At 39.1% G+C, this 109440-nt stretch overlaps 2 protein-coding genes across 4 annotated transcripts; one reads left to right on the top strand and one right to left on the bottom strand.

Annotated features, from left to right (window-relative positions):
- Window positions 1-4745: 4745 nt before the first annotated feature.
- On the top strand, window positions 4746-30475 carry dync2i1 (dynein 2 intermediate chain 1). 2 transcript variants are annotated; one of them, XM_062957570.1, is made up of 25 exons: window positions 4746-4899; window positions 7273-7326; window positions 8462-8876; window positions 9604-9656; window positions 10727-11053; window positions 12437-12504; window positions 13692-13752; window positions 14421-14501; window positions 14636-14701; window positions 15286-15532; window positions 16739-16841; window positions 17832-17961; window positions 19546-19657; window positions 19854-19939; window positions 20558-20687; window positions 21581-21753; window positions 22541-22703; window positions 23596-23709; window positions 24382-24443; window positions 25317-25368; window positions 25676-25736; window positions 26307-26403; window positions 26661-26792; window positions 29352-29575; window positions 29967-30475. In XM_062957570.1, exons 1-25 carry the CDS (start codon window positions 4885-4887, stop codon window positions 30136-30138), a joined length of 3198 nt encoding a protein of 1065 aa, XP_062813640.1. In that variant the 5' UTR covers window positions 4746-4884; the 3' UTR covers window positions 30139-30475. The 2 variants fall into 2 exon arrangements, with proteins under 2 accessions (XP_062813640.1, XP_008110500.1); XM_008112293.2 differs by having other exon boundaries at window positions 4747-4899; window positions 14418-14501.
- A 21653-nt stretch (window positions 30476-52128) lies between these two features.
- Window positions 52129-107601, bottom strand: vipr2 (vasoactive intestinal peptide receptor 2). 2 transcript variants are annotated; one of them, XR_009999724.1, is made up of 14 exons: window positions 107240-107576; window positions 92911-93013; window positions 78449-78556; window positions 76097-76191; window positions 68666-68760; window positions 67461-67602; window positions 65424-65574; window positions 63586-63646; window positions 63087-63156; window positions 60452-60543; window positions 60228-60351; window positions 60095-60136; window positions 58075-58654; window positions 52129-57981 (listed from the first exon to the last, which is right to left on the bottom strand). XR_009999724.1 is itself a non-coding variant. In XM_062957568.1 (13 exons), exons 1-13 carry the CDS (start codon window positions 107294-107296, stop codon window positions 58481-58483), a joined length of 1314 nt encoding a protein of 437 aa, XP_062813638.1. In that variant the 5' UTR covers window positions 107297-107601; the 3' UTR covers window positions 52129-58480. The 2 variants fall into 2 exon arrangements, 1 of the variants encoding a protein (XP_062813638.1); XM_062957568.1 differs by having other exon boundaries at window positions 52129-58654; window positions 107240-107601.
- Between the last annotated feature and the right edge of the window lie 1839 nt (window positions 107602-109440).

The raw sequence follows: 109440 nt of genomic DNA, 5'->3' as shown, positions 1-109440 counted from the left end.
TTTCACAGTCGCCCCTCCCTCAAGGAATGGTTCACTCCTCCTTGCCTATCCGAAGCAGGAGGAACGGACCATTCCTTAAGGGATGGGGGGGAATAGCAGCAGCCAGTTTAAACAGACTCCGGTGTTTTTCCCCCTCTCTTCAAGAATGGGTCACTCCCCCTTTTGAATTCTGAATGGAAGGAGCGAACCACTTGTTTGGGAAACGGGGGGGGGGGGATGAAAGGAGTAGAAACAGGGCTGAGAAGAGGGTGGGCAGGAACCTGATAGTAGGAAACACACCTACTCGTGACTGGCACTCTCTAAGTCCCGCCGCTTTCTACCAGCTGCCTTTACTTTTCCAAAAAGAAAAAAAAAAGTGGCATTGCCAATTCTGGCCTGAACTTCATCACCTGGTAGTGGAGAGAAAACTGGCAAACAAGTCAAGCTAGGGTCAGTTGAGATTGAAACAATAAGCAAATATCTGGAAAGATGTTCCATGCACAAGAAACTTGAAATCTAATTATTGTTATTAATAATAATAAAGTAGGGGGCTGCATTTCCATATTGTAACCTGTATTTTATATGAGAATGTGAGCCAACAAATTATTAGAGACTGTGTAGGAGGCTATTGGATGATTGTTGTTGTTTATTCATTCAGTCGCTTCCGACTCTTCGTGACCTCATGGACCAGCCCACGCCACAGCTCCCCTCACCACCCCCAGTTCCTTCAAGATCAAGCCAGTCATTTCAAGGATACCATCCATCCATCTTGCCCTTGGTCAGCCCCTCTTCCTTTTTCCTTAAATTTTCCCCAGCATCATTCTCTTCTCCAAGCTTTCCTGTCTTCTCATGATGTGGCCAAAGGACTTAATCTTTGTCTCTAATATCCTTCCCTCCAGTGAGCAGCCGGGCATTATTTCCTGGAGGGTGGATTGATTAGATCTTCTTGCAGTCCAAGGCACTCTCAGAATTTTCCTCCAGCACCAAAGTTCAAAAGCATATATCTTCCTTCGCTTAGCTTTCCTTATGGTCCAGCTCTTGCAACCATAGGTTACTACGGGGAATACCATTGCTTTCACTATGTGGACCTTCGTTGCCAGTGTGATGTCTCTCCTCTTCACTGTTTTATCGAGATTGGTCATTGCTGTTCTCCCAAGAAGTAAAGTTCTTCTGATTTCCTGGCTGCAGTAATCTTTGCTCCTAGAAAGATAAAGTCTGCCACTGCCTCCATGTTTTCTCCCTCTATTTGCCAGTTATCAATCAGTCTGGTTGCCATAATCTTTTTTTTTATGTTTAACTGCAACCCAGCTTTTTCACTTTCTTCTTTCATCTTAGTTATAAGGCTCCTCAGCCCCCCCCCCCCTCGCTTTCAGCCATCAGAGTGGTATCATCTGCATATCTAAGGTTGTTAATGTCTCTTCCAGCAATTTTAACTCCAGCCTTGGATTCATCAAGTCCTGCACGTCACATGATGTGTTCTACATACAAGTTGAATAGGTAGTGTGAGAGTATACAGCCCTGCCATACTCCTTTCCCAATCTTGAATCAGTCTGTTGTTCCGTGGTCTGTTCTGACTGTTGCTACTTGGTTGTTATATAGATTTCTCAGGAGACAGACAAGGTGACTTGGTATCCCCATGCCACAATTTATTATGATTCACACAATCAAAGGCTTTAGAAGGATGTTGCTCTGCTTTAAATTCATTTGTCTGGAATGAAATGATTTGCTTACACACCAAAAGCAATAAGACAATACAACCACAATTAAAACATCAGTTTAGGTTTGTTTAAAAATCAGACTAAAAACTTCACACCAGTGTAGTTCAGAGAAGTTGTAACATTTCAATCTATATAGCTATCCATACATTGAATAATTCACTTGGCACCTAAAATATTAATGATATCAAGCAAGCATTTTTGGAGATAACTTCCCAATCAGAGCACAATATATTTTCAAAAAGTTGACTTTTCCCTGTTCTTCTCTTTAAGTATGAGAGAATGTGACCTAAAGGGTCGCATTACTGAGGTTGCATTTTCACTGTAGAATTAATGCAGTTTGACACCACTTTAATGGCCATGGCTCCATTCTTGATCAAGAAAGATCCAAATCCAGAACTGGAGGAACAGCATGCCTTTACCAGTTGTCTTGCTTTTATGGGTTACTGTGACCTCACCTTCTATCATGGGATATAAAATCCACCAGGCTATTATAAATTGGCTTGGCCAATTTAACACCGACACAGTCTATTTATGTGCATTCAGCCAGGTTTACATGCGTCTTTATTTTCTCCCAGTTTGTCCCTAGCAGGCTTTTCACTCTTACAGGCAAATTGGACAGCCCTGAAACACTGTGTACACATGTCTTCACCAACTGTATATTCCCTGTGTGTGTTCTGAATATTTAATACTGAGTTTTGCTGATTATAATACATTCGTTCCACTTGTTTTCCACACCACTGGCTGAGCCGACAAATGTGAAGGAAAATCTAAGTATGTTTACTCAGGTGTAAGCCCAATTAATACAATAGGGCTCCTTTTTGAGTCCACATATATGGCTGAGCTGTTGTACAAGAGGGTTGTTAATGTGAATCCAGTGAGCCTCTCTTGTATAACATGTCTAAGAGATTTGCACAGGTGTCACTCAGGGACACAGAATGGCCTCCGGATATTTTGAGAAGAGCAAGGAAGCAGCCGCAGCAGCTGCATTATTCACACTGGAGTTCAGGAGGCTGTGCCTATCACAGTCAAGTGGAATAAATGAGCGGAGTATATTTTAAGAAAATTATACTGGATTTCCCCATCTCACAGTTTGCCAGTAGTTTGCCCTGTGTCCTTCCTTCCCATATACTGGAAAGTTTTAGAATAAATCCAAAGCATAGCTAGAGAAGGATGAAGTAAGTCATGCCACGGAGGAGTCTTTGTTGTGCAAACCAACCTACAAATAAACATACAGATAGACAGAAGTACTATGGAAATCCAAAATACTCCCAAATCCAAAATTGTCCACACGAGGAGCTGAAACCCCTTCTATACTGTCATATAATCCAAATTATAAAAGCAGATAATCCACATTATCTGCTTTGAACTGGATTATACGAGTCTGCGGCCCTTCCAGATATCTATTGGGGTGTATATTTGCATGCAATATATCATGAGATGCCTTGGGCCCCTTCCACACAGCTGAATAAAATCTGAACTGGGATATATGGCAGTGTGGACTCAGATAACCCAGTTCAAAGCTGATATTGTGGGATTTTCTGACGAAACTTGCCCATAACTGCCTTATAGCCTGAATGCAATTTTATACGATATTCTTGATAATGTTATGCTGGATTAAAAAGTTTATGTACACCGATTCACTGGTAAACAAAGTTATCACAGTCTGAGGTTGGATCTACACTGGTATATGTAATTCAGATTATCTACTTTGAACTGGATTATATAGCAGTGTAGACTCGGGGCCCTTCCAGACAGGCTCTGTATCCCAGGATCTGACCCCAGGTTTTCTGTTTTAAACTGCGCTATATGAGTCCGCACTGTCAGATATTCTAGGATAAACAGAAAACCTGGGATCACATCCTGGGATATAGGGTCTGTCTGGAAGGGCCCTGAGTCTGCACTGCCATATAATCCAGTTCAAAGTAGATACAGTAGTCTCACTAATCCAAGCTAAATGGGCCGGCAGAAGCTTGGATAAGCAAATATCTTGGATAATGAGGGATTAAGGAAAAGCCTATTAAACATCAAATCAGGTTATGATTTTACAAATTAAGCACCAAAACATCATGTTATACAACAAATTGGACAGAAAAAGTAGTTCAATATACAGTAATGTTATGTTGTAATTACTGTATTTACAAATTTAGCACCAAAATATCACGATATATTGAAAACATTGACTACAGAAATGGCTTGGATAATCCAGAAGCTTGGATAAGCGAAGCTTGGATAAGTGAGACTCTACTGTAATCTGAATTTTATATGGCAGTGTAGATCCAACCTCAGACAGTAATAACTTTGCTTCCCGGTGATACAGTGTACATGAACGTTGATTCCAGCATAACATGATGAAGAAGATGGTATAAAATTGCACTCAGATTATAAGCAGGCATGGGCAAACTTTGGCCCTCCGGGTGTTTTGGACTTCAACTCCCACAATTCCTAACAGCCTACCGGCTGTTAGGAATTGTGGGAGTTGAAGTCCAAAACACCCGGAGGGCCAAAGTTTGCCCATGCCTGCTTATAATCTGAGTGCAATTTTATACCATCTTCTTCATCATGTTATGCTGGAATCAACGTTCATGTACACTGAAATACAAATGACTTGGATCTTATCTCTAAGGGCCCTTCCACACAGCCATATAACCCAGAATATCAAAGCAGAAAATCCCACAATATCTGCTTTGAACTGGGTTGTCTGAGTCCACACTGCCATATATCCCAGTTCAAAGCAGATAATGTGGGATTTTATTCAGTTTTGTTGTATTTGCATTTGTATTTATTTTGGAAACCGCCCTGAGTCCCCTCGGGAAGACAGAGCGGGATATAAAGTTTTATTATTACAGTATTATTATTATTGTGTGGAAGGAGTCTAAGGCATCTCATGATATATTGCAAGCAAATATACTCCCCAGTAGATATAAGATGGAGAGGAAGGCCAGCCAGCTTGACTTTGCTTTCCAGAAGCCTTTGCGGCCTTAGGCCCGCCTCTCTCGCTCTGGCTTTCTTCCGATTGGAGCAGAGGGACCGGCTCCACCTATCGCCTATGACTTCACTTTGCGTGTGCGCTGATGGGTGGGGCTTCAAGGCGGTTGCCTTGGTTTCCAAACCCCGCTGCGGCCTGGTCTGAGGCGAAGCCAGGCGCTCCGTTGGGGATGCCCGCGTTTGGGGCCGACTGCGAGTCGGGATGGAAGGCGATAAGGTGAGCGAAGGATCAATAGCGTTGCTTGTGTGACTAATATATCCCCGGGGAAGGGGTTAGTTTCTTACACCCACGCTTATAACTCAAAAGTACAGTAGAGTCTCACTTATCCAACATAAACGGGCCGGCAGAACGTTGGATAAGCGAATATGTTGGATAATAAGGAGGGATTAAGGAAAAGCCTATTAAACATCAAAATAGGTTATGATTTTACAAATTAAGCACCAAAACATCATGTTATACAACAAATTTGACAGAAAAAGTAGTTTATTCACATTAATGCTATGTAGTAATTACTGTATTTACGAATTTAGTACCAAAATATCACAATGCATTGAAAACATTGACTACAAAAATGTGTTGGATAATCCAGAATGTTGGATAAATGAGACTCTACTGTATATCTAAGTCAGGCCTGGGCCAACTTGGGCCCTTCCTCCAGTTGTTTTGGACTTTAACTCCCACCGCCAGCTGTTAGGAACAAAGTCCAAAACAACTGGAGGGCTCAAGTTGGCCCAGGCCTGGTCTAAGGCCATCCAGATAGCTTGAACCATAGAATAAGAGTTGCAAGAAACCACATGGACCATCTAGTCCAACCCCCTGCCATACAAGAAAAGCATAATGAATTTACCCTTGACAGATGGCCATCCAGCCGCTATTTAAAAGCCTCCAAAGAAGGAGCTTTTTCCACACTCTGAGGCAGTGAGTTCCACTGTCGAACAGCTTTTACAGTTAGGAAGTTCTTTCTAATGTTCAGGTGGAATCTCCTTTCCTGTAATTTGAACCCATTGTTCCTAGACTGAGGGCCCTTCCACACAGCCCTATATCCCTGAACATCAAGACAGAAAATCCCACATTATCTGAATGTGGATTCAGATAACCCAGTTCAAAGCAGATATTGTGGGATTTTCTGCCTTGATGTTCTGGGATATAGGGCTGTGTGGAAGGGCCCTTAATCTCAAGGGTAGCAAAAAACAAGCCTGCTCCCTCTTCTTTATGACACCTTTTCACATATTTTTATATGGCTCTGATGTATAATCTCAATCTTCTCTTCTGTAGTCTAAACATACCCCACTCTTTAAGATGCTCTCACAGTTAGGAAGTTCTTCCTCATGTTTATTCAGGTGGAATCTCCTTTCCTGTAGTTTGAAGCCATTGTTCCGCATCCTAATCTCCAGGGCAGCAGAAAACAACCCTGCTCCCTCCTCCCCATGACTTCCCCTCACATCTTGATCCATGGCCCTCATCATGTCTCCTCTCAGCCTTCTCTTCTGAAGGCTAAACATGTCCAGCTCTTTAAGCTGCTCCTCATAGGGCTTGTTCTCCAGACCCATGATCATTTTAGTTGCCCTCCTCTGGACACATTCCAGCTTATCAACATCTCCCTTCAATTACGGGGCCGAGAATTGGACACAATATTCTAGGTGTGGTCTGACCAAGGCAGAATGGAGGGGTAGCATGACTTCCCTGAATATAGACACTAGATGCCTATTTATGCAGGCCAAAATCGCATTGGCTTTTTTAGCCAACACATCATATTGTTGGCTCACGTTTAACTTGTTGTCCACAAAGACTCCAAAATCTTTTTCATATGTACTATTGTTGAGCCAGGCGTCCCCCATTCTGTATCTTTGTATTTCTTTTTCTTTTCTTTTTTTGACTAAGTGGAGTATCTTGCATTTGTCCCTGTTGAACTTCATTTTGTTAGTTTCAACCAGTCATCTCTCTAATCTGTTAAGATAATTTCCAGAACAATAAACTCTTGAGCGAGTATACATTTTTGGAAGAGCACACTGTATATCTGGTTAAGTAGCCATAGAATTGGGCTAATCAAGATGGAGCACATTGGAGAAACAATGCAACATATTTCCATGTATGTGTGCCTTGTATTGCAGGATCCTGGGTCTGTCATACCATGTCAGACTGTTTATCCAACCCAAGCTGAAAGACCTCCAGATATTGGCAAACTGTTAATTTAGAGCAGTGATGTCAAACTGGTACTCTGGATGTTTTGGGCTTCAAGTTGAAGAAGTCCCATCCAGCCTCTCCAATAGTCAGGAATTCTGGGAATACCAACTCTCTTCTTTTCATTTTATGTTACCTGATACTGCTGCCTTTGTAAGAAGGAATCAGAAAAGCAGTAACCATCCAGACATTGTTGAACTCCAGTCCCTGTCAATTTTATATAGCCTCACCAATGGTGTGGTATGATAACAGTTTTAGTGCATCAGCATCTGACAAGCTGAAGGTTCCTCAGCCCTGTGTTATGGGATAAGTGCTTTTTCCAATGTAAGCATTGTAGTTTTTTAATAACCTGATGCTCTAAAAACAGCTTCTAGATTAAGAGTGTTTGTTTTCCTTTTTTTTTTAAAGAGAAGAACAAAAGATGACACTTGGAAATCAGATGAACTAAAGAAGCATCTTAAGGTAACACATGTTTCCCATTTATCACCATTGTTACTTACAGAAAAGTTAGAAGCCAGATACATTTGATATGGGCCAAAACATTTACAGATAGATTTTAACTGCAAGTTTACAGATTTTTTTTACAACTTTATAGGAATAGCAGGTCCCTGGGCATACTGTACCAGATCTTAAACTGCTTTTGTCTTAGAAATAATTTACCTTGGGGTATATATTTTTGCTATTTTGAAAAAGAAAAAAAATGACTAATTTGGGCCTTTGAATCCCAACCCATCTAGCAATTATAATTCAAAGAATACCAGATTAATCTGAATCTGAGTGAATCTGAGAATGAAATTCAACATTATTTGTTTGAGATCCTATTTAAAGAAATATTCATATTTTTTCTTCTGCTAAGAGTTTGCTGATTGTTGCCAACTAGTGGATATTAATCAAACAAAACGAAATCAATTTTTCAGCTAGTACTGGTAGATTCTTCAAAATGAAATGAGTGCCACATGGGAGTTTGATGGCTTATAGGCCTTAATATGTATTTATTTCTATCCCGCTTTTCTCCCAGATCAGGACTCAATGAAAAATGAATTGAGTTGCATTGGCAAGAATCATAGTAATTCAATAGGATTCCACCCCTTTTTTTGCTTGTTCAAACAACAGAAAACAGAAGTTTTCTGCATATGAGGATCATAGCTAAGATTGATCAAGCCTCATTATTTTTACACCAAGTCATTGTATATTATAATATCTACATGTAGACTGACTCATTTGCTGTATTATCTCTTCTGCAGCCCCTACACAGTTGTCCAACTCTTCTGTAAATCCTGACTTTTTGCCATGTTAGCATTTCTATAGCTCTTAGCTTTCCTAAAAGGACTTGAATTATTCTAGCTCCCAGGCTAATGTTTAAAAAGGTAAGCCAGCCCCAGTAATAAAGAACTTGTTCTTCTTTGCCACAAAATGGACCCAAATGCTGAAAGGGAATTTAGAAGTTCATGGTTTGCAATCTTGAAATAAAAATGAAGTTATAAAGAAGTTTCAAAATCCTTCATTCATTGTGGCATATAAAGCTCTATGTACATAATGCGCCAGAGACTTCACTGAACAAAAATAGTATAATAACAATGTTAACTTCTCTTTTCAGACATCTCGATCAGATAGTCAGTCTGAAGACAGGAGGCATCGACAGAGGAAAGCACGAGATGGAGACAGACATGATGCTGATGACTACAAAGAGGGTTTGCAGAAGGACCAAGACAAAGAGAGAGTAGCACTGAAAGAGAAAATGAGATTTAAATCAAGTGAAAGGCACCGGGATGAAAAAAGAGAGAAAGTTAGAGAAAAAGATTATACTGGAGAGCAAGAGAGATTGAAAATTCCAGTGACTCATGAAAGATATACAAAAGAAGTCATGGGAAAAAGTGGAGAGAGGCACAGTGGTAAAGAGAAAGAGAGAAAGCATAAGAAAGAGGAGCTGGCACTTTTGGAAAATGTCGTGAAAGCTTATGGGGAAAGGAGTAAAGAACATCATAGAAGAAGAGGGAGCAAGGATCATACAGGTATTTCAATTTATTGCTATATTTATTTTGAAATAACCTTCCTGATAGTTGTAGCTAATGATGAAAATAAACGCAAGCCAGTAATGTTTGCATATGCAGGAAGGTTGAGCCCTTTATTTTGGGCTCTTCTGGACCACAGTTATTCTTTACGTTGCGTGCTTTGTAGAACTAACCAGTTTTAGCAAGATAGCTGGATTAATGAGACTGAAAATACTTCAAAATAGGTATTCAAAGACATAATTTTGTTAGTCTGGATCAAAAGGATCTTTTAAGACTAATAGAAAGAGAGGTTTGTAACACAAGCCTATGTAAACTTGGTCTGCTTCATCAAATGTATTCTGTCTCCATTATTCTTGGATCAGTGCTGCATGGGAAATGTTGCACTGCCATTTTCCATCGTGTATGGAGTATACTTATGTCTGTGAGCAATGATCAAACTGACCCTTGAAGTGTCAGTTTGGGGATAGCATGGGAAACCTTAAAAATGAACTAGTCAGGGAAAATTAAGTGGGATGTATGCTCACTTTATGCTTCTGGAAATGTCTTGTCTCAGAGTGGTATAACAAGTTTAATACAGAAGAAATATGTCAATTAATTTAAAATATTTTGCAATTATAGTAAGAAATGTGAAACATTTTGGGGGTATGTTGAGTACAGTGTGTTTAAATTCTATGGTATGGAAAAGGTTGAAATGCATTTGCAGTCTTATAAGTGTCCTTATTTTTAGATCACCCAAAACTAAAAGGTGATGAAAGGGAGAGGAGACATACAGAGAGAAAGGTAAGAAAAGGGACAAAAGCAAGCTGTGTTCCAAAAGTACTAATTCCAGTATTTCTGTAGCAAATGGCTTTTAAGTATTTGGTGATGTATCAGCTGTTTAAAGAGGCAAAAACTCCACTCCATTAGTGCAAGAGCTTTAAGAAGTCTTGGATTCTAGTCTCCATGTAAAAAATAAACAAACACATGTTCTTTTCATGAGCAATATTTACAGTAGTGATCCAAAGTCAGCCTGCATTTACTAAAACAGAGGATTATTCAGGTCAGTAGTTTTAAGCAGGATTAGATATATTAAAGGCATACTAGCAGCAAGCTCATTCTGTAAGTATGACTGTTTATGTGGCCACAACAGCACCATCCACAGAAGAAGAGACCCAAGTTTACAAAGTATCAGAAAGCCTTTAAAAAATAATTAAGGAAATGCCTTGCGGGCTGAATATATATAGTGGAAACTGAATAATAACTGACTCACTGATGAAAAGTAAAATGGTGACATGCATGGAAATAGAATGAGGTATTCTGTCCAATGTGTTAGAGGGAAAACCCGAAGCACTCCATGCTGCAACATTTCTTTACAGGTCTTGCATCTGAGCTCTAGAATTCTCAAATTAATGACTTCGATTCGGATTTAGAATTATAGTCTTGACTAAGAGAAGTACCATTGACTTCAACAGGCCTAGTAGTCTGTTTCAAGCATGGTAAGTGTGTTAATATAATATGAGAAGCTAGATGTTCCTCACAAATTAGTGTACTGGTACATTCTGCTCAATTGCTGTCAGTTATCGGTTGGCTCTGCAGCCAAAGATCTGTCGGATGCGGGGCACGTTTCTTTTTCTTCTTTGTTCTTCCCCAGTGAATCAGAGAAGCCAAGAGCAAACTGGACTAAGAGAAAGAAAGCTTCTGACAGGCAGATGATACATTAAACTCATTGCAGAATGAACCCTGTTGGTTTATTTTGCTTCTCCAAGAGTCACAGATCCCTGGCTTGCTAGGTGCCAACACACCCAATGTATTTCTGTCTTGTCTGGTCTACTACAATGTTTTGAACTATTAATCCTCCTTGCTGCTTCCAGAATGGGGAGAGGAAGAACAGTGTTGGTGAGGATTCAGCAAACAGACATGAAGAAAAGGAACATAGGCACAGACTGCACAAAGAGCAAGACGCAGATAAGGAAAGAAGACAAAGGCATAAAGAGAAGAAAGAGCAGGAATTTGTAGCTGTTGAAGAAAAAGAAAAGCACTTGAAATTAAAGACCTTTACATCTCTCAGAGATGGGGAAGAAGGCCATATGTCAAGGAGACATAAAGAGCGATCGCATCATAGTGGGAGACATCATAGGGAGACTGGTGAAAGTCAACAAAAAGAGGAAAGTGAAGAAAAAAGGAGAGATCACCACAAGGTTTGTTTTAAATAGATTTTCAATCAGCAATTCTAACATTTGTATGAGAAAGGATGTGCTATAAAGGACAGGTTTTTGACATGGTAAATAATATTTCAAGAAACTGGATTAAAATAAAACATGCAAAGTAAAATTAAGACAATTAAACAAACGTTAATATACTGATCAACAAAAGTATATATAAAAACAGATTATTTTCTCATTCTGTATTGGTCACATTTATATCCAATCTTTTTTGTTAGATTTTGGGACAGCAGTATGAACTAATTCATAGGAATATTTCAGTAAAATTTGTGTGTGGATTAGGACACCTTTTGTTTTTGAAGTAATGCTGTTCTATTTTGTTGCAGTAATCACACTTTTGTAGTTCTTAATTGTGGTTTGATGCTACAAATAGGCCATAGATATATTTTTTAAAACTCAAGTTTTTTTTTATTTAGGCTGAATCATATATGTTCCATGACTTGGCTACAGACATATGCCTCAGGCTCTTTATCTTTGCCTTTTTCTGAATCAGAGAGAGTATGACTTGCCCATGGTCATCTAGTGAGTTTCCATAACTGAGCAGGGTTTGAACCTTGGTCTCCGGCCCTATAGTCCCAACTCTCAAACCACTGCATTATGCTGGCTGTCCAGAACACAGACCCATTAGTGAATTGAATTAATGGAAACTTAATGTAGCAAACCAACGCTGCCATAATTTCTGTTACTTTGATCACTTAATAATAGATTCAGGCCATTATTTGACAGACAGAGACAAACTACATAAACATTATTTAAATTTGTATACATGTGGACTGTAATGTACTTCTTTGGAAATAATTGTTTAGACATTTTAAACTGATTTGGAAAAAAAGGCGGAAGAGAACATGTCATAAGAATTCTGTGATTACAACCAACAAGCAGTGATTTAATAACCGCCCAAGGGGGAAAAAATCTTGTTCTCTAGGTTTTTAGGCCTGTTCCTGGGCTTTTTGTGGGCACTTGATTCAGAAAATTGCTTTGGATAGACCGCATCAGCTCTAATTTCTTAGATATCGTTATCATGACTTTCTATGGGTGAACAGATGGTGACTGATATATGGCATATGACCTGTATTTCAAAAACTAGAGCGGATGGGGGAAACTGGTGCAATTTTTGAAATCAGTAGCTTCAATATCCCCCAAACAGGGCAAACATTTAAGGCACCAAAATGTGGTTGGCTGGCATAATCTCCAAAATTCTCTCTAGCCAACATAGGCGGTTTTTCCGTCATTGCATGCTTTTTTCTTGAATGAGACAATCTATAATAATGGGAATTTTTGAAATCACATGTCACCCTGGAAAATCCTTCATAGTGTTTAAATGCTGCAAGTCCTTACATTTTTTTATTTCCTTTGCAGCACAGTGAACACAGAAGTCACCATAGAAGCTCAAGGCATGAAGGTGATTCAGACCATCGACATGAGAGGTGTGCTCTATTCACATATTTGAGAAAATTTGGCTGTAATCTCATGCAGACTAATAAACCCTATAGGCTGGTGGAACAGACTTTTGAATAAATGCATGTAGGACTGCATTTTGCATTTTATCTGTGTCCGGTTTTCTTTGTTTCTAAAATATATTCTTAAGAAGGTACCTACACATATTTCTTACATGTTCTTTTCTAGTAATAAAAGCCACATAGGATTTGAATGACTTCAAATATTAATTAATTAATTAATAATCCAAAGATAAAATGTCTGAGAAAATATTTAAATACAACACACAGTATTTTGGAAGCACAATCATATTTTTAGACTGGTCCTGTAATGCTTTGGGAGGGATGAATCTATTCTTAGGCATCAGCATCTGTTTTTTTTATGTAACCATTTTGATGATTCATGTTGCCTCTCAGCCTCTCGAGGCCAGTGTGACAACAGTATGGCTTCCTTTTCACGTTGCTTTATTTCTTAAAAGGGCCTGTTTCAAACCAATGGGTGTGTGCTACAGGATTAGGTGAAGGTGCTTTTTATTCTTTTCCCAGTTTTCACTTTCCTAGCTCTCTTCTTAGGATAAGACCAAGTGGCAGATCTCTAATAGCCTCAAATAGGTTTTTGTATTTCTGTGCTCATGAAAACATGGTTCTCTGTAATAAATTATTCAGTGAAGTGATGGTGTTTCTGTCACTAGGAGTAAGCCCATTTTATTGTTTGCAAAGGTGTAAAGGAATTAGTCTTCATAAGCTTGAGATTGTTGAAAAAGGTATATTTAAAAAGACCTTTTAAAATGGCACTCAAAAGTTCTAAGTAGGGAAATACAATTGGAAGATTGCAGTGCATTGTTGTTCCTTAGAAACGTTCTACCATGAAAAAGTGACTTACCTGTTTATGAGAAGGAAATTACAAAGGAGCAAGGTGTTTGCAATCAGAAATGATTCAGACCTGTTTTGACAAAAAAAAACCCATACAGTTCATAGATATCTAAAAATTGAGATCCACAGACTGCATATCATATGTTACAGCATAAAGTGAGAAATATGAAACAGAAATCACAAATCCTTATCCTCTCCTGCAGTTTCTTAGCAAAGATGTGATGCACCTTTGTGATCCCCTTTTTCTGTAACAATTATCTTGCTGGCTGAGCTTTTAATGCAATATAATTCTTTTCCTTTTAAAGGAGTACAAAAGAAAAAGTAAAGAAACATGGCACGAGTGAAAGAGAGGACATAAAACAAGATGTAAGATGGTTGTATTTGGCTTTTTTGAAGACTAGAATATTCTGGAAATTAGTAATACAGCGAAGAAGAAACAGAACTAAATATGCATCTACACTGTAGAAATAATGCAGTTTTACATCATTTTAACTGCTATCGCTCAATGCAGTAGAGTTGTATTTTACAAAGTTTTTAAATATGTCTGCCAAATAGTGCTGGTGCTTCACTCAACCACAAGTTCTATGATTCCATAGCATTGAGCTATGGCAGTTAAAGTGATGCCAGGCATAAATAAAAAGTACTGTATATGAGCAAAACTAACGTGTATCCAAAGAAAGAATATTGATTATCCACAGTATCTGTGTTTGCTAGACAGTTATATAATTTATATACCTATCCTCTGCTAACTTAATATTGTTTTCTTAATATTGGTGGTGGAAAGAAAAACTTAGTTTCCATTAAATTTTAAACCAATAGAATGAAGGACTATATTTATCACAACAATTTCAAAGTACCATTTGGACACCCTTTAAACTACTACTTTTAAGATATGCACACTTAATTTTTAATTTCAATGGGATTTTATATTTATTTGTTAGATTTTTATTAAGTTCAATTCACTTAGTTTGGTTGAATTGTCAATTCCAATGCTTTTCTCATATTAGTTGTTTTGTATATTGATACGTTAGCAGCACCACAAAGCTGATGGCCCATCAGCCATGGGACCAAGTCACAAAAGGCAAGCATCTGAAGAAGAGCAAGAAGAAGAAAATGTAAGAGTTATGTCATTACAGTATTTTCTGAAGTGTATAGATGTTCCAGATCTCTCTTGAGGAATGCTTTCAGTTAACATTGTTAGCTGTACAATTATGTCATGATTTAATTCCATGTTTCCCTTTCTTACCAGGAACTGAAGAAACGTACTTCCTATCCAGATTATGATTCTTCAACAAACTATGAAGATGATTTTGAGGTGGGTGCAAGCCCATGCTTTTTTACAAGACTTGAGAGATAAAAATAAATACAGAGATGATGACAGGGGAATTTTAATTGATAGGATATTGGTCATTAATGTGTTTTGTACATTTGAGATACAGTGCTCACAGCTCTCTGCCATGATACAAACAAAAACAAGTTTAGAGAAACTGGAAGAATGAAGAAGAATGTGTTCTGACTCAGTATTATTCACACTGACAAACAGGAAATCTCTTTGTTCAGGACTGAACTTGGGACCAATGTCCTATGGTCCTTTCTCAGAGACCCACTTGTCTTTGTTCTTTTTATGGCTCCTTGACTCTAGTCCTCAGAGAAAGCTGTTTTCTTAATATAAGCTTTCACTTGAGGGTATTGTTCAGGTGAAGATGCTATAAGAGGATGTTGTTTCCTTAAACAAACTATAGAAATGCTACTTGTACAATACTATTTTAGTATTTATGAGATGCCTTTCTTAGTAATAAAAATGAGTGATCTTTATTTTAAAGTTCTGCAAATGGTCAGAAGATCTGAGGTCTATTGGAGTGATCTGTTGCCTTGTAAAAGCTCTGTTTCTTTTTGAAGGATTATGAAGATGATTTTGATGATGTAGATGAGGAAGATGATGAGGAAGAGGAAGATAATCAGGAACAGGAAAAGGAAGAAAGAGAAACAGAACAAAAAGTTAAAAAAATGCCTATTGCCAAGAACTCAGAAATTGAAGAAATTCAAAAAGCAATTCATGCTGAAAATGAAAAGATTGAGACCTTGCTACCCAAGCAGAGAAAGAAAGAATTTCACTCAAAAGAACCTGAAAAGAAACCAGAAATCGGTATGTGACCAGGCACTAGTTTTGGTTAGAAATTATGAGAGCAACCCAATTTACTTGCAAAGCCATTCTCAGGAAGGCTAAAGGAGCAACCCACAACCATTTGATTAACTTGTCATGCAGGAGGTAAGGTTTAGTTAGGCTGTAAATGTTGAGGTTTGCAAGCAAAATTAAACACTAGAATGTGTGGGAGCATAAAGGCAACATCACTGCCAAACATATCTTCGCAAATGAAGTGAAATGAGAGCATAGCAGATGATGAAAGCATAATTAATTCAGAATACTATTCTGCCTGAGAATAGGTTGAATTCTTTATCAGCAGTCTTATCCCAAAGCAAGACATTTCTCAACCAGTTGACAAGACTGGCAAATTAAAAAAATTGAAGGAGGGAGAGAAGAGATGAAATAGTTTAGAATATTGATCTTCTGCCTTGATTGATTAGCTAAAGGATTAACCCAAGGGTTGTGGATTGCTCCTTCATCCTTTCTAGAATGATAATTCATGGTAAGTATCAGCCTTTTTTATTGATTGTTGTAAACCGTGGCCATAAGGAATCCTACATTAGGCAGGGGATTCAGAGGACAACCCTCTTAGTATATCCTAGTTTAAATATAAAAAAGTAAATACATTTGCAGTTAATGCCAAGTTGGTCTCAATAACATCGGTCCGGTGGTCAGATTTGCAGGAATCTAGGAAGTCCAGTTATAGTTATACTTCTTTGCTTTTCTGTCATTTCAAAAGCAGTCGTCATCTCTGTGCCATCACTGTTGTGTCCCCTACTTCTTCTAACTTTACATTCTGTGAGTGGACCAAATCAGCATGATGACGACGATGATTATTTATATCCCACTATTTCTCTCTTTCTCTTTCTCAAGACACATTTGCATTTTATCTGTTTTAGCACCATTGCATTTTGTAATAAAAATGGAAGTCATATAATTGAATGCCTCCATGCATAAAAATAACTCATACATGTGGAAAATTAGTATATAGTGGATGCTAGGCTGAATTCCCCCCCCCCCCCCTTGCATATGGTGTTTCTATGGGGAGGGAGCTTTTATTTTGGCAAAGATTCAAATTTACAGTGTGATTTTACAAAATTGAATTGGTCCACAGCCTGTAATCTTACTTGCTTTCATATTAATTTATGTGGGTCAGATTTATCCACCTATTGTTTAAAATTTCATTATCATACCTTTTTTTTACAGAAAGACCAGATTCATCTGCTCATATGGCTAAGTCTGGAAAGTTCATGGATTTTCAAACAGCTAAACAGCGGCAAAATAACAGAAAAATTGCCAGTCAACAGAAGTAGGTGATATTAAAATAAACCACATCATGAAACTGTTACAAGTAGCATTTTAATACATTTTTGTTGTGTAACAAGTTGTTTGTCTAACAATGTGGAATAAAACAATTGAGTGTGCAATTAATGTGTATAAAGTCTAAATTATTTGAATACATCACATTCAGTAGGGATAGAAATAGAGACATGTTTGCATGGTTCTGAGACTCAGGTGATATAATTCTGTCAAATGCCAGTTTATAAAAACAGAAATTATGTATCTGTATTTTGCTACGTCCTTTTCTTAGTTTTGTGTAAAAGACAAAGCTGTATTTCCCCTTAGAAATTAATAGATCCTTGAGTTTAGGAAGAGATCTGTTCAATATTGATCTATCACAGAGTCTTACTGAGAAGTGAAAAAATTGTGCCCCTTTTAATTTTAGTTTTATCAGATAAATATATGGCCAGGTTTGCAAATTACTGTGTAAAATTTCCTTCCTGAAAGTAGTGTATCAACAAAAAATACTACAATTTTATTTCAGGAATAATTAATATAGCCTGCAATTATAAATATTTAACATATGCTTCAAGTAAATTTACACATAGCTTTTGAAATCTAAGATGTTTTAAATCTACCTAAAAAGTTAAAGTGTGAATGTGACAAACATGCTTGAAAATGCAAGCATTTTTGCACCTGTCAGGGAGTTTTTGTTTCTTGTTGAGCAAGTTCTTTGTGGCAAAACCACATGGTTCCATTTGCAAGATATGTAACAGGACGCACAATGTATATGTCAGTACCTAGAAAATAATATTTGTCATCCAGAATTTACTTTAATATCTTTCTCCTGATATAAAGCATACCATTATCAATAACATTTAAAAAACTCTACTTTTTGTTCGTATGCCTTGGCACTGAACATACATGCTTTTCATAGTACAAGTAGTTCTAGACCAGTTATATGACTCTGTAATTTGAGCTTACTGACCATTTTGTTTTCCTGTTACATGTTTTCAAGGAAACGTAGTGCTGAACTCCTTCGACTTATTGACCTGGACTTTTCAGTCAGCGTCTGCTTGCTGGATTTGCCTCCAGTAAATGAATATGACATGTATATCCGGAACTTTGGAAAAATAAATACAAAGCAGGTATAGAGCAACTTACAATTCATTACATTTCTTAGGATGTCTTTTTGTCTTATTCAGTTAATTATTCAAGCCTGCAATGCCTCAAGGCTGTCTTCCTGTTAATATGGCTGGAGTATGGTGCATCTTGTGGGCGAAAGAAAATAGCACTAGCATTTTTTTAACTCAGCTCAAAAGCTACCATAAGATTGTTCACATGAATATTATCTTGATAAAATTAGATGCTGGAAGGATTTACTAGAATTCTATTAATCATACTTCAGTATTCATCATTATTGTTTATTTATATAGCACCATCACTGTATATGGTGCTTTACAAGGAAAAGAACAAGAAAACACAATTTAATTCCCTATTTATGGAACTGGATTAGATATGCATCACTGAACTGTTTTATAGCAGTCCCTACCCTGCGCCTCTCGTTAAAATTGTTTGGATCACTAACATGTATGTATGAGTGAATGACACCTAAAAACAAGTCTGCACTTTGGGGGTCCTCTTGGACTTAGCATAGAACCTGGAGGCCTAGGAATCTGCGGTGGCCAGGAAGCCCTTTGCGCAATTAAAACCTGTATGCCATCTGTGCCCATTCCTTGAGAAGCCATGGTAGTACATGCCTTAGTTACATCCTGTCTAGATTACTGTAATGCGCTCTACGTGGGGCTGCCTCTGAAGAGTGCTCGGAAACTTCAGCTGGCCCAAAGATCATCAGCCAGGTTGCAAACTGGGGCTAGCTACAGGGAGCGGACAACCCCCCTGTTGCAGCAGCTCAACTGGCTGCCAGTCTGTTTCCGGATACAATTCAAAGTGCTGGTTATGACCTTTAAAGCCCTAGATGGCTCAGGTCCAGGCTATTTGGCTGACTGCGTCTCCTTGTATGAACCTGCCTGGACCCTGAGATCTTCAGGAGAGGCTTTTCTCTCAATCCCATATCCATCTCAAGCATGGTTGGTGGGAACAAGAAACCAGGCCTTCTCAGTGGCTGCCCCTCGATCCTGGAACGCTCTTCTTCCCAGGGAAGCCAGAATGGCACTCTCCCTGCTATACTTCCAGTGGCAGGCTAAAATCTTTTTATTCAGGCAGGCATTTAAAGGAGAAGATTTTAAAGCTCAAGTCAGGAGGTGCTGTGATTTTTGCTTTTAATACATTTTAATCAGTTTTAAGGATGATGAAGATAATAATAGTAACAGTAATAGTTTATGCCCTGACTGAGTTTATTGAGTCTAGAATGGTTGGATGATATTATCCATTATTAATGAGCAGATTCCATTTAGCATCCTTAGATAAAACATAACAGTCAACAAAATACCCTTTTTAGTCCAAGCATGAAACAAAATTGTAATCAAGGCATCTGGGATTTTATAGAGCTGAGGGTTCTATGGGATCAGGACATTTGTGAGTGACTCACCTTAATTCCAAACAAATATGAATTCAAAAAGATTTTTTTAAAAAACATTGAATTAAGATAATAGTAATGCATTGAACGTTGTGTGGAGATTATACACACACGCATACACACCAAGTGATTAATTGTAAATGTTCGTAGCTGACCTGAAATTCGAGCTAATAACTTCATTCTTCTCTTTTAGGCCTATTGTCAGTGGAATGAAGATAATTTGGACAGAGATGTTCAGACTGAGGAAATAGAGACTCAAGAAAAGTGGACACAGCATCCTGGAGAGACTGCCCTTGTGTGTGGAGGTAATTAGCATTGATCTACTGTAAATCAAGCAATTGTAATTAAGTTTAACCTGACCCTGTTTCATCATTACTTAATTACTAAATCTTCCATAATTTTAACAGCACAAAGCATAAACATCCAAACATTCCATTAAGCTTTCTGAGAAATGTTTTGCGTTACTTTATTTTTTACATGTGATTTTGTATTTCATATCAGGTCCAAAAAGCACTAGAGATGTTTCTGCTCTTACACCAAAAATTGATTCCCAGAGATTGGCAAGTTTTCTGCGGTCGGCTTGTCAGGTATACTGTTTTAAAGCTATTTATTAATGATATAATAGCACTAATAAATGATCATAATAAAAAAAAGGTTGTGTCTGGACTCCATCTAAAGCTGGTCTGGGATAGTCATAAGTTTCAACACCACCACTGTACTTGGTGCAGATGGAATAAGCTTTTTTCTGTAACTCTAGAGATTAGAACACAAATCAGTGGATTCAACTTACAAAAAAGAGATTCAAAAGAAACATTAAGAAGAACTTTTGACCCTTATGATCCCTTCCAATTTTTTTTATCCTAATGTATCTACTCTAATTCTAAGTCTTAGTCTAGTGCATTGTTTTGAAATTCCTATATTATTTGGATATTTGAATTATAATTTGAGAGAATTGTATTTATGTGTTTTGTGTCTTTTCCCTGCTTCAGTTTTTCTTAATTAAGTAGGAATGAGTAATAATCCATCCACAGTTTTTAAAAACGCAAAGCAACTCACAATGAATAAAGCTTTCTCGCTATCATAGTCTCTGTATTGGCCTATGAAAGTGCAATGCTCAAGTACACATTTTGAAAAGATAACTTATTAACACTGCAGGGTGACAAAGGAATATCTTTTTGCGTTTCTTTAAATGGCATGTTCAAAAGGTGATTGAAGTTCTCCTTGAGGAAGATCAAGTAGCGATACAACCCAGACGAAATCTAAGATCACGGCCCTCCAGTCTGTCTATTTCTGATAGATGTTTTCAGTTAAATACTGATCTGTCTTTCCTAAATGGTAAGTAATATTTCTTCTCAATTATAAGAACATACGAAGAATTATATTGACTCAGATCAAAGGCCTGTTTAGTTCAAGATTCTGTTTTTTCGACTGGCCAATGGGATGTCGATGGGAAATCCATAAGTAGGACCTGAGCATAATTATCTACTCCAGCTGCTGTTCCTTCACTGGAGACTGAAAAATCTTAATTTTTAGCACAAAATATAAAATTGTATTGGCAGAACTAATTTGTCTAGCCCTTTTAGTGAATCCTGATAAAAATCACCCCTGGTATTTTAGGCCTCTTCAATGGAATAGTATTGGGACACTGTTTTACATAGGTTGCAGACTCAGAAAATGATGGTGAGGCTGCTGCTTAAACCATGATCTATAGACCCTTCAGTATTTTTTCTGCTATTTAGCATATATTTTCTCCACTCCATCTCAGTTTACACCCTACTTTAGATGCCAAACACAGTTTTCTGCATGCACAGAACTTATCTGAATGCACTGTCAATTTTGTTCTAGCCACTCTGAGTCCCCTTCGGGGTGAGAAGGGCGGGGTATAAATACAGTAAATAAATAAATAGTTTGTTGTGAAGCACTGAATAGAAATATAACTTTCTTCGTAGTGTACTTTTTCTCTTTTGTTGAGTCCCTTTTCAAGTATTATTGAAAGTCCTTCAGAATAACTCTGTCCTTTGCTCTAGCCAGGGAAATTACCACTCAAATCAACAGAGGGGATCTGGGAGTGCTCATTCCTCCTTTTTCCCCAATCAAAAACATAGCACTCCTCCCTTATCTTCTTAAGTTGAAAGTGAAGCTTTGGGTGACTCTGTCAGAGAATGGCTCTATGTCTTTGGCCTTTGTGCATTTTATTTGTTTTTTTAAAAAACCTATGTTTGTCTTAGGTCGAAAAATATCACACTTGCATATCTCTCAGGCTCAGAGGCAGGCTCTGCTTTCCGTTCATGGGCTACCTGAAAAGTCAAGTGGCTTGCTACTGGACAGAAAATACATCATTTGTGTGTGGAATGTCTGGCAGCCTTCCAGTCCTCAGAAATTATTATTCTATGAATCACAGGTATATTTTAATTTGTTTACTCTTGGGGACCATGATAAACTATGTATAGTTTTGGCCAGAATTGATAGAGAACCTGATATAAGATCTGAAAGATGTATGGGAGAGAGAATCAAGTTAACAATTCAGAATACAGGTCATATGTCAATTAACGAGGCCTCTGACAATGAAGCTCCTTTTTCTACCACTAGTTTTCTCTTCCATCTAGCTAGAGCTCTTTGAGCAGCACTAGTATTGAGAAGTTGGTAAATTAGGGCTGAAGCAATACTGCCTTTCAGCCGTCATGCTGCAGCATTTTATCTACAATATATGATAGGGTAAAGCTACAGTTACAAAAGAGCAAGATTCAACTCTAGCCAAATTTACCATGGTCAAGTGTGTGGCTATGGCAAACAGGCAAAATGAACAGCCTTACAGAGCACATACCAAGAGCAAAATAGAGAGAAAAGGAGAGAGCAGGTCAACCTATCTCATCAGCATTCCCTAACAAGTTAAAAAAACATAGAACTATTTGTCAGGCTACCAAAATCAAAAGTCAAAGGAAAATTAAATTAAACAAATATTGACAGTGGCAATATTGTTATTAAAACTAGTGGTTCAAAAACCGTTAATGATAATACAAACGTTGTGACACTAGGTAAGCCAATTAATACATGTAGTGTGATTACAACTTCTAGGAAAAAAAGAATAGCTTTGATGTGGGAAGGGATTTATGAGTCTCAGTAAAAAAAAATTTGCAACATTATGGTTTCCATGTTTATGATTCTGACATAATTTTCCTACCATTTAGGTAACATGCTGCTGCTTTAGCCCCAGTAAAGCTATTTTAGTGTTTGCTGGGACAGTTGATGGTTCAGTGCTGGTGTGGGACCTCAGAGAAGACTCCAGAATGCACTTCTCCATGAAAGTCAATGAAACAAATTGGACATTTCGATCTCCTACATTTTCTACTGGTTAGTTGGCATGACTTGCTTAATTTAATCACCTCTCTGTTATAACTAGATTGGAGAACGCTAGATTTTAATTGTAAATATTCATTTCCATTTCCATTCTTTTTGTCATTGCACTGAAAAGGATGTGCTCTGCTTATTGTGCAGTAAAGGCTGAATTTCCGGATAAACCTGTGTAACTAAAGTTTACTGCAATAAAGTTCAATAAGGCTATCAACCCAAAACTGGCTTATATGGAAGTTTACTCTTGAATGCAGTAAAAATTAGTACATCTTAATAGTGGATATTAAAATTAATTTTTAGCAGAAATTTGCCAAGACTTTTATGTTTTGCGTTTCAGAATCTAATTTTAACAACACCCTTAAATACTATTGTCAAAAGAGGAAGCTCTCTCTTCTCTGTATCCAGACCTTTGTTATGATGAATGACATTCTTTGGATGAAACATTATATTTTGTTCTTAGAACCTGTTATTGAGGATCCACACCGTTTGAAATTGATTAGATATAATACCTTCTATTTAAAAGACTGTTGATACACGTATAGTGAACTTTTCTTGTTATCCAGACCAGCTTTACCATTGAGCATAGTGAGGTAGTCAACCCTAGCAGCAGACTACTAATGACATACAACATTAACAAACTATTTGTTATTTAAATTGCTATATTTTTACTGCTAGGAATAAGGAGGTGAGTTTTAGGGACTTTTTGCCTTCGGGTCAAAATGACTTCTGTCTTTGGCTTCTGTGTTGCTTAACTTGAGCATTCATGGAAACATGTCTCAAACTGATCAGAGAACATATTTAAAATGCAGCTTTTGAAAAATTAACATTTACCATAATCCTGAATAAAATGATTGAGGTTGAGTAGGTGACTGTGAACTGTTTTGGCTTATAGATGGAGTATTTGCCCCAATAAACCATACATGTCCCGTGCTGACAATTGAACCTGTCTCAACATCTGTCTTCAAAGAGCAGAATTCTGGGCTTTCTTATCTCTCATGTCGAGAAGGTATGCAAACTATTTTCCAAAATCAATGAATGATCTTTATATATAGGCTGTAACCCTTCCTTTAAGTCAGGACCTAGATATCTACCTCACACCATGTCAGACCATTCCTCCATCTAGCTTAGTGTTGTTGACTCTGACAGGTTCTCTGTGGTTTCAGATGAGAGGTTTTGCGATCAGTATGAAGGTGCTGGCATTGAATCTTATATCTTTCGTATAGAATCAAATATTTTTAGCGAAACTAGTCATGCCTTTTTGTTTGCTCCTGGTTTTAGATATTTCAGTCATTTTTTTTTAATTCTGTGGCATTTTTGAAGAGACCAGCCTGATAACTACTGCTGTTTCATGGTTACATATTCTCGTTTGTAAATATATAAGATTGTATATGGTTTCCTTTTGTGAATTGGCTTCTGGACTTTGATTGCTGGACAAGCAATAAATATATTTAAAAATACAATAAGCCGCCTTGAGTCCCCTCCAGGGTTGAGAAAGGTGGGGTAAAAAAATGAAGTAAATAAATAAGTGAATATTCTTGCCATTTTGGATAATTGCCTTAGACAATCGATGAGTCTAATCTGTCTTATGTAGGTTAATTTTAAAGAATAAAATTAATTAAGAATACACACCAGAATTTGTTCAGATACATAATTACTGAACTACCCTTTTCTCCTACAGAAATGTTAGGGCTTTCTTTTCAGATTGCCTCAATGGATGAAAATGGGACTCTCACTCTGTGGGTGAGTATGAGCTTTTTATTTCTCAAACTATAACCCATTTTACTCATTGATTGGTGCACAGTATTTTCAAAACACTGGTTTGTTTTGGATGGTGTGTATCATTTTATTGCTAAATGAACCACTCTGGGCTTTAAATAAAGGTTCAAACTAAAAGTTTGATCACTTGGGAAACATTCTCCTTTCTACTAATTAGAACATACATTTCAATTATAAGAGCAGTCGATTAGTATAATGAGCACTTTTTGTTTTGTACCATTGAAAACAGTAGCAATCTTTCGCCAAAACTCAATGTAATAGTTAGTTGAGTTAAACAGTACTATGTTGGATTTTTCCCAGTTGTGTTAAAAGTAACACATTTGTTTTTGTGGCCCCAAGCACAATACTCACTGCAGAACTGGAAACTGTGTGTAAACCAGAACTGTAGGTATCCCATGAGTGCAGCATCTTTTGCAGTAGTGGAATTACACTACAGGATACAGACCCCAGGGCTTAATTTTGTCTTATCCTACTTTAAAATCTGGATTTTCAAGAAAAAATAATCCATTCTGAACAGTCATTATTAGACGTCTAATAAAAAGAAGTGCTTTCAGAAATGTTTACTGAGACAACAGGCAGGCAAAAATGCAGTACAATGGGAAAGAAAAACTAGCTTAAGGACATTGGGGCAGCACAGGGGGAATGTTTGCAATGTAAACATTCTTTGGAAAGGCAGCAATAAAGGAATTACAACCAGCATAATACAGACTTTGATTGTGACAAATTGCAATGTAGGGAAGGCCCTCCTGAGAAGGCCTGAAAAGATTTAATACAAATAGAGTTTACAGTTTATTTGCAATTATGTTGCTTTTGTTATTAATTTGTACCATTTTCTAGGTAGTGGTTGAACTTCAAAAGGGGGATTTGGCTGGCTCACAAAGTGATTTAGGTGGGTGAAACTAATTAATTATAGACCCTACTGTTCATTTAATGAAAAAGAGAGAAACATGTTTTTGAGAGAAAAGCAAAAAAAATTCGGACAATCCGTTGTGCCATTGTACGTAATACTTCAGTGAAATATTAAAACAATAATATTGAGATAACAATTCTGTACACTCTAGTCATTTATATAGTATACTCTTCTCTTTGATATCTACCTAGAATGTGACATTCACTTATAATTGTGCTGACCATTTGGCATTTACTTTGCTAAGCTGGTAGTAGCAGTCATTGCAATCCAGTTTTATTTATTCTAGGCTTAATTCCTGGGGGGAAAATTAAGTTGGTCCATAGCTCTACTGTGCAGCTGAATTGCAGGTAAAAATGATCTTTTGCTTTGTATATTCATATATACTGCTGCTTGTATCTGCATGTTTAGTGTTCTTTGCTGTGTTAGTACTGTTGATAAGTGTTCCCTTGACCAAAGCCTGCATTTATCCTACCAAAGAAATCTGCTTATGTTGTATATGTGCCCAATGCATGTAAAAACCTGAATATATTTCCTTTTTCTCAATACAACCTGGAGAGCAGGCCAAATTCTCCATTATTGTTACTGAATTAACAAATTGCTTAGAAGAAAACAAGTTGATTCCTGCAATAGTAAGTGCAGCCAGGAGAGCACCAACAGTGTACCACTGAAATTTTTTTAAAGTGGCATTCTCTTTTTCAGCATTTCCAAAGGGAGACTTTAACAGAAAAAAAAATCTACATTCTTTATCACTCACTGAGGATTCAGTCGACATTCAGTGTCCAGAATGCTGAATAACTGCTAAGCAAAAAACTGAATAAGGAAATAGGATTATTAAGTGGCTGGAATATGCTATGCTATTGCATCATGCTATAAATTTCACTTGTTTATATTCACTTATGTCTTTTACATTTTTCCAGCCTTTCTCCAAAAGATATGTTCATGGGGGTACCCCAAACACTGAACATTAAATTTCTGCCTTCAAATCCCAATCACTTTGTTGTTGGAACAGACATTGTGAGTATTATTGCAGCTTTAATTCCTCTTTTGCCTCCTTTTCTTTCTTAAATATGAAGAACCGTGGTTTTTTTTTTCAAATGGTAACATCTCTGAAAGTATGCACATAGAGGTATCTATTACACATTTCGGCTTTTTAGAATCTGAATAAAACCAGTAGTTCTCTATAAAATATTCTTCAGTTTTGTTCAATACATCTTAGATAAGAGATCTTTTCTTATTTGTCTTTCTCTTCTTCTTCTTTCTTTAAATCACAGGCCGTCGTGAGTCATGGTACAAGGCATGAATTAAAAGTACCTCCCAAGTGGTTCAAACCTCAGCAGGGGGGACCAAGGTCAAGCAGAGTCAACGCAATTGACTTCTCCCCATTTGGAAAGCCAATATTTTTGGTATGGGTGCCCTAATACAATTATTAGAATCATAGAGTTGGTAGAGACCTCATGGGCCATCCAGTCCAACCCCCTGCCAAGAAGCAGGAAGATGACATTCAAAGCACCCCCGACAGATGGCCATCCAGCCTCTGCTTAAAAGCCTCCAAAGAAGGAGCCTCAACCACACTACAGGGCAAAGAGTTCCAGTGCCAAACAGCTTTCATAATTAGGAAGTTCTTCCTAATGTTCAGGTGGAATCTTCTTTCCTGCAGTTTGAAGCAATTGTTCCATGTCCTAGCCTCCAGGGCAGCAGAAAACAAGCTTTCTCCCTATGACTTCCCCTCACATATTTATACATGGCCCTCATCATGTCTCCTCTCAGCCTTCTCTTTTGCAGGTTAAACATGCCCAGCTCTTTAAGCCGCTCCTCATAGGGCTTGTTCTCCAGACCCTTGATCATTTTAGTCGCCCTCCTCTGGACGCTTTCCAGCTTGTCAACATCTCCCTTCAATTGCAGTGCCTAGAATTGGACACAGTATTCCAGGTGTGGTTTGATCAAGGCAGAATAGAGGGGGAGCATGACTTCCCTGGATCTAGACACTATACCCCTATTTATGCAGGCCAAAATCCCATTAGCTTTTTTGCTGCTGCATCACATTGTAGGCTCCTGTTTAACTTGTTGTCCATGAGGATTCCAAGATCTTTTTCACACATATTGCTGTCGAGCCAGGCGTCCCCCATTCTATATCTTTGCATTTCATTTTTTCTGCCTAAGTGGAGTACCTTGCATTTGTCCCTGTTGAACTTCATTTTGTTAGTTTCGGCCCATTTCTCTAATCTGTTAAGATTGTTTTGGATTCTGCTCAGGTCTTCTGGAGTATTAGCTATCACTCCCAACCAGTATTGGTTGAAATTACCAAGAATGCATATTATAGCTAGAAGTATCTGGAAGTGGGGTTTTGAGTTTTGTGTTCACGCACACATACTCTGTGAGAGATAAGCTGATTTATTTATTTATTATTTATTTATTTCCAATATTTCTACCCCGCCCTTCTCCCCGAGGGGACTCAGGGCGGCTTACACAAGCTGATGTAGTTTAGTAGCCAGTCCTGGAAGTTCTGTAACCTCAAAATCACTGAATGTGTGACCCACGATTTTATTGTTTTGTTAGAGACTGAATTTTTCAAATTTTGGTATTGGCAGATGTTAAACTGATTAATTAACTAGGATAATCAATCAGGGCCAGCTAACACCTCCCAACAAAGGATTCCCCTGGCAGTAAGCAGCCAGACCTTGAAGCCGAAAGGCTATTCAATGCGAATCAAGGTGGCCAACTGAAATATTCACACCCGCCTCAAACAGACAAGAGTTCTTTCTCCCACCCTGAACATTCCACAGATATAGAAACCCCACTTGATTAGTTTCCCACATACCTCATTACCTCTGAGAATGCATGCCTTAGATGCAGGTGAAATGTCAGGAAATGTCAAGAATGCTTCTGGAACATGGCCATACAGCCTGGAAAACTCATAGCAACCCAATAACTAGGAGATATTTTGGAACAAGATTCCTAGTATTGTCTTTTAATTCTTCACTCAACTACAGAAGTGAGAAAGACACAGAAGTCCTGATGTAGAACAGGCATAGACTATATAGACTAGCATATATAGGATGCTAGTTCTGACCTTTAAAACTCTTTACGGCCAGGGCCCATCGTACCTTAGGGACCGTCTCTCCTTCTCTCATCATTGGAGGTCGCAACGACCATCCCAACGAGACTTACTTTATGTACCGGGTCCTAGAGAAGTGCACTTGGAAAGGACCAGACTCAGAGCTTTTTCTACTTCTGCCCCTGCCTTATGGAATGCCTTGCCACCCTATATGAGAGCCATGCGTGAGTTAGGGTCTTTTACCCTAGCACTCAAGACCTGGATCTTTACTAGAGCTTTTAATCTATGTTAATTTTGTTAATATTTGTATGTATGTATTTTTATCCTTTACAATTTTATCTTGTAAATCGCCTAGAGCATTGTGGATGGAGGGCGATTAATAAGTAATTAAATGATGATGATGATGATGATGATGATGATAGACAAACTTTGGTCCTATCAGCTGTTAGGAATTGTGGGAGTTGAAGTCCAAAACACCTGGTGGGGGGAGTTTGCCCATGCCTGCTGTAGAATCATAGAATGATAGAATTAGAAGAAACCACAAGGGCCTTCCAGTCCAACCCACTACCATGCAGGAATGTGAAAGAACAGCAAATACATTAACAACTGCAAAAGTGCAAACCACCAATGCATATTTCAGCCATATTCCAAAACAGTGCCAATCTTGTGTTTTTTTATTGCCAGGTGATACAGGTAGTAAGGCAGTGGCAGACAGAAGGGAGAACATTGTAGGATGCACGTGTACTTTGGAAACCATCTGGGTAGTTGTTACATGTTGCAAGTGATGTGTGTCCCCTTTAGAAGTATTTGTTTAATGTTTTAATCAGTTCAAGAATTACTTGTGTTGATTAACTGTTTCGGGTTGCAATTCTTTTTATAATGGCATCTTGTTTCATTATGTTTTCAGGTGGGGTGTTCAGATGGGAGTATAAGATTACACCAAATGACTTCTGAGCTTCCACTCATGCAGTGGAACAACAGCACCTCGGGACACCCAATCATTGCCCTCCAATGGGCCCTGACTAGGCCAGCTGTGTTTTTTGTTTTGGATGCAACATCAGTTGTTTACATTTGGGACCTGCTGGAAAATGACTTGTCACCGGTAGCAAAGCAGCCTATCTGGTCAGATAAGTAAGTCTATAACACACATCTTCAGTTGAAACTTACAGAATTGACATATGTGAAAGTTGCTAAATTTCAGCTTTTAAAAAACTCTGGCCAGCCTTCTATTTCCTTAATGTGTTTTAATACAATGATACAGATCATCACCATAGTGGGACCAAAAATGACATTCCACATTTTCTTCAGGACTCCCTTGCTATTTCACCTCTTCCTCAGACAAACCAAGCACTTTTGAGGCTTTTCTAGAATGCATTTGTGGTTTGGAGTCTTTTCAGGAGGGCATTCTAGAACAAGTCAAAGGGAGATTGATCCCAGCCTGACTGATAGAATGAAGCTTGTTATTTCTAGTGTTCTCTTCTTTCTATCCCTTTATTAAACCAAAACACTTTTCCCTTCGCAGGGTTATAACTATGGCTGTTCTGGGTGAGCCTGAAAAACCTAGTGGTCTCCTCGGGATTGCACTGGCCAAAGAATCTGGAACAATTGACATTAAGTATGTAAAGAAGAAATGGGCGCTGCCTCAACCAGAGGAATCTGAGAAATTAAACTTACGATTGCAGCAAGCCTTGTAAAATCCAAACAAATGCCTTTCTCTGAATACACAAATATGACACTAATTTTGGATGTATTTATTAATATTTGGATTTTAACCTGGCATCACTTGTTAGATGATATTTTATATTTTAATTCATTTTTTGTAAATAACATATGTATATATATTTAATAATCAGCACAGTATTTGACATAGCAAATATTTTTTCAGACACAAAACCGAACAAATATATATGAAATCATACCATCAAAGGATGATGTACAGTATGTTTATATTTAGTTCAAAAATGTATTTACATACCCTACAGAAATCTTTATATTTTGGAATAAATTCCTGAGAATATGCTCCCATAAAAACTTGAGTACTTGTTTTTAAATGTTATATAAGAAAAACATTTGATTTTTTAAATGTTTACAATACATATTTTTATAACACCAGAAGATCTAGGAAATGCTGTTTTTTCTGTGCTTTTGAATTATTCATATTTGTAGCAATTTCACTTCTACCAGTGACTAATCTGCTGGCAATTTGGTCTGTAGTTTTTTTTAGAGTAGGATGATCTGTAGCTCTGTCTCTATTAGAGATCCCTTTTTTGGGTCTGCAGGAGGTGATGTGTATGAAAGTATGTGCTGAGTCCCAATATCAAGGCTGTGGTTTAATTAAACAAAAGCAACGTAAGCCGGGACCATATTTCACTTATAAAGAAAACTAAAGTCTTTCAAGGTTTGGCTGAAATAATAGAATTATTACACTCAAATGGAGTAAGATGAACACCGCCAAGGACAAAAGACCCTTTAATGAAAACAAGCTGAGTACTACAGAGCAAGATCCGGGACCAAAACAAACAATAGCCAAGATTACCTTCAAAGAGTTGGATGTTGAAAGTTCAATTATCAGGGTTCATAAAGACCAAGAATCTAGGGGTACAAACCGAAGTTAAGAGTTCAGAAGTAAAGCCAAATAATCAGGAATACAAACTGGAAGTCAGTCCAGAAGTCAGAGCCAGAAATTCAGGATTTTCAGGGTCCAAAATAAGATTGCAGGAACCAAGGGCAGAATCCAGAAATCTGATCAAGGGGCAGCAGAACAGAGGTCCAGGACAAAGATCTGAAGTTAATCTGCTCTGACAAAATATTCTTTTCCAGGCCCTTTTATCACAAGTTCTCAGATGTCACCTGTTTTAGCAAGCCTTCACAGTTACTCACTGGATACTGTGGGCCCTTCCATGTTCCAAAGGCTATCTAATCCTTCCCAAGCTTGCTGGAAACCTGGGAAGAGTCCTGCTCTGCTGGAGGCCTGACCCAACAGAAGCTAAGTCAGACCAAACAGAACACTGTCCATGACAGTATAAAATGCAAAGTCTATGTTATATTCTGAGATACATAGTGGGGATGGGGTAGAACAAGCAGTCATTTTGGGGAATGTTGACTTCCAAAAACTTCTCCATCACATATAAAACACTTAAGAGGAATGACTACAGTGACAGCAAAGAATAGAGAACACAATGTCAATCATCTCACTAGAATTACCTTGCTGTGAAACATTTTCCCTGAGAATATTCCTCCAAACTTCAGAATGGTAAGGCCTTCACTGTACTGGTTTATAGTGCTCAAAGGAAAAGAAATATACTGAGCAGAAGCACAGAATGAGATGTAGGGATTTTAAGACATGATAATTATAGTTTATTTAATTTATTTGGAGTATGACAGGATAAAAAACCCTAATGCACAAAGAGAAACCTGCAGAATCATACCTCTGCTAGTGTATTACGGCAATGATACCAAACGTTTTGTGACACCTTGAAGGCTGACAAAAGGATTAAGGCAAAAGGTTTTGTGTATGAATTCTGATTGTCGGTAAATATACACACTGGTTTATGTGTGGAAAATGTAAATATCATGGGCTTAAAAGTCAATAAAATGTGAATGATTAAGTTCCTGACATTTTTGCCCAAGGCTCAGGTGCATACAAGAAAAGTTTACTCACTACTGACAACAGTACGTAAGTCATGACAATGCTGATTTAAGTTGAGTGATGCTGAATTTTTTTTAAAAAATGCAAGCAATACCAAGCCATGTTGGGGACCTGCCTTCTAATTTCAGAGATAAGGATGAAGCAATTAAAACCTACTTTCCTTATTCTTTGATAGGAAGTGTTGAGGCTGGGGGAGAGAGGAGCTTAATTAATACATTTTCTCTTCCATTTGATCCTGATTATTGACTCTGCGCTGCTAATAATCATACAAGGTTTTAACTGTTTTCCACACTACACTGTTGACAGCTGATCAGATTGACGAAAAGGAAAATTATGTTCCGCTTCCTAGGCCGCCTTCAGAACACAAGAACTGACCAAAGGATATATGTATCCCATGTGACATGAGTTGCTTATGTGTTTTAAATTAATAAATTGCATACCTGGTGAAAATCCATCTGAAGCTTCAGTGCTTGAAAAATCAGTGCAGTGACAACTCACAGCAGCAGTAAGTCATGGTTATTTAGCAATGCTAGGATTATTTTTGCAAAAGTAATTAACATCCAGACTTGAAGAAATGCTCTGTGTAAGGCTGAAATACTTAATGGGCAACTGAGGTATGAAACTGGCTTTCTGCAACAAACTAACAGGACTTGCTCCTCTGCAAATATTTATTCTCAGTGGGAGTTCTATTTAAATATTTTTACAGTCTAATTGTCTTGTCCACAAGAGGGCACCAAGCTATTGTTAGTTAATATGGACATTTGTGTAAGATTAAATGCAGGTTTATTTACATAATGCATAAATACAGTATTAACTCTTTTTCCAAAAATGGTATCTGAATTTCTCATGAGCCTTGTTTACATATATTTTAAGATCTGTAGTTGTAAATGAAGACACAAAACAACAACAAAGAGGAAATATTATTTGCAATTTTAAAAACTATTTAGCTGCTAGTTTAAAATAATAGCTAGCCATTAGATAACAATTTATAATGACATAAATCTATGTGACTAACTCTAAAGCAAAGCTATTGTTGTATATGCCTTCAAGTCATTTCCAAAATATGGCAAGTCACTAAGTCAAACCTATCACAGAATTTTTCTTGGCAATATTTGTTCAAAGGATGGTTTTCCATGATTGAGAATGGATTCAAACCTTCTAGGGGTACATCTACACTTTAAAATTAATGCAGTTTGATACCACTTTAACTGTCATGGCTCTCAGTCCTATGGAATCCTGGAATTTGTAGTCTGGTGAGGCACCAGCACTCTGGCAGAGAAAGCTAAAGACCTGGTAAAACCAGAACTTCCACGATTCCTTGACATTGAGCCATGACACTAAATGTGGTGTCAAACTGAACCACTCTGAGTCTCCGTTGTGGAGAGAAAAAGCAGGGCATAACTAAACATAATTCTCTTTGATTTGTTGTCAATCCACTCTTTTGGGCTTCACACAAATATACCATTTGCCAAAATATATGAACCCATGCTTTTCTTTTCCATTGCTGCCCAAACAGCTTAACCATTGGTTCGCCCCATTGGGTACGAGGTCTACCTAAGGGCCGCTTGTGGTCTCTTGATATCCAGTTCATTAGTCACCATGTCCATTGGTCATCTTTTGTTTGTGTTCTATGCCCTGCCCATTTTCTTTTTGCCGTATAGATCTCACTGACCTGTTGCTGACTCCGTTGCTGACTTTATCTCTTATTGTCATGCCACACATCCTTTTTTCCATTGCTCTCTGAGTCGCCACCAGTTTTTCCTCCTCTAACTTTGTTGTTGCCCATGTTTCAGATGCGTATAACATTGCCGGTAGAACTGTAGTGTTGAAGATATCTGCTCTGACCTTCATTGGCAGTTTAGCATCTGTTAGCACTGTCCAGTTTTGATTAAAAGCCATCTAAATCTTGCCCATCTTCTTGCCCATTCTCCGTTTGCCAATTTATTCAACTGTACTTGTCCAAGATATACATATTCAGTCACTTCCTCAATTTCATCTCCGTTTATAACAATACGGCTCTGGACACACTGCTCATTTTTTATCCGTTTTGTTTTCTTCAAGTTCATTTCCAGTCCTACTGATTTTGAGAGTTGAGCTAGTTGTTGGAGATCATTTTGTAAATCTGGGTTTTTAGTGAGAACACAATTGTCTGCAAAGAGGAGATGAGAAAGTTGTTTGCTATCAATTGAAATCCTGCCTTTAAATTTGATTCTTCAGAAAAGGTTCTCTAAAGTAACTGCAGACAGTTTTGGGGATATTGTTAATGTGGGGTTTGTGTATTGATAGTGTTTAAATGCAATTTGTGTCTTGGTTTGTATTGCATACTGATTGTATCATCCAGAGTGTACTATAGTCTGGAAAGACTTAATTACTGAGAAGCTGTGACACACTTCTGACAACAGTTTTACATCCATTATACACCCTTTATTGATGCTTTTTATGATGTTCACATGCGTTGGTTTTACACTGACTTGGTGCAGAGTGCTAAGGATAGCATTGATCTCAACGGAGTCGAAAGCCTTTTTGTAATCATCGAAAGCATGACAAACCGGAACTTGATACTCTCTGCTTTTTTCCAGTGTAAACATAATAAATATAATCATAAAACTGCATTACAGGGTTTTATGGACTGTATGGCTGTGTTCCAGAAGTATTCTCTCCTGACGTTTTGCCCACATCTATGGCAGGCATCCTCAGATGTCCTCACAACCTCTGAGGATGCCTGCCATAGATGTGGGTGAAACATCAGGAGAGAATACTTCTGGAACACAGTCATACAGCTTGAAAAACACAGAACAGCCCTGTGATTCTGGCCATGAAAGCCTTTGACAACACAAAACTGCATTAATTCACCGTGCAGATGCACCCTAGCTCCATATATATGCATCCCAAATCAGCACAACAAAATGTTCATAGAATATAATCTATTCTGACTCATGGTAGAGATTTTTCTCTGCCTATCTGAAAATGCCAGGAACTGAATTACAAGATTTTGCATACAAAGCCAGCGCTCCATTGTTGATCTATAGTCACACCCCTTTGCCAACCTTCTGCCCCCAATAAAATGAAATCACTGTGACAAAATCGGTTCACAGTGTACTATGAAAAGGTAATTGCCTCACATTATGTGTCAGTGCTTTCGTAAGAACACACATGTTTTACAGAATTACACCATATAGTCTAAACATCATACTTCCCACAGGAACAAATAAAATGGTGATAAGCATTAGGGAAGATTAGAGCTTGGAGCATTAGGTTTGGAAACTAATTCATTCAAGTTGGGGTGAATCGACACTGTAGAATTAGTGGCTTGGCATCACTTTAACCTCCATGGCTCAATGCAATGGAATCATGGGATTTGTAGTTTGGTGGGGCACCAACATTCTTTGGCAGAGAAGTCGAAAGACCTTGTAAAACTACAACTCCAGAGATTCCATAGCATTGAACCATCACAGCTAAAGTGGTGTCAAGTTGATCAACTCTACAGTGTAGATGCACCCTTAGAGACAAGAAAGAACTAGCAACATCCCTGCTAACTGAATGTAACTGATTTCAATTCCAATGTTAAGTTTTCAGCTTCATACAATGTTGGTGCAATATCTCTGATATTGCTGGTACAGCTTAGAAAATGGGTGACCAAAAATAACTATATTAAAATGATTTTAAAAAACCAATTCCTTTAGTAGAAACTGCACAGATTTCTCAAATAGATGTCTATTTATATGATATTTACCCCAACTGGTTTATCCCTTAGTACCTCACAAGCATAACAGCCTTAATCCCTGCAGTTCACTTGCCAAGACAGTGTGTGGAGTTGGAATTTAAAAAAAAAAGAATATATTTATCTCAGTCTTTTTTGGCCTGTAACCCATGTGTCAAAACAAGCACTGTAAAACCTTTCATCTGAGGCAGAAGAGCAACTATTTTTCCACATTTTATTTGACAAATTACGATGAGAAATGAACATGAAGGATCTAAGAGCACCAGTTTTAAACATGGATTTACATGTTTTTTTAAAATAAAAAAACGAGGAAGAGACCGCATTTCACATAAAGAAAGAAAAGAAATCAAATGTTGGGATTGGGGCTAATCAACAAATGAACAATTATGAAAAACAGGATTTAAAATGTTGGGTAAGAAGTCTTTTATTGAAATATAGGTCCCGTTCACTCTATAGTTATAGCTGTATGATTCCACTTAAATTGGCATGGTTTTGCACCTTGGCTGAATGCTATAGAATCATGGGAGTTGTAGTTTTACAAGGTCTTTAGCCTCCTCTGCCAAAGAGTGCTGGTGCCTCACCAAACTACAACTCCCATAACTCCATAGCTCTGTGCCACGGCTGGTAAAGCAGTGTCAAACTGCATTAATTCTGCAGTGTAGGTGCATTCACAGTGAACTGTCCAAGGCCACCTTTTGAAATTCAGGAAAGCTGTACAAAGAAGGCCAAAGAAGGCCGTAAGAAACATGTTTTGGATTAGCTCAGTTGTCCTAAATCATGGCCTTATGGCTCAGTTTCAGCGCTGCCACTCTTGGAAAGAGGATATGTGTATGTTTAATTTGTCTGGTGTTATACAACTGGAGATTGCCATTCTTGTGGCTGTGTTTTTCAAAATAAAAGGGCTTTCAATGATTACATTTCCCTCCCTGATAAGCTACAATTACAGTTATATAAGTGACATATTTCTTGCGAAATTAAAATTGTATGGAGAACTGAAGGGAAGTGTTAAAATAGTCCAGGTTAATGGAAATTATATTACCAACTGTAGTGCATTAGAGTAATTGCTGGAAACAATGCCCCAGCCAGACTACAGCCACTGAATCAATTTCATTTTTTGCTTTTAGAGATCTTTAGGGATTTTATGGGATCTGAAAATGTGAAACCCAAAGCATTTATTGCATCTATAATAATTTAGGACTTTATCACACAAAGTGTCTTATCCTGCAGCAGTCATTCGGTCAGAGATAGTGGCAACTTACGTAGATGATGACCTCAGTTAGCATGTTTCTCCATAATCACGAAGTTGCGATAATTCACCTCTCTATAGTTCAATGTTTTTTCTTCCACCTTATATCCAGCAAGTTATTTACTTCTGCTTGTTTTTCATTAACAAATGAATACGCCAAACTTGTACATAAAGCCTTTTCCTCGCTCTCAGATAGATAGATAGATAGATAGATAGATAGATAGATAGATAGATAGATAGATAGATAGATAGATAGATAGATAGGTTTCTATTCTGTGTCCAGTGATTTATCCTTCAACAGAGTTGTTAACATGTCCTATGAATGTGTTTCTTTGATTATTTGATTGTAAGAAGCACACTAATGTCCAGGAACAAAAAAGATATACTGTATATACTTGAGTATAAGCCTAGTTTTTCAGCCCTTTTTAAGGGCTAAAAAAGCTCCCCTAGGCTTATACTCGAGTGAGGGCCCTGGCTGGCTTCTATTCTTGAGTATATAGGTATTCAGAGTTGGACAGTTTTATGTTATTAAAGTCTTATTGTTATCTTAAATTACAGTTTTATATAAATATTCAAAAACATTTAACCTACTGATGCCTCAAATAATGCAATTTTATTAATATATATTTTTATTTTTGAATTTGACCCGTAGCTGCTGCATTTCCCACCCTCGTCTTATAATTGAGTCAATAAGTTTTCCCAGTTTTTGTGGTAAAATTAGGTGCCTCAGCTTATATTTGGGTCGGCTTATACTCGAGTATATATGGTATATCACCCATGAGTTAAGATGCTCTCTATTTTTAGAGATGTTGATATGGAGGGGAAAGTATGTCTTAGAATTGAAGAAATACAGTCTTCACTGTTCAATCTTCTGTAGTTGGTGTTTCTGTCCTTTTCCATTGTTGAGCGTATAGCATTCTTGCCACTACTAACATGTACCAGTGCTATAGGTCACACAATCAGGGGTTATTGATGGGTTAGTAGCAGGAGGCAGGTTTATAATAGTGATGTGCAAAAGGAATAGTCTTTGTGGTCTCTTCTTATTCTGTGATTGTATGATTCTAAGAGGCCATAGTTGTTATGCCTTTAAACAAAAGCATGATCTACCGTTCAAGTAGGCTTTTAACATGTAGATGAGAGAGTTTTTAGCCTAATACCTCTCTGGTCTGTTACTGGTGCCATTTTGACAGCATAAGAACCATTGCCCACCACAGTAAACCACTAAATGGAACATAATATGCCACACCTGGCCATTATTATTTATGATACTTTCTGTATACAGTGTGCATTGTCGAGACCATCTAAAATGATTTCTGTCTTTTGGAGCCTTTGTGGATTGTAGTGCCTGAAGCCGTTGATGAACATACCTTGTGCTATCATAAATCACTTGGAATAACTGTGGCTCCTTTTCTAGCATGGAATCTTTCACACAATATTTTGTCTGGAAAGGAAATATTTATAGCTCCATAATGGATTGTCTTAAGGAATTCAGAACAGTAGCTAGCTTCAGGGCAAGAGAATCTCTAGATATCTAAACTGTGGTTATTTTTGCTTCTTTTCTTTCTTCTTCCAGAACGGTTTGGTTTAAAAGACTCCTTTTCTTTGATGAATATGTTTGACCATCTGTCAACACCTGGAGGCTTTCAGAGGTTTGCAGGGTAAGAGCCAAGTATAATCTTGCTTTGAAAAAACGTCTCTCTTAATTTTGTTAATAGTTCCACAAACAAACAAACTGTTATGGGGTTTGAAGTTGGTCAACTTCAGAGAGTGGCAAAATGAGGCAGATACAATAGAACAGACAGAGAAGGTATATAGATGCCGAGCAAAGCCTTTTCCAAAAGGCATTACACATTTGTCATTTTCTTCTTCTCTTTAATGCATGTTGGATAAATAAAGTGAAGTTCTTCTGGTATGCTGAATGCTGAAGCTGATCTTTGCAGCAAGAAGTGCTGCCAGGTGATGTTTTAATAAGCTTGAATTCAGCGGCAGAACCTAGGCTTTGAATGTATATATTCCTAGGCCCAGCCCATAGTAATTGCCCATGCATTGTGGCTTTCTGACAAAAGAATTCAGCCCAATCATTCACCATTGCAACCACCTTCATAAAGTCCAGATCTTCTTTTACATTTTTTTTCACTCATGTATATTTCAAAGTGACTCCGTCTGTGGAAAAGCTTCTGTTATATAAAGCTTCACTTTTTTTTCCAATTGAGTTTCACGTAGCCCCATGATTCATAATGTTGAAATGAGAGGCAAGAGGATTTGCTCTTTTTATAGTATTCCTGTATATTGTTGAATGTTTAATGGCGGTGGGGGGAATCACTGAAGGCCATGACATGCCAGGTAGGCCTATTTTCATAATAATACCTTTTCAGTCAAGTTTCTTCCTTTTATTATGGCCAAACCTGAAGTAGCAGGACAACAGCATGTTTCATTAAGTTGTCTGCATTTCCTATTATCCCAGTGAAGGGCAAATAATTTTTTCTGTAATTGCACCATTTTGTGTCTGGCTTTTAGGTTATATAACTTTCTCTGAACACAATAACATCCAATTTTTCTCTGCCTCAGCCATCTGGAGCTCAGTCTAGAATTCACATTTCTCACATTTGCAGAGCACATGTCCATGGGCCACCCCAATTCCCCTACCTTAACCCTCCAGTATAAGCAAAAGAAAAACTGTTTCATTTGTAATAATTTATTAGATGTGGATTGAGAAGGAAATAGAAACCTCTTAAGATCGGATAAAGCTGCAATTAATCCCTTCTGCTAGATCAAATGAGATATTTCCTCTGAGAGTTTTGTTATAATTTAAATGCATTGTAATTTTTAAAATCCCACACTTCCTTCTAAAAGCTGGATATCTTTGTCATATTACAGTCAGCTCTCCGCATTTGCTGAGTTTAGGGACACAGGACTCCCCTGAAAGTAAAAGACTGTGAATAAAGAAATGGCTATTTTTAATCTGACATAACACCTAGGCTTGTGCACCAGATTCAGAGTGGTTGGTTCCCTTTGGCCAATTTGGCTTTTTCAGCTTGGCCGGATGGCCGTAACACTAAGGACCCAGTCATCATGTTTTTTATTCATCACGGGACCACGTGGCAGTGATCATGGCTCCTCCTCCCCACTGGGTATCATGTGGCACACAAAGAGGCTGGCTGCTCACAGGGGATTTCCCTGTGAGCCCTACTGTTGAGCCAATCTGAAATGAATAACGCTGTCATGTGTCTTACGCACTGCTTCCTTAACCCTATTGTTCAAACTCAGACTTCCTTGAAAGGAAAGAAGAAAAGGGTCCCAGGAAGGATGCTTCTTAAACCCCATTGCTCAAACCCAGACTCCCTTAAAGGCAAGAAAGGAAAGGGTCCCAGGAAGGGTGCTTTCTGAACCCCATTGCTCAAATCCAGGCTTCTTTGAAAGGAAGGAAGGAAAGGATCCCAGGAACAGAAAGGGGAGCCTTGTAAGTTCCTCATTGCCACCAATTGGCTGGATCTTCCTTGATCTTTCAGCTGCTTAGCCAAAAACAGTGATTTCCATTAGCCAATTTTCGGGAGGCTCCTGAAAAATATTTCTGGGTGCCCAACAAAATTCAGGTGCCAAAACTGGATCACTTTCCAGACAAATTGCACAAGCCTAATAACACCTCCTTCAGAATTTCTAGATCCTTTAGCATGGCTATAGGAAGTTGATTATAGAGTCACACTGGAGGACCTAGGGTTTTCTGCTGCTGCTCAATCACATAGTCGTTTCCGACTCTTTGTGACCTCATGGACCAGTCCACGCTAGAACTCCCTGTCGGCCATCGCCGTCCCCAGTTCCTTCAAGGTCAAGCCACTCACTTCAAAAATACCGTCCATTCATCTCGACCTTGGTTGGCCTCTCTTCCTTTTTCCTTCCATTTTCCCGAGCATCGTGATCTTTTCCAAGCTTTCCTGTCTTCTCATGATGTGGCCAAAATACTTCAACTTTGCCTCTAAAATCCTTCCCTCCAGTGAGCAACCGGGCATTATTTCCTGAATGATGGACTGGTTGGATCTTCTTGTGGTCCAAGGCACTCTCAGAATTTTCCAGGGTTTTCTAGGGAGAACATTTTTAATCAAGTCTATGAATAAACAAATCCATAAAATTCAAAACTGCAAATGTGGAGGTATGACTGCTGGGTCACCAAATTCCAATGATTATTAACCTTTGGCTGGGATCATAGAACCCATGGAGAATCTGATGAAAGCTATGGACTGCCTCTTCATAAAAATACTCATGAAATATACAGAACAAAGGCCAAGATTTTCTTGATGGAGTCTATCCATTTGGAATGCAGGCTTCCTCTTTTCCTACTGCTCTCAATGTTACCAAGAATAATGGTCTTTTCTGGTGAGTCATCTCTTCTCGTGATATGGCCAAAATATTGCAGCCTCAGTTTCATCATCTTGCTTAGTTCAGTCTAATTTTAGCAATTAGTTTGTAAGCAAAAAAAGAGGGCTCTCACATTTTATGTTGCCATCCTTTCCTTCCCAGAATGAATGAAAAACTAATTGCAAAATGCTGACCAGATCTCAGCTGACTGGTCTTCTCAGGATAGCATTTTAATTATCATTGTTCTGTGTCTCTCTTTCATTGAGCAGAAGGGTCTAATTAATACTCAAACTATCCTGTTTTTTCTGATGTATGAATTCTCCCCTGCCAAATTTCATTCCACAAGCAAGATGGCACAATATGAAAAGCTTAATGGCAATTAGACAAAATGAAAATTTGACATGGCATTATTTTTTTCTTTTACTTTATGTCTGGAAACTTCCTGGTGTTGCACAGCTATGTAAGTCCCCTTATGTGTTTGGTTGTGCCTTTTATGGCTGTTGGGCAATGGGCATATTTAGTTCATGGTTATTTAAGTAGATTTTCAAAAATGTGATTGTTTCCAGTGCATTTGCATATCAATGTGTATTTTTATGTAGTTGTTGAATTTATACACTGCGTTTTTTCCTGAGTTGGAAGCACTATTTTTACATATTTCATAAACAGGTACTGAGCGTTCCTCGATGTGCAATGAGGCAATATGCAACACATTGGCAAACTGATTTAGTTGACTATTTAAAGCAGCATTTCTCAACCTGGGGGTTGTGACTCCTGGGGGGGGGGTCACCAGGGGGGTGTCAGAAGGGTCGCCAAAGACCATCAGGAAAAAAAACATATTTCTGATGGTCTTCGGAACTCCTTTGGCAGAAAAACCTGAAGATTTTTCTGCCCATCTTTCTCTTCCATTTTGGAAACAGACGCCAAATCCTCCCACCAAAAGCTCTCTGCCTGCTGCAATTGGATGGCCTTTCAGCTGGGAGGGCTGTTTCTGAGACTCCAATTGGGGAGGGAAAGCAGGTGTGCTCGGCGCATGACGAGGGAAAGCGCATACAAATTTGGGTGTATCAGGTATTTGTGCCAAATTTGGTCCAGATCCATAGTCATTTGGGTTCACAGTGCTCTTCGGAAGTAAATGAACTCCATCTTCCCTAAATCAGTCAATTCCTTCTAAATCCCTCCAGTATTTTCTGTTGGTTATGGAAAGTTTGTCCCAATTCCATCATTGGTGGGGTTCAAGGGGCTCTTTGATTGTAGGTGAACTATAAATCGCAGCTACTACAACTCCCAAATGTCAAGGTTACTGTGCCCACAGTGCTCTCTGGATAAGGTGAACTACAACTCCAAAATTCAAGGTCAATGCCCACAAAACTCTTTCAATATTTTTTGTTGGTCATGGGAGTCCGGTGTGCCAAGATTGGTTCAATTCCTTCGTTGGTGGAGTCCACAGTGCGCTCTGGATAAGGTGAACTACAACTCCAAAATGCAAGGTCAATACCCACCAAATCTTTCCAATATTTTCTGTTGGTCATGGGAGTCCGGTGTGCCAAGATTGGTTCAATTTCTTCATTGATGGAGTTCAGAATGCTCTTTGATTGTAGGTGAACTATAAATCCCAGCAACTATAACTTCCAAATGACAAAATGAATCCTCCCCAATGCCACCAGTATTCAAATTTGGGTGTATCTGGTATTTGTGCCAAATTTGGTCCAGTGAATGAAAATACATCCTTCATATCAGATATTTACATTACGATTAATATCAATAGCAAAATTACAGTGATGAAGTAGCAACATTGTGGGGGTCACCACAACATGAAGAACTGTATTAAGGGATTGTGGCCTTAGGAAGGTTGAGAACCACTGATTTAAAGGCTGATGGTATCTATCAGTAGAACTCTCCTCCAAAGCCACATTTCTAACTTTCACAACCAGACACTGAAACAGGACATATTATAGCATAGAGGATTTTCAAGACTTCAAGAACCAACTAATGGGATTAAATGTATCCTTTACACTTAATATGCAGGCTTTACCAAATTTAATAATAACATTAAATAGGGAAAGGGCATTTTACTTTGCTATGGATTGGCTATGGCTCCAGGAAAAAATATTTTCTGAAGGCTGTGTTTTCATTGGGAGAAAATGTCTCATTGACATTAAAGCAGATTCTGGTTTCAGAGGAGACATCTCCTCTAGACTTGTGCAGTGGGTGAAAGGGTTTGATTCCACTTTTGTATCTTCTGTGGTACCAATCGTTATTCTTGCCACACTAATTCAAGTAGGCCTTTTTTAAGAAATTAAAAAATGTGTTAACTCCCATCAGCCCCAACCATCATAGACAATGGTGAATATTTGGGGAACCTTCAGCTCTAAAACACTTTCCCCATCATCCCTGCAAAAAAGACTCTTTATATATGTTAATTCATACAATGCAAGTAAATGTCAAGTAATTCCATTGTTTAATATTGATGCCGAACTAAATACATAAATGTACAAACCTCCTTGGCTGGATTAACAGATGTTGAGTGTGTTCATTAATTTTCCGTTCCATGGATGATGACCTTAAAAAGTCATACAGGTCTCGAGTTGCAAGTTCTTTTTGTTTTTAATATTTGCATTTTCTGTGAAATCTAATTTCAGTTATGGATTATATGTACCAACCTACTCTGAGAAAACTTTCTGCAAAATTTATAAAACTTGTTTCTTCTGACACGCAGCAGATGGATCTATGATCTGAAGCCCCTATGGTGCTCACTCTTGGGAATTTAATACTGTGAAGTGTGTTTTCTGCCCAGAGGCATGGGCTCTGATGGGGACTTTGATGTGACTTCTCCTCAGACAATTAGTCAAACCCATTTCCAGGGTCCCTTGGGTGTATATGCATGTGTATACACACACACACACACACACACACACACACACACACACACAAACTCAAACTGTTGGTTATATGCATGACATTCTTTCTTTCTGTTTGCACATTGGTTATACGAATTAACAAAACAAGAGATAACTTCATTCTTAACTCTCCAAGATATGTTGTAGCCCTCTCTGAGGAAAAGAGCAAAATGGAAATGTTTTGTGTGGTGCATACAATTCATACGTTTGCATCTACAGTATTTTAAAACAACAATTTCAAATATAAATTAGGCCTCACAGGGACCTATTTATTTTTGCAAAGTGTTTCTACATTTATGACATCCACAAAGGTGTTTCTACAATATGAATCCCAGGGAGTTAATAGTAGCCCTCAGAAACCCATTGCGATGACTTTGTAAATCAGTTAGCTTATAATACTGCTTCTGTCTGCTCTGACTCTACATCAGAAACAGGATGCCATTCAACTACAAATGCTCTTCAATATGTTAAATGTATTAAATGTATAGTGTCATGTTTATTTAAGTTGTTTTTTGATTTGTTATATGTTTCACTGGCATTGAATGTTTGCCATTGTGTTTTATATTGTTGTAAGCCGCCTTGAGTCCCCTTGGGGAGATAGGGTGGACTATAAATAAAGATTATTTTACTCTTCATCTTCCAAACCTTTTTCATCTCTGGCTATGCTGGCTAAGGCTAGTTGCAGTTAGAGTTCCAGCAGCATCTGAGGAGACTCCTGATTTGTCCCTCTGCTCACATTTGTACTTGGTTTGTTTTCTGCAAGGTGGTTCTTTGTACTGTTAGTTGCTGTTACAGTACATATATAAACTCATAAAAACATTTTTGGAATCTATTGGCACACATTTCTAGTAAATCAAAATATTTCCAACTGATTAATCAATGTTTCAGTTGGAACTGTTAGTTTTTCATCACACATTGGAACTGGACTTTCGGCTTTCTCTCTCTTGGGTTGCTGTGAGCCATGAAAGCCTTCGTTAACACATTTTCTCTCTCCTCCTTACTATTACAGTACTACCCTTCTGGTTTCAAATCCAGACCTGAAGATGATGTTGGGGATTGTGGATGATAGATGGAAGCTCTTATGGTGCTCGCAAGCCCAGAGAAACCCTGCAGAACAAAGTAACACAGGAACTTTTACTAAATCCAAGAGATCAACAGAACAATGGTGTAACGAAGTGTGTGATTTTATTTTGATTATTGGATAATATGTTTATTTGAATTTGTTTAAACAGTCAGGTTTGGTTAAGTTTAAAATGGTGAGTATTAGAGCTGATAATACCAGGAGGTAACCAGCTCAGCATTATGAGACAGGTTGCCATAACAACGGGGGCGGAGCCAACCACCGTTTGGAAAGGAAACCAGGGAAGTTTAAATCTCAGTCTGTGATTTCTAGTCACAGGGGACAGACTGGTTCCATGTTTAAGGAAACCAGGGAGGCAGACCTCTAGTAGGCCAGACTAAGCAAGTTGGGTGACTTGTTTAGGGTTATTTTATAGAGGCTGTGGATTAAGGGAAATTAATCCCAGTGGATCCAAGAGATCAGTGTTTAGTTCAGTCTTGAGAAACAGAAGTATTTTGAAAGTTGGAACACCTCATATCTATTTGTAAATGTTATTTTAAGTGCCTTTAAGAAGTTATAGAAACCACTAAGCTCTGTACATGCAATAAACTTGTTTTGATTTTTTAATCCATCTAAGTCTCTGTCATACTCATATTCTAAGTTAAGTAACATCACCATCTGAAGTAAATAAAGAAAGATTAAAAAAGAATAAGTGCCATCTGCCTGACATCTCCTCCATTTGGTGGCAGCGAAGATAGTCATATATATAATAAATAAATAATTAAAATCATCATCCAGACATCTTTATAATTGGTGGGAACTGTGTGGTGGGATCAAAATTTAAAAAACATTCCTCACTGCCTCACTCCTTTACAAATGGTATTTACAATAGTCCCTTTGATTGCTTACAGCAACCAGCAGTTATAGACAATCCTTTGTCCATGACTCTGCTTCAGTGAAGATCAGCAGCAAATGAGGCCTCAGAAATAGTCAGGCCTCTCTGAGTACAGAGCCATCTTCTTTCAAGCCAGTACTCAGAAGAATCACACACATACTCGGAGAAACCTGTTCAACTGGTTCTCCAGCAGCAGGATAGCAACAGTTACAAACCACTTTCCCAGGTCCTTGAAAACTCAGCTAATCGGCTTCATGCATTTGATTTTCCAGTTATCACACATATAGTAAACCCTGACAAATGGAGCCTTTCCCAGTTCTCTGAATGCCACTTTTCTTTAAGTGCTTTTCCTGCATGGCAGGTGTTGGACTGAATGGCCCATGTGGTCTCTTCCAACTCTATATTGTATGATTCTATGATTATGAGGTTTGAAGAATATGTGGTCAGATATTATTGACCCTCAGTTTCCAGACCAGGCAATGTAACCTATGATGGTCCATCATGATCTAAAGTTACTAGCATTTTATATGTCTCTTGCATATACTGTACCACTGGTTTGTGGTCCTGCCCTGATAACATAGATTGGCTTTGTAGGGTTCGTATTCCAGAAGCACAAGCAGCTCTTTTTCTATTTACTTGTTTGCAAGGTGAAAGCCACTCAGTAGACTTTTGCACGTACCTCAACAGGTGCAAGTTGTTGGGTTTTGATCACAGGAAATAAGAATCCCAATAAAATGAAGAGTAGCCAATGCATGGATGCCAATGGGAATTAAAGTTAAAACATTGGCACCATTACACACAGCAACAGCATAAACTGTACATGATGTAATGTCATAGCTGAGCTATAAAGCAGGTTTTTAAGGGCAAAAGATTACCAAGAGTAGGAGGAATATATACAAACACACTTGTAAAAACAGAAGGACAAGATAAACTGATGTTTTTGCTTTGGGATGTTATTTATAGAGTTAAGTACTGGCCTTTTCAAAGAAATGTAAACATATATTTATCTCATAGGGATGTCGATTCAGGATTGGTAAAGGCCTTTATTGGTATATTTCGACCCTGTTCCTTTTTTGGTTGGACTGAGATATGACCTTGCTTTGAATAAGTTCCCATTCAGAATATAGAAACCATGGTTTCTGACCAACGATATTGGCCCTGATGAAACCCTGCAGAAAGCAATGGAAATATATGCAAAATCAGATGGAATTCCTTGTAGCTCTCTGGAAATCAAATGAACTGTCAAGTAAACACACAGGGGCTTGGGCTGCATAACTTTATTTAAAAGTGTTTCAACTGGAATCCTGTTTGTTAATGTCTCCTACAGTAGACACATGGAGTCAATTGCTGAATGGAGAGCCAACATATGGGCAAATCCAATTGATTCAATGGATGTAGTTTAATTGGGGCTAACAACATGATGGAGGTCTCTATTTGTGCTTAAGTGGACATACAATAATATAACTGCATACGAGTTTATAATAAGAAATATCACTAGTTTATTTATCTCTCGTGCCAGAAGCAAACCGAGGGTACAAGTTGCAATGTATTTGAAAACTCAAAGATTTTTTTAAAAAAAACTTGGCATTAATACTAAATGTCTTTTGCCCAGTAGCTAGCCACTTGGAGTGCCTCTGCTGTTGATATTAGAAGGTCCTCCATTGGGTATGTGGCAGGGCTCAAGACTACATTGTAGTAGTCTTGAGCCCTACTACACTAGTAATATCACTAGTGATATTACAGGAAAAAAAATCAGCTAACATGAATACTTTTCATTCAGGATCTTACAGAGTTGCTGGGCTTAGCACAGCAGGCTAAACTGCTGTGCTGCAGAAAAATCCTGCCGATTAAAAGGTCGGCAGTCCGAGCCCAGGTTGGGGTGAGCATCCGCCATTAGCCCCAGCTCACCTGCCCACCTAGCATGTTGAAAGCAGGAATGCGAGTAGATAAATAGGCACTGCTTGTAGCGGGGAGGTAATAAAGGATATCAGCATGGAAGATGGAGCAACTGACACCCCCCCCCCCCCCCCGGGTGGCAGGAGTCGATCACAGTCTCCAAGATGCTGGAAATAAGATGGGAAAACTGTCTTTACGTCTGTCTGTGTTGTTTGTCTTTGTTAATTATATAATCAGCATTGAATATTGTGTTCTGTAAGCCGCTCTGAATCCCCTTCAGGGTGAGAAGGGCAGGATATAAATACTGTAAATAAATACATAAATAACTAAGTATTTAGCATAATAAGTTTTTCTAGAGATTACTGTTGGACAATGGAGGATGAACTATAGTGCTTTTATTCTTACCACGTTCAGTCAATGGGTATTCAATTGGTGATAGGGTATTTGCGTCACGACCACTAAGCAGAAAAGCTCAATGAAATCTTTATGAATGAGTAATTCATTGTCCCCAATGAATGGCATAATGGTGGATAGACTCAACCAAGGAAGCCATGGCCCTGCATTTGCTGTTGATAAAATCGTAACTTTCATTATAGGTTCACCAAAAGTCAAAGTCAACTGCATGGCAACAGCAACAATAACAATACATAGCAAAAAAGATCCAATGCTACGGAGAACTCGATGTTTCATTCAGTCATATTATATATTTCTTTTTGAAATTCTTGAGAATGTGGACAAGGTTGCCATATGTATATATATTTTCCTAGTGTTGTGTGATGCTTCCAGCACCTATGGCTCACCCCACTGGATACATAATTCAATTGGAGTGGGAAGTATTTATGTACGTGTGAAACGCTGCAGAATTGCTTTACCATGCATAGTTTTGGCGTGAGAATGATTTGGATCAGGCGGAGTCAAAGAGAGCCAGATAGGCTATATTTTACATTAATTACACCACAGAATGCACTTCCTCTTAGTTCTATTTCAGGAAGTAGTTTTTGTTCTCCGTTTTCAATTTGGCAGAACAAATTATGGGCTGATTGCCTGATAGGCAAAGTAACTAATCAAAAGTGCACCAGGATGAAGGATTGTTCATTGTTATTGATACTTAGTCCTGATTTGCATCACATTGCATTTTCCCTCTTGACTATTCTGTTATTACATATAAGAGTTTTGTTTGGGGCAATAAATTCTACTTATCTTTTGATATTATTAACTACTGTACAGAGGGGAAAATCTGAACAGGTATAGGTGCTACTCTTGTTTAGATAAATATCAAGTACATTCAATGATCCTCAACCCTATTTGATCAACAGATATCTTCTGTCCTTAGATTTAACCACACAGCAGAATTATAGCAGTTTGACACCACTTTAACTGCCATGGCTGAATGCTATAGAATATTGTGATTTGTGGTTTGTAGTGCCAAAGCTCTCTGACAGAGATGGCTAAATATCTCACCAAACCACAAATTGTAGAGTTCTATAGTATTGAACCATGGTAGTTCGAGTGGTGTCAAACTATGATATTCCTGCCATATGGGTACAGCCCAAATCAAAAGTGAGACAATAAAATAAAATAAAATAAGTAGGATTTAGAAGTGTTTAAAGGTAAAGGTTTCCCCTTGATATTAAGTCTAGTCGTGTCCGACTCTGGGGGTTGGTGCTCATCTCCATTTCTAAGCCTAAGAGCCGGCGTTGTCCGTAGACACCTCCAAGGTCATGTGGCTGGCATGACTGCATGGAGCGCCGTTACCTTCCCGGTAATACACGGTAACATTATGTAGTAATTACTGTATTTATGAATTTAGTACCAAAACATCACAATGTATTGAAAACATTGACTACAGAAACATTGACTACTAAAAGGCAGATTGTGTTGGATAATACAGAATGTTGGATAAGCAAGACTCTACTGTAACCGATTCCTCATAGCATAAACTTTTGTGGACTATATAGACCATGTTATCAGATGCATCATTTTTCACGCATGGTGTCACTTTGCTGTCCCGGGGAAGTACATTTAGTACGGGGAAGGTATGTAGTCAGCTGCTAAAAGAACGCCCTTTTACAAGAAATTCTTCCTGTTCTTGCAGGAAAGTTCATCTATAAATCATGTCACATCTCCTTCATTTTCTCAGGCATGGCATGTTAATGACTCCCTTCATGCATTATGTCGATGTGCTGCCATTAAGTGGTAACTTACGCAGGTCTTCATTAGTTGCTAATTGGCAACAAATCGGTTATAGCTGTTATCACCAACACTGTAAGTTTAATCAATGCTTCAGTCAGGCTTTCAATCAAGGTCAGCACATTGAGAGAGGCCTCTATAAACCCAACTGATCTAGAGAAAAGCGTCTTGCCGTTCAGGTGTGGAGCAGGTTTGGTTTCCACCAGAGCTTGAAAGAGTTACTTTTTTTTTTTAACTATATGTCCCCCAGAGAACTAAGACTCCTTCTACATTCCCCTATATCCCAAGATCTGATCCTAGACTATCTGCTTCTCCCAGATTATCCCTCAGTGTAGACTTGGGCCCCATCCACAGTGCCATATAAAATCCAGATTATCTGCTTTGAACTAGATGATATGGCAGTGCAGACTCCTATAATCCTATTCAATTTAATCTCCAGCCAGGAACGGAGAGAGTTGTTAGGCAAAATACAGTACAGGGCACTTTAGATTTAATGATTATGTAGAAAAGAGTATTTTAGTATGTTTACTAAAGACATTCACTCTTCTATACAACCATTAAAGATACAGGACATCTGTCTTTTATTAGCCACTAAGACCCCTTCTACACTGCCATATAAAATCCAAGTAATCTGCTTTGAATTAGATTATATGGCAGTGTAGATTCATATAATCCAGTTCAAAGCAGATCATGTGGATGATCTGCTTTGATAATCTGGATTATATGGCAGTATAGAAGGAGCCAAAGACCCTTGTATAAACCCTGGGAGAACTGCCTTGTAGTTGATATTGCACTTTGTATAAGGCAACTTTCTCTGGGAGACATCATCTTGGTGACTTCTGGTGTCATACTGGTGTGTGTCTTACAAAAGCACAACCACTTTTGCACGAGTTCCTCCTGATGCCTTGCTTTTCTTCAGGCTGTGCAACAAGAACCGAATGCACAGCTCTGCCCCTTCCTTAATACAAGCAAGACGGGTTGTGTGTCAAGCTTTTTCACTTACTCCCAGACTTTCTGGTTCTTTTCCATAAAGTATAATAGATTATATTCTCTGTCCAACTAAAACAGAAATTAAGCTCCAACTGGAGATTCACATGCTGCATTCACATGGGCTTTTCTGGATGGATTTTTTTGCAAAAGTTGGGAACGTCTGTCTTTGTGTAGTCATTCTGCAAGATCTCAGTCACTTGTACTTTTCTGGTAAACAATCTCTGAACAGCTTTTAAAAATTGTGTCAGAAGTGAATTGAGAATATACTGCAAGTCACTTCTGGTGTGAGAGAATTGGCTGTCTGCTAGGAGGCTTCTCTCATGTCTAATGTCCCTGCACGGGAAGCTGAGGCTGACAGATGGGAGCTCACCCCGCCTCGCGGATTTGAACCACCAACCCTCAGTTCAGTTCAGCCAGCACAAGGGTTTAACCCATTGTGTTACTGCGGTTCCTTTCTGAGCAGCTGTTTTCTAGAGCGAAGGCACTGCGGAAGTGATAGTTCTACCTAAACCATTGATTTTTTATATCCTTCATTTTCTGTTGAAGGTTATGCACATCCAACTCTTGCAAATGGACTGGGAGATAATTGGGCTGTTGCACAAGGTACTTCACCCACCTTGGAATATGTTTGCGTTTTCATTGCTTGGAATTCAAATGAGCCCTTTGCTAATTTGGGATTCACAACCAGGGCTGGCAATATACTTTCTAATCTAGACTAATCTAACCTGTTCTTTTCTTCTTCTTCTTCTGACTTTGCAAGAAATCACCCACAATTAATACCATCACATATTTTGTAAAACATTTTATAGCTTAAAGACCAGAAACCAGAGGTACAAATGTCGTCTTACAAATATGAAAAGCCAGTCTGGTTACACTGGTTTATTTTTACGTCCTTAAAATGTACATTTTGTTTAAAAAAAAAAAGGAAGGAAGGAAGGAAGAAAAAAAGTCTCTTTCACTTCCATCATGATTTACTGAATTTGACATGTTAATGGGGAGAAAAAAGAAATGACAGAAAATCAAACAAATAATCATAATGACATTTCCTTCTGAGACAGCGTGGTTGAAAACCTGGCAGGCAATATTAAATTGAGTACATAACATACAAAGATAAAGCCTTTCTGAATTAATCATTATTGTCCTTGCTACTTTTTAAAAGCACTGAGGCATTTACAATAATGCTAATTCTAAAGAATAAGCTTTTGTACAAATTGGCAAAGTGGCATACAATGTCAGTGGTATCCTCTAAGTCAGTGACATATAGATTTGGTAGTACTTCATTATAATAGTCTGGTTGCTCAGCTGTGTCAAAGGTTAGAAAGAGATTGGCTTGATAAAAACTTGAACCTGAAAAGTTTGATTTTTTTTGATATAAGGTAAAGGCTTCCCCTTGACATTAAGTCTAGTCGTGTCCGACTCTGGGGGTTGGTGTGCATTTGCATTTGGAAGGCGAAGAGCCGGCGTTGTCAGTAGACACCTCCAAAGTCTGTGGCTGGCATGACTGCATGGAACGCCGTTACCTTCCAGCCGGAGCAGTACCTATTGATCTACTCACATTGGCATGTTTTTGAACTGCTAGGTTGGCAAGTTTAGCAGTTCAGCGGTTTAACCCTCATGGCCAGTGTGAATATAATGGTTGAAAAAATTATAGTCCATCCAAAGGAGCATTTGCAAGACAAGCTTGGATAAATCTGACCCTGTATGTGCTGCTTGAAACCCAAAACCAGGAGTTGAGAACTTATTCCTCAAGTGTGGTTTGGCTGCAACTCTCATCAGCCTTAGATAGCAAAGGATGGCGTGCTGAGAAGTAAAACCATGCCTAGAGAGATGTATTCTGTCCCTTTTAATAATCCTTACATTCATATATTTTAAAGTTACTGAAGAATATCCTCAATTAAGAAATCATTAACCTCCTGCCTGGGCTGTTGCTTCATTGGCACATTTGATCATAGAATCCTAGAGTTGGAAGAGACCTCACAGGCCATCCAGTCCAACCCCCTGCTAAGAAGCAGGAAAATTGCATTCAAAGCACCCCCGACAGATGGCCATTCAGGCTCTGTTTAAAAGCTTCCAAATAATGAGCCAACACCACACTCCAGGGCAGAGAGTTCCACTGCTGAACAACTCTCACACTTAAGAAGTTCTTCCTAATGTTCAAGTGGAATCTCCTTTCCGGTAGTTTGAAGCTATTGTCCCACATCCTAGTCTCCAGGGCAGCAGAAAACAAGCTTGTTCCCTCCTTCCTATGACTCTCCGTACATTTTCGGGAAATGCGTATTCCGTCACAATGGAGGGGGGGGGGGAACTAATTTTGTAGCTGCTGGTTAATATTCTACTAGCATATGCGCCACTCTGTTTTATGAGCGCGAGTCTCTTCTTTAATGTAATTCCTTTCTTTCAGTTCTATCAACCTTTTCCATCTTGGGCTGTCAAAGGGGGGGAAATGAAGACAGTGCCAATACTTTTCATGGTTGTGCAGAAAGGGAGATTTCAGCAGGTGCTGCCTATTCCTTGGTTGTGTGATAAGCAACACCTGCAGAAATTCCCTCCTCTAAGCTGAATTCTCTCCCATCGTTTAAAAGCATTGGGCATTTAGACATGATTGGGACTAACCCACACTGGCAAATAAATTAGAATATTCTGAGGAATAAAGCAGCCCAAAACAATCACACAACGAAACATCCAATTCAAAATCCAGTTCAATCCCCAGCTGGAGACTGTCATGTAATTATTAAGTGGCAGTAAAATGGTCACATTTATACAAAATAAACTTATTATTTATTGCATATTGCAAGCTTGGAATTGTAATTCAACATCTGAATGCAAACACTGTTTTTGTGTGTGTTTTTTCCCCTGTTGCTAATAACTCAGATTCAATTGACTGAGCTAATAAGACTGGATTTCCATGCCCTCTTACATTTCACTGTTTGTGTGTGTGTGTGTGTGTGTGAGGAGCACCTTGAGAAACTGCAAGTTGCTTCTGGTGTGAGAGAATTGGCGGTCTGCAAGGATATTGCTCAGGGGATGCTCCAATGTTTTGATGTTTTATCATCCCTGTGGAAGGCTCCTCTCATGTCCCCACATGGAGAGCTGGAGCTGACAGAAGGAACTTATCCGTGCTCTCCTCACATTCGAACTGGCAACCTTCAGGTCAGCAACCCAACCTTCAAGTCAGCAGTCTTGCCAGCACAAGGGTTTAACCCACTGCTCCACATTTCACTAGTGAAAATTGGGGAAACTGGTTGAGCAACATCAAAGTGTGGTCAAGAAGGCAAAGGTTATTACTAAGGACAAACAAGATAGGAGAGGCTACAGACATTTGCTTTTGTCTGGGTCTTTTGGGAAGGGCAAAACCCTGCTGCCCTTTCTCTCCTTCTTCCCTCTCTCTCTACTAGAGTTAATTGATTGCAAACTATTTTGGAATTTCAACTAAGTTTGAAGCAACTAAAGAAAACTGAAGAAAAGGGGAGACAACCGGAGGAAGAGATGGAAATTGGGCTATTTTAAAAGAAGGTTAAAACTGGGAAAACAGGATTAATTGGATCTTTCCTTGCCAAACACAACAATTGGAAAGTATGGAATTACTCAGCGTAGTGTAACAATATAGCCAAGTGACACAAAGGTGTTACGTTGTTCATTGATTTCACTGGAATCCGTGCTAAACCCTTGTGCTGCTGAACTGCTGACCTGAAGGTTGCCAGTTTGAATCTGCAGGATACGGTGAGCTCCTGCTGTTAGCCCTAGCTTCTGCCAACCTAGCAGTTTGAAAACATGCAAATGTGAGTAGATAAATAGGGAAAAGGCAAAAAGACACTCCAAGCAATAATGCAGGCCACACGACCAGGAGATGACAACGCAAGATCCTCAGCTTGGAAATGGAGAAGAGCATTTCCCACAAAGCCAGAGATGAGCACCGCCTCTAGAGCCGGAAATGAAAGAAGCAAGGTTGTTGTATGTCTTTTGGGCTGTGTGGCCATGTTGCAGAAGTATTCTCTCCTGACGTTTCACCCACATCTATGGCAGGCATCCTCAGAGGCTGTGAGGCATGGAGAAGCCTTTGCCTTTGTCTATAAATGTGTTTCATTGTAACAAAGCATTGAATATTTGCCTGTGTTTGTTTATATACTGTAATCCGCTCTGAGTCCCCTTGGGGAGAAGGGTGGAATATAAATAAAGTGTTGTTGTTGTTGTTATATTTTATGACACAGCAAACAAGATAGATATGCTGGATTTTGTATCACAAAATCACAAGTCGAACACTTCCCAAGTGTCTAGGACTGTGTGATGTATTTTTGGATGATGCGTGCAGATCCCAGGGTGGCTTATTATTGTTATTATTATTATTATTATTATTGTTGTTGTTGTTGTTGTTGGATGGATCCAGGCTAAATCAATGCGATTTGGGTCTCACTGAGATAAACTGGATTACAATTAGCCCTCTCCTTTTGTAGGATTTTCAGTGAGAACTGGAAATAACTTTGGCTCCACACTCTCCAAAACAGTAGCCTCCACAAAATCTGAGACAAATGAGTCAGATAGAGTGCCAGTGCTAAGTTCTACAGGATGTTACTATGCAAATTAAAGGTCAAATCATAGTGCTTTAACTGTGCAGTGTGGAAGGGTCCCAAGTGTGCATGGAAGCTTTACTCACATCCATTCTACCAGTTCCGTGTATTTCTTAAATCGAACTTCTTCCCTTAAAAGATATGTCACACTTGGGTGCTAATGTTTTGAGTGGTGAAAATAGGCACATGAAATGTGACTATTTTGCTAAGATACCTGGGGAAATGTCTAAATACAATATTATGCGAGTCTCCTCAATTTGAAAGATGAGATCTTGAATCTGTTCCCTAGCTGGACTGAAATGTGAATACTTTTTAAAAAGGCTCCATGCTGTTTGCTGCCTATAGCGTTCTAACACTTCAGTTTATGAGGTTTAAAAAAGGCTCTTGTGGAAAAGAGCAACATCCTCATTTATTATTTAGAGAGAGCTGGTCATAGGCGACAACAGAAGTAAACACAGGCATGCTCCCTTCTTTTAAGATTGTAGGCATGGCATGCTGATATTTATAAGAACCCGTCAGTTTCATGTCTTTCCCTTTGCAATGGCTTGGTAAGGACAGGAGGTTAAAATTAAAAAGTCCCTTTCGGTTTATGCCTTTTATGGTAATTAAGAAGAGATCATGTCAGGCTTTTTCCTCTTCTCTTTTGGCCTTCTTAGGTCCGAACATTTAGACTGTAGCATACAGATATAAAGTGGTATTATGGTAAAAGTATTTACACAGCCCATTGAGTTTGAGCAATATTTATAATTACTTGTACTAAACATTCAGTGGCAAACAGATCGTTATGAAAAATTAAGAACATTTTTGAGAAGAAAAAATTACATGAAAGTAATTCTTTGTCACAAGCTTGAGAATGACTGATGTGGATTACGCACGCCACACACACAACACCTCTCCGAATTAATGCTCTGGGAAGAGCTGTTTGCGCTTGATGTGTCGTAACACATCCATTCATCTCTCTTCTATCCATTTACTTTAAATGTTGCAAACTGATGGAGTTTGAAAGGGGGAAATGAAATAATTAAAAAGAAAGGGTGTCAGAAATGCTATACTGCAGGTTGACCCTTTTTTATTGTATCAGAAGTGACTTGAGAACATACTGCAAGTCGTTTCTGGTGTGAGAGACTTGGCCGTCTACAGAGACATTGCCCAGGGGATGCCTGGATGTGATAGCTGGGAGGCTTCTATCGTGTCCCCACAAGCTAGAGCTAACAGACAGGAGCTTACCCCCGTCTCGAGGATTTGAACCGGCAACCTTTAGGTCAGCAACCCAACCTTCAGGTCAGCAGTTCAGCCGGCACAAGTGTTTAACCCATTGCGCCACTTTTGCTCCTCCTTCACTGGCTGACACTATGATTTGTTTTTAATAGGAAATGTCATGGTATCTCACCATGGCTTTCCAATGTAGCAAAAGAGGAAGCCGGATCCAAAATCCCAGATATACCAAAGCTAGGAACTTCCAACTAACATAACCATTTTGCTTCTGCAAGCAGTTGCAGTGGTTTGTCAAGAAATTGATCCTAACTGGTTCTGTTGTTGCTCAAAGTCAAAGCAAATTTGCAGTGTATATTCTGTGTTTTTACTCCAAAGGAAGAGCATGCTGTTCAGATCCAGATCTGGACTATTCATATGTGTGGGAGAGGTTATTTTCTTCAGTCCTCTAAATTTACTAAACCCATCCCACGGGTTAAAAAGGTGATGAAATCTTCAATGGGTGCCAATGGCATTTGTCCCTCTTTTGAAAACTGCAGCAGGAAGTCAAGAGTTGTTACCACCAATGGAGAGATGAGGTCACAAAAACTCTATTGTTCTTTTACTGCACAACGTTGTGCACTACTGACTGCACGTTGTTCTGCTTTTGTGCAATCCCAAGCTCTTTACATTCAGAGTGACCGTCCATTAATGAGCATTCAGACCCTTATGGCCCGAATGAGGTTATCCAATGAAAACATTAACAATTCTAGACAAATAATTTCTTCTTCACTCATAATGTAATAGCTTGTACTTCGGTGGTCATGGCCAACAGAAGAAGTAGCTTTACATGGATTTAGACCAGGCATGGACAAACTTTGGCCCTCCAGGTGTTTTGGACTTCAACTCCCACAATTCCTAACAGCCGGTAGGGTCAACACCTGGAGGGCCAAAGTTTGCCCATGACCAATTTAGACAAATTTAAGAGAACTACACAGATTCCCATAGTTTGCTTCTGTAGGAAGGAAACACAACTAGATATGGTCTAATCTTCTGGGTCTCTTCTCACGTTCTTCATCCAGTAAATCCCAACTGTTTTCATGCTGAATTTGACAGACATCAGCTTGCCTAGATGCCAGATCATCCATCCAAATGGCATCAATGGGTGATCTTTCTTATGTTCCAAAGATGAATCCTTGCCTTGAAATCAAGTTCTAGGGTTAAGCTCAAAGGATACCTTACGCTGTGTTAGGCCACTGCCCAATCCTGACAAGCCAATAGAACAAGGTACAAAATTCTGCCAAGTTAGAAAACATCGCGTTGACTGGGCTCCAGTGATATGCTCCATTGTCTTTTTTTTTTTTTCCTAGGCCGCCAAATGGCTTATATCACTGAGGTTTCTGTCTGGAGAGAAAACTGTGTTGCTGAACTGCGATGCAAGTGAGAGATGCTTTCTGATCCGTTTCGGGAAATCGAAGAGCTATGAAGTCTGTAATCTCGGCCCATTCTTTGGTTCAAGCACCAGCTCCGCCATTTTCTCTTCACTTCGCCTTGTACCTAAATGTTAAAAAAAACAATTAAATATGCAGTATTAGCATTTTGTATGTACAATGGTGGGAGCAACAGGAAACTCAAAGATACTAACAATATCTGGTGGATGAATGCCTCAGTGGGGATATGTGTGTATAATCCATTCTCAAAATCTAGATAGGAGAATAAAAATGCGTATCACCCCTCGACTTGTATGTTATGACTGCCCATTACTTTTCCTGAAACATAGGAGAACAGGATTATATTGAATATAGGTGCTTCAGGGACTGGTTCATCTGGATTTGAAGCAATGAGGGATGACCTATCTTGCCTAAGGCTTTCCCAAGCCACTTATGTGATCTGCCCCTCATTACCAGCCAACAACTCAAAGAAGGAGTCAAAAGAGCCTATTCAGCCGACTGACAAAGAATGAGCTCCTCATAGTCCCACTTGAAATGACTCTTCACCTCTACTTTAAGAAGCCTAGGTCTGAATCTCAGATTTTCCACATACAGTTTGAATATTTCTCTTATCCAAAATGCTTAGGTAAAAGTAAAGGTTTTCCCCTGACACTAAGTCTAGTCGTGTTCGACTCTAGGGGTTGGTGCTCATCTCCATTTCTAAGCTGAAGAGCCGGCGTTGTCTGTAGACATCTCCATGGTCATGTGGCCAGCATGACTGCATGGAGCATCGTTACCTTCCCATCGGAGCGGCACCTATTGATCTACTCACATTTGCACGTTTTTGAACTGCTAGGTTGGCAATGCTGAGGCTAACAGCGGGAGCTCACTCTGCTCCCTGGATTCGAACCGCCAACATTTCGGTTAGCAAATTCAGCAGCTCAGCAGTTTAACCCGCTGCGCCACCAGGGGCTCCCAAATGCTTAGGACAGAAATATTCTGTATTTTAGAATTCTTGAAGATATCTTGAAGATGGGACCAAAGTCTAAACAAGAAATTAATTTATGTTTCATATATACCTTCTAACACACAGCCTGAAGGCCATTTTATTCATTGTGTCTTAAATAATTTTGGGCATGAAACAAAATGTATGTCTATTGAACCACCATAAAGCAAAGGTTTCAATTTCTCAGCCACACACGTGGACAATTTTGGAGCATTTAAGAACCTCGGCTCGGGCTGTGGCGCAGGCTGGAGAGCAGCTGCATGAATCACTGCAATGAATTACTCTGACCAGGAGGTCATGAGTTCGAGGCCCGCTCGGAGCCATGTTTGTCTTGTCTTTGTTCGATGTTAAAAGGCATTGAATGTTTGCCTATATGTGTAATGTGATCCGCCCTGAGTCCCCTTCGGGGTGAGAAGGGCGGAATATAAATGCTGTAAATAAATAAATAAATAAACCTGCAGTTCTGAATAAAGGGCTCTTAATCCAAATAAACTATCTCCTTTGGCACTGTGCTCCAGTGCCCTTCCCCATAATAGCACAAGAACATAAAAATGAACTCACTTCACTGTTCAGAAAGCAATACAGGACTGCAACAACCAGGCCCTGTTAGGAGAAGAATATTAATGAATTAAAGGATATTCATCAACTGTAATTATTGGGCAGGGTGGGGAAGAGAAACGCGTAAACATGTTACCTGAAATGATCCCACACATAATTCAAAAACAATCTGGTATCGACTGCCAACAGGAAAGACTGCACACACCGTGTAGTGAACTCCAAAGAGTGGAATGAGCAATAGTGTTGACTTTGTAAGTCTCCTTTAAAAACAATGACACACACAAATTGGTTAGGATGAAGTGAAGCTTAATGGATTTCCCCAAAATAACTATGTTGCCCAAATAAGTCCAGGGCACTCACTTGTATTGGCATTGGTCATTGCCTCCAATATCTGGTGATCTCAGTTTTTGTAATAATATTCTTATGATGCTAATGAAAAGCATAAAATTCACCTGAAATGAAGCAATACGTAAATCAATAATTCAACAAAACTCTTTTATTTGTAATTCAAAGCACCCACTATTAACTCAAGCCATATAGCTATACAGTAGACCCCTCATATCTATTGGACTGAGTTACAGGACTCCCTATAAATACCCAAATTCATGGATACTCAGGTTCCATGATAAACAATGCTATAGTAAAATGATGTTCCTCATATATAAAGTGGCAAACACAAGATTTACTTGAGTGCTGTGTGTTTTCCAGGTTATGTTCTAGCAGCAAATGGAGCCTCTGTGATTTGAAATTAAAGCACGATATATCCAAGGTACAAAGTTTCCCTGAGTATTTTGGCACATAAGCACTTCTTTCTCATAGCAAAAGCAATTAAATAACCATTTTCTTCTGTTTTATGATAACCAAACCAGTGTAAGCAGATTAAAAAAATAAATATATTTGCAGCTATACAGTTGCAAAACAACAACTTCACAGAAGCAGAACATAAGCAAAGCGATAAGAAGAAGTTGTTGTATTTCATTGTGTCAAGTGCTGAGGACTGGCTTGAGGTCCTGGGGAGGTGATAAACCTAATAGGAAGCCAAGAAGGCCAAAATGGGAAGAGGATTAGAACATCCTGAACTGATGATAAAAGCATCCAAAATAATGTGTTCAGTTTGAGAGTACTGCCAAAGACAGTGTATTGTAACTCACTATCCAAAGGAAAGGAAAGAAGAGAATGAGATTGAGTTAAAGTTTATTGTTGTGTGGACAGACTTCACACTGGAAGGATCTAGTTTAGTTGTTTCTAAGTCAAAACATGCACTTTAAAATTAATGCTTAATGTTAATAAAGAGGGAGAATAAAGAGGGACAGTGACATGCTGAAACATGTCTAGAAGGAGGTGACTAAAATGACCAAAGGTCTGGAAACTATGAATCCCTAATGAGAAGTGGCTTAAAATGCTGGGCATGTTTAGCCATGTATAAATATCTGAAAGGACGTCATAAGGAAGAAGGAGAAGGATTGTTTTCTGTTGTCCTGGAGACTTGGGAACAACGGGTTCAAATTATAGAAGAGGAGATTCCACCTGAATATTAGGAAGAACTTTCTGATTCTAAGAAGAGTTGTTCAACAGTGGAACTCACTGCCTCAGAGTGCAGTGCAAGGTTCTTCTTTGGAGACTTTCAAAGAGAGGCTGGATGACCATCTGTCAGGTTTTAATTGTGCTTTCCTTACATGGCAGGGGGTTCGACTAGATGGCCAATGTGGTCTTTTCCAATTCTATGAGTCTATGATTCTTGGGGAGTTGTAGTTTTACAGGTTTTTAGCCTTCTCAGGGCCCCCCGGTGGCGTAGCAGATTAAACCACTGAGCTGCTGAACTTGCTGACTGAAAGGTTGGCAGTTCAAATCCAGGGAGCGGGGTGTGCTCCCACTGTTAGGCCCAGCTTCTGCCAACCTAGTAGTGCAAAAACATGCACATGTGAGCAGATCAATAGGTACCTCTCCGGCAGGAAGGCAACGATGCTCCATACAGCTATGCTGGCCACATGACCTTGGAGGTGTCTATGGACAACGCCAGCTCTTCAGCTTGGAAATGAAGATGAGCACCAACCCCCAGAGTCAGACACAACTAGACTTAATGTCAGGGGAAACCTTTACCTTCTCTGCCATAGAGTAATGGTGCCTTGCCAAATGCCAGGACTCCATAGCATCAAGCCATGGCAGTAAGAGTGATGCCAATTTGCATTAATTTTACAGTGTAGATTCCCACTAACTAACTAACAAACAAACAAGGAAACAAAGAAGAACCCGCCAATGTGAAGTCTGTCCACCTCAGGTGTAGGTGCAGTCTAGATCTGCATTAGGAATTAGCCAGCCAGGCATTTGGGACTGGAAGGCATAGAGAAACTGCTACTACTGCTCTTCTTGTTGCTGTTTTTAGGACTAGTTGGGAATTTAGAAATGTACGTCATCAGCCGGCATATCAATAGGCAACAGTAGCAGATTGCTGCTATGTTGGTGTGGCAATGCATCTGGTCCATGTTTTAGTCCAGACTTTAAAGGAGCATCCAAGATGTTGAATGCTGTCAACCAAGTAGGTCTAGATCAGAATCTTGGAAAGCTGTAAAGTAAATCCTGAAATGGAATCACCACCATAATGGCATGGAAGCCACCAGTCACTACTAATGGATTTTTTTGTGTCAGGAGTGATTTGAGAAACTGCAAGTCGCTTCTGGTGTGAGAGAATTGGCCATCTGCAAGGATGTTGCCCAGAGGACAACTGGATGTTTGATGTTTTACCATCCTTTTGGGAGGCTTCTCTCAGCTGGAGCTGACAGAGAGAGCTCATCCACTCTCCCCAGATTCAAACTGCTGACCTGTCAGTCAGCAGTCCGGCTGGCACAACCTATTGCACCACTGGGGGCTCCTTATTAATGGATTATGATGATGTTGGTGATGGTGATACACTCTGCCCATATTTATAAGGATTGAAACTGCTGTGCAAAACTGCAGCATCAACACGGTATTTATCTTTACCATTGAGTTTACTTACCAAAATGGAAATTAGAATTGGTAGCCTTATGATCCACCAAGGACCGTTGGACTCATTTGTATCCCAGCAACTATTAGGAAGGAGGAAATACAGAGAATATTACTATGCATTCCACAAGAGCAAGAACATGGAAAAAAAGAAGTGGATGGGGGAATACTATCATTAAGTATACACATTAATTAGTTTACTATGTTTTCTATTAAATGAGTGTTCTGCAAATATCCATTGAATTGAATTGTCCAGGATTTAACCCGGAACCTCTTGCATGAAAAAATATATATATTGCTGAGTACTGGACCCTACCAAATGTATGCATTTGTCTTCTGCCTCTTCCCCTCCATCCAATATCACTGTACCCCTGGAGTGGGGATACATTCGTATTAAATTCTGTATGTTGAAGAAGGGTAGCAAGTCCAGGATCTGGACATGGGGTAATCACAAAAGGACCTTTTGTAGGAAATTGTGGAACCACAAACTTTACTCTTTGTTTGGCACATACCCAGTATCTTCTATATAGATCCTAGAAACTATCCACATGATGGTGAAAACTGTAGGGATTCCTAGAAGAAAAAAGACATCGGAGCAGAGAGAGAGAAAAAGAACACACATGAAATATGTACCTCAGTGAAGTCACTGATGTTGCAATGCAAAATCGATTATGCAATGTGAGAATTAAATGTAAGAAAAATATAAGGAAAACATTGAAAACATCAGGATGAAATAACACACACTGTTGTTTAGAGCCAAACTAGATGCTTGGCAGAGAAGCTTTTTCTAAGCACTCTGATCCTCTCTTCTTCTTCCTCTTCCTCTCCTTGTGTCCTTTGCCATCGTCAATATTCTAACCTGGACACATGCTCTCAGCTATGTGGAGAGGAGGGGTGCTAATGGCAGGAGACCCATGTCCCATACAACCACTGTTTGCTTGCTTGCGGACTAATTTATACCACATTAGACATATCTTGCTAGTGACTGCTACAACACAACATGAATTTGCGTTATACAATCGACAGTGGAGGTACCAGACAATGAACTTGGGACTTTCTCCAGGCAGTGCATGCACTCTGCCATTGAACTATGGCTTCTCCAATCTTTGTTTCCAAAACACACTTTACCATACCCATAGGTTCTCTTTCAGAACATAGTGCCCCAAAATTTTGGCAGTGAACTGACACTCACACTCACATATACACTGCATTATAGGCTGTCCATTTGGAGAATCCAGGCCAGCTGTATCTTAACAAGTGACTCACAAAGCCAAATACCTTCCACTATAGGCTAGATATGTGTTTCTCAACCTGGCGTCAGGCTCCCTGTGGGGGTTGCGAGGGGACATCAAATGGGTCACCAAAGAGCATCAGAAAACACATCTTCAATAGAGAATGCTGAAGATCTCTCTGTCTGTTTGGCCCAATTCTATCATTGGTGGGGTTCAAGGCGCTTTTTGATTTTAGGTGAACAATAAATCCCAGCAACTATAACTCCCAAATGTCAAGGTCTATTTTCCCCAAACTCCATCAGTGGTCACATTTGGGCATATTGAGTATTCGTGCCAAGTTCCATCATTGTTTGAGTCCATAGTGCTCTCTGGATGTAAGTGAACTACAACTCTGAAACTCAAGGTAATGCCCACCAAACCCTTTCCAGTGTTTTCTGTTGGTCATGTGAGTCCTGTGTGCCAGGTTTGGTTCAATTCTATCATTGGTAGAGTTCAGAATGCTCTTTGATTGTAGGTTAACTATAAATCCCAGCAACTACAACTCCCAAATGGCAAAATCATTCCACCCCCCCCCCCCCAAATCCCACCAGTATTCAAATTTGGGTATCGGGTATTTGTGCCAAATTTGGTCCAGTGAATGAAAATACATCCTGCATATCAGATATTTACATTACGATTCAAAACTGTAGCAAAATGACAGTTATGAAGTAGCAACGAAAATAATTTTAAGGTTGGGGGTCACCACAACATGAGGAACTGTATTAAGGGGTCGCGGCATTAGGAAGGTTGAGAACCACTGGGCTAGATCCATCTTTTTAACTGTCTGCCTTCCATCTATCTGTCGGACTAGCTATCTATCTGTATATACCTGGAATAGCAGATGTGCCATGTTCTATTACAGGAACATGATAAGACCGTTTAGCTTCAAGTTTAAGAAGTCTAACCCAGCAGCTAGCACACAGTTTAAAATAATTACTTTATTTTGGATTATAATTCTCAGAGCTCCCCAAACAGCATGGCTAGCAAGGTTTTGAGAACTCTAATCCCAGAACAATATCTGTCAAGGACCACATTTAATAGCGACAACAAGAAATAAAAGGTTATATTGATCTTCTTACCCCATCCAATAAGGAGATATATGGTGAAGTGTCTGTTGTGAGAAACTATTACCAAGAGGAGGATGTGGAGAAAAATTCCTTCAACTAAGAGCCAATAAAAGTTGGCCATTACGCAGTACTGGAAAAATACCAAGCTAGCCTTGCAGCCGACCTGGAAAGTTATAACCAAAGATGAAACATTTGCTCAAAATAGTTGTAACACAGTAAATGGTGTCCTTTGTTGAAAATATTTTTGATAGATACAAGCTCTGACATGAGGGACTCGCTTTCCTCTGAACTTTTCTATTGGTAACCTCAAAGGGCCTTTTTATTGTTCAAACTTAATTCAAAATGCAACTTTATGCAGAAAAAAGCTTGAATTAAAAAAAATCACAAATGCTCCATAAACACATACCGAGGATGATTTATTAGGTAGTTCCCTCCTAGGTCTTAGTGTGTGTATGTACATATATAACTCTTTATCTTCCTTGTTGCTTTTCAAGGCAATGCGTTCCAAGAATAAAAATACCCCGTCGCTGTGATTGAGTTGGAACAAGGAGACAATATTCAAGACCACCACTTAACCAGAAGTAATTTGGTTTAGGAAACATGCTGCCATCACTTTTTAAAGCTAGTTTATTCTAGAGAGCTGTGCCAACAGCAAAAAATAGATCAGTGGAATGCACAACTGCAAGAATAGGCTGAAAGCACATTCTGACTCTTATGTAACCAGGCTGGGGTCAGCGAAACAACTCTTTGCTGCAGATATTACATCACCTGGACCACACGGCAGCCTATTGATTTATACCATTTAGACTACAGTGGTAACAGCAGTTTGGGCACATACTCAGAAAAAGTACAGCATCTCTTTGTAAATCAGCCAAAAATAGAAAAAAAATAAGAATAATCTTTCTCATCTCCTGCAAGTTCATCAGCCTGAATTTGTGAAATGAAACTGGATGTCAGTTCCTGAACATCTCTGTCACAGAATATCTTTGTTGGAGGATGACAAAAGCAGTCAAATTTAATTAAGGAGCAAAAAAAACCCTCTGGACGTTCCAAGCAGTGAACATTCTCACCTCTAACAAAAGATACAGCGTTTCATCCAAGGAACAGAAAAAAAGACTTTGGTATCAGGTTTGTACAGAAGGTATCCAATTACACATGAAGCTGTATTACACTGCTAGATCATTTATCTCAGATATACTACTCTGTTCTTGGGATGGTATATGTAATCACTACTTGAAGTGCTACATGAGATCTTTCTTTCTGTCTTTCTTTCTTTTCGTTGTTGTAAGAACTAACACATTCTCAACTTTGCATTTACTATTCTACAGCTCATTATATGGTGTTTGCAGCCCAACCCCATGCATATATTCTCTAAAGAACATTCATTTGAGTTTAACAAAGTTCACTCCAAGTAAAATCATAATGCTTTAATCACTAAATCTGAAAAATCTTACAACTGACAACATGTACTCTAAGTTAGCAAAAATTCATACTTGTATCTTTTTACAAATAGTACAAAAGCAAATGTCACATTTCATCTTCTACACATTGAGCACACTCAGTGCTAGTATCACTCATCACTGCATATTTGTTACAAATATTGAGGCAGAGAGTGCTGTCCAATTGTGTGGAGAGAAACTTGAACTCAGGTTCCGATCCCACTCTGCACATCTCTACTCCCATCTCACCTTTTTATGTGTTGAGTTCTGATCTGTTCCATCTTTTGACAGCTTGCCTCATCCTACCAGCTCAATTATCTTTCCTCCATCCTCACATTGCTCCTATGCAGTCCCAGAGTATGGGTTGCATCTGATCAAAATAGTCAGCCAGTGGAGCATAAACTGTTCTGGTCAATCCTGCCCTGGAGTTTTGGGAACCCTCTGAATTGACATTTTGGGACACAGCGGGAGGGAAGCATCCCTTGACTGGAAATCTGCTTATGCAGCATTGGATGGAGCATGGCCCACCTCATATCATTATAAATACACAAGAGAAAAATGTAGGAGACATTTTAAGAACATTGCCATTAATGCAACTGCATTTACTTACCCAAGTTGGGTGATCCTCTGAGCACTTAATTGTATCAGAATTGGAATAGAGGATATCATCCTTAATGAAGATAGACACTGCTTTAAGGATGAAAGACAGGAACAAATTCAAATGTATGTAGTTCCGTGTGCAGTGAAGTTTCCTATGTATGGAAAGAAAAGAGACTGTAGTACCTGAAAACAAAGGACGGGTGAATAAAGGAGAACAATGCCGAGCTCCTCTCTTAGAAGGAGCAAGATGGGCCCTGGCGAAATCTGTTTCCAAAGTCTTATGTAAATCTTGAGATGTGAATTAAGATAACAGTGATAACGTGCTAATGGTAAAAAAAGAAACCAATTACACCTAAAGCTATGCATGTGCTGTTTATCAATGCTGAAAAATTTCAGGCAGACAGTGCTCATTCTGGATCCAAATACCTCATTTCTTTTGAATGAGATATTTGAAAGCTTTGACATTTCTGGTAAACATGATGGCCAAAGCATGAGGGATGTATCCAGTTTGTGGTTGCATAAGCAGAGTCCCACAAATGTAACCATTTCATATGGAGATAGATTAAATCGAGATATTGAGATTTATCTACATATTGACTCTCCACCCAACCATTTATTGAAAGGGTCTACTCCAATGGAAACTAGCTGTGTAGTTACACAGTCTTGGATGGGGTATATCTATTCATTAGTGCCTTCAATGTACTATTTTTGTCACTCGAATTACGAAAACAATCAGGGTGCATTCCCCATTACACAATGGGACAATAAGCTGGGACAAAGGAAGCAACACAATTAGTGCTGAAATTCAACAGAACGGTAATCTATCACAGTCACCGTGTAACTACATGAGTACAGATTTACACTATGAAAGCATGATGAAAGATTTTGGCCACAGTGTAAAGAAATATATGGATTATGTGCAGATACAAGCACAGCTGATGATAAAATCATACAAGGGTAGATGAAGGTTCTGTGCAATTCAACTACATGAAACACGTTCTGAGAAAGTAATACCAGATTGCATTCAGCTGCTACTATTGCTAGTTTTAAAACTTCTAGTATGACTACTTGTATTGGTGTGTTATTATTCCGGTATTTGACTATATGGTGCAAGTTATCTTGGATTAATATATTACAATTGTATTCATTACCAGCCATATTTTTCCTTTGATAGATATTTTAAAAACAACCCCTTCCATTTTTAACCAAACTTACCTAAAAAGGCAAAGAATGATGCTTCCCGTAGTCAGAGCAACTAGAGATACACTATATCCAAAGGTGTATATTGCTTTTACCAGAACATAGAAAATCTATGGGAAAAAAACATTAACCCAACCGTTACTATAAGAGGTCACAGATAAATAATTTACTTGTGAGACATTATTTTACATAATGCTCCAAAATTATGCATAGAATGGCATCTAAACCTCTCCGGTGTAGAATCAGTGCCTGGAAGATCCATGCATCTTCTTCAGATCTTGTGATCTAGAGAAGATGCAGAGATGATGGATAAGGAAGAGAAAAGGTCCTGATTATATCCAGCTGTTGTAATCTCTCCCCATGTTAATGAAGGAATGGATCGCGCATGTTCTTCAAGCTGGACCATCTTAAAATATTTCTATACTTTATGCAAAGGATATGATGGTGCTTCTTGCTGTTCCACATTTGCAGAATCTAACTAGATCACAAATTTGACCTTCCTTAAACAAGGGCAAAGAGAGGTCACAGCTGAGTCGGCAGTCTTTATAAACAGAGTTGCTAAAACCGTGGGTGTGAACCTTCCTTTTTTGGCATATTGATCTGCAACGCTTTCTTAAGTGTGTAAGACTTCGTCATGTACGTGGCCCGATGTACATGCATTTCTACTACGGCATCTCCTCTTTCAAAAAATGAACCCAGTCATGTAGAAAAAGAATCTGTGCGGCTTTCTATTAATATGCTTGCTGGATATAACAGGCTAAAGTTAGCTTGCTTGCATTTTGTTTGACAGGGCATTCTTTCCACTTCAGAGCATATTTCTCACTTCGGTTTAGCAGGACAAAAAAAAGTGCTAGCCAAAAGGTTAACATGCTGCTGCAAGGGGGGGGGGGTCTACGGTGCCTTTGTAATCCCATTGTAATTTAAGATGCATCTCTTTGGACTGAGGTGTTGAGTCTGGCATTTGCATTGCATTTGCACACTTGGAATCGGCTGATATTCAAACTCAAACATAAGAACACAAGGAGAGGACATTTGAATCAGAACAAAGATCCATCTAACTCTGTCTCTTGCTTGGCACATTTGCTGGCCAAGAAGCCCTTCAAACAGGATGGGGAACCTTTGCCATTTCAGATATCGGTGCCATTGGTCTAGGGTGGAGAATGCAGATAGGAGCTGGAATTTAAAAACATCTGGAGGGTGAGCTCTGTTTTAAAAGCATTGCTACTACTATAGCTATATGTCTCTGGCAACTGATATTCGGTGATACACCAATTCAAGACTGCGCTAATTTTTCTAAATAAATAGCAGCTATTTTTTAACCATGTCAGAAGTGATTTGAGAACATACTGCAAGTCGCTTCTGGTGTGAGAGAGTTGGCTGACTAAAGAGATGTTACCCAGGGGATGCCATATGTGTTACCATCCTGCTGGGAGGCATCTCTCATGCGCCTGCAAGCTAGAGCTGACAGATGGGAACTCATCCCATCTCACAGATTTGAACCGGCAACCTTCAGGTCAGCAGCCCAGCCGGCACAAGGATTTAATCCATTGCCACACTGCAGCTCCTCATAGCAGCCATCCATCTGCCTTCTATTTATTTGTCAAATCCCCTTCCAAAGCCACCCAAACTACAAGGCATCACAACATAATGTGGGCCGTAAACTCAATGAGTTAATCATGCCTTGTCTAAAGAAGTTCTTTCTTTTGTCTGCCTGGAATCTACTGTCAGTTTCATTGGATGGCTCCCAAGTTCTTAATAGGCTGAACCAGCAGCGTGATGAACAATTCTTATAATCTATTCATTTTGTCATCCGAAAACTGAGTGCTAAGGGAGGCAAAATGTTGATTTACAGGAACCCTTGGCAACAAGTGTTGTGGGTCCAGATAACGAAGCAGAAAATGCAGCATATGCCTCTCCATCCTCAGGTTTCCAGAAGCTGGTGCCTCCAATCTCTATTGCTTTTGTGTTAGACCACCTTTTGGGATGTGCAGTATTCAAAAACATAGTGTGATATGCACCATTGAGCATAGCTGACTGGTTATATTACTGTTGGGATTTTCTGGGTTAGGGAAAACTACCAAAAAATAGAAGAGCATCCAAAAATATGCAAAAGCAGGATACTTATAGTTGAGCATTCAGCTCACAGCAAGCAGAGCGTGAAGTGCCATGTGGCTGTAAAAGCTTTAGAGGCTCTAAATTACAAAAGGTTTATTTACAAAACAATAATAACTACATTTCTTAATAGTAAATAACTGGGTCCTAGCTACTTTAAACTCCAGCTCTTCTAGGATTCAAAGAGAGGGGAAAATCTCCAAGCACTACATCTCTCCTGACACACAAGCAGAGAGAGATCTCAGTACACACAGCTCACACAAAGATGAAAAGTAGAACTCAAAGACAAAAGGCATGCAAAGTATTAATTCTACAAAATCAATGAGAATGAGAGCAGAAACAAAGAGGAGAGATGAAATAGATACATTCCAGCTGTCATTCAGGAGATGAGAGGGAGGGATTTCCCTCAGCCTATTCTAAGCTAACTAACTCTTCCTCATTGAGGACTGCAAACTTAGGCAGAGTGCGCTTGAACTCCAACAATCACAGGGGGGAATGGAGATACCAAAAATGGGGAATAAATCATGGAGGTTTGTCTTGTTTGGGGAGATTTGCGACAGAGATTAAGAAGGTTCTAGCAATTCCATTCCAAAAGTAAATGGAGAGAAAAAAGTGGTTGGTATGTGTGGTGTGTAAACATCCACCTGAAGTTTTCTGAATTAAAATAAAACACATATCTGCATTATTATAATTAATTACAAGAAACAATGGCCATCTCCCTTTAGGGGAAAGTCTTTTTCTATGCCAGCAGCTAGTACAAGGTGACAGTGTGGCCACTAAAGACATACGAAAGACCCATAATCAGTTGTCTTATCTTCCCTCTGCGATGCAATGTGCTATTTTAAAAGGCGTAGGTGCATTATGTGCTGCTAATATAAATGATTTTATTAGTTTGTTTCAGAGATAAGAAGCTTGTTAAAATTCATTCCAGGACTGGATACTTTATTAGTATATTCATTCTCCTGCACTTTATTTTCGAAGGCAAGAATGTGTGATCAAGTGTTCTATTTTGCCCTCTTCTTGTAAATTAGAATGCTAACTACATTTTTAAAAAATCAGACAGAACAAAAGAAGGCTAGATCCAGAGAACGGAGAGAGGAAGAGGTTTGTGTGCCTGTGTCTGGCAGGACATTTTAAACAGTATGTTTGAGAAAAGCAATTTTTGGGGAGGTCCCCTTGTGAGGAAGAAGCACTGCCATAAGTATCAGCTTTATCTTCATTCCCTTTTAATTTTAAATTGTTTGTTCACCCTAATTATATGCAAACTTTTATTTGTTTTTCCTGTCTTTTTCATTTTGGCTCTTCATTATGTTTTATGGTGCTTTTTAAATGCATCTGCTTTATGTTTTATTGCAGAGTTTTATTGTTCCTTCTCCCCTTTATATAGGTTGGAGATTCAATTCCGGTGTATGCTACTACTTCTTTAAAAGTCAACTTGGAACTTCTGATATCTGGATCCATCCTTCCAGATGTATCAAATGGAGAAAAACTTCATTTGCCATAGCCAGAATGGAGCAAGTTGTAGACCAACACAACAGGAATACACCACAATCCCTCTCAAGTTACACAGTTCTGGAAATATGATTCCACATTCGCCATGGTTAGGGGCACAGGACCCCGGAGAAAGTGGAAAACCACAAATAAAGAAATTGCTATTTTTTATTTGAGAAAATACCTCTCTAAGGACCTTATCAGATTGAGATATAATCAATTTCTGAGACTGGGTTGCTGTGAGTTTTCCAGGCTGTATGGCCATGTTCCAGAAGCATTCTTTCCTGACATTTCGCCCACATTTATGGCAGTCATTCTTAGAGATTGTGAGGTCTGTTGGAAACTAGGCAATTCAAGTTTATAAATCTTTGGAATGTCCAGGGTGGGAGAAAGAACTCTCTTTCAGACAAGTGTGAATGTTGCAGCTGGCCAGCTTGATTAGCATCGAATGGCCTTTCAACTTCAAAGCCTGGTTGCTTCCTGCCTGGGAGAATCCTTTGATGGGAGGTGTTAGCTGGCCCTGATTGTTTACTGTCCAGAATTCACCTGTTATTTAAGTGTTGCTCTTTATTTACTGTCTTGATTTACCTGGAGGTGCCTAGCTCTTTGACTCAGTGGAATCAGTATCACTAAGGCTGCACTTAATAAGGCAGTCAAACATACATCACTCATAAGTCACATAACTTTCCATGGAGCATACACTATTTGGAAAACATTAATATCTGAGAAAAGTAGAAAAACTGCTTTCTAGCTGGAAAAGCCAGCATGTTTCCATTCTACTTCCTGGAAAACTCTGTAGTGTTTAACCTTCTAAAATCCCTTAATTAATGAGATTCTTTTTTAAAAAAGGAAGTCATATTGTGTGTGTAATGAGGAAAACAACCTTTCGTTAAAAAATTAGGAAAATACTTTTGAAAGGCATATAGCGGCGATCCACATGTACACAATACCAAAAAAATTGTATTTGTGTGTATACCTTCACAGATCAAAATGAAAAAGACCAGAAGTGAGTTAATCACAGCTGTCAGAACTCACTAGAGAAGATATAGTTAGCGTCTCTGCCAAAAGATCACTTTTTAAAGATGTATTAAGCGAAGACCTACATGTATAAACACATGCATAATGTGATGTATTTGTGGGTTATAAACGTTCAGACTGGGATCCTAGAGTTATTTTGGGGTGACTAAACAATTCAAAGACTCAAGAGACTAAAGTGATACAATTATGGTGGATAGGCAGAGAGAAAAATCTGATGAGATTATTCTAATCTTTTTATCTCAATGAGCTAGTTTTCTATCTGCAGCTCATCCTTATGAGAACATTAAAATCTACAATCCCTGACTGCCCTATAAAGTGGCACAGTCCATGTTTTACCACCACATTATTCCTGAAACTTTACACTGTAGAATCAATAGAGTTCGAAAGCACTATATTTTCCATGGCTCAATACTATGGAATTCGGGAATTGTAATTTGGTGAGGCACCAGAACTCTTTGGAAGAGAAGGCTAAAGACCTTGTAAAATTGCAATTCCCAGGATTCCATAGCATTGGAGCATTGCAGTAAGTGGTATCTGTTGCACCCCAGGCCTGAAGCCACCTATGATCAGAGCATCACACAGGAGTCCAGAGTAAAGACAAACAGTTTATTGTAAAAACACAGAAAAGATATATACAGTAGTCTCTCACTTATCCAATATAAACGGGCCGGCAGAATGTTGGATAAGTGAATATGCTGGATAATAAGGACAGATTAAGAAAAAGCCTATTAAACATCAAAATAGGTTATGATTTTACAAATTAAGCACCAAGACATCATGTTATACAACAAATTTGACAGAAAAAGTAGTTCATTACACATTAATGCTATGTAGTAATTACTGTATTTACGAATTTAGCACCAAAATATCATGATATATTGAAAACATTGACTACAAAAATGCGTTGGATAATCCAGAACGTTGGATAAGTGAGACTCTACTGTAGTAAAAAAAGCAGGAATAAGGAAAGAAGGTGTAAAATCCAAAAAGTCAGCAATCAAATGTCTCTTGTAAATCCAAGGCAGTTCAAGAACAATCTCAAAATCCAAAAGCAACTTGAGTCCCTAAGCAAAACTTGAACAAAGATGCACAATATGAATATGAAAAAAAAAACTCCCAGAATACTTGAATCCCAAAGCTAAGACAAGAACCAGACAATCCAGGTCTGACTGTGACTTGAAAGCCATGTTGCCTGAACTGTAGAGCAAAGAACCTGTAGCTCCTAATATACAGACATGAAAGCATTATGACTCCCCTGGAACTTCTGCTTCCTACAGAAGCGTGTTGAGAGACGTGTTGACTTACAAAGCTGGCTATCTGCTCAAATTTGCAGGCGAGCCTCTTGGCTTAGATTGATGTTACCAGGTGCGTTCCCATGATAATTTCAATTTGTCTTTGCTAGACTCCTTATCTGAAGAGGATGATTCCAACTCCTGTGATCAGCCTTGAAGGCCTAGAGCAGGGGTCCCCAAACTAAGGCCTGGGGGCCGGATGCGGCCCTCCAAGGTCATTTACCTGGCCCCTGCCCTCAGTTTTATAATATAATATTTTTATATCAGTTTTAATAATATAATATATTGTATATACACATAATATTGATAATAATATGTTATACAATATAATACTAATAATACCATATAATAATATTAAATATATGTTATATATTACATATAATATTACAGTATAGTGGTATAGTCCAATATGATGATATATAATGCTAATATTGTGCTATGCTAATAATATAATATATTGTATGTACATACAGCTGCTCCGAGTCCCCTTCGGGATGAGAAGGGTGGGATATAAATGTAGTAAATAAATGTAGTAAATGAATAATAATTTTTGACTTAGGCTCGCCCAAAGTCTGATATGACTTGAAGGCACACAACAACAACAACAATCCTAATTAACTTGACTATTTCATTGGCTAGAAGCAGGCCCACACTTCCCATTGAAATCCTGATAGGCTTATGTTGGTTAAAATTGTTTTCATTTTTAAATATTGTATTGTTCTTTCATTGTTGTTGTTGTTGTTTTGCATTACAAATAAGACATTTGCAGTGTGCATAGGAATTTGTTGGATTTTTTTTTCAAATGATAATTTGGCCCCTCAACAGTCTGAAGGATTGTGGATCAGTCCTCTGCTTAAAACGTTTGAGGATCCCTGGCCTAGAGGATCAGAGGCATTTATATTCTCAGGCCCACCTGTGCCTGTGTCTAAAGCAGTTTCACTTACTGGCTCTGTATCAGAATGAATCCCAGGAAACCCCACAATCCCATCAGACTCTAAATCATCAGTGAACCCATCAGGCCTGGCCTGCTATGGCTGAGCTACAACAGTATCAAACTGCATTAATTCTATAGCGCAGATGTATTCTTATTTTCAGCTTTCTTCTTGGGTGATCCTCTCATGGTCAGAGACCAATTGCTCATTTCTCCAAGATCTAAGGGATCTCCCTCCCATACAATGATTTAGAAAACAATTGCGTCAAGATTTATCTTCCATGAAATTCTATCATATTCAATAATCAGAGTGACATTTTTCATAATTTCGCATATGACAACTGAAATGCATATGGGCAAGTAAAAGTGTAGCCAAAAGCTATTAATGAGGAAGCACATGCAAACTTAAAGAAGATACAACAATTTACTTCTGCCTGAACGTACTGGGAAGAGTACGATTCCGTGGCTTCCTTGCCTCTTCTCTTTGATGAATTAATTGAGTACAGTCATAGATTTATATTCTACAATTAAGACATCCCTTCAATATTTTTAATTCTGAACGACAGTGTTGTTTGTGCTTACCGTGGTGTCATCTATATCTTTGAATTCACAAGCGATGTAGAAATTTGGAAATATGTCTGACCAACCGTTTTTGGTACAATTTTTGCTGATGTTTCCTTTAAAAAAGCATACCAAAACAATCCATAAACATCTAGAAATTTTACTCAACAACGGACTTTTTTATTGAAACCAACAGAATCTATAAACTTATATTTGTTAGGGTTAGAAACAATATAATAGGACACACCTTCAGATATACTGAATAACTCCCATGGCTATGACCGATGGGATTTGCAGTCCAAAATATTTTAAAGGTGGTAAATTCAGCATTTATCCACTGTATTGTCCTGAATGTTATTCCAAGTTCAGATACTTTAGAAACTTCACAACTATGTGTTAAGCTGCAACTGACCTGTACAGTATTGAAGAAATCACTTGGCAGATGTGTTATTAGATTCTGGTCTTTGAGAAGACTAATTTGGGTTATAAGTATGTTTGATGTGAAAGTAATTTGAAAAGAACTGTCTCCATAAAATCCTCTCATTACTCTAGTGTATTATTTGAGGTGATCTTGAATGGCTTGTGGCAGAGTTATTAAATCTCTCAAGTCTAGTCATGACAAATAAGTAGCCGAAGGAACGAATGGACCTCTGACACACAGCAAATTTCAATTTTGTTTATAATACATATTAAAAGCCTCATCCAATTATGAGAGGAGAAGTTCTACAATATGAAACAAATTACATGGTGTCCCTGTTGCCCTTCCAGAACATACAAGGAAATCATTTAGAGCTCTAACACGTAAATAGGCACCTGTCACGCATAAACTGTATAAAGAATTCAATTTATTCATACATATTCATACTTGTCAGGGGTAACTGGTAGATCTGCTGCTACTCCTGATTATGGGAGTTGCAGTTCTACAAGACTTTTAGCCTTTGCTGCCAAAGAGTGCTGGTGCCTCACCAAATTACAAATCCTAGGATTCCATAACATTGAGCCATGGCAATCAAAGTGGTGTCAAACCGCATTAATTCTACAGTTTGGACTCGCTCTAAGTTGAAGAGGTTGCTGGAATAGGTTACAGCTCTTGGATATCGTCAAAACAACCCTGAGCACCTCTAACAAGTACAGTACTAAAATCAAGTGGATTCATCAATTGCCCAAACCCTAATTTTGAACGTATGTGGGGCCCAAATACAATACGCAATTACACAACTACAGTATGTATATTCTACTTTAACTGCCATAGTCTGGAGTTTGTAGTGTGCGAAGGCACTAGTGCTCAATGGATGAAAAATTCCAAACATACCGTCCTAAACTGCAAATCCCAGACTACATTAATGCCCTAATTCTGAAATAATATAGGGCCCAATCACAATGCACAATTACAGAAACTATATTACACTTTAACTGCCATAGGTGTAACCCATGGCATCGTGGAGTTTGTGGTTTGGTGAGGCACTAGATCTCTCATGTATCAGTTGGGGTATGTTTTGGGTCCAAAACTATGGATTTTGCTTTGACATGTGGATAGATAAGTCATGAATAAACATTAGGAGCATGTAGCAAACAAATATTATCCTAATTGAGCTGATGAATCATCTGTATAAAGGCACACGTTTCAAGATAGAGATCGAACTTCATAGTAACTGTTCAGGACACTTTTTCTGATGCAGGCCTCTTGATACGAGGGTTGAATGAAAAGTAATGCCTCCACCTTCGTTACTTTGGTTTGGATGGAAGTATTTTAATAACTCAAACACAGAAATAATCCTTAGAATGGGCTCTTCAACTACCACTATTCACTTTTCCACATAATCACCAGACAATTGGATACATTTCTGCCAATGGTGAACAAGTTTTCTGAAGCCGTCACGGAAGAAGTCGACACTCTGTTTCCACAACCAGCGTCTCACAGTACTCATCATGCACAGATCTTCCGATAGCCAAGCAAAGCAATAATGTGACCAACACGCTCTTGTGAAATGCTGATTATGCTTGATATGCATGATACGATGATTGTCCTGAATCAATCTGTCAAACTTTTGCTTGTGAAACTCTGTGATCGCTGTCACAGGACGTCCAACTGTAGTGGAGAGTCTACTGAACAAGCCAGCACTGCCATCTGTTGAGGAGTTACGAAGGTGGAGGCATTACTTTTCATTCAACCCTTGTAGAAGAAAAGTCACAGAAACAAGCCATACTTATCCTGTGAGCCATGCAGATCTTCTTCTATAGATAGTCAACACCAAATACAAAAGCACTGTACCAAACACAGAACAAGTTCTTGAATCTCATGCCATTAATTTCAGCACATGGGGAACCTTTAAAAATAACAAAGCTTCAATCATAGAAAGGAATTTGAAATACCTGTCTTGCCGTCATCATTGCTAAAGATTTTTGGACAAGGGACCGTCACCGTTTCTCCGATTTCTGCAGGGTGCCAGCAAGTAAGGTTATCCCAGATGCCATGACATCCTGGGAAAATAAGTAGAAAGCATCCAATGTGAAGTTTCGTGAGTGAAATCAATCTTTCCAAGCTCTCTAGAGCCCTGTGGCCTTTGTAAAGGATATCTCTCATGAAACAAAGGAATTCTCCTCCCACATCAGACCACACAAGTAGTACTCAAGAAACATCTATATTTCCAGCAAGTACAAGTTGTTAAAGAAAGGTTAATACAAGTGCTGTAAAATGCATGGTGGCCTTTTTTTCAACATGGAAAGGGGCTTGTTTTTTTTGTGTGTGTGTGAATCATGCAGCACTTCTTATTTGGATGATCCAAATAAGTTTTGGACCCAAATTTTGACCTTTCCAGTTGGCTCAGGCAAAAGCAAGCTGCTGCAGCCATTCTCAGCTTGTGCATTTGGACCTAAATTTTGGACCCAAAGTGCTTGGGAAAAGTAATATTTTGGAGAACCCCCTGGTCATGCTGGTCGTTGGAAGAGTCTAGGAGTTGCCAACTTTAAAAAGGAACTTTTCCTAGTGGTAAAAAGAGTAAAGGTTTTCCCCTGACATTAAGTCCAGTTGTGTCTGACTCTGGGGGTTGGTGCTCATCTCCATTTCTAAGCCGAAGAGCCAGCGTTGTCTGTAGACACCTCCAAGGTCATGTGGCTGGCATGACTGCATGGAGCGCTGTTACCTTCCTGCCAGAGCAGTACCTATTGATCTACTCATATTTGCATGTTTTCAAATTGCTAGGTTGGCTGAAGTTGGGGCTAATAGCAGGAGCTCACCAGCAACCTTTCAATCAGCAAGTTCAGCAGCACAGCAGTTTAACCCACTGCACCACTGGGGTGAAAGGAAAAAGTGTATCATGATAGACAGTAATACTCATAATACTTCAAAAGTTGCATCTACAGTGTTGAATTAATGCAATTTGACACCACTTTAACTGTCATGGCTCAATAATATGGAATCATAGGAGCCGCACAAATTTTACAAGTTTTAAAAGGTCTTTAGCCTTGCTTGCCAAAGAATACTGGTGTCTCACTGGACTGCAAATCCTGGGATTAAACCATAGCAGTTAAAGTGATATCAAACTAAAGTGATATCAAACTGCATTAATTCAACGATGCAGATGCACCCTATGTGGGTTTAGACGTTTTTTGTTATGAGTCTTTAAAGTAGGAGAAGTTAGATCATTTTAGCATAATTAAAACCTTTCTAAATCAGACCAAGCACCCTTTAAAAATTATTTTTATATTCTCTTAAACCAAACCGAATTTGAAAAATAAACCTTTTATTGCGATCAGCACACTATTAGGGAACACATTCAATGCATATCAAAACAAGCAATATTATTTGTATCAAATGTAAATATTTTAAGAACAATTTTAAAATGCTATTAGAACCATTAAACAGCTATATTTTATCTCTGGTTTTGGTTGCAAAGTCACAGATCATTAAATATGTCTGTTTGGATATAATGTGGAAGTATCATTTAGCTAGTCTCTGCAAAACAGCATGGAAGATTGGTAGCCTTTTAAACCACAGGACAGATCCAGATATTATTGACGTATGTGTAGCATAATCTTAAAGAGGTTCTCTAAATTAAAGTCGGCTCACAGCGGATATGAAAAGAATACAAATGAATCTAATCAATCACAGAAAAACCAACAATTCAATGCTCGGCTCCTAAGAGAATATCCTCCCTGTAGGTTCATTACAGCAGAACCTCTGACAATATTAAAATGACAGAACTGAGCCACAACTCAATCACCCAACCTACCAAAATAAACAAAACATTTTCTTAGCTGTGCATAATTGCTTTTAAATTGCCAAGTTGTCAATGAATTTGCTAGTCTAATGAAGAAAAAAGAAGCTGCAGAGAATGGGAAAGGCGGTAACATGGTTTCCAATACTTCACTGTTGGAAATTGAAACACAGGTGGCCCAGCAACATTAAAAATGCCTCTGTGTCTGTCTAAAACTGAATGTTGTTTGTCTGTTGGCATTGAATGTTTGCCATATATGTGTTCATTGTAATCTGCCCTGAGTCCCCTTCGGGGTGAGAAGGGCGGAATATAAATACTGTAAATTAATTAATTAAAGTGTGGTATTAACAAGGCCAAATGTACAAGCTGAGAATGGCTGCAGCAGCTTGCTTTTGCCTTCGCCAACTGGAAAGGTCAAGATTCTCCCATCTTCCTGTTGAATTAACTGAATACAAACAACTTCTGCAGATTGAACTTAATGATGGAAGTTGGAGGAGAGATACCTGGGAGTGACAGTTTGGAGAAGAAACTAGTACCCTTTAGCAGAGAAGGCTAAAGACCTTGTAAAACTATAACTTCCATGATTCCATGGCACTGAGTCATGATAGTTAAAGTGATGCCAAACTGCATTAATTCCACAGCGCAGATCAGGCATGGGCAAACTTTGGCCCTCCGGGTGTTTTGGACTTCAACTCCCACAATTCCTAACAAGTTTGCCCATGCCTGGGATAGATGTTATTTTAGAGAGATTTGAAAAACCGACAGTATAATATACACAGCCCTGCCTACAAGTGAGAATTACAATTAAAGCAAAGGGTGAAACAACATTACAGCCTCTCTCTTGGGTGATTCTAGCAACGCGACACAGATTTCCAGACTGAGTAATAAGTAAACAATAGTTGACTTATCTCCTCCAGGATTTCTGCAGCAGGAACTCAAGCAGGCTTTTATCATGAGCACACTAATTAACAAGATATTTTGCTAATCATCCTTTCTTTTTTCACAGATCATATTTGTTTACAGAAATGATCACACAAGCCATATTTTTGTACTATAATTCACACCATTTCCGTTATCTGTATACTGTTTTTTTAAAAATACAATTAAGACAACAAATTTAACAAACCATTTTAGCATAGGGCTATGAATAACAAATCTTCTGAAATCTTATTAAAATGGCTTAATAAGAACCCAGGAAATACGCAACAATAGAGCAGCTTTCTGTATGGAGATTTGCTTAGTAATGAACCTATACAAGGCATATATTTAGTATGGTTTACAAAAACTTTTGATATTACTACTATTTATTTATTTAGAATTACAGTAGAGTCTCACTTATCCAACTTTCTGGATTATCCAACGCATTTTTGTAGTTGATGTTTTCAATAAGTCGTGATATTTTGGTGCTAAATTCGTAAATACAGTAATTACTACATAGCATTATTTTGTATTGAACTACTTTTTCTGTCAAATTTGTTGTATAACATGATGTTTTGGTGCTTAATTTGTAAAATCATAACCTAATTTGATGTTTAATAGACTTTTCCTTGATCCTTCCTTATTATCCAACATATTCACTTATCTAACGTTCTGCCGGCCCGTTTATGTTGGATAAGCAAGACTCTACTGTATTTATGTGTCTCTTCAGGCACAAAAGATCTCAGAGCAACTTACAAATTGTTTACTATAGATAGCTCTTGTAGTTTTTTAAAATATTGTTTTTAAAACTTTGAAAATTCCCCAAAAATCCGTGGGTAAGTGAAACATTCTGAAATTTAGTGGGCTGACAAGTGATTAATGTGTTTCACTCCAATAGTTTTAAAAATGAGGGAGAAATGAGCCCCTAAAGTTTCCCCAAATATAGTAATTATGAGCAATTACTATAACAAATAGTAATGTAATTTCGTTACTGTCATTATAGTAATGAATTTTTCACAAGCTGTACTTTAGAAACACTTTAGAAACAAAGCGCCAGCACCTCCCAGTTTTGTAATGACACACATCCCTACTATCTCTATCTATCCATCTATCTCAGAAAGAGAAGGAGAGGAAGCTGTCATTTTAGTCTGTTTTTAAATGTTTGTATCTCTGTGTGTTTACCGTTATAAAAGTTTGTCTCCACTAGATCTCTCTTTGAATGTGCTTGTTGGCTGAGAGGTGACGGGCAAACTGCAAAAAGTAAAATGCCATATTCGCATGTTGCTAGAGTGATTCTGTGTTGGACAGCCCAGTGGGATGAAGTGGTCTAACACAACTTTTCCAAGCTAAAAAAGCAAAAAATGTGTATATTCCCAATACAGCCTTCTCCTTGTCATGTGTGAGTAATAACGCATGAGTAGAAATGGATTTGGATCTTAATCCCAAAATACAACAGAAATTGTGAGCACTGTCATGCCCGATTCCACTCCTTTTTATTTAAAGAACTGTATTCATAGAAATGTTTGAGGTATACTAATTGAGGAGGCACATACATGTATACAAAATGTATCAGCAACAATCCACATAGTCTAACAGGGCCAAACCAAATCATTTTGCTGCCTGAAACAAAGGATCATGATTACACCAACTACCATCTTATATAACAGGCATGGACAAACTTCAGCCCTCCAGGTGTTTTGGACTTCAACTCCCACAATTCCAAACAGCTTACCAGGGCAGCGTGTCTTAATATTTAATCCGAAAGTTGTTTTAGACTTGGTGTTCTACATTTCCTGCCCATTAGCCATTTTGGCTAGGTCTTCTGGGAACTAAGAACCAAAGACTGAAAACCACTGCCTTTGGAGACGCAAGATAGGCCACTGATATAAAAACAATTTTGTCCCAGGACACTTCACACCATACAACTGAAGTACTGTACTATGATTCCACTTTATGCTGCCATGGTTTCATCCAGTAGAATCCTTGGATTTGCAATTTAGACATGAGTACACAGGCTTTCCACTTCCATGGGGTTAAGGGCATAGGACCCTTGAAAAGTGGACAGTCAAAATAATGCTATTATTTATCTGAGAGAACACCTCTCCAGGAATCTCTAGGTCCTCTGTGACCTTGTGGCCAGCGTCCATTGGATATTGATTATAGAATTCCACAGGAGGACTTATACATTCCTTATACATTCCTAGAGGAGCATTTTCTGCTAGATGTCAACCACAGAATTGCACTGGAAGACTTACAAATGCCCAGAGGAGTGTTCTTCATAGGAACCTCTAGATCAGGCATGGGCAAACTTCAGCCCTCCAGGTTTTTTGGACTTCAACTTCTAGTAGGTTGTTAGAAATTGTAAGAGTTGAAGTCCAAACACCTGAAGGGCCGAAGTTTGCCCATGCCTGTGCTAGCCTGAGGACCTTTATCACCGGCGAAAGTAAAACCCACAAATATAAGTGTTTCGCACTTATATTTAAAATGATGCACTGTGGGAATCATAAAGATCGGCCAACTTAGACGTTTCAAAGACTGCTGTGATTGACAAGAAAAACAGGAAACAGTTTAAAGGCAATTTGTCCTTGTCAGTAGAAGGCATAACATCTGATACAGTATAGTGATAACTATAGATTTGCAATATATATACAGTAGAGTCTCACTTATCCAACACTCACTTATCCAACATCCTGGATTATCCAACACATTTTTGTAGTAAATGTTTTCAATACATCATGATATTTTGGTGCTAAATAGTAAATACAGTAATTACTACATAGCATTACTGCATATTGAACTACTTTTTCTTTGTTGTACAACATGATGTTTTGGTGCTTTATTTGTAAAATCATAACCTAATTTGATGTTTAATAGGCTTTTCCTTAATCCCTCCTTATTATCCAACATATTCGCTTATCCAACATTCTGCCGGCCCATTTATGTTGGATAAGTGAGACTCTACTGTATTACAACTGTGGTCCATCTATGATTGCTGAAGTGCAGCAGGTTTAGGACAGCGGTAAAACAGGTAATTAAAATGCACTAATTCTGACTGGGTTGTCCCCGTAGAAACTTCAACACAGTGTTCTGAATGTAGTTTTAGACAGAATGACTCATAAGGAGTTCATATTTGTAAGTCTAATGTCAGAAAAGGACCTTCCTTTCATCTATATGTTTCAAAAGGATGATATTTATTTGGGAATGGCATATCTGTGCTCACTTAAGTCCAAAAAGATTTAATACTGAAAAAGTATTGCCTAAAAAATTGTTACTACTTACTGCATTTCCAAGAATCTATCCACATACATCATAAAATGATTAGAAATAAAAATGTTCTTGGTGAAGTGGGTATTTCTTTTCCCTAAAATGGTAATGTAGAATTTGCACAGAATTTGCTCATATCCAACAAAACATTAAATCATGAAGGTTCTTGGATTGTCTCAGCTAGGAGAGATAAAACCACTTGTTAGGAAGTAAGCATAGTCAAGGCTGGAGTCAGAGCTTGGAAAAGTTACCTTTCCAAGATTATTGTGCAAACAGTAACTTTTGCATGGTAGGGGGTTGGATTAGGTGGCCCTTGTGGTCTCTTCCAACTCCATGATTCTAATTTTTTCACACTCAAATTGGGCTGGAACAAATTCAGGTGGAATCAAAGAAAGAGATGGCCTTGGGCAAACCAAGGAGATATGAGTGGCCAGATTGCTGTGGCCTCTGAGGAAAAGAAGAGCATCACCACACAGCTCTATCATGCATGGGACTCAGTGGTGGGTGAAAGATCCTCCCAGGTCCAATTTCCAATGCTATGTCGTCTAATGGAGAAAAGAGTGGGGACAGTCAGAGACAGGGAGAAGATCTGAATGGGGTTTTCGGAGCAAAGAGTTCAGAGATTCCTTAGTTAACTTATTTTGTTATAGAATACACCTGTACTTATTTATGTTCTATAACTGAGTCTGACTTTCCATTTAAGAACCGAAATGGCAAATGTGACCACGAGTACCTGATCTAGGGAGGGTCCTTGAAGGTAAAAGGGCCAGGTTAAGTGGTGGGAACACAATGGTTGGAATGGTGGGGCCACCTGGAAACAAGTCCCATTACACCAGGCCACCCTCCATCCTGCATCATATCTTTCTTGGATTGTAAACCTTAGGGCATGGAGCTGTCAAGCTAACAAATTGCAAGATACTCTGTGAACCTTTGTGGTTAAAGCAGTGGTTCTCCACCTGGGGTCCCCAGCTATTTTTGGCCTTCAACTCCCACAAATCCTAACAGCTGGCAAACTGGCTGGGACTTCTGGGAGTTGTAGGCCAAAACATCTGGGAACCCCAGGTTGAGAACCACTGGGTTAAAGGATGAGATATAAATGCAGGTTGAGTATCCCTAATTTGAATTTTTTGGGACCAGAACTGATTTGGATTTCAGGGTCCCGTTCCCTGAGATTTGGAATATTTGCATATACATAATGAAAAATCTTGGAGATGGAATCCAGTCTGAACACAAAATCAATTGACGTACATATCTGATGGTGATTGTAAACATTTTAAATAATTGTGTGCATGAAACAAACTTTGTATCCACTCAACTATTAGAAAGCAAAGGTGTCATGACTCAGCCACCCATGTGAATGGTTTGGGAGTATTTCAGATCTCCAGATATGGGATACTCAACTTCTACTCTAAATAAGTAAGCTCCCATCAAACTAAATTGCAACAGCCAATGATGCTGAGAGAATGGCAACTGAATTTAATCCTACTGTTGTAGAGGATCACGATACTGGAGGATTTTACCACTATTTTCTTTCAGGAAAAAAAGCAAGCTCATCAAGACTTTGGCACTTGTCAAATTATACACAGCGTATTTATATTCCGCCCCAATAAAAATGATTTATGAAATGAAACAGAAAAATCCCTTGAAGACCAACAAAAAAGAATTGGTGAATAATTCAGAAGAAGTAATTATTTTGATTAAGCTGATTGTACGTCAGTGAAACAGCCATTACCATGAGATAGAATAAAGTGGGCTTGAAACCAATGTTAATTTGTATTATCTATTTTAATATGGCAATCTTGGCACTGATCTAATGAGATCCCTCTGAAAGGCCTCCAAGCTTCAAAATAGCCTGCCACGCAGCATGAACAAGCTGTTTTCTGAAAGGAAAGGCCCACTGCAGGTGCAAAACTCCCCATCCAATTCTGCATCGCACTAGACAGCGCTTTTTCATTTTCATCCTTTACTATCACACTTTTAATTTGGTTTCCTAGCTTACATGGCTTTGTAATGTTTGCTCTTTGTTGAACATTAACTAGTTTCTATTCATGATGTCAAATATGATTTGCCATGGAATGCAATGCCGTCAAAGGATATCTTACTAAAGATATGAATGCCAGACTCTTTATTTAGGATGAACCCAGATTCTTACATTATTAGGGAGCATATGGCCCAAACTTCCCATGAGGACTATAACTTGGCAATTCTATTCTTTCTGGGATGCAAGGAGCTCCATACTCTACATCACTGCAAGGCTGAGCATTGTTCTGCAAGGAGACAGCATCTGGTCCTCCAATACTTAGGCCAGGCTATCCCAGTATAGCATCCTATAGGTAAACTGAACCTATAGCAATCATGTACAAGCGCATGAATTTATTGAGGATGGTGGGACTTGTCCTACACATAGAAAGGGTGCCAGGATGGGATGCCCAACGTGCTTCCATAAAGCCACTGCAATTAGACTTCAGCCAACATTCATCGGAAAGCACTTCCAAAATTAATTTTGAATTACAGCCAGGCACTGGTTGTACTCTCACAGCTGCTGAAAACAAAATTTCTGAATAATCAGCAGGCAATGAAATTTGTTTACATCTTGTGAAATCTTCGCTTCCTGATTTCTGTACACAAGGTGTTCTGTTAACAAGGTGTTGTTAACAGTACAAGATCAGGTCAGATGGGAAGCTGAGCTCAGCTTTTTTAATAAACCTAAAATATATGGCGCTCCATGCAGTCATGCCGGCCACATGACCTTGGAGGTGTCTACGGACAACACCGGCTCTTCGGCTTAGAAATGGAGATGAGCACCAACCCCCAGAGTCGGACACAAATGGATCTAACGTCAGGGGAAACCTTTACCTGTACTTTACTAAAACATTTGAAAGCAGGGCATATTAGAGTGAATTATGTGAATATGGAACCACACTGTACGTGAGAAATCAAGCATGAGAGAACAACTTTAATAATATGTATGAATATTTTGGACTGGTTAACACCATGAGCTGACTTGAAGCAAAATCTGTGTTAATATTGGATCTAATTAGGTCCCTATAAAGGATAATGACCAAATGAACAGGTTATTTACTTGTTTTATTAGCCAAGTAGTTTATTGAATTCTTCGAGGATTGGGTAATCTAGATTTTTGGTGAGTTGGTAGTGGTTTCGCTGCAATTATGAACCCATTAACAAAGCTTCATGGTCAAAATCCCTATTAATCTGCTTTATGATACCAATTGCAAGTATCTAAAAGAGGATCCAGTCACCATAAAAATATTTCAGGATTCCTTTCCCCCTCCATTCAATTTTAAGCCAAAAGCAGCATTAGCAACCTGACATAAAAAAAATCTTAAAAAGACAATAAATCTATTTTAAAAAATCTCAAGTTTGGCAAAGCTGATTATTATACATATACTGAAAAATGAGCAAATTTTTGGCACTAATGAATGTATAATTCATGCCAGTGGCAAAGGACAGAAGAATAAATTATTTCTTTCTTTTGCTCCAGTGCTAAATCTCTGGCTCTGTCCCAGAGATGAAAGGCAAAGGTCCCTTCTTCTCACTCAAGGAAAATATAGCTTTGAAAGATGTTGCTAATAGGATTACTTTTCTCCATGTACATATACTCTCAGCATTGGGCTTGGAGCAGCCTGCTGGAATGACCTATGACTAAAGAACAAGGAGAAACCAAGGACAACTAGGAAGACAGATATAACTGGTAAAGTAAAGGTTTCCCCTGACATTAAGTCCAGTCATGTCTGACTCTGGGGTTTGGTGCTCATCTCCATTTCTAAGCTGAAGAGCCGGCGTTGTCCGTGGACACCTCCAAGGTCACGCGTCTGGCATGATTGCATGGAGTGCCGTTACCTTCCTGCTGGAGCGATACCTATTGATCTATTCACGTTTGCATGTTTTCGAACTGCTAGGTTGGCAGAAGCTGGAGCTAACAGCGGGCGCTCACTCCTCTCCCAGTATTTGAAACTGGCACCTTTCGTTCTGCAAGTTCTGCAGCTCAGTGCTTTAACACACTTCGCTACTGGGGCTCCAATATAACTGGAAAGGACCCCAAAAGCCATCTTGTCCAGCATTCTCCCAGAGGATGAATTCATTGCTAAACAATGCCTTGAGATGTGGGGATTCAGCCTATGTTTTAAGCCTCTGAAGAAGGAGAGTCCACCATCTTCCAAGATGATCCATTTCACTGCCAATCAGCTCTTAACATTACAAAGTCCTTCTTATAATATTAATTGGAGTCTCCATCCTCATCATTTGAACCTGTTTGTTTGAGTCCTATTCTCTGGAGCAGCAGAAAACAACCTGGTATATCTTCTATATGAGTCTTTCCCATACATCAAAATGGCAATTCTCAATCATCTCTTGTAGGGTCTGCTTCCAGACTTTTCCATATTCTTAGTCACTCTTCCCTGGACACATGCCTTCCTAAACGGTGGTACTAAGGCAGTGGTTCCCAACCTTTGGCCCTCCAGGTGTTTTGGACTTCAACTCCCAGAAATCCCAGCCAACTTACCAGCTGTTAGCAAGTGTGGGAGCAGAAGTCCAAAACACCTGGAGGCCCACAGATTGGGAATCACTGTACTAAGGAATAAAGAAAAAGACCAGCAACACAAAATGCACCAAAGTTTACCTTGTTGCTCAAGGAAACTGCCTGTAAGACGTGATGTCCTCTTATAAACTTGCCTACTGAGAAGGAGATGGGATGGAAGATTTTGCTATGTCCTTCAGCATGAAGGTGATAGATCAAGTTTTCATGAAAAGTTGTAAGTTCATGTCTTCAGCATTAAAAGTAAATTACAATGTCTAACAATACTAGTGCTGAACAATCAAACATTAGTTGCAATGTACATGAAAATAAAAAGAACAATTTGAAAAGATACACTCTATATGATTTCGTGAGGACAACTAGAATCGTTACAATGTGGTTGGTAGCTGTTTGGAGAATGAGAAAATGGTTTCAGCCTTGATTTGTGTATATTTTGGCCATTAACGTATTTTTATACAAATAGTTGGAAACAAGAGGAAAAAATCCAAAAGCTATTTATCATCATGGAAAGATCTGTTTTGCCACTAGAAATTATTGGACAGAAATACTGCGCTCAGTGTGAAGGCGAAAAGCAGAAAGTCTATACACATACTTTGTGGACAGTGTTTGCCAAAGCTTGGAAAAATTACTTTTTTGGACTACGGCTTCTAGAATTCCCCATAAAGTCTATGATCTTTTTCTTCTATTGTTAAGATAATCTTTTCCAAACCATTTTCAAACTAGACAACCACTTATGGTTTCTAAAAGAGAGGTCTCTTTGACTCCAAAGCTCTGGAGATGCAGACACTGAACCTACAGGACATATTGTAGCCTAGAGGTTTCTGTGAGTATAATTTTGGGGAATTCAAAATAATCTGGGATGGGGGGAATCAGATGGATTTTGCAGAAGCCTATGGATCATATACATACCATGGTTGCAAATTACTCATCCCTGAAGCAAAGGGAAACCAATTTTCAACTAAAGTCCCAAGTTGGGAAAGTTAGATAGATCCCCATCTATCTTGTTGAGTTGCTTGCAATAACTGTATTGGACTAATGTTTTTAAATGTGTGTATTTATTATTGTAAATTTGTTTTTATAAGCTATTATTTTTACATATGTTTATTGTTTTGTATTGCCTTTTATATAATGAATGTTGTGAGTGGCTTTGGGTCCCATTTAGGGAGAAAAGCAGGATATAAATAAATAATTATATCATCATCATCATCATCATCTTTTTGAAATCACAATTTCCAGATTCTTGCCAATTCACAAAACAAAGGAAAAATACCACGAGGAAAACGATATTAAGCTAAAGTCCCAACAGAGAGATTGGGAAAGTTATCTTTTTGGATTAATGTTCTGGTGATTGGCTATGGGGATTCTGGGAGCTATACCCCAAGTCCTATCTTCAAACTGCATCCTCTGTAAGACGTTCTTCATATGGCTGTAATCCTAAACAAAGCAACATAGAAATAACTAAAACATCCAAGGACAGAAAGGTGCTTGCATTGCTCTAGGACTTATGGCTGCCAACCACATTTTAATGCTGAGATTTATTAGGCATGGCATCTAATCTATATAATTTTTCAACCTGTAGAAAATCATAACATTTTAATCAATGATCCTCATTAAAGGTGTGATGACGGCTGAGCTAAAGCTATTTATTGGCATGTTTTATAAATGGAACACAATAGGGACAGAAGGTCGCAATTCCTCCCTGTACTTTCCAAACATTTCTTTTTCTTGTTGGCGCTGGAAAAACTTCATACTGTGGTCCCTTTTGCTTTGATCCGGTGAGAAACCTCAAGGCAGCTATTATCCCATTGTATTGCCATTCTCGCCTGTTATTTATTATGGTAGTTGCCTTAAAATCTGTTTAGGTTTCAGTGATTTGTCAAAGAATAAAAAGACAGACATCCCACATTTCCCTACCCTGCTATTCCAAACCATCTCACTTTGCATTATTCTTTTCCTTATAAAGAGAACAGATCAACCCTAAAAAGAAAAGCCTAGGAAGTCTATTGATAGAGTTGGGAAATCAAATGTCCTGTCTTTATCAATGGACAAAGAGAGTTTCCATAAATAGCACAGGGACCACCCTATATCTATTGCCTTCCTAACTTAAGCGAGGGCTTCTCCTGAGTAAACAAGTGTTGTTGTTGCATGATTTTAAGTGATTTATGAGCTATGACAACTCTAAGGTGAACAGAAAGGCCTTCTGATACTAGATTGGGGACAAGGAAAAAAAAGTTCAAATCCCCTCTGAACTCCTTCAATGTGAACTGTAATACAAATGCAAAAAACATCTTTTGAAACAAAATTAAACCACTAAAGAATAGGAGAGGATTAATGCTTTCTCACATTTGTGAAAAGCTCTTTTATTTATACTGTGAGCAGATGGCCTTGGTTGAAGCACTCACTTGTGGAAAATGTCACACTTCTGTATTTGCTTTCTGATAAACTCTGTTCAACTTGCATTTTAAAGATATAGCAAAACAGAAAAAAGAACAGACACAAAGTGGGTCTAGCAGCTCTCTTCCAAGGCTTTATATCTTCACAATACAATAATTACCCCATAATGCTTTCTAGTTTGGGAGACCGTTTTAGGAAATTAATGCTCCTTCTACACTGCCATATAATGCAATTAACTGTATTAAACTGGATTATATGTCAGTATAAACTCATACAATCCAGTTCAATTGCATTCTGAAACTGCATTACATGGCAGTAAGGATGGGTCCCCAGCAGGAAAGGATAAAAAAAGAATTAACCATTACATTGATTCTAAATACATAATTAAGAATTAAGTAGGAGGACCACACTAAAAACTTAGTAAAAAGCTGAAAAATGCCATCTGAGATTTCTTCACAATCTTTTCTGTTCAGAGCTTTGAAGAGAAGGTAATGGCTACATAAACATTTGAAATACAATTTCATACTGATACCACCAAAGACCACTTCCATGATTTCCCTTTCTTTGCTATTTTATATAATCTCCTTAGCTCTTTCTTGGTGAATTGTATGAGTTCTATAAGTACTTTGAAGTCTATCCATAGGCTACTGCAAGCAAAAGGGACTGGATGGCCCGTGAGGTCTCTTCCAACTCTATGATTCTATGTCTCTGATAGACAGGAGAAAGAAGGGATGTTTCCACACTATAGAGTTAATGCAGTTTGACGTCACTTTAATTTCCATGGCTCAATGCTATGCAATCCTGAGATCTGTAATTTTACAATGGCTTTCACCTTCACGGACAAAGAGTATTATTAGTGCCTCAACAAACTACAAATCCCAGCATTCCATAGAAGTTAGTCATGGCAAAGTAGTCCTAAAATGCATCAATTCTACAGTGCAGATGCACCAGTGACTATTTAAGACAATCTGAGATTGTAATAATAATATAATAGACTTTCTTTATATACTGCTTTATCTCCCTGAGAGGACTCAGAGCTACATACGAGGCAAACATTCTCTGCCGTCATAATTAATAACACAGACAAAATATAGAGACAAGGCTCCCTGCGTTTTCATCTCTGGTATCTGGAGATTGTGATTGACTTGGCTATGAGCAGGTGCTGTTGTTCCATCTTCCACACCAAGAAGGCTGTCTATGGACACCTTCCTGATTGAATTAGCTGGCATGCTGAAGTGGTACCTATTTATCTACTTACATTGCTGTTTTCGAACTGCTAGGTACACAGAAGCTAGGGCTGATGGTGGCTCGAAGTCCTGACTTTCTGATTGACAAGATTTCCAGTAGCTGGCAGTTTAGCCTGCTGGACTAGTTCTGGTGGTTCTGACTGATCTAAGGCTATTGGAAGTTTCTGAGCAATCAATTTAACACTAAAATGTTAACACAAATCCATACTGCTTTATCATTTTCACATGACATGTTCTTACCTTTAAATCCCACTGTTTTGGCATTCCTTAAGAGCTCCATGCACCTTATTTCGTCTTTTTCGAGTTCCAAAAAAAATCTGCATTCTGGGTGAATGCTATTCACCTGTGAAATTAATAGAAGAGCCTGTCTTAAAAGATTGATTTCACACACAAGATATTGCTAGCATTGTTCTGCAGAACCAAACATTTTAAAATTGTAAGAATAGGAAGTTATATGCCGACCTAATGCAGGAGTGTGGCTTCCAGGTATTGTTGCAGGATCTAATGACACTTGAGCTTCAGCAACTTCTGGATGTCCTAACTCAGATCTAGCATGTTCAGGATCATTACTTATAATATATTATCTCAGCAGTTCTTATAAAAATTCTTATAAAAGTAATGTCTCTGTTACTACGTTCACATTCCTCTGTCGCTGGACCTTTATCAAATGTAAATTCACCATGGTTAATATTGATTCATGCATCCTGCAATTTACATCTTGGGGCCAAGAGGCTATAAAACTAATGGTCACAAACATCTAGCCTAATTCTGAGACTTCTCTGTTTTATTCCCCTGCTTTTTGGGATGCATCATCTAGTCTGAAGATTGCTACAGAATTCAAAGTCTCACACATAGCATTTTGGTTGGTCTTAATAAAGATATTGCTTGACTCTTCATTTTTTCTCCCACTCTTAGCACAGCTAGTTCTGGTTGTTGTTTTTCTCATCCCAAAAGTTATGAGAGGTCTATCAACAAGTGGCAGATGTTGTTTTGACTGCTTTGGCTTAAAAACAACTATTAGTTTTAGAACAGATCATTTTGATTTTAAATGAGAAATTGAGACATCCTCAAAATACTTTGAAGTCTAGAGGAAAACTTACTTAAGCTGGTAGCAAGTCACAATGCTTCTGGAACATGGCCACACAGCCCAGAAAACTCACAGCAACCCAGTGATTCCAGCCATGAAAGCCTCCGAAACACACTGAACATCTCTATGGGGAGAAACTGTCCCAAGCACAACCTCTGAGGGTGACTACCATAGGTGTGGGCGAAACATCAGGAGAAAATGCTCCTGGAACATGGCCATACAGTCTGGAAAACTCACAGCAACCCAGTGATTCTGGCCATGAAAGCCTTCGAAACACATTGAACATCTCTACAGAGAGAATCTGTTCCAAGCACAACCACTGAGGGTGCATGCCATAGATGTGGGCAAAACATCAGGAGAGAATGCTCCTGGAACATGGCCATGAAAGCCTTCGACAGCACATAATAAAGAGCTGTTTTCCATTTGAATGGAGATTGTTCTGACAGAACAAGTTGAGGAGATAATGGGTTGCACAATGAAAATGCTCCTCTGATATATATGACGTAGGGAGGCTCAATCATTATTCTGATATTTGTGGTTAGAGGTGTTATGAGTGCATTGATTTTCTATTGGAAAATCTTTGTCATTTGTAGATGCATATCTATTTTAAGATTATATTCACATGCTTTCATGTTATCTAATAGTCAACTGTGGTTGGATCCTAGTACCTTCGCTGTAGTTTTTTAAAAAGAGTTAAACTCCTGGGTTGGAAAAGTTCATGACCTATCTTTAAGAGTCAGAAGATGCATTAATGGGTAGGTAAAGGTTTTCCCCTGACATTAAGTCTAGTCGTGTCCGACTCTGAGGGTTGGTGCTAATTTCCATTTCTAAGCTGAAGACCCGGAGTTGTCCATAGACGCCTCCAAGGTCATGTGGCAGGCATGACTGCATGGAGCACTGTTACCTTCCCGCCTGAGCGGTACCTATTTATCTACTCACATTCGCATGTTTTCGAACTGCTAGGTTGGCAGAAGCTGGGGCTAACAGCAGGAGCTCACCCCACTCCCGGATTTGAACAGCCGACCCACTCTCCACCCCCATAAAATGGACCATCCTTCTTTCTAAAGCTCCCCCTTTTAGTCCCAGCCGAGATAATAGAACAGTACCCAACAATGTATATTGTACAGGCATCAACAAAAAGATATCGGGTTCAACACAATCTATTTATATTATTATATATGTCTAACCCACATGCATATTCTTTGCCTTTTATTTCTCCCCCCTCCCTTCAGTGTTATATTTGAAAAGATCCAGTTAAAATAGAGAGAATGGCTTGCCTAAAACCACAGTGGGAATTCGTAGTAAAGTTAAGAGGAAAATCAAAGGCTTTCTGGTTCACAGATATATCCTCTTAGGTACCATGCTACATTTTATCACATTTTCAGCACGCCGCAGTCTGAAAAGCTCAGCTTCAAATCAGGCATTGTTGTTCAGCATGTCTACCAGCTGAATCAGTGAAAACATGTTCTCCTGTGCAATAGTCTTAGAATTGATTCCCACCATAAATGTTTCTAAGAGAACAATGCAACTCCAGGTGATAATAGCAAGACACCACTGACATACTCCAAGTCCACAACATGACCTGTCTACACAGATGTAAACATCTTTGGTTTTAAAAAAACTTTTACTCTCTGAGGCTGGGTCTACACTGCTCTATATTCTGGGATCTGATTCCAGATTTTCTGCTTTAATTTGGGATAAGATTCTGGGATACAGGGCAGTGTAAATCCAGCTTCAGAGAAATGTCTCTAAAATTGCAACCGTATCAATGGGTCCCTGAAGTTCCTGCTACATACAAAACCTTCCCAGTCTGCAACCAGAGTTCCAATTGAGATGAATATTTATTCCAGTCTGCAAGTCAGAGGTCCCATTCTATGCAAAACATTAAGTGAGCAAAAGACTAGAACTAATCTCAATTAAAAATCTTTCCAGGCTCTAAATAGCATGTTTATCATAATCAGAAACAGGGACAGAAACTTCACCTTGCATGGGGAACTTCCACAGGCCAGACGACATCCAAGGCTGGAGATGAATATCTAAAGAAGAGCCGCAATGGGGCAATGGGTTAAACCCTTCTGCCAGCTGAACTGCTGACCTGAAGGTTGCCAGTTTGAATCTGCAAGATGGGGTGAGCTCCCGTCTGTCAGCTCTAGCTTGCAGGGACATGAGAGAAGCTTCCCAGCTAACACATCCAGTTGTCCCCTGGGCAACGCCTCTGTAGACTGCCAATTCTCTCACACCAGTAGCAACTTGCAGTATGTTCTCAAGTCGCTTCTGACACAATAAAAAAAATAAACATCTAAAGGACCACAGATTTCTCATTTCTACTTGCCATATACCCTGGATGCAAACTCCAGATATTGTTGGACTACAACACCCATTGCATTTGGCCATAGTCTCCATTCTTGCTGATTTTTCCCTAAATGCTTGGCTGGGAGAAAGGATGCAGACAATTCCTAACACTATCATCTTCCTCCAGGTATGCGTCTTTATTAACCAATTTGAAATGGATGGCTCAGTCCCTCTTATGACTAATTATAATAGAAGCCCCGGAATAAACATTATTTTGTACACTACCAGTGAACTGCAAATCCTAATGCAACTGTTTGCTGAAAAAGAGGCTAAAACATCTCTTTTTCCTTTAGAACCCTTTCTGGTTCAAATATTTCAATCTTCTCTAAACAGTGATTCTGCAAAGATTCTCTCCAGCTAGGTATCAGCTATGGCCAATGACTATTACATGATGTGTATTATGCTCCCTTTCTGAATATTCCTTGCATGTCATATTGTGTAAGAGCATTTGTTTCCTAGCAAATGAACCAGTTTAATTCTTCTGCACATATGAGGAAACAGGATGCCTTGAGGCACTGTGTGATCTAACATTACCCCGAGGCTGAGTTCACTGTACTGAGTTTAGGGATTTGGAGACCTTTCCTTTCACATATTTACGAAACAGTCATTTCAGTAAGTAGGGGGTAAAGGCTGGTGCTAGAAGCCATGGGGCATCATTAATTAAATTGTCATTATTAAGATTCGATAGGACTAAAATCACTCTCAGAGACAAAACAATCTGACAGTAAACTAACATTTTTAGGAGGCACATTTATCAAGTTGAGTTAATAACAGGTGGTTCCTGACAGAACAGAGAATGACTGTCAAATCCATCAATCTGTTCCCAACTGGATGCATGAATTAAGCAGAAATGCAGTGATTCACATTATCTACTTTTAGGCATAATTCTTTGATCCGTGAGGGAAGGTGTCCTGGGGGCCATCGGATTTTGGAGATGTCCCTCTCGGTGGATAGGGAGAAGGAGGGAGAAAAATCCATTATACCCTCCAACATTTTACAGATTAAAAATTGGGTCAAGATTAGAAAAGTTACTGATGGGGAAGAACAAACAGGTTTGGAGAGCCTGCAGCACTTTGCTTTTGCTTGACCCTAATGGGAAGGCAAGATTCTGTTCCTTCCTCTCATTGTTTACGGTCAACACGGCCACTTTTGGAAACTGTGAGGGTGTTCTTCTAGAGCAGGGGTGTCAAAGCCAATTTCATGGAGGGCACCATCAACCTTATGGTTGTCTTCAAAGGGCCATTGAATCCATGGATGGAGAATCCAAGGTACAGAGGGCCAACTACCATATATACTCAAGTATAAGCCGACCCGAATATAAGCCAAGGCACCTAATTTTACTACAAGAAAACTGGGAAAACATTGACTCCAGTATAAGCCAAGAGGTAAATTTCAGAAAGAAAAACAGATACAGTAGAGTCTCACTTATCCAAGCTAAACGGGCCAGCAGAAGCTTGGATAAGCGACTAACTTGGATAATAAGGAGAGGTTAAGGAAAAGCCTATTAAACATCAAATTAGGTTATGATTTTACAAATTAAGCACCAAAACATCATGTTAGACAACAAATTTGACAGAAAAAGTAGTTCAATACGCAGTAATGTTACGTTGTAATTACTGTATTTACGAATTTAGCACCAAAATATCATGATATATTGAAAACATTGACTACAAAAATGGCTTGGATTATCCAGAGGCTTGGATAAGCGAGGCTTGGATAAGTGAGACTCTACTGTATATAACATCGTAGTTGCAGTGATCTTTAGTTTTTACCCAATTTGCATCACCAGATGTTATTGAATCACAACTCCCATCACTTTTGATTATTCGCCATGCAAGATGGGGTTAATGGGAATTGCAACGCAACAGCACTTGTGGTTCTGATGTTGGGGAAAGGTTAAGGACATTTTAATGTCAGACATCATTACATTCCGAAACCTTGTATCTAAATTCAAACTCCGCAATCCTAACTAAACAGAACAAACTGAAGCCCACTGGAACTCCCATCAGCTCCAGTCATGATGTCTAATGATGAGGAATATAGGAGTTTTAGTCCAGCATCTGGAGGACCACATAAAATGACATGGCAGCCTGGATTTGGCCCGCTGGCCTTGTGTTTGACACATATGTTATTGAGATTACCCTAGTAAGGGCTTTAACATGTTTTACCACTATTGTACATGCCACCAATACAAAAAGGACTCATAAATTGTTTGTTTTTTCGTGCAGGATGTATCCTCAGAACATCAGAAATGGGATCAATGATGATTTTCACTTTATCCTTTCCAGATGTTGCCTGTTTTTAACCTGTTCCTCCACCCACCACATAAGCATTTGGAAAGATGTAACGCCTTATCCGTCTGTCTATACTTTTCCATTTTTACTGGTGACTTTTACTCTCTCACACCTATTTGCCATTAAGAAATCTCATTCTGTCTGAAAAAAAATGCCAGTTCCTTCCACATTTGAAATATTCCCCCTCAACAAGGTTTTACACTATGATCCCATCTTGATCTTACATTTCAATCCTTGTCAAAAATAGAACTACATTATTTTTCTTTTCAACTATTTCTTCCTCCCTCAGCCCTAATCTTCAGTAGAAACAAAGTTTTATTAAAGCTTAAGCTACACATTTATATTGGGCGGGGGATGTTGAACCATTCCTTCATCAGCATTTTTCTGACAGAAATATCCCTCCCTTGTCACCATTTTCAGGAGCAGCAAAAAGTATATAGAAAAATGCTGAGAGGCAGGGAAGTTATTTTCAGGTTTTAGATCCCACGATCCCCAGCCAGCAGAGCCAGGGGATTCTGGACATTTCAACCTCAAAAAGTAATTTTTAAAAAAGATGAAAATGAAACCTCTGCTTTAGTATTGCTGCTCTGAGCAGACTGGTCGACTCTTCCAATCCACTGCTACATTTCATTTTCAAAAGGTATAATCTGGTGATCTAGTGAATGCTCTCCTACATTATTTTGAGTTTGACCACAGTGCCTTGTGTGGTGGCAGGATCACCATATATGCATGTTGTTGTTTTTTATCGTGTCAGAAGCAAATTGAGAATATCCTGCATGCCACTTCTAGTGTGAGAGAATCGGCAGTCTACAGAGGTGTTTCCCATGGGATGACCAGATGTGTTACCATCCTGTGAAAGACTTCTCTCATGTCCCTGCATGGGAAGCTGAGGCTGACAGACAGGAGCTCACCCCGTCTCGTGGATTCAAACTGCTGACCTTTAGATCTTTTAGGTCAGCAGTTCAGCCAGCATAAGAGTTTAACCCATTGCCCCACCGCGGTTTCAAAACATCAGGAATGATTTAGGGATGCATTCCCTTCTGACTGTGCCAGGAACTGCCAGATAGACCAAAGGAAATGAAACATTGTATTATTAAGTAGGAGGAGGAATTGTATTTATTTATTTGTTTATTTATTTAAGAATAGTAACTGATTCAGTTATTGTTTGCTCTGTCGAGAGTTCCTTTCTCGTGCTCACTGTTGCTTTGTGGGAACAAAGTTCCACTAGTGAATTTATTCGGGAGTTTAGTCCAAACTTTAAAAATGATACCCAAGGGGTTAGATTGATTTTGGGCATAGGTTTCAACACCTTGGATGGATGGCTCTTTTCAAGTGCAGACTGAAATCACAAAGAGCTATGGCTAAGCTGAATCTGGGCTAAGGCTTAAGACAGCCACACGGCTGCTACAGCCCAAAACATTTGGAGAGATTGGCTCTGATCTTTCGCCAGCAAGCATAACTGTGGTCAACAAAAGTGTCTTAACAATGAATAGCTGAAGCTGAAGGTCAGATATTTTGCTGCAAGAAGCTTGACCCTTGCTATCAACACCAGTTGCTTGAGATAGATGAACTGCTCCGCCCAATGGTAAGGTTGGTCTTGTTGAGCATGAGCCTTTAGATCAGTGGTTTTCAACCTGTGGGTCCCCAGATGTTTTGGCCAAGAAAAGGAGGAAATATGATGTCCCACTTTCCAAGGCCCTTATTCTTGCATTAGACTTGAGGAAACTGACTGATTTATTTCTGTGATGCTTCCACATGCGTATCAGCCACATAGATTTCTGTCAAACATCTACTTGATATATTGGGGGGAGGTTATGAAATAAATTGTACAAAAACCTTTTTGAAAAAGGAAGGTTGTTGCATGAGACACAATGAAGCAATAGAGATAAGCAAGGAGTTAAAAAAACACACACTTTTTCTGCTTTCAACTTTAGCTTCTCTGCATCGTTAAAAAAGACGAACTAATTCTGTATCTGAAGCAAGTGACTAACAATTACTAACTTTTTGTCCCGACAGTATTTTTAATGCTAGTACTCAGTGGCATCTGGTGACTTCCATTTCAGTAGATGTGAGGAATGCATTCTAGGTTCTTGTCCAAACTTTAAAGGTATCTGTCTAAAGTGCTGAATCCTATTCCTCAATTAGGTCCAGGACCTTAGACAGCTCCTTTAAAGATTACACAATAACCCAGTCCGCAATGGGACCTGAGACATCAAATACTGCCACTAATGGGTCCAAGTATAATTATGAGTTGTTTGAGCTGGACTAAATGTTTTGGAAAATTCTCATAGTGTCCCACTCTCATTATCAACATCAAGGCAGATATCCGTAGCTGTTTCCCTACTGCTTTTTGATAGCTGGCATCAAAACCAAAGTACAGACAGTCCCTGAGTTACGAGTTATGAATTCAAACTACAGTCAGTCCCCAGTTGTTTTTCTGTCTGTGCCTCTGTTCAGAAAATTTCCCCCCACTTTCTGTCCCTGTGAGAATTGGATTTTGAAAAATTTGGCTTGCTGTGGAAATAGGATTGGTGATAGAGCTTCCGTTGAGACACCTTTCCCCCATGATAACCTTTTCAGGAACGAATTTCCCTTCCTAGGGGCAGATTTCTCTCATTTCCTGTTGTCTCACCCCCATTCTGAACTCTGAGTTGTTTGTTAGTCAGACGTTTGTTACTCGGGGACTGCCTTTAGTAGAATGCAATGCTAAAGTTGACCAGCTATCCTTCCATTTGGGACATTTCAGGTTGCTTTTTCTTTTTGGGAAAGTCCAGGTTTACTTAGATAAGAAAACAAAGTTGAAAACTACGTATTTTATTTTATTTTATAACAAAGTTATGCTACCCTGCAAGCCAATGTGGTTTAATTGTTTGAACCTTGGAATACAATTCTGGAGACCAGGATTTGAATCCATTCTCAGTCATGGAAACCCACTGTGTGATCTTGCGTAAGTCACTCTCTCTCAGCCTTACAGGAAAACAAAGGCAAACCCACTCTGAAGAACTCCTGCTAAGAAAGCCTAGTGACAGGGTTGCCATAAGTCCAAAACGAGGTAAAAGCACGCAACACATTTTATGCTACACATAGAGGGAGACCATGTCTGAATTTCCTTTCAATGGAAACCGAGCTTCCCCTGCCACTAGAAAACCATCACAGCAAGGAGTTGATTGGGATAGGATCACGCTCTCTGAAATTCTAGCTTTTCTCTCTCTCATTTCAGGGAATATTACGTATGGAATAGGACTCAATAATTTAACTCTAATATGTAACCTGAAGTGATATAATCTAACCATACGTATTCTGATTCCATGCACAACAAGGGTCTGTTCACATTACACAGTGATAGTACTATGATTCCATTTTAACTCTCATGGCAACATCCTCTGAACTTCTGAGATTTACAGTTTAGAGAAAAGGATTTAGGAAGGGTGTTCACTCAAAAACTGACAGATAGCTTGAAGAAAAATACAGGCACACTCATATTGAGGTTTTCAGCCACAGACAGCCCAAGTGCATTATCAAACTACAAATCCCAGGATTCCATAATATGCAGCCACGTCAGCTGAAGTGCCATCGTAGTGCTTTTTTAATCATGTCAGAAGTAACTTCAGAACATACTACAAGTCACTTCTGGTGTGAGAGAATTGGCCGTTTACAGGGACGCCCGGATGTGTTACCAACCAGCTGGGAGGCTTCTCTCATGTCACTGCAAGCTAGAGCTGACATATGGGAGCTCACCCGTCTCGTAGATTTGAACTGGCAACCTTCAAGTCAGCAACCCAACCTTCAGGTCAGCAGTACAGCCAGCACAAGGGTTTAACCCACTGTGCCACCACAGCTCAGTATCATAGTGCTATAATTATGAGTTTTGAAAAGGCTCTTAAATAAGCTTAATGTTTTTTTTTTGTTTACTTGATTTGAGGAAGCAACTAAACCAATCATACATTCACAGCACCATGAAGAAAACATAAACTTTACATAGCATTGCCTTTCTCTTACTACTGTATATAGTTCAGAATCCTTGATCCAAACCAATGGATATATTTTCTTTTCATATTCATAATTACCGTACATTCGCAAAACAGAAGTTTTGTTCCCAACTAAAAATTGGCATTGAAAGAGTTGGGAGAACACCAGACATTTACCATTTTTAAAACTATTTGATGAGAAATAGAAAAGGTATGTATGATGTGGGGATGTCTGAGATGTCCTGTTGTAAATAATCTTGAGTATGCAACCCATAATATATGTGGTCTGGGGAAAAGCCAACGTGCAAGTATGACTGATGCCGGAGGCATGGCCACAGGGAGCATTTCTTCGGTGGTGACATAAAGTTAATTAATTGGTTCTCTGTTTTGTATTGACCTTCCTCAAACTTTCCAGAAATTAACAGCACTGGGGAAATAGCTTAGATTAATTCTGGGTGATATCATGCATGATTCTACAAGACAAGATTCTACAAAGGGTGCAATAAACTCCTCTTCTTCCTACAATTCCAGTCTATAGAATCTTGGTCAATTCCTTTCCAAGCAACCAAAAGTGGGTCAATTTTTCAGTCAGTCTCCCTACACAGATGACCTTTGTCTCTGTGTGTGTGTGTGTGTGTATCAGGAGCAACTTGAGAAACTGCAAGTCGCTTCTGGTATGAGAGAATTGGCCATCTGCAAGGACGTTGCCCAGGGGACGCCCGGATGTTTTGATGTTTTTACCATCCTTGTGGGAGGCTTCTCTCATGTCCCCGCATGGAGCTGGAGCTGACAGAGGGAGCTCATCCGCACTCTCCTCGGATTGGATTTGAACCAGCAGCCTTCAGGTAAGCAACCCAAACTTCAAGTTACAAGGCTTTAACCCACTGTGCCACTCTTGTCTGTTAAATCATATAGTTATTCCAATTAATCTCCTTCCTTCCCATCCACTCAATTCCCAAATTAATCAAGCAAGATGCCTATTTTTAAAACCATGGTTTAGATTTATAACAAATTAGGCTGTCCTCCTTGGAAAGGTAGCGAAACAGTTAGCTCTCCGGATGGTGTTTGGCTGCAACTCCAACAACATCTGGAGTGTAGCCCCCATGTACTTTAGATTGATGATCATCTAATATCACACGGATGAGGATCCTAAAGATACTTTCAATATAAGATGTTTTTAAAAGTCCTTACTCTATCCATTCCTATATCCTTTCCCTATTTCTTATGTACTGTCCGTCTTTGTTAAATTGTATAATGGCATTGAATGTTTGCCATATATGTACCCTGCAATCCGCTCTGAGTCCCCTCAGGGAGATAGAGTGGAATATAAAGTATATTATTAGGTAAAGGTAAAGTTTTTCCCCTGACGTTAAGCCCAGTTGTGTCCGACTCTGGGGGTTGGTGCTCCTCTCCATTTCTAAGCCAAAGAGCCAGCGTTGTCCGTAGACACTTCCAAGGTCATGTGGCCGGCATGACGGCATGGAACGCCGTTACCTTCCCGCCAGAGCGGTACCTATTGATCTACTCACATTTGTATGTTTTCAAACTGCTAGGTTGGCAGGAGCTGGGGCTCTCAGAGGGCACTCATTCCGCTCCCAGGATTTGAACCTAGGACCTTTTGGTCCGCAAGTTCAGCAGCTCAGTGCTTTAACACACTGTGCCACCAGGGGCCCCCAAGTATATTATTATTATTATTATTATTATTACGCCTTAGCAATAAAAATTATATTTAAAAAGATTGCAATGTTAATTGGTCCTAGCCAACAGAAGTAATGGTCAGGGCTGATGGGAAGCACAGCCCAGCAGTGTCTGGACATAAACTTTAGTTGGCCCTAGGAAGCATAGTCTTTGAGCAAGGACGATTGAAGATACAGTTCACCAATATTTGGAGGTCCCCTCACTCCATCTCTAACTCAAAAGTTTTAATGGATTTGTCCTACGGAAAACCAGAAGCACAAAACAGGCACCCTGCGGGGATAAGCTCACTCAGTGGGAAAACAACATGTAATTAAATCTAAAAAGCCAATGGGATTTTGACCTGCAGCAATAGGAGTCTAGTGTCTAGATCCAGGGAAGTCATGCTACCTTTATATTCTACCTTGGTCAGACCACACTCGGAATACTGTGTCCAATTCTGGGCACTGCAATTGAAGGGAGATGTTGACAAGCTGGAATGTGTCCAGAGTAGGGCGACTAAAATGATCAAGGGTCTGGAGAACAAGCCCTATGAGGAACGGCTTAAAGAGCTGGGCATGTTTAGCCTGCAGAAAAGAGCGCTAAGAGGAGATATGATGAAGACCATGGATAAAGATGTGACAAGAAGTCATAGGGAGGAGGGAGCAGGCTTTTTTCTGCTGCCCTGGACACTATGATGAGCAACAATGGCTTCACACTATAGGAAAGGAGATTCCACCTGAACATGAGGACAAACTTCCTAACTGTGAGCGCTGTTCAGCAGTGGAACTCTCTGCCCCAGAGTGTGGTGGAGGCTCCTTCTTTGGAGGCTTTTAAACAGAGTCTGGATGGCCATCTATCGGGGGTGGTTTGAATGAGATTTTCCTGCTTCTTGGCAGGGGGTTGGACTGGATGGCCCATGGGGTCTCTTTCAACTCTAGGATTATTTGATTCAATGGGTCTTCTCCCTGAGTATGTATGTGTCTTCAAGTCACCTATTGACTTATGATGACCCCATGATTTTCATAGGGTTTTCTTAGGCACATTGGTCTTGCCAGTTCCTTCCTCTGAAGTATACCCTACTTCACCAGGTATTTGTTTGTGGTCTCCCACACAAGTACCAACCAGGGTTGACCCTGCTTAGCTCCCAAGAACAGGCAGGATCTGTCAGCTTTATAAGGATCTACTCTGGTCAAAATAAGATTTAGGTCAAATTGTGTTTCTCTGCTGTTTGAAGACAGGTGAGCAAAATCGAAATAGCAAATCTCGACTGAGGTCAAATATGAAGCTGTAGATATGCGCTAAAATTTCAGTTGTACATTCACACATAAATGTATGAACTTTGTGCCCTCTGCCTGTTGTCATCAACACACACCAGCATCAGACGCTCCATCACTAAAACCCTCGCAACAGGGAAACCCATTCGGGTTTACTCTTGTCTTAGATTTGATGAGGTTTGCTCTCTGTCCCAAAAGGCAATACAAACACTACAAGCTGGCATGGCCTTCAGTGTGTATCTTCAAGTTGCCTATTGCCTTATCCCCATTAATTTCATTGGATTTTCTTAAGCAAGGGAGAGCCAGAGATGATTTTCTCAGTTCCTTCCTCTGAGATATACCATATAGCAGGGTTGTGGTGTGTGTTTTCCGGGCTGTATGGCCATGTTCCAAAGGTATTCCCTCCTGACGTTTCGCCCACATCTATGGCAGTTATCCTCAGAGGTTGTGAGATAGATTGCAAATAAACTAAGCAAGGAAAGTTAATATACCCTGTAGCAACTGATATTCATTGGAAAAGCATACTTAGAAGTAGTCCGAAATATAGCCAACCGCACCTGGTCTACATTGAGTGCCTCCCATCCAAATCCTAACCAGGGCTGACCCTGCTTAGCTTCCAAAATCACACAGGATCTTTGAGGTACACACACACAGAGTCAATCTATCTATCTTTATATCCCAAAGACAAATAATAATATTATTACAGTAGAGTCTCACTTATCCAAGACTCACTTATCCAAGGTTCTGGGTTATCCAAGGCATTTTTGTAGTCAATGTTTTCAATATATCGTGATATTTTGGTGCTAAATTCGTAAATAAATTACAACATAACATTACTGCGTATTGAACTACTTTTTTCTGTCAAATTTGTTGTATAACATGATGTTTTGGTGCTTAATTTGTAAAATCATAACCCAATTTGATATTTAATAGGCTTTTCCTTAATCTCTCCTTATTATCCAAGATATTCACTTATCCAACGTTCTGTCAGCCGTTTATGTTGGATAATTGAGACTCTACTGTAGTCCGAAGTATAGCCAACCACACCTCGTCTATACTGAGTGTCTCCCATCCAAATTCTAACCAGGGCTGACCCTGCTTAGCTTCCAAAATCACACAGGATCTTTGAGGTACACACACACAGAGACTATCTATCTCTATATCCCAAAGATGAATACAGTAGAGTCTCACTTATCCAACAAAAACGGGCCGGCAGAACGTTGGATAATCGAATATGTGGGATAATAAGGTGAGATTAAGAAAAAATTATTTATTTATTTATTTCAATTATTTATACCCCGCCCTTCTCACCCGAGGGGACTCAGGGCGGCTTACAAGTGGCAAAAGCCTATTAAACATCAAAATAGGTTATGATTTTACAAATTAAGCACCAAAACATCATGTTGTACAACAAATCTGACAGAAAAAGTAGTTCAATGCACAGTAATGCTATGTTGTAATTACTATATTTACGAATTTAGCACCAAAATATCACAATGCATTGAAAACATTGACTACAAAAATGGCTTGGATAATCCAGAAGCTTGGATAAGCGAGGCTTGGATCATCAACATAATTAGCACTTTAGCCCAGTTTCCTACAGATTTTATCCATGATTTTATCATGATGTATTGTATGTGTTTTTATAACTTGTTTTATTGTTGTTTGATTTAATTTGTTCTACTGCTTGTTTTTATATTTACGAATGTAGCACCAAAATATCACAATGCATTGAAAACATTGACTACAAAAATGCGTTGGATAATCCAGAACGTTGGATAAGTGAGACTCTACTGTAATAATATTATTATACTATAATAAGATAGATACCCAGGAGAAGACAATTAAAGCAGGGTCAAACTGTATTAACTCAACATTGTAGATGCACTCAAGGAAAGAGGTATTTATTTTACTCACCAGCCCACAAATCCACCAGCAGCAGGTGGAGAAGAAGAGGAGCGAAGAGCTCGGCATCTCCTTCCCACGCGCGACGGGGGCGCAGGGTCCCGTAGGCGTCCTAAACCGCGGCGATCCCGCGGCGGGGACATGCGGACGCTCCACGGATCCCACGCGGGACTCGCTTTGCCGCTCCTCCCTGGGGAAGTTCAGCCTCGGGGCACAGCTTTCTTTCCCTTGGCTGGCGAAGGCTCGCGCGTGTCGGTGCAACCAGCTTCCACTCCCACTCCTCCTCTTCGTCCTCCTCCTCCGGCTTTTACTACTTCTTTGCTGCTGCTCCTCCTCCTCTTTCTTCGCTTTTTTTTCCTTCGTTGCCTCGCCCACCAATCACCATGAGAGGCAGGCTTCTGGGAGTGATGTATGAGGTGAGTGGGATTTTTGGGCGGGAATGGAAGGGGGTTGTTTAGCTTTGAAAGATACATGAATCAATGTCCAGTTATAGTTCTAATTGCCGGCTTGAAACAGTTCTGGGATTCCTGGTGGAGTTATTATGTCTTGCTATAGAGCAGGTCTAGGCAAACTTGAGTCCTCCAGGTGTTTTGGACTTCAACTCCCACCATTCCTCACAGCCTCAGGCCCTTTCCTTTTGCCCCTCAGCCGCTTAAGCGGCTGAGGGGCAAAAGGAAGGGGCCTGAGGCAGTGAGGAATGATGGGAGTTGAAGTCCAAAACACCTGGAGGACTCAAGTTTGCCCGGCCCGTAGAAAGCTCTGCATAGTTAAAGCGACTGAACGGATAAACTGAAGGGACCATAAGCCAGAAAATAATAAACTATTGCCTATCGGTATGTAGCTTTGCCTCTACATATGCCCCTCCCTTCCTCTGAGCTGGTGCCTTTCTCCAGAAAGTTCCAAGACCAAAAGTTAGCTTGAAATCAACAAGTGAGGTCACAGGTATCACTTATGCTAAGTGGGTGTGGAAGGTGAGGAAGACCCTCAGCCATTGGTCTATTTTAGATAAGCAAAGGGTATAAATTCTTTGTTTGCAGCAGCCCTCTGGGGTATGTACGGCTGTCCCGCTGTCTCACAGTGTGGTGAAAATAAACTTTGCTTTTGGCAAAGACTGAGTTTCTCTGCCTGATTTCCCTCCTGAGCCAGGACCCTTTGAAGGTAATTGTCTTACAAAACAACAACAAAGTCTAATGCTGAAACCACTACGCCTACCTGGCTTCTTGTAGTTAACAGGACAGCCATGTGCCCTACTTTACACTGTTTGTGTATATAATAATAATAATAATAATAATAAGAAGAAGAAGAAGAAGAAGAAGAAGAAGAAGAAGAAGAAGTTTATTTATATCCCGCCTCCATCTCCCCCGAAGGGGACTCGGGGCGGCTTACAGCAAAATCGGATACAAAACAATACAAAATAAAATATGAAACATCAGAGAACAAAACCAATAATAATATATACACAGCACATGTTTCTTCAAGTTGCCCATGAACTTCTGGCTACCCCATGAATGTTCTGTAGTTTTGACCATTCCTTCCTGTAAAATAAAACTGATGACACCTAGTATTCATTGCTGCTCTCCCATCCAAGTATTAACCAGAGCAGGCCATGCTTAGCTTCCGTGATCAGACAGGATCTGGTCCTTTAGGGTATTGAGACCCTTCTTTGCACAGAACAAAGAGCAGGAGAGGTTTTGAAGTTGCACATCAATACTCATAGCTTCCCCATCATCATATGATTTTTTAATATGATGTAATATATGGTGGCGAAGTGTGTTACAGCACTGAGCTGCTGAACTTGCAGACCGAAAGGTGCTAGGTTCAAATCCCGGGAGCGGAATGAGCGCCCACTGTTAGCCCCAGCTCCTGCTAACCTAGCAGTTCAAAAACATGCCAATGTGAGTAGATAAATAGGTACCGCTCCGGTGGGAAGGTAACAGCGCTCCATTCAGTCATGCCGGCCACATGACCTTGGAGGTATCTATGGACAACGCTAGCTCTTCGGCTTAGAAATGGAGATGAGCACCAACCCCCAGAGTCAGACATGACTGGACTTAACATCAGGGGAAACCTTTACCCTTAATATACTGCTATTTAAACTGTAGTAAGTCTGATACATCAAAACTAGCACCTGAAAAATGCTAATGTATGCACTCTTGGGATGAATGTGTAATGCGTTCCTGCTTTTTTTGTGCAAACATGATTACATTCCCTTT

This window comes from Anolis carolinensis, chromosome 6 (assembly GCF_035594765.1).
Source record: "Anolis carolinensis isolate JA03-04 chromosome 6, rAnoCar3.1.pri, whole genome shotgun sequence".
NCBI classification, from domain to species: Eukaryota; Metazoa; Chordata; class Lepidosauria; order Squamata; family Dactyloidae; genus Anolis; species Anolis carolinensis.
The sequence above is the reverse complement of the archived record's forward strand: the minus strand, read 5'-3'. Positions and strand labels throughout refer to the sequence as shown.

Coding starts and splice junctions, on each gene's coding strand:
- vipr2 (XM_062957568.1), bottom strand. CDS start 107,296: ATGCCGAGCTCTTCGCTCCTCTTCTTCTCCACCTGCTGCTGGTGGATT. Junction 76,192..78,448: donor CAATGATGACGGCAAGACAG/GTATTTCAAATT, acceptor GCTTTTTTAAAG/GAAACATCAGCAAAAATTGT. Junction 63,157..63,585: donor ATCTATATAGAAGATACTGG/GTATGTGCCAAA, acceptor CCTTCCTAATAG/TTGCTGGGATACAAATGAGT.
- dync2i1 (XM_008112293.2), top strand. Junction 13,753..14,417: donor GAGAGGACATAAAACAAGAT/GTAAGATGGTTG, acceptor TTGATACGTTAG/CAGCACCACAAAGCTGATGG. Junction 24,444..25,316: donor ATGGGACTCTCACTCTGTGG/GTGAGTATGAGC, acceptor ACCATTTTCTAG/GTAGTGGTTGAACTTCAAAA.